Genomic DNA, 144,179 nt, shown 5'->3' on the forward strand with positions numbered 1-144,179 from the left:
AGTGAAAGGCAGCATACATTGCATTTTAATAACTTAAAAATTATGATAGGAGAGTCTATTTCACTGTATATTGTTAAATCTATATGTCTGTATAAAGTTCCTGTTAACTACAGCTTCATGATCTGGATGTTTGCCTAAATTAATGTCAACACATTAGCCCTTCCTCTTCATGATTTCCTGAAAATCAATAGCAATCTCCTGTCCTTGGTCCTTCCTTTACAGCTATTTGTCCTAAACGTAACAATGATTCATTCTGCTACAATAAGAAGATCCCTTGGTTCTTTGACCATGACTCTCAAATCACTTGTCATTGACTCTCAGTTGTTCAATGCTTTGCACTCCTTCCTCATATGTTCTTTCCTTCAATCTTGATTAAAGCATAAACATACTTCTCTGGATAATTTACAAGCTGCTTAAAACAAAAGACCTTAGGCAGAAAATACAGTTTGGCTAGCAAACATTGGATGAATTTTAACTCATACTTAATATTGGCTGTTACCTTTTAAACATTCTGATCAATACTATTAGTACTGGCACGTTCTTTTTACCTCGTATTGAGTGCAAATTAACTGGAGAGGATTTTTTTTTCACTGCTCTGTTCTTCCTTTTCATACACATGAAAACAGCATTATTGATTGACTCTGTAAAGTTCATTTTAAATTAAAGGCTTATTTTTATCCATTGACATTACTCAGCAAAGTGAGAATCAGATTTAAGATATTCATAGTTATCCATTTCAAAGAACAAGCGGGCACCTGCCCACTGGTTACATTTCACTTACACTATAATTTGTACAACTCTTAATCAAGGGGTCTTCTGACCCAGAAGGCAACAAGCGATTCCCTAGCAATGATATCATTTAAAAATTCACGTCCTTAGTCAGTATGTGTCAGGATGTGCTAAAACACATGGCATATATTCAGCTGACCGACAAAAGTTATCCTTAAAAGACCCATGACAATTTGCCTGAAGCTCATGCTTTATGAAGCAATGCCACATTTGGCCAGTAGATAGCACTCAAGATATTCCACTGAACGGAGAGAAGGCGCCTCGGTGCGATTATCACTCTGCCAGCGAAACATTAGACAAGTTCATTTTAGATCAGCAGAGGGGGAAAAGAGATGCCCCCCAAACACCTAGAAATTGGGATTTTTTGTACAAAACGCCAGCAGCCACTTAATGTAAATCTGTACTTTATTAGGGTAGGAAAACTAGCCCACTTGTTTCCTAACACAATTTCTGTTGGAAGACAAGGAAAGTACCACTCATGTGACACAGACTGAAATAAAACATGAAAGCAGCACCTGAATGGTAATGTTGAGGTCCAGAGAGACCACAAGTGGAATATGCCAGTTGCCTTGCACAAAAAGACTAAAAAGGCAAAACGCTGTGATTCATCCATCCTGCTAAAAAGCCACATGCATTTCAGAATGCCATGTTTAAATAAATAAGAACCTGGCTATAAACAAAAAATGAATTGTAACTGCTTGAAGCCAATGGACAGTGTCGTGGCGTGGTTAGACCTACGCATAAGGGTAACTACTGTTACGCTTTGATAAGTGATGGCTTCCACGGTGCGTAAGAACCAACTCATGTTTGCTCAGAGGCAGGAAGTGGTAAAGGGAGCTGCTCCCGTGATTTTTTTTTTTTTGTGTGGTACGCGGGCCTCTCACTGTTGTGGCCTCTCCCATTGCGGAGCACAGGCTCCGGACGCACAGGCCCAGCGGCCATGGCTCACGGGCCCAGCCGCTCCGCGGCATGTGGGATCTTCCCGGACCGGGGCACGAACCCGTGTCCCCTGCATCGGCAGGCGGACTCTCAACCACTGCGCCACCAGGGAAGCCCTGCTCCCGTGATTTTGAACCATGTCCCACATGTCGCAAGCTCAGTTCATCTGATACAGCAAGTACGGGTCTGTGCTAAATGAGGTGATGGTTATCAAGCTGCTGTCCAAGCAGACACAGAAAGCTGGAGTGTGAGAAGCTAGGAGATGAGAATCATTCAAATATCTATCAAAGAAAAAGTGGAGGCACCTAAGCTAGGGAAGACCATGTCAAGGGAAAAAGACATCTGAAAAAAAAAATCAGTGAAAAACTAAAGAAACAACTTCAAATTCCTTCTGCAGAAAATTGGTGGTGGTTGGGAGGCGGTCGGGCTCTTACAAAAGTCAGTTCCTAGGAGGACAGGTTTTCATTCCCTGCTCTCCAGGGTCCTACCTTAAGCTCTCTACAGCTGTGCTCCCAGCCCACTTTCATGGACTTACACACAGAATGGCTAACCCAATATCCTTCTCAAAAATTTCTTAATTTAGCCTCAAATTGCCTGAAACTACCTTTAGCCTTTGAACTTACTGTTCCCATAGCCATTAAATGGCTTTCTGTTGTAACTGCTCAACTTGTTTGAGTTGTGTTTGGGTATTTGCAACCAAAAGTCTCTTTTGACTGTGCTAGGCTTACTCTGGGGTAGGGTGGAGCTGTGGACTGCCTACTGCCTGATCCGCAATGATTACGAAAAAGACAGCAAGGGAAAAACACATTTACAGAATGCTATCTTAGCCAATCAAAGGACAATTTTCCAATTTGAGAATGCTTAGGGTTCCTAGAAGGAAGACCAAAATCTGGGATGAAAAGAGATTGGATTGAGCTCCCCCTTGCACTGACCCTGGAGTCTAGCCTTCTTCTGCCACAGTCTGGCTGTGTGACCTTGAGAACATCACTTTCCATCTCTGGGCCTCAGTTTTTTCATCTATAAACTGAAGGGTTAAGCAAGATGTTCCAATTCTAACCTTCTATGGCTCTGTTCTCCTGCCTTCTTTCCATATAGGAAGCTACATCTGAAAGAGGTTAAATGATTTCCTAGTAATGACATCCATCATATTCGATGCACCAGTAGAAAAGGTGATTGATTATTCAAATAATCATGCATATATGAACAATGCATGGGAACACACATGGAAAGACAGTGACAAGTTTGCAAAAGTCAGTCTGATTTGGTAGAGATGCTCTCTCCTGCCTTGTCGGTCTTAAGTGATGCTCTCTTCACCCAGGCACCTTCTTATCGCAGGACCCACTGGGACCCCCAGGCTGCCTCTCTTCCTCTCCCTCCAGCCTCTCCCCTTGGCTTCTGACAGTGGCATTAGCCACCAGTACACTGCTGGCAGCATCTTCTGACATCCAAGGGAAGGGATGGTGAAGAGAGAGAGTTGTGGCAAAAAAAACAATTTCACTGTAGAAGAATTCTTTGATTTGTGTTTGAACTTGGAACAACTGATACGTTTGTGTGATAAAACTTCATAAATCTCCCAATCATGTCGAAACGGCTACAAAGAAAATGTCCAGTTCTCTCCTGAAAAGTTCTGTAAAAACTAAGGATGTAAATAGGTTCTGATGATGTTCTGTTAAAGGCCTGAGTGCATTCCAAATGTGCGGCCTATGATTCTGTAGGGGAAGGGAGGGAGGGAAGGAGGGAGGGAGGGAAGGGAGGGAGGGAGGGGGGAAGAAATGTTTCTGGTAGAGTACTAGTTCTCAACCATGGCTGTATAGTGAAATCTCCGGGTGAAAAATACAAATGTTTGAGTCCATTTTTAAAGAGGTTAAAGTCCCCAGTGCCATCAGGGTTGAGAGTCAATGTAACGCAGCATCATTTTAATAAAACAGCGACTCAAGAATAGTCAATTACTCAACAAGAATGGCAACTCAAAAGGATTTTCATTAAGAATTGCTACCAAAAAGCCCACCAGCTTCTTATCACAGAGGTCTAAGAGGTCCAAAGGGTCCCTGAGAATTCCCTCTATCCTTGGGGTAAGCACTGCCATGTTCCTGAGTCCCCATTCCTCCTCTGAGCCCTGTGCCATGTAATTCTCCATATCTCTCACCCTTCTAAAATTACTACCTGATCAGTGCTTCAGGCTCAGTACAGTCAAACCTCTTTTCCTGATAATAAGATCGACTCAGGGGCTTTTAACATCCGTAGATCATTCCTGTAACTCTTATTCGCTAAAAGTTCATTCATTCACTACATCACAACTTTTACAACTGCTGGCCAGCTGAAAAATACCTGAGGCAGAGTGATGAATTGGAAAGACACTGCACCGAGAAACTGAAGGCCTTGAATCAAGCTTCAGATTTGCCCATGCCTCTCTCCAGATGACCTGATGCAAGTCACATAACATGTTGAGCTTCCATTTCCTTAAAGGTAAAGTGAGAAATCTGGTTAATGTCTGATATCCACCGCAGCTCTGAAATGTTATACTGCAGACGATGTTCTTATCCACGTTCTGGTAACGATGCTAATGAACAGTAAAGGGTGAGAAAGTAAGTGCAGAGGAGAAGCACAAGGAAAAAGCTAATGGTCCCGGTGAGCCACAAGTTGACAGACTGGCTCTCAAAGCATCGACAATATCCCTATAAGTTACCTTTTTAAAAGACTACAATGGAATCTTATGGCAGTAAAATTTGGTAAGTTCTACTTTCTGCTACTTTGTCTGTATGGAAAGACCATTTTCACTCCCCTCACACTGGGAAAACCACCCTTTCAAAATGAAAAGGCAATGATCTGATTCTCCAGTTGTTAAATTGCCTCTAAGAGGAAAAGGGATTATGTTAAAAAAAATTCCTCTAATATGCCAGGAAAGTTTTACAATATTCCAACCCCAAATTCAGTTCCTTGTTCCTCTGTAGGAGCTCTTGCACCCACATCTCTCCATTCTTTTCTTTCCAGCAACCATGACCATCTCCTCATGGAGCTTCGTCCTTAAGACAATCCTGCCTGCTACCACTGCATATATCTTTATGCCACTTGATGTCTGACTTTTCTACTCCAAAAAGTTTGAAGACCAAACTTTGGTCTTATTTCCTGCAGACCAAGTTAAACTATTGATATTTAGCCTGGCATTTCCAGATCCCTACAGTCTAGCTTGTAACCTACTTTTTCTCTCCCTTTTTCTCAAAGCCAGTCTGACCCACTTTACTGTCCATCCCTCAGTTAAGTCACACGAAGTCCCTCCACTGGGCATTTGCTCGTGCTGTTCCCCCCACATGGAATAGCTTTCCCCATTTTCTCCCACATAGACTAACCTTGGCTATTCTCAGAAACTGAGCCAGCTCACATTTTGTCTCTGCCATGAAGCAGTCATGCTGGTCTACAATGATCTGTCCTTCCTCCAACTATACTAGGCAGTAATTAAACTTGAACTCCCCTGTATTGTCTGCCTTTTGTTTGTTGCATGTTTCCTGGTTAGACTGCATGTTCGGAATGACAGTCCATGTATTTAATGCTTCTATCTTTCCCCCTTTTCTCCCTCCCTCCCTCCTTCCTTTCTTCCTTTCCTTCCACTTTCCCATAGTACTTACAGTAAAATTTGGGGAATACGCTAAATTAGCAGTAGTCACCTTAAAAATAAACACAGTAATACCAGACTTTAGTCAAGGGGGTCCTTGGTGCTTCTCTCTGCCACAGCCTGATCAACGGGACACACGTTCTATTGTGTCCGTTAGCTCTTAGCTTGGAATCCAACACCCTGCAGCAAGTTCCATTGTGAGAATACTTAGTATTATTAGGACACATGTCCAAGTTTAGGTTCTAAAATTTTATGCATAAATTTCCCAAAAGGGTAGAAATGGTCTAAGAAATAGGAACAAATTTAAAGAAAAGAGTGAAATATTCCAGTCATTAAATCACTTATTCATTTCAATAGTGTGTTAAGTCATGCACTCCTCATTTAAAGAGCTAATGATAACAGAAGCGGAAACTACTAAATCAAGAAGGGACCTCACCTTCTGGTTTCAGAGACGAGTCAGCTGGGGCTCCGGCAGAAACACTGAGTCTATATGAGGTACTGCCTCTTGCAATGCCACTTGCTTTCTTCCTCTTCTAGCAGCCCCTCTCCAAAAAGGGGTCCTTCTAATGTCTGCCAAACTCGTTCCCTATTAATCACTTCCCAAAGATTGTCTGTAAATAAAATGCAGAGACAAAGTTGGACAAGAAGATCAACCTACAGAGATCACTCCCAATTTTTGAAATTATCTTATTTATGCTTCTAGGATAGAATAACTTTCTAGAAGTGAGCTCTAAGCCTAGGTAAAGAGAATTTTTGTGGAGGTAAAGGGTAGCTATAGGGAGGTGAGTTATATATTTAGATATGCAAATAATGATTTTGTTTGTTTTTGAGTCTGTTGCAAGGAAAAGGAAGAGTCTGAGGACAGAGTGGGTTCTCGCTGCTGCAGCCTTTGCCATGGGCCCCAGAATCTCCCAGTCAGGCCAAGTGAGGCGTTAGGAAGGATATACAACCCTCGCTTGCCTCTCTTCCTCCATACAGGAAATGGAGTTGTATTAGAGAGGTACCCCACCTGCAGCCCCAGGGACAACTTTCAAAGTCACATTGGGACCCCAGAACACTCTGGAATTACCTCCCTCCCCATCTGCACAAAATTGACACACCCGGTGAAAGGAAGGGTGGGACCTTGCCCTACCCAGGTCAGTCCTCCTGCCGTTGGTCCTGCACCATTCAAAGACTTACCAACTCCCCTTTCATTTTATTTGGGGGTAGAAGAGCAGTAAGAGCAGGAGATGGAAACGTTTTTCCCCTAAAATTCCAACCCAAATTTCACTTTGTGTTGTTTTATTTTTTTAAAATAAAAATCTATCTCAATTCCACTCTCTTACCGCAACGTGTTTTTCATTTGCAAGAGGATGTAGGAACTAGCCTTGCCTTGAGTGTTCTTTTGAAGTAGCTGCCTAGAGACTCATCCCTGGAGAACTGATTTTACCTCTCTGGACCTTAGATTTCCCATCTGTTCAATAAAGAGGCTGATGGATGATGTCTAAATTCTCACCCGCCGTAAACGTGGGAGTACCTGAGCCCCACTGTCCCTTGACTTTTCCACTAGAGGGTCCAGCACAGAGATAGTTAAAGGTTAAGGATCTCGCCAATGGAGAGTTGTTAACATGGGGTTGAGCGATCGCGGGCAGCAGGTTTCTGGCCTCACCCAGCCGCGGCCTCAGAAATATCCCTCTCCAAGATTTCCCAACTGGGAGGGAGGCTGCGGCAGGGTCTCCTCTCCTTATTCTTCTCCCCAGGCGCCCGGGCGCAGCTCTATCCTCCTCCTGGACACCGAGCAGCCGACAGCATCCTCAAACCCGAGTAAGCCTGGACCCCTACACCTAGCTCGGTTTCTCAGAGCCCTGCCGCTACCCCTCCTCAATGTCCCTCTAGGTGCCCACTACTTTCCACTTCCAGACATTCTTCCAGCCGCACCAGCCTCACTTTGGACCCCCTTCGCCGGGCTCTGAGAGCCAGGGCTGCTGCGGAGCAGGGCGCTCTCCCGGGGCGTCCCGGGCTCCAGCACCCCTCCACACCACCACCACCCCCGCCCCACGCCCCGCCTCAGGACCCTGCCGTCGCCTTCCCCTAGAACTCCCCGGGTGCTCTCCCGGCGCGCTCCTTCCTGCATCCACTCAGGGAGACCACCCGTCCCCCCCATCCCCGCTGCCACCTCCCCGGCAAAACAAGAGCTGGTCAGTGGGCAGGGCACCCGGCCCAACCGGCCCTCTGCTGGGCGGGGGCGGAGAAGGCCCCGAGCCTCGCAGGGCTCCCGGGCGCGCTCAGCTCTTCCGGGAGCAGCCTCGCGCGGGAACCCCGCATCAAAGCGCCGGAGCCGCAGCCTCCCGCCCGCGGGCGTCCGCCGCGCTCACCCTGACCCCGGGACGCGGGAGCCCCGGGCGCTGCTGGGACCCCGCGCAGCACGCCGGAGCTCGAGCTGCCCCCCACGCTCTTTTCCGGCCCCCTCCAAGGAGGGGCGCGCGGGGCCCCAGAAGCATCTCCCGCCCGCCCTCCCCCACCCCCTTCCCAGCCCGCCCACCCGACCCGCGCGGCGTGGCGCGGCGCTGCGCTCGGATTCCGGGAGTGAAGCGCCGCGCGGAGTCCCTGGAGTCCTCAGTCCTGCCCCGTGAAGTGGAGATGCGCGAGAGGCAGGCGAGGGCGCGCAGCTCGTGAGACGCCGCGCCAGCCGGCACCATGCGCCTGCGGCCGCTGCCCCTCGTCGTGGTCCCCGGCTTGCTGCAGCTGGTGAGTGCCCGGCCCGCCGCGCGCCCCACGCCCCACGCGCCGGGGCCGCGTTTCGGCGGGAAAACCGCTCCGGCTGCCGACTCGGAAGCAGAGTCTAGGCCTGCTTGGGACATGGGGTCGGGGGCGCAGGCAGTGGAGGGAGTTTAGGGTTGCCTTAGAGGTTGAAGGGAAAGAATCAGGGAACGGGGATCAGAGTGGGGACCCTGAGGCGAGTGCGGTGCTTATGGAGGATTGGGACTGGAGAGCTGAGGTAAAGAAGGCAGAAAGTGTCAGGGAAGAAGGTGAGAGAGAAGGAAGAGGTTTATTGAGGAGCGGTCAAGGAGGGGATAAGGGTAGACGGACGCGATGAGGATGGGCTGAAAGACCTGCCTCTAGCCCAGAGTTTGGGGGGCTTGGTGGTTATTTTTCACTTGGTATTTTGCCCGGATGCCCGCAAACACTTATAAAGCACGGCATCGTGCATCCTCGCTCTCAGGGCCGGTTGGTGGCTCCTTGCTGGGGAAAAACTTAGGCAAAAGACCGATTTGGGAGGCAGATTGGATTTCTCTTCGTTTTCTATCTGGCACTGGGGACTAGGATGGGGTTTTGTGCCGGCAGGGACGCAGGATGTAACTTTCAAATCCAACTCCACACAGGAGCCCCCTCCCCGTCGTCTCTACGCATTTTGTTCCCGAAGACCTCTCCTGTCTGGTCTGGGCGGCTCAGGGGGCACCGAGGAATATGAAGGGTATTAGAAGGTGGTTGCACAGTCCGCCAGGGAGGCTCTAGGCGACCGTTCCAGTGGTGCCTCTCATCTCTCCTCGCTTTTCCCGCGTGGCGCCACCCTCTCCTCCTTCCGAAATATACCTGTATGCTGTATGGACTGCTAGTTAATTCTGTTTAAGGGAGATCCCAAGTAAGACGTTCAAGAAGACAACTTTTAAAGTACAATTATAGAAGGGGATTGCTTTGGCGCAGTCCGCCTCTGTGATGGATTTCTCTTGCTCTCTTGGCGCTTGTCTTAATACGGTGCTATCAAGAGGGCTTTCTCCAGAAGCCAAGGTTTCTTTGGTCTTCATATTTAAGACTTTACCCAGTTTAATCTGGCTGTTAAAACAGGGTTAAGGAACCCAAGGATGATGATCCTTCCTTTTTTCCTTCCTTCATCCCTCCCTTCCTTCTCTCTCTCTCTCTCTCTCTCTCATTTCCCTTTAGAGGGAAAGATCAAGTAACTTATTAAAGTTTCTCTATGATACATATGATATTGTAGACACAAAGATACTCTGTAAGTTTGAGGATGGAAGGAGTTCTAAAATGTCTTAGTGAAGGGGAGAGAGCACGAAAGGGCCTGTCCATTCCTTTTCCACAGAGATTAGCTTCACCTGCACAGCATTAAGAAATTCTTCAATGGCTTCAAGAAGAAAATGCAGTGATGTTCCCAAATGTCCTTAAATGAGCCAGCACATACTGCCTATATACAAGATGGCATGTTAAAATAAATTTTACATCTAAGGCATTAAGCATGCCACATATATGCCATAATACTCTTCAGTATCCCTTGCTTTTTGAAATGTTTGATCTAGATTCCAAAAAAAGGTGATTTAACAAAGCAACATTTGTATGGTGTGTGTAAGTAAAACTGTAAAAACCTGGGGAACTCAGGTACTTAGGTAGGATCTTCAGAATATCTTCATGAATCTCTTAGTTCATTCATTTAATTTTGCATTCAGTGATCATGAACTGTGTATCTGTTCCACTGTATTAGACTCTTAAAGATAAGGAGCCATACTGGGGGATGTGTTGGGAAAAGTTCTTCTATCAGTTTACCGTATTGGGAATGTTAGATTTTTTTTTTTTCACACCACCAGAGTCAACAGGGAATAAGAAATACATCTTGACAAGATTATATACCCTCCTTAAGAGCTAGATTCTAATATTACAGCGTGGCTTGATTTATCAGTTTTTAAGGAAGTGTATGTCAAATTCTAATCCATTTTTGGATTGTGCTTGGGTTGTGATGTTTCTTTCCTGGAGCACTTTATCATGGTAAGTGAGGTGGGGAGCTGCAGCTGGGTGATAAGCATACATTCCTTACACTGCCATCCTTTTGGACAATAAAAAGCTGTTTACATTCTCCACAATCTTAGAGCTGTTTCCAGCCTTATAACACAAGGGGGTTAGGATGTGAAAGGAAAACAGAGCGGCTGAGCAGGGTAGATCTAAATGAAAACACCCCCCAATCCCACCATTCGCCCCAACCCAGCAGGTATCCAAAAAAAAAAAAAAAAGTTATAATTTGGCCCTTCGGATGGTTTATAGTTTTAGTCTACCTTTTCAGCTAATATTGAACTTCTTTGCTAAATCCCAATAGCAAGTGGATAAAATGTTTGAAAACTAATTTTTTCATTTTCTAGGAACCATGTGTACATAGTACATCTGCCCTTGGGGGGAGGGAGTGGAGACGAGGTTGGGTTATTGCTGGAACTGGATTTTACTTTTCCATTCCCACTGCTATCCTAAAATGCTAAATATTTTTAAATGAGTAGTGGATTCACTGGGGGATATTGAAATTTTAATTTTAAGAAAATTGCCTGATTCATATGAAAGCAGTCAGAGGGAGTTGGGCCCAAATAAGTCCCTATCATATAATACTGATACAATAACTAGAAGATTTTTACTTATTTGGGGGATATTTATAATTTTTAAGAAAACAATAAGCTGAATTGATAAATATTGCAGGTAAACTATGAAGTATGTGTGTCTGTGATTTGTCCTTAGCCAATTTCCCTGGCCTGTGTCTAGTGTTTTAACAGACAGGTTGCTATACCTAATTAATAAGATTACTAGGCATTTGCAGAATTAAGTATCAATCCTGAATGTATTATTTTCTTTGAAATTCTTATTCAGCAACATATCTTTATAAAAATATTAATAGCACATTATCTCTTGTCTGCCATCTAATGAAGAGAAAATTAGCATTTGAAGTTAATATTATAATGAGTGTTATTTTGTGACATGATGCAAGGTAAAGACTTCGCCAGTTGACAGCTTCTTACAGATTTGCATGATTATTTGTAACTCATAATAAGTGTGATTTTTGCCTCTAAGTAAAATGCAGATTGTAAAAAGATTAAATTTGAATTTAAATGGATGATAAGCTTGAGTTTAAGATAAAATTTAGTGGTGATTTTAAAAATTAGTTTGTTATACATTTCAACTTGTTTTTCTGTGATATAATGATGAGTTTATCAAGTAAAATATAAATTAAAAAAGCGATGCAAGTTAGCAAATTTTTAGAATCCTATAAAATCAGAATACTTGTGATGCAAAGTGTTAACAATTTTAAGCTCATCCTCATTATATAGTATCATCCCACATGAACTTATTGAGGATATTTTTATCTTAGCAAATTATTGATTTTAATATTTATTTAGTGTCATAGTCATAACATATATTTATTCCCAGTTCTGTATTTTCAAGAAGTGATAACTCATGACTGTCTTCCATTCAGAAATCACAATTTCCCTCATACAGTTTTGATCAATTAACATCAAAACAGTATTTTCCAGTATAGGATCAATAGTCATCTGTTGCCTAGATGACAACGCAGAGGAGAAGAAAATACCACCATATCATAGTTACGACTTAGAGTTGGCTGGGCTTTGAAATTGACTCATTAAAAGGATCATTATCTTAGACATTTTTAGAAATGAGAACTAGGATTAGACAATTAAGTCCTCTATTCCAGCCACTCACCTCCCAGTATAAATTGTGTTCCCTTGGCCTATTTTAAGATTAGATTGTGTAGTTCAGTTTTAAATGCCTTCCACATAGGAAGCTGACTCCTCTTGGGAACCTATTTTATAGCTCAATAGATTTCCGAATGGAAAAGAAAAGCCTTGTTACTTTTTGTTCCATAGTTTTTTTCTTTCTTTTTTTTTTTTTTATAGTTTTTTTCTTGATTTTTTATTGTTTCTGATTAGTGGTCAAAATGCTAAATAAGGCAGAAGGCTTTTTTGAAAAACTTTTATTAGAGGTTTTCCATTCTCAGCTTAAAATGTGTAGCTCTTGCAAATCGAATGAATTAAGAAATGTTGATTTTTACAACACACTGCCCACCTTTTATCTATTAAAGAGCTAATCAATACATTGTGAATGATCTCATTATTTAGTAGTAGCAGTCAGAGATGAATATAAGTGTGTCAAGGTTTGTGATTTTGTAAAAGCTCCAGGACTGTCTCCTACTGTTTACATATTCTGCGGTCTCTTTTACCTGAAGCTTTGCTGGGTAAGATTTGAAAAAAGAATTATAGCCACACGCTCAAATGCCTACAGTTAGGGCTGTGTCAGCATTTCTGTGAAGAATCTCATTTCTATCTTAGCCATAAGCATTATAGCCGGTTAGAAGTTGGCATTTAATATCTTGATTTGGGAGTCAATTATTTTAAAGCTGCTTTAAAAAATTGGTCCAAGTGATTTTGAGCACTCATCCATGTGAGTTTACTCTCTAGATATTCTTATAGTATGTGGAATGATGATTTAAGAAACTAATTTCTATATCATTCTTGCACAGTGGTTATAATTTAAAATGTAGCATGTTTAAATTATTTTCAATAATCTCTTCCAAGTTAACCTATTTATTGAACCACTGTAAGATATTGTAACGCTGTTTCATCACGAACAATTTTAATTGTGCCAAATTCAGATGCCTTAGTTTGTCTTTATTTACTAAAAATTGTAAGAGTCTTTATTTGCTAACAATCTGTTTGAATTTTTTATTACTTGTGATATGACCAACGGTATCGATGACAACTCTGTTCTTTATTTCAAAATCTTGCTCAATAAAAGAAGTATCTAAAGCAATTTACAGTATAGATTTTCATATTATAGAAAGAATTCTAAGATATGATTGATTGAAAACTTCCAATTTATGTTGTTTTTAGTTTATGAAGATCTAGATGAAAACCTTCAAATAACTGTTTGGTTCATTATGCTGTAAGATCAGTATATAATAAGGAATTCTGTTTCTTTATAGAACTACCATTAAAAATGAATATTTCATTATCTAAACCCAAAAGCTATAAGAAATATTTTTCCTAGCCAGATCATTCAAGAAGTTAAAATAGTTGTCTTTAAAATTGTCATTCTTGTAAATTTTGCTTTTCTTAGATTTATGGACCCATAGTAAGAAAACTGGGAAGTTTTACAAATTTAAACTACAATGATAATAATGCTTTCTTAGATTTGCATATACCTACCTGTTTTCAAGTTTCTTTCACACAGTTTATCACATTCTATTCTCCCAAAAAATCTACAAGAAGGACATGTTGAAAGTTTCCATTTGTGTACTGGAAAGAACAATGTATTTGGAGTCGAAAGACGAGTTCTATCTCTAAATAAATTGCATATTCAACAAATATTTACTATTTTGTCCCTGACTTTACACTGAGACTGTAGCAGACATTGAGGACATAACAGTAAAAAAAATCGAACTGCTATGAGAATATGAGTGTGTGTGTGTGTGTGTGTGTGCACGCACGCGCGTGTCTGTGTGTCTTGGGCTGGTCATTTAATAACCTCAAATCCCTCATCTGTACAATGACGTCATCAGTGATAAAGAGAATGAAAAATGATTTCTAACATCTCTTTCCTTTTTTTAATGTACAATAACAGTGTTACTGTATTTTTCTTTTATGAATTATGTACATCTTTACTGTACAATTTAAAGTATGTCTTACCTACAAACATAATTGCTTTAAATATAAGTTTTACATGGAGTTTGTGCTTTTAACCACATCACAAATGGTACATATATTTAGAAATAGATTTAAAATACTACAAGACTGCTTAATGTTATATCTTCTTGTGGAAAAGGACAATTTAGTGAAACTAGGCAAAGGGAATTGACAAATACTTATTTAACACATGTAATCAGCAAAATCAATAAAATTTAAATTAAAATGGTACAATAAGGGCTTTTCCCCCATATACCATTTTTAAATTGTAAACCACTAACATCTACTCCTTTCTTTAATTTAAATAAAAAGTAAATTGGCTCTCAGTTAAATTCTAATTATTAAGATAAGCAGCATTACAGCTTAATACTGTACTTCAAGCAGAAGACTAGCATGTGACTTTTTGTACACCTCAGTAGAATCCAACCTATTTAAATCAGGAATACTATTAACTAACTCCAAAGGTCTTGGGAGTTCTGATGTTAATGGTATGAAATTTTAAAAAGAAAACCAAGAAGGAACTGGCATGTGAGACCTATCAAAGATGGAAGAAATTGTTAATGCTTTTAACATCAGGGGACAAGTCAACTGAAACAGACTGACTAGTCCTGGGGTTCAGTCCAACTATATTCTAAACAACATGAATGTCTTTAAAAACGAAGCTTGACTTTGTGATAGTGCTGGTTTGGGCCAAATAAAAGGATTCTCAGGTCATAAAAACACTTAAGTAAATCTCTTTATTCAAGATTATGCAAGATGGTGATTTTCAAGCATTGACATATATATTGACAGTTTTAAAATCTCATCAGTTTTACCTTAAGTTATATGGCTTGTATATTTATTCACTCAAAACTGTAACTTAGGAAATAGTTGAGATTACTTGAAGGGAGAGACCACATATGTAATTTATATGGCTGTTAAAAGTCCATGATCTGCATGATATTTTGAATGGATAATGTATACATAAGAGAATAGGGACTCAAAAGAACCATTTAACACTTTGTAGCAATGCTAACAATCATTTTTATTAATACAGTTTTTGCATTTGGATAACCCAAACAGAAGACAGTTGGGATCAGTATAATAAATGTGGCTGCAGAAATGAAAAGGGAGGTGAAGTTTTCAAAAGTGTGTTTTCCACAGTCATGAATTCACCTGCTGCTTCCATGTTGATGACTCCCAAATTTGTACCTCAATTCCTACCCTACTGCTCAGCCTCCAAGGCCATCTCTCCATAGCTCACTTTCTTTGCCTTGGATGTTTTACTGCCAACTCACACTCAACATGTCCACAGCCACACACAGCTTTCCTGAACAAGTAACCTTCCAACATTCATGGATTCAGATCTTGAAGTCACTACCTTGTCCCCCTTTTTAATGTCTGGTATCTTTGTGTTGGGACAAGCAACTTAGTATAAAGCATCACATGGTTTATAAGATAATTTCATGTGTGTGATCTCAGGGTTCATCTTCACATCAGCTCTGGAAGGTAAACAGAGCAATAGTTATTGCATCCATTTTTAAAAATGAAGACACAAAGGCATGGAAGATTTCCAAGACGGACTGTATACAGACCACACAAAAGGCGCAACTTGAATTGTCCGCCCAGTCCATCCCCAAGGTCACGGTAGCATCTGTTTGTAGCAGAAGGCTGTGAGATCCATCATAGACCCCCAGAGTGAAGGGCTTGAGGGACATTTCCAGGAAATGTTCTGTTCTTCTCAGCAGCCATGCCGAGGCAGAAACCCCGACTCACTCATTCTAGGAAGGTTTTAAACAAATTTGCCGTGAAGTCAACAACTTTAACAGAGTAAACAGATTTTTAGAGCCTGGCTCTTAATCGGGAGTCCCGTTTAGAATTTAGCCTCAGAGTTTAGTTTCCAGGTGCTCCAGCTTTTACAGCTTTAGGGCTAAGTGGACGGCCTAGTGATGTGGTTCCAGTTAGGATCAGCAGAGGGTTGGAGAGTTCCTCAAGATCTCAACCTGTCCCGCTTCAGATGGAAAAGGTGAACAGGAAGAGAGAGAAGGGCTTTAACTACTATGAAGAGCTACTTAATCTTGGTTTTTTAATGGACCGGTGGGAATGTGAGAAGGAGCCAGTGAGGTGGGGGGAGGCATCTAGTAGGTGCTGACACCTACTAGACTCGCAGAACTTGTGAGCTTCCGTAGAAGATTTTACTCTACCAGTAGCATTCTTGCTCTTGCCCTCTCTCCCTTTCTTACTTTTTATGAAAATATGTATTTGATTACAGAGGTGGTATAGCATAGTGAATGTTATTGGCTTTCCACCCAGATCCCTTTGGATCTCTTCTTACCATTTCTGTGCGCCCTCTCCTTTTTTGGTTTCTGTTCTAACACTGGGCACCTATAACTCTCCTTCAGAGGATTTCCCTGGGGGTGTTGGATGCCCCTTGCCAGAAAGCACTCAGAGCCAGACTGCAGTTCCCTTCCTTCTGGGACAGCTCTTGACAAATGACTGACAGGTGCCAGAGTGTGAAAAGCCTAGCTCCCTTGCTCAGAAGTTTAAGGAATACATTGGAGTGTCCCTGTGAGAACAGGTCAAAGCTCCCCTCAAGGGGACTTCGCTTGAGATCGCACACGTCCATGGCTTCCTCTTGTTCACTGCCCCGCTGCCCCGCTTCCCCACCAGACTCCCCTGGATGCGCTTCACTATAAATCACTTGCACTCAAACACTTGTCTTGCTGTCTGTTTCTGGGGAAGCCAACCTAAGGTGTCTGTTTAAATTTTTTTTAACATGCAGAAATTTTTAAAGCAGCTATTCGTACCTCTGCCTGCTTTGTGCCATCTTATACTAAGAGATCACTATTAGTAGTTTAATGTGTCTCTTTCCAGAAATTACGGATATGTATGCTTTCATCCTAATTATATCAACACGACATAACATCATGTAACACGTATTTTTAATGCAGTAATATACTGTGGCCATTTTTATACAATGTACAACTTATATTTTTGAGAATTCTTAGTATTTCATGGCATTGATGTGCCATAATGTATTTAATCAGTCTCTTATTAATGAAAATTTTGACTGTCTTGAATTTTTTCAGTTCATTTGTGAGTATATTTATAAAATGAATTCCTAGGGGGGTGGTGGTGGGATGAATTGGGCGATTGGGATTGACATGTATACACTGATGTGTATAAAGTGGATGACTAATAAGAAAATAAATAAATAAACATTTAAAAAATAGAAAAAATATAATAATAAACAAAATGAATTCCTAGAATTGAAAATACTTGTCCAAGGCCGGGAATGTACAATATGAATTTTGATAAATATAAATTTTCCCCTTAATGACTATACAGTACCACTCACAGTGGATCTACATCCTATATCCCTATCTGGATAGTGGCTTTTTTGTTTACTTTTTCAATCTGTTAGAGGAAAAGACCTCATTGTTTTTAAAATCTGTTATATATTACTTATTAAGAAGGTGAAGTTTATTCTTATATTTAATAATCCTTTGAATTTATTTTGTGATTCCTTCCTTTTTAAATAATTTCCCATTTTTCAGTTCTTTTTGTCTACAGCTTTTAAACTTTTATAGTTTTTTTTTTTTATATTGCTCTTGCACAAATGTTGTTTATTTTACTATTCCTGGATATTTTATATATTATGGGGTTGTGGCTACATTTCTAGGCCTGACATTTTTAAATTGATTTTTGCTGGAATTTAAAGAAAGCTACTTATTTTAGTATATTTATTGTATCAGTTCTATTTCTGAACTGGATTATTAGTTTTAATAACTTTTAATTTGATTCTCTTGAATTTTATATATAGACAATCATATTACCTATAAATAATCGTATATAGAAGCTAAATAGAAGCTTTCTGGGGCAGATTCCATAGCTGATTGACTAAGTGGCCTAGGTTGAATGAAGCCTGGCGTTAAGGGGTGAGCATTCAGGACCTCAGCCCTCTTTCTACTTTAGTGAAGGACATGCATCCTCCTGATAGCTGCCCTGTGCCTGCTTGCACTCCCAGCTCCTCCCGTGCTGATTTTGGTGGTGGGAAGAGGGGATTCTGTCGGCGGGGGGGGGGGGGGGGGGGGGGCGGTAAACCCCTGTTCAGGTGCTGTTCTCTTTTGCCTTTGTTTGGTTACTGGCTGCTCAGCACACTTGGCTTCTCCATCATTCTGATTCACTCTTCTTTACATCTTCCAGAGATTCTCACATTTTGTGGACCCTTGGCATCCTTTCCTCTTTGTAGCACTAGGCACTCATTCTTGTTTTTGCATTCCTAGTTCATTTCATTGGAAATTTGAGAGAGAGGCAAGGTAAATACATTCACTCATCTTTCCTCATTGCAACTCAAAATCTTTTAGTCATTTTTGGCTCATCTTTCTTCATCCCCTACAGTATCCATTCAGTCACAAAATCCTGTGAAATTTCCTTCCAAATCCATCTGTAAACTGTCTCTTTCTCTCCACCTGCTTCCATTTCATCACTACAGCAGCCTCCTAGCTGGTCTATTTTATTCCAACATGAGCCCTCTAAATGTATTACACATGTCACAGATCATCTTTCTTAAATTCTCCTTTGATTTACTATGCCACTCCACTATTAAGGATGAGACTATGATTCCCTTTTCCTTAATACATTGAGTCTAAGTTTCTCTTTCTGGTTTTCCAGCCTTAAATCTCCCATCCAATATTCATCACATACTCTTAACTGCAGCCAGGTCTGTATCCTTATACTCCATGAATACTTCAGAGTAAAGAGAAAGCATAGGTTTTGGTGTCAGACTGACTTGGCTTCCAATGCTTTTTCTGGCACCTTGGACAAGAGAACACATCTACTCAATTTCAGTGGGTTTTTTGTCCTGAAATAATGGTAATTATAGCTATTTCTTAGGGTTATGATGATTATATACCAAAAAAGTGAAATGCCTAGTACCTAGCATTAGCTTAACAAAGGTCCGTTTTCCTTTCCATCTGCAACAGCTTAGGTTTTTTGTGTGTAAGCAATAGAAACTGACTTTGACAAACTTAGAGAAGAAATTTGTGAAAACAGGGTAGCTCACAGAAAAGGTTGGAGAATCAGGCATGTCTAGAGCAAAATCAAGGGTCTAGGTATCGGGAAAGTATCAGTTGGCCAAGATGATGAATAAATGTCCATCTTTTTCTCTCAAGTTTTTCTTTCACTTCATTTAAGATGCCATGTTCTGGTTGAGAGAGCCTAGATGGCTTGGGTCATAATGCCTTGGCTTGAGAAAGGTGGGACACTTTGATGAACAGTTCCACGCATCCTAGGGAATCAACACTATATGTTCCTGTTAGAGAACCTGTGATCAGAACTCCCACCGCAGAAAGAGCTCGGAGAAAGAGACCCAAGCACCCACAGTGAAGACCCATTCCAGCTCTTTGTGTTAATCAACCAGATCTCCACTCGTAAATAGACATAGACCACAAGATCACCAGACATTTAAGTGAAATCTTTAGCAAAAAAATAATAAGAAGGAGAAGGACAAAGAGAAACTAACAGAACCTACCCTGGAAGAAACAAATAATACAGGGGACAGATTTCAATTTTAAAAATTCCTAATTAGGATTCTCAGAGAGTCAAGAGGATATTGCATCCTAAAAACAAGGCCTTTTCACAGACTGCTATGAAGAAAGATCAACTGGGTAATAAGAAGGAGTTCTTGGAAGTGAAATATATAGCAAAAGTAATACGTCAGGGAGAAGGTTAGGAAGAATAGGAACAGAGATCATGCTGGTGAACTGTAAGGTGAAATCAAGGGAACCTGCCATGACAGAGCCGGAAGACCAACATGGAAAATACGAGAGAACAGTGACGAGACTTAGAGGATAAATCCAGCGAGGAGCCCCAGAAACAGATAACAGGAGGCTATGAGGGGAAGGAACATAGTCAACAGGGTTGAATGGGCTGATAAAAAAAATAAAATCCTGGTGAAATTCCTGAACTCAAAGGAAAAAATAGAAAACCCTGAGGGCTTTCAGAGATTACTAACAAAACAAACATACACCTCATTAACCACACTGGATGTTAGAAGCAATGGAACAATGCCTTCAAATTTCTGAATATTCTGAAAGAATATTGAACCAACAGCCAAATTATCAATCAAACATGAAGGGGAAAAGTAGGAGGAAGAGAAGGAAGAGAAAATAAACAATGACATTTGGAGCATGCAGGCGTCTCGGGGGAGTTACCACTCACTCCATATGGAAAAATCCTCAAAGAAGTACATCAGCAAACCAAGAAAGAATATAGCACAAGGGGATGATGTGAGGTAGCGTGGTATCTGAGTATGACTCAGAAGAAGCAAAGGAGGCTAGAGAAGGGTCCATTAGCCTCTGACCCAGGGGAGATGTGGGTTCTGTTTCCTTCGGTGTGGTCCAGTCACACTGTGGCCCTACTGGGAATTTCATTTAAACCATTCAGTTTTATAAATGCTATTTATTAATTTGCTGTGTTTAAAATGGATTTGTACTCAAAGCAGGAATGATTTAAACATAGTTTAAGAATGGAATGGGCTTCCCTGGTGGCACAGTGGTTGAGAGTCCGCCTGCCAATGCAGGGGACACGGGTTCGTGCCCCGATCCGGGAAGATCCCGCATGCCGCGGAGCGGATAGGCCCGTGAGCCGTGGCTGCTAGGCCTGCGCGTCCATAGCCTGTGCTCCGCAACGGGAGAGGCCACAGCAGTGAGAGGCCTGCGTACCACAAAAAAAAAAAAAAAAAAAGAATGGAATGTAACTATAATAAACATTAATGAACTGAAATAATATAATAAAAATTGGAGGTAAAGGGAATATAAGAGGTGAAGCTAGGTGAGCATATCAGTTTCCTTGTTTTTCATAGTAAGAACTTAAGCTGTCTAATGTTAATAAATTAAGAAGTAGACTTATGAATAATAATACAACCAAACAAAACCAAGAATTGGAGAAAGGGATATAAGCACAGTCATCACCCTTCATAAAAAGAAGTCAATGATATTATTTAAACTGAAACAGAGTAGTAAAAAAATCAAAAATTTTAAAAAAACTCTTCATGGTGAAAAAAAAAGAAATAGACTTAAAGCCTTAAAAGCTACCAAATAATAGAATTAAAAATAATACAACCAACAAAAATTCAGTATGTAAGTTTATTTACTCTGTGCTCTAATTTCTTCTATCATTTAAATAGATTAGAAAGTGAATATTAACATCTGGAAAAGGCATTTTGACCTTAAAATGTGCTTTTGTATTTGTGCCCTTCTTTTTCTGTAGTGCTTTTGACAAATATCATTCATCAGTGAATTTCAAGATAAAGTGGGTCTTTTCAGTGGAAGGAGCTGTCCAGCAGTTGTAAAGACATGTTCAGGACATGGCCATAAGTGTGCCTTTCCTAGGAGGTGATAGATACGTTCATGGTGTAGATTGTGGCTTGATGGTTTTTCACAGGTGTATACTTATCTCCAAACTCATCAACTTGTATACATTAAATATGTATAGCTTTTTGTGTGTCAATCATTCCTCCAAAAAAGTCATTTTATAAAAAATAGGTAAGCAGAGGCCATCTGTTGGGTCATGCCTCAGGGAAGGGTTTCTCAGCCTCAGCACTACTGACATTTTGGGCCAGATAATTACTTGAGTGGGGGGAAGGGGTGGAAGAAAAGTGGCTGCCCTGTGCCTTGTAGGATGCTTAATAGCATCCCTGGCCCCTACCCACTTAGATGCCAGCAGCACACTCTCCCAATTGTGACAACCCAAAATATCTCCAGACATTGATAAATGTCCCCTGAGAAGCAAACACACCCCAACTGAGAACCACCAGTGAAGGGAATTCCTGGCTGTGAGAAGCTGAACCAGGTGAGCTCTTTGGACTCTCCCAATTAGATACTTTGTCTTTAAACTGTTGGGAAGGGGTCAGCATTTTGCAAAGACCTACTTTATTTCTTAACACTTCTTTCCATCTCAGGCAAGTTTCCTTCAGTTCAGTTTTTGAGTGCCAAGTCCATCAGGCACTGTGCCCAGTGCACACATCTCTGACAAATTTTCCTTTTTGAGGGAAATAAATGATGAGTGATCCCCCTGATATTCCTTTCCTGGATAAGAGTTCCCTCCAAGAAAAGTTCACATATTTCATCTTGCCTCAGGTACACATCTTACCAGTAGTTAGGGCTGGCTCCAAGAGTTTTAGGAAAGCTTTTGAGTTTCCATATTTTACAATGCAGTAATGAGGAAGTGTTACTTTGTAATGAAGATAGCAAATAAAACTGAAAATGATAATCATAAATAATAGCTGGTTAATAAAAACGTGAACTAAATCACCCTCAATGTGCCTATTTGTTATAATTAAAATATAGTGGGATTACATTCTTCAAAGAATTTATCCCAAACCCAGATTACACTATGGATATCAAAACAGGACAGTAACACTTTTGAGTGGAAGATTTGATCTAGTTTTTGAGATTTTTTAAATGTAGCTTAAAGCTATTCAGTTCAACTTTTGAGGGCTAGACTGCATTTCTTTTTGTTGAAAATTGGGGATTTTCAAGTTTACAAATGTAAACTGTGAGTTACTCTATTTTTTATAAATGGTATATGAATCACTTTCTCCTACATCAGAATGCATTTTTTAATTAAGTTTCTCCTTTAAGGCAATTCTCATTTTTTAAGAAATTGTATCTATAAAGGTACTATAAGACTTGCATCTTCTTCCCCAGAGATAAACGTGGTAATAAAAAAGTAAAAAGAATCCCAGCTGGTGTTAAAATTTGAAATAGAGTATATTTTCATGAAATTAAATCTATACATAAATAATGACCTTACTTATTGGGATAAAATCTGAGAACTCCAGTGAACTGCAGCTGGGCTGCCACTCCAGGGATGTATAAAGGGATATATCCCTTTATGTCAAGGCGGGTGGGCCTTTGTACAGGCTCCTGTAGCTTTCCAAGTGAGTGTGTTACAGACACGCCAGGCAGGTCAGGGCTCCTGCATTCCAGCCCATGCCTTTAATACATACACACATACATGCACACAGATGACATTCTCCTACTGAACCTTTCCCACTACATCAAAAGTGGTATCCTGGGGCTTCCCTGGTGGCGCAGTGGTTGAGAGTCCGCCTGCCGATGCAGGGGACACGGGCTCGTGTCCCGGTCTGGGAGGATCCCACGTGCCGCGGAGCGGCTGGGCCTGTGAGCCATGGCTGCTGAGCCTGCACATCCGGAGCCTGTGCTCCGCAACGGGAGAGGCCACAGCAGTGAGAGGCCTGCATACCGCAAAAAAAAAAAAGTGGTATCTTTTCACTTGCAAGAGGATGAGTTGTCTCTACCATGAAAGTTACAGACCTGTATAATGCTTCTGTCACTCTGTACAAATGCCTAAATAAGTCGTTACTTACTGATATACTCTTAGCTTCTGTCAAAGATTAATGTAGGATGTGGCTGTAGGAAAACACTTTTTTGGTTAACACATATTCACATTTTCATTCATTGCTTTATTCGACAGTTGAAGTGTCTACTGCAGGCATGACACTATGCTAAGCCTTTCCTTGGAATATATTCCTAAGGACAAAAACCTGTTTTCCTGATAAATCAAGCATCCTTATTTAAAGAATGAGAGTTTCAACTCAATTTGGCTCCTTTTTCACTTTTCATACCAGTAAGAGCAGAGGTAATTTATAGCTCATTGCAACAAATACCTTTATTAAGCCCATTTTCTTTTTTTTAAAAATAAATTTATTTTATTTTTATTTATTTTTGGCTGTGTTGGGTCTTTGTTGCTGTGTGTGGGCTTTCTCTAGCTGCGGAGAGCAGGGGCTACTCTTCATTGCAGTGCATGGGCTACTCATTGCGGTGGATTTTGCTGCGGAGCACGGGCCCTAGAGCACAGGCTCAGTAGTTGTGGCACATGGGCTTCAGTAGTTGTGGCACATGGGCTCAGTAGTTGTGGCTCACAGGCCCTAGAGTGCAGGCTCAGTAGTTGAGGCACACGGGCTTAGTTACTCCGCGGCATGTGGGATCTTCCCAGACTAGGGCTTGAAGCCGTGTCTCCTGCATTGGCAGGCGGATTCTTAACCACTGTGCCACCAGGGAAGTCCAAGCCCAGTTTTCTTGACGTTTTCTCTCCTATTATATAGTTCTTGACCTTGTACAAATGGTCCTGTTTTATATGCCTTATATCATGCACTTTGGAAATACTCTTTGAAAGTATTTGGACCAAATTTTTCTTTGCCAGATGTTCCACCACTGCTGTCCTAATGTGCCCGAAATCTGTTGAAGTCAGTTCAGTTCTGTGGGTGTGAATTTCCTCTAAAATTCTCCTTCTGAAAATGGAGGTGGTTGGAGTCAGTGATTCCCAAACACTGGTTCATGGGCTGGCTGCAGCGAGAGAGCCTTTTCAGAGTCTCCAGGCATGTTACATCAGTGTCTCCAGGCTGGGGCCCAGGCACCAGGTGATGCTGGGGCCCAGCCAGATTTGGGAACCCCTAGAGCAGATGGTCTTTTGGATGTCCCTTGGCTTTATGAATTTATAGTGCTGTTGGAACCTTGGCCCTTGGTTGGTGGAATATAAGCCAGCCCCGAGGAAAAGAGCCACAGTTATACAGATTACACTGCCCGTGACACAGGAGGAAGAATGCCTCAGGTCCCCAGGGGTCACCTAGCTTTTCAGATCTCCCCTCCAAAGGTACCTCTGTGTTAAGTGTGTCCCTCTGGGCTCCTGCACGCTGTGCGTACCTCCGCTGTAGTATTTATCTCATGGCGCTGTATCTGCAGGTGCTCCTCTTTGCATTCCACTTAACCCAAGTGAAATCTATGAACACAGAGAATGTGGATGTCAGTCTGTGTAACACCACAGCCAGTCACATAGTAGGCATCCAGTAAGTGCTCGAATGAATGAGTGAGTGAACCATTGAGAGAAATCACTCAGTATCCTTCCTGATAGGCTGTGTTTCCAAGTCAATGGAAAACTACCTGTGACCGATTACAGAGAAGTTTGGCTGGCAAATTAAATCCAAGCCCTAAGTCTGCTTGTTCAGTATCGCTGAACTCCTTCAACGTGTTCTTGAAGCCCTTTTGGTTTGAAGCTCTGGATTTACATGGGAAAAGGCCCTTAACTTTTCTTATTCTTAGCAGTATCATAAGGCTCCTTTGGGACAAAACTTCTACACCTAGGTTGAAGTGCCAAACCAAAATAGACTGTTATTTGTTCTGTCTGATTCTCTCAAGACTAAGTCTGTTTTCTTATATTAGAACAAAGAAAGGATATTCTCAGTAGCCAAGGGACTGGTTTGTTCCATTTTTTACCCTTTTAGAAGTAAATACAGTTAGCCACAAAAGATGTTTGTCCACAAATATCCACTTTGTAATGCTTTACAATCTCTTCCCATCATTATTGACTCATGTTTTTAGTACAATATGCCATGCTCTTGTCCTTTTTAATATATCAATATTTATATAATTAGAGAAGAAATAATATAGGAAAAAATTATTTCTAAAGTTTACAGTCAATCATAAGGTGGAAAATACCTTGAAAATAAGGATTTAGACATTCAGCAATTTTAAATTTATGATCAAGATTTCTGATCTGGTTTTTAATTGTGATATTTTAGTGCTTTTCTACATTAAGGTCCTTATTTCATTTATTTATTTTTTTGTGAGGTAATAGGTTTAATTTGCTGACATTTATATACTAAGGGCTTTTTCTTAGTATAGATTAACTTACTCTTTTCAAATTGCAATCACTATGAATCAGATTTTTATTTAACATTAACATTAATTAAGGTGATCATTTCATGATTTAGCTTATTTTAAAAATTTCAAAGACCAGCTATGGTTTTAACATACCATATAAGCACTGTAACTTTGTTGTAACAATGAGATATGCCACAACTCTCCCACCTTCTCTACGAGTAGGTGAAACGTTACATAATGGTGCACACATGTAGGGACAGCCGGACCTGAGGCACCAGGCATGACTCTGTAGGGAATGGCCCCTCTTCTCATTATACTAAACAAGCATATTTCCAGCAGATAAGGGAGAGATCTACTTTCAGTTGAAGAGCGCTATCTGGTTTAAGCAGGACACAGCCCACAAGCTCCCATGTGATAAAGGCATCCTCTGTTTATCCACAGCAACCCCATAGAGGCTGTCAGGGAAGGAATTTTTCATCCAGGAAAAGCTTTTCTTCTGGGTTCTGAACAACAGAAATACCAGGGTATAATGAGCCCTTCTCGTGTGTTGTACAACGTTGGAGTTGGTAGACCAAAACTGACACAGTGAAGGCACATGACCGGGTAATTAAGTGCATTCCTTCTACAATATTTGGTTTTGATTTGTCTGTGTTTGGATTTATATTGGGGAGATGTAGAGGCAAAGCATCTCTATCCAAGTTGTTACTAAATGAAATGCCTACAGTGGAAGAACAGTCTTTTATGAGTGCCTGCAGTGAGCAAAAGCTGTCAGCTTTGAATGTTATTAATGAGAGATTTTAAGTTTGTATTAAGAATTCTGGAATGTTCAAGGCTTCTGGGTAAACTGCTAAGCATGGGGAGAGACTGTGCCAGCATTGGCATGAAATCTGGTTCCTTTGATGATGTAACAACTGTTGTAGCCCGTGGACTTCTGTTATGTTAAGTTGACCTTGTTGACGATATAATAGAGTGTATTTCAAGGCTCTCGTCTCCAGGTATGTCAGGGGTAGGCTAGAGGGTGTGCTATGAAAGAAGCAGAAGTCGTGCTTTTTGTCCTCACATCTGCTCCCGTCTCTCCTCTCACATATACTCAGCTTTGACTCTACTTAATATGCTTTCCAACAGAAGCGCCTGTTAAGCTCTTTCTCCGGGGACCCATGTTGTCCTGGCTACTTCCCGGTTCTGTATATACCATCGTTCTCTAATCCAGGAAAGAAACGCTCTTAAATTTCAGTTGTACCTGACCCTTATGCTACTCTGGATTTTAAGAAGCCTAAACCTTTGCCACCGTATACTCTGAAATGTGATGACCTTTTGTATATTTAGCACTATTCCCATGACATCCCCTTCGAACACCTCCAAGCACTTTTAAATGGTTTGCTTCAGACGCCTGGCTTTTACTTTTCTAAATTTCAGAGCTGCTAGGTTTCTCTTTAGCTGAATCTGCCAACCTTCTTTTTTATCTTCAGATGATACATACATTTGAATGCACACGATAAAACGTATTTTGCTTCAGATATGTACTTCAATCAGAATCTTTGAGAGTTAAATATTCTCATAGCTGCAAGCGGCCGGAAAACTACTTTCCCAACTTTATTTTAGTGAACTTTGTGGGTGGGAAGATGTACTCGGGTACTGATGCCCCATCCAGGATCCTCGTTTCTCAGCTTCAAATGGCACAGGAAACCCCCTTCTGATTTCCAACATACTCTCAGAATAGCACTCATTTCTGTTGCCACAGAACATGCTTCAGCTTCTTGCTAAAACCAACAGGAGGCACAGCAGATGTATTAGTAAATCACAGAAATTTCAAAACTACAAAGAAATACAGCCACATTACATTGAAAAGCTCTGATGCATAGGTGTGACTGGGAGTTGGCTGCGGCCCCTGACTGTTGGGGACCTGGCCAAGAAGCTGGGTGTCACGGTTGCCCCATTGCTAGAGCAATACCATAGGTGAGTGGTAAGGTCAGGTAATACAGATCAGAGAGACTGTTTGGCATAGGGGTTAGCCCTGGGCAGCCAGAGAACATTTTAGAGACTGCCTTGGTGAAATAATTAGTTGAGGTTCGGCAGAGCCCAGGCAGGGAAGGCTGGAACGGCCTGGATAAGGTCAAATGGAGGGGAGGGTTGAGGCATATGGCAGCAGTAGGTCAGGCACAAGGACAAAAGCTTTGGACCTTTATGGATCTCTGAGCTTCAGGTAAAGCTAGCTCCAGCACCCTGAAATCCCTTTAGAATAGTAGACATTTACCTGGTCACGGTATTAGTCAGTTGGAGGCTTGTAGGTGCAGAGCCTGGTTTAGTCAGGTGGCCACTCTTGCTCCGAATATTCGCTCGGCAAAGGGAGCTCAGGCCTTTGTCCAGAGCATGGTTTATGTAAAGAACTGGAATTCTTGTTCTCCCACCAGCATTTGGCTTCGGAAAGAAGGTCCACATCTGGTCTGACTGAGAACTCTGCCAGCCTGTCCACTAAGCCTATGATTCTGGAATGTTAATCTGTGAAAGTGGCTCTCAACTTGGATTATGCAGCCACCTGGGAAGATTGCTAAAGATGCACACTCTTGGGCTGGTGCTCAGGAGATAGATACCAGGTGTTGAAGTTTGGGCCCAGGAGCCTGCATTTTAAAGCAGCATCTTGCAGGGCTTCCAAGGCAGATTTTAGAGGCAATTTGAGAAACACTAGCCTAAAGGGAGCTGGTTCTACTTTGTTTTAGAAAATATTCCTCTAAGGACATTACGGCTTTTTTTTTTTTTTAATTTTTTTTGGCTGTGCCGCATGTGAGATCCTAGTTCCCCGACCAGGGATCAAACCCGCACCCCGTGCAGTGGAAGCATTGGAAGAGCAGAGTCTTAACCACTGGACCGCCAGGGAAGTCCCAACATTATAGCTTTTAATGACAGACCATTAGCTAAGGATCTTGACAGTATTTCTCCTCCAAAGCAGGGACCCTTTATGTGGCAGATGAGATGTGGTTCCCCATACTCCACATGTAACTTCTCAGGATGTCGCCGTTGGTAAGCATGTTTCTAACAGACAGCTCTTTCTGTTTCAGAGGGTCAGGCTGAGTGATCTTAAAACTTAAACAGATACTGAGTGTGGGGACAGACTCAGAGCATGCAACAAGGAAAAGAGAATGGTTTGAAGATGAGTTTATTATTGCCCCCTAGTGGCTAGGGAGCAGGTAGCCCACTTACTTTACTGCTGTCTCACTAAGATATATAGGTATTTGTTCAATGTAGGGTTGGGTTTCTTAATTTTCCCAATTGTCTTTGAGAATGAACAAATTGTGGGTGAGTTTTAACTTTTTAATTTGGGGAAAAAAGTTTTAGGTTATGAACATGAAGGCTTTTTCAGAATGATTGTTAATTTAAACACTTTATAGAAGAATAGTGACGGAGGAATCTATAACAGACACTATTGGCTGGCTGTTACAATCATCGTCTACAACCTCTTTGTTCCTTGTAAAATTCTAACACAAGGTAGCTTATAAGACCCGGTATGGCCAACGGCATATGAGTACAAATTTACTGAGTGCTACCGCCAGGAAATCTTTTCCTTTTTTGATTAGAATAAGGATAAATTTGGCTGGAATGCCTTTTGCCCTTTGGCACTTTGCCCCTTTCCCACCTTCCTCCTGGATTATAGAATTATAGCTAGGGGATGCAGCAGCCATTCTGTGAACATGAAGCAGCAAGCATGAGCTGAGGGCTACATCTTGAGAATGGCAGAGAAGAATGATGACAAAGCCTGTGTCTCTTATGGCTTTGTTGAGCATCTGTGCCAGCCCTAGTCTGCCTGTCTCAGGACTTCTTGTTTCTTGAGTTTCTGCCTATTTAAGCCACTGTGGTAATTAAGTTTTTGTTAGTTGAAACCACATGCTGTCCTAATAGACACAGGGTACTAAAATATTTTGTGAATGCATGACCTTAATAAAAAATAACCATTATCAAAGATAGCTGTGGGGCTTCCCTGGTGCCGCAGTGGTTGAGAGTCCGCCTGCCGATGCAGGGGACACGAGTTCGTGCCCCGGTCCGGGAAGATCCCACATGCCGCTGAGCGCTGGGGCCGTGAGCCATGGCCGCTGAGCCTGCACGTCCAGAGCCTGTGCTCCGCAACAGGAGAGGCCACAACAGTGAGAGGCCCACGTACCGCAAAAAAAAAGAGGAAGAAATAAAATCCTTAAAACCCACACACCAGAGTCTTATGGGGTTCAGAAGGAGTTACAAGGAGTTTCAAATGACAGTTTTCCTCCCCAGCATATATATTGCTTTCTAAATTGCTTTATAACTCAATGTGGGGGGCACAAAATGTCTCAGGAACCGAGATGGTGACTTCTGTATCTCCTAAGGTAGCCAAAGGAAACACTTCCGTGACATAAATGTATTGTGATTGGACCAGCTCTCATCCTCTCAGAATGGGAGACCAAGAACGAAATGTCCCGGAACCGTTTTTGAGTGAACTTTTGGCTGGTGTTCTTGGTGAGGTACAGACCAAAGTCTGATGACTTCAGGATTCTCCAGACATGGTACACCCTCAGGGAAATCGATCTCTAAGGCCACAGTCTCTAATTATGAGTCTTTCAATTTTGAGGACTGGAATTTGCAAATGCAAGCATATGACAACAAATGTAGGACGTTTGATAGTGAGGCAGGGCGTGTTTCAGCCAGAAGACTTATGTGGGAGTTTGCAGGGCCTGATAGGTGAAGACATGAGTCAGGCACAGAAATAGTATCATGTAGGGCACTCTGGCTTGGGGGCAGGAAGTCAAACTTGAACACTGAACTCTTCTCGTTGACCAGCTGTGTGACTCTGAGCAAGTCACCATATCACTGAACCTAAATGTTCTTTTGTAAACATTATATGAGCTTTAAAGTTGTGCTCAGACCTGAAATTCTGTGATTCTACAGTTATTTCACAAAGATAGAGGAACACGTCCTTTGGGTCAGAGCACATTTCAAGCAGAGGTCTCCTAGGTCCCTGGATAGCTCCTTGGTAATAATATTTAATAATGTTATACATAGAACCCAGGTGATAATATTTAAGATCAGTGACCAGATTTTTCAAAAGAGGTACAATCTTATTCAATTATGATTTTTCATTTTTCTGGACTTCTCTGTTTTATAAAGGGTTTTGGCCTCTTTTATAAGAGTTAGTCTGTGGATTTAGGAAATAGAAATTTTCCTAAAACCTTGAGTCTATCTGAGAGTCAAAAAGACTCATCCCTGATTCATCCTTGTGCCTCTCCCTTCTCTCATCACACAGCTTATTGAGGCAAAATCGTAACAGTGGTACTGCTTTGGACAATCACTCCTGTCATTCAGAAATGACTCTGGGAGAAAGTTCATGGTTGTGTGTATTAGGGGTCAACTAGACAAGCAGAACCAATGGGGGATTAGATTAGATGATAGATAGATAGATAGACGATAGATAGATAAAGAGACATTACATATATATATACACATACACACACACATATATATCCATCCATCTGTATATACATATTACAGATAGATACATACATACATGCATATACACACATATATCCATCTATATATGTGTGTGTTGTACATATACATATATATACACATATAGATTACATATATATATATATATATATATATATATATATATGAGAGAGAGATTTGTGTGTATATGCACATAATTGGATCTATTATAGGGACTGACCTAATGCAGTCTGTGGGCTGGGTAAGCTGTCTCTGTAAGGCTATTGTCTCTGCATGTGATGCTAGAACTTGAAGGCCAGCCACACAGGCAGTCAAGAAGGGGAGATGACAAGCTGGCTAGAACCAACAAGGATGAGCTGCAACCCCACAAGGGTAGACCACAACCTATGTCAGGTCTCATTAATTCTGACCTTGGTTACAAGGCTTTCCTACAGAAGCCAGGGCTCTTCAGCACGAGCTAAACACACATACCCGGCCCAGGAGTAGAGGAGGTGGGGAGAATCCAAGGGAAGGTGGCCTGATCACAGACCCACCTGCTGCTTCGTCTCAACACAACAGATCAACAACACGTGTGACCCACCAAATGGCCCTTTCCTTCCCTCTGCCTTCCAGATCTCACAAGAATCTCTTTTGTGGGCCACCCTATCAGCTTAAAGAAAATTCTGAGACATGCAGTCCAGCCTAGCCAAATTGGCCCATTACACGGCCAACACAGTGAGGAATACGAGGAAGTTTAAAGCATATATCTTGCCCGCAGGAACTTTATAACTTGCTCAAATTAATGGGAATCTCTATGTAAAAGTGCTCAGCATAATTCTTGTAAACAGCTAGTTCCCTTTCCCAGGGAGCTTTGTTTTGTGGAGGATTTAAACCCATGTTCATTCTTTTCTGTTGCAGTCATACTCCTTATAGACAGTCACACTTTCACAAAGTAAAAAAGAAGACTACGTGTTACATCACCTTGCCTAGTGTGAGAGTTTAGTTATTAAAATGAGTGGCTCACAGACCCGCCGAGTGCTGCCTCATTTGTTCATTGATCCAAAAGTAAGGCTATAATTTAATACAGTAAATTACCTTTTAACCCATTTAACTGGTTTACCAGTCTCACTAGTGGCTTCATTTCTCTCTGTCAAACTTCTATGCGGCACTGAGAGTTTGAGGTCACTACATACCTTTCTGAGAACTTTCTCAGTACAATAGAGTTGCTGTTATCAAGTCAGCACCCAACTTATTCATGCCACCTCTGTTATTGTGATTCTGTAATTAATTATTACTGTAAACTGATAAAAACTGAAAGACGTTTTTATTTCTAAATAGTATTTAGTTAAATGCCTTTGAAAGGTTAAATAAAAGCTAATTTTTTTTTAATCACCGGAAAATTAGGATGGACAAGGCAACTGGGAAGAAAGCAAAAAATTTCCTAAAACTCTAGGCAGATTCTGTACCCAGATTACTTTGCAAGTATGTTCATTGTGGGGCGGGGTGGGGGGGGGCGAGGTACTTAAAAACCTGGCACTGGAAATCTTAGAAAAGCTGTGGTTTTTATAAGAAATATGATGCCTAACTCCCATCACTGGGCCTATTTTCAGGGAAAGGTCTTGGCCTTACAATGAAAGATTGGCATATTTATATGTTTTGATCAAAATTTTAAATGTTTATATTAGGAGTCTTAACTAATGCATTGAGACAAGGAAAATAAGTAAATCCTGTTCATATTAGAAAGGAATGAATAAAACTCTTTATTCATGGATGACATGATTGTATAACTAGAATATCCCAAAGAATCAACAGCAATAACAACAAAAAGTTCTGGAACTAATAAGTGAGTATAGCAAGGTCTCAGGATACAAGGTTAATATACAAAAGTCAGTTTCTTTCCAATATACCGGCAAAGAACAATTGGACTTTGACATTTTTTTAAAAAATACCATTTACAACAGCACCAAAAATAATGAAGTACTTAAGTATAAATCTAACAAACTATGTCAGGATCTATATGTAAAAAACTACAAAAGTTATGAAAGAAAACAAAGAAGATCTAAGTAAATGGAGAGGTATGCTTGCTGTGTTCATAGATTGGAAGTCTCAATACTGTTAAGATGCTATTTCTAACTTGATCTACAGATTCAATGCAATACCAGTTAAAAACCTCAGCAAGCCATTTTGTAGTTATTGACAAACTGGTTCTAAAATTTACATGGAAAGGCAAAGACCTCGAATAACCAACATAGTACTGAAGGAGAAGAACAATGTTTGAGGAGTAACACTATTCAATTTTAAGAGTTACTACTAGGCTATAGTAATCAATACAGTATAGCGTTGGTAACATAGACACACAGATCAATGCAACAGGATAGGGAGCTCAGACATAGATTTACACAAGTATAGTCTGCTGATCTTTGACAAAGGAGGAAAAGCAGTTCAACAGAGAAAGTACAGTCTTTTCAACAAATGGTGCTGGAACAATTGGACATCCATATGCAAAAACTGTACCTAGACACAGACCTTACATCTTTCACAAAAACTAACGCAAAACTGATCATAAACCTAAATGTAGAATACAAAACTATGAAACTTCTAAACAAAAATATAGGAGAAAATCTAGGTGACCTTGGGTTTGTTGATGAGTTTTTAAATAAAAAAACAAAAGCAGTCTGTGAAAGAAAAAAAACTTCACGGTGAAAGGACTAATAAGAAAATGAAAAGACAAGCCATAAACTGAAAGAAAATATTTGCTGAATACATATCTGATAAGGAACTTGTTTTCAAAATGTACAAGGAACTTTTATAACTCAACAATAAAACATTTTAAAATGGGCAAAAGATCTGAGCCTCATCATAGAAGACATACAAAATGGCAAATAAGCATGTGAAAAGATGCTCAACATCAGTTGTCATTAGGGAATTGCAAATTAAAACAGTTATGAAATATCACTACGCATCTATTAGAAAGCCCACAATCCAAGTAACTTTCAATACCGATTGCTGGCAGGGATGTTGTGGAGCAACAAGAACTCTCATTTGTTGCCGATGGGAATGTAAAATGGTACAGACAATTTGGAAGACAGTTTGGCTGTTTCTTCCAAAGCTAAACATAGTTTTATCATATGATTCAGCATCTGAGCTCCTAGGTATTTACCCAACAGATTTCAAAACCTATTTGCACACCAAAACCTGCATGAAAATGTCTATAGCATCTTAGTTCAGAGTCACCAAAACCTGGAAGCTCTCAAGATGTCCTTCAGTAAGTAAACAGATAAACTGTGGCACACCCCATAATAGACTATTATTCAATGATAAAAAGTCTGAGTTTTCAACCTTTGAAAATATACGGATGATTCTGAAACGTATACTGTTAAGTGAAAGAAACCAGACTGAATGGCTATATACTTTATGATTCCAATTATATGACAGTTTGGAAAAGGCAAAATTATAGAGATGGTCAAAAGATCAGTGATTGCCGAGGGTTCAGGGGGCAGGGGAGGGTTTGAATGGTAAAGCACAGGAGAGCTTTTAGGACGGTGAAACTATTCTATAGGCTACTATAATGGTAGATACATGGCATTATGCGTTTGTTAAAGCACATACCATTTTGCAGCACAGAATTAATCTTCATGCGTGTACATTTTAAAAAATTATATAGAATTTGATTGAACTGAAAGAGCTTCCAGTGGTCAGAGCTGGACGATGTGGGCAACAAAGTCAATTAGTATTAGTCATAACCCAAAGTTTAAAATAAATAACTCTGAGTCCTTACTGATACAAGTTACTGAATCAACAAGTGGGGGAGAATAAACAAATCTCCCAGGCAGGAGAATTCCAAATGATTTATCGAGATGCTCCACCTTCAAGGATATGGACCATAACTCCACTTGTTAAGCTCAGGCTGTCCATAGTGACTTCCTTCCAAACTGTATGGAAAGGGAAAAAATTGCACATGTGGTGGGGAAAGCTGGCAAACTTTGGTCATCCAGGTGACCAGAGTTAAAATTAACAGTGATGTCATATTGACTGTCTATTTCCTTGATATAATGGAATCAAAAAGGCAGTTTAACTCTGTGGTCTTCCTCCTAAAAACAGAAAAGCATCAGACAAATCCCAGGGGAGGGACATTTCTCAAAATACCTGACCAGGACCCCTCAAAACTGCTAAGGCCCTCAGAAACAAAGTAAGTGTGAGAAATTGTCACAGACAAGAGGCGCCTAAGGAGAAACGAGAACTGAATGGACTGTGTATCCTCGATGGGATCCTGGATCAGGAAAGGACGTTGGGGAAAAACTAAGGGGATCGGAACAAAGTATGGGGCTTTAGTTAATAATAATGTATCAATACTGAGTTATTAATCACAGTAAACAAGTATACCATACTGATGTAAGGTGTTAATAATAGGGGAAATCAGGCATTGTCACAATTTTCTATAAACTTAAAAATGTTCTAAAATAAAAAGTTTATTTTTTAAAATTTTATTGGGGTATAGTTAATTTATAATGTGTTAGTTTCAGGTGTACAGTGTAGTGATTCAGTTATACAGATACATGTATCTACTTTTTCAAATTCTTTTCCCATTTAGGTTATTACAGAGTACTGAGTAGAGTTCCCTGTGCTATCCAGTAGGTCCTTGTTTGGTTATCTGTTTTATATATTAGTAGTGTGTGTATGTTAATCCCAAGTTCCCAATTTATCCCTCCCCTGCCACATTTCCCCTTTGGTAACCACAAGTTTTTATTCAAAATCTGTAAGTCTGTTTCTGTTTTGTAAATAAGTTCATTTATATAATTTTTTAGTTAAATTCCACATATGAGTGATATATGTGTCTTTCTCTTTCTGACTTACTTAGTATGATCATCTCTAGGTCCATCCATGTTGCTTAAAAAGTTTACTTTAAAAAAAATGTTTAAGGTATGCATGATGTATGTACACATCTCAGATAGAGATAGATGTCTCTTGAACTGGCTGAGTGCTAGGTCTAAACTCATCAAATAAGAGGCCTTCTCCTGAAACCTCTGCCATTAATTTAGGACCAGGAATTCCACCTGATGCTTTCCTTTTATTATATCATCCAGTCCCAAACATAACCCCACAGAGACAGTGTTTTTCTTCAGATCCGTGAATAAGGAGACTAATGCTGAAATAAAGGATTTATCAGAATTCTATAGCTCGTTAATAAGATTGGAGTGGAAAAGAAATCATATGTGGACATTTTCTCTTTACATTTCCTTTTCACATCGTTAGATTCAGGAGGCCTTTTAAACCATGTTGTTAGCTAGAATTAAATCATTCTTTATTACTCTATTCTCAAAATTTATTTTTTAATCCCTTCAGGACTCCATTTCATAGTTTAATGTATCTTTGAGACCAAACTCAAAGTAATTTAGGCATCTCAAATATTCCTAAAGTTATCTCCCCACAATTTCAATGATGTCTGTTAATCAATTTAGTATCAGGTATTTAATGTTGAGTATTAAATATAATATTTAGTATTACAATTTAAATTCAGTATTCCTCACAGCCTTTCAAATAAGAATTGAAGAAAAATAGAGTAAAATTAATTTGAAAACATCTAAACAGAATTACGAGAGGATAAACAAATACTTTAATTGTAAAAGTTAATACAGTTGTTAAAATTCATCATGAAAGCTTCCACTGTTTTACCCGGTGGCCAAGAAAAACAAGGAATGTGATCAAATTATGTCTCCTTTTAAGAGGGAAAATACCAGTTTCTCAGAGAGGCAAAACAAAACTTTTCCTTGTTCCAGGTTCTGAAAGAATTTATTATTTAGGGTATTTCAAGGGGGTAAAATAAAAGAATTGTTCACAATAGCTTCACAGCCAATATGGAAATAAAATGTATACGTTTATTTCTCATAAAGCCTGACTAAAAGATGGAAGACATAATAGTAAATGGTAATTCTATGCACATAGTTATTTGAGATGATATTCTGATGTGATCCGTGTGTATTTTAATATATTCCAAATTCTATTTCACTTTGATTATATATTAGATAACCAAGAGCAGTATATAGATATATGGATACATAGGCCTGACATGACATGTGAGTTGAGACCAGAGTGAAATGAAGAAACCGGAAGTGGGAATAGCTGGGGAAAGAGAATCTGTATCCAGGAAGACGGTACAGAAATGCAATGATGCCCATTACTTCCTATTTTAGGTATTAGTAGATTGAATAACAACAGCATTGAAATAGTAGATATAAATTTCAAAGGAAGGATGCTAAGGCTTGTTCTGGTATGACACCATTTAATATTGTCTGGTTCAGCAAGAATCCTTTTTGCCTCCCCTTGATGATGGTGGGGCTACTACAAGGCAGCTTTTGAAAGAGTAGTTTAATAAAACTGGAGATTGTGTCCTTGAAAGATGTAAATAGACTTACATTTTTCTTGGAATATTTTTCCATAAGATGAGAAAGACTATAATGGGAATAAACTTGCTTCTTCCACAAAAAAAAAATATTGGATTGAGAGACATAAATTTGCCATTTATTAAAAATAAATTTTTAAAGCTAGGAATAATATTGAAATGCAGTATTGAAAGACCCTAGTAAAGTCATAGGCCTGCCTTTGTTAAAAAAGCAAAATGTATGGTAATTTTAATTATACTTCTATTTATCTGCAGGAAATCAACTCTGAACGAAAGGGTAAAATTAGGAAAATAATCTGTGAATAGCCAATGGCAGGGTTTAGATTTAGCAGAGAGAAGTATTTAAAGAGGTCTTCTTGCCTTATCTAGCAAGAAGGTTAGGGCCGTGGAATTTGAAGTATATTTCCTAGAATAGAAAGCTTTATGTTATTACTCTAAGGTTATGTCATACACCGTTCACCAAATAAATATGTTCCCAAACTGACCATAGTTCTAAGAGCTAAACCTAGTGCCTCCCGTGGGGTTTATTTTATATTTTTTTCAAGTAACAAAGCATTTGTTAGAAAGTATTTAATAAAATAAACTCTGTTTAATTTAACTCAGTGCCATTGACTAACTCTTGGTTAGTTTTTTAACAACCTAGAAATGTTTTTTCTTTCCAGTTATTTTTATCATGTTCAGGGGTGCATTTGTCTGACCACAGAATGTTTTCATTCAATCAGTCTTGTCAGGTCCTTCAACGGAAAGAGCTGTCCTATGCCAGTGTGAAAAAACCTGTAATATTTAGGGTTTTTTTTAATTGTCTTAGTTTCTGGGGCTGTGCATACATCTCCTTTTCCTGTTAATTTGATTTTTGAAGTCATGTTATTATCCAGTAGATTTGTCGTCATCCACTTGTGTATAAGGCCTTCATAGGCAAGGACTGTGTCTTATTCACCTTTGTGTCCCTAATATCTAAGCAGAGTTCATGGCCTTACAGTAGCACTCAATACATGTTTGCTGAATGAATGAATGAGTGACTAGACAGATGAATGAGGCTTCATGCTGCTCTTACACATTTACAGTTCTACTTGCTGGGCTAGATCATGATATTTGTAATATCTAGATACTCTAGATAGAACTTTTTCTTATTTCATGAGTTTCTTTTATATACAAAAAGTGATGAATTATTTAATCCTTCACTTGCTTGTATTGTCGGCTATATTTGGACTGTATATTACCGTTTAGAATTAAATTATTTCCATATATTCCAAGTTTTGGGGGTTCTGAGAGACACTCAAAAGGAGAACACACAAGGACTTTCACATTCATAAAATGCTTCTTTTGAACATAGTAAATGGTGAACTACAAAAAGAAACATCTTTTCGGTCTTTACCATGGAAAAAAAATAAAAGAATAAAATAAAATAAAATTGCCTCCTGTATTTTGGAGGCAACAGAAGATTGCATTATTATTTTCCTTCTGTAGGAGCCTCGTGTCACTGAATATCATTCTGTGTGTACACACCCTTGTGTGTTTTCTGTTTAGGGCCAAGAGGAAAGAATGTTTAAACTGAAATACCCCCTAATCAGTGAAACGCCCGGTATGCTATTTGCTTGCCTTCCCTGAGATCCACGGGTAATTCGAGCACCAGTGCCCTGGGTTCCTGGCTGCAGCCTGACTTCTAAGCATTTTTGAAATGAAAAACAAAACAAGTCCTTTATGTAAGCAACACACTCCCTGCTATTGGTTTGCTTTAGATACGAGGAAACGCTTGCACTGGTCTTAAATTAAGTTGGTAGAGGAATGTTTGCTCATTTAAATTCATCCCTTATGAGGAACAAAAACTTACACTGTGGTGTTTTCATAAAAGAAATATTTCATGTCAGTGAATTTATTATTTTATCCTGACATTATAAACTGTACTCTTAACTATTTGTGATTTAAAATCATCGCTCTTTTTTTTTTCTTTTCTCTGTAGTTCAAGCAACCATCCTCAAACCCTTGAATGTTTTTGCTGTTTTATTTTTTAAACTGAGAATTCTGCTTGGGTTAAAGAGGCAGATAAAAGATAATGTGTATGGAAACCTCTAATTCTTGAACTTGTGTTAAATTTTTGTTTTTTTTCTTTAATAAAGAGTTTATTCTTTGAATATCTTACGTGATCAAAATCCATCATTAGAAAATTTAAACACATATTGATAATATAGGGTAAAGTGTATGAACATAATTTGATAAACATAAAGAAATGTATGAGGCATATATGGAAATCACATATACGTGATTAAGTTTAGCACATTAAGTTTAGAATTACTTCAAAATAAAACTTGAGATGGGGAAAAAAATAAATATATAAGGTATTATCATTAATAGTAACTTTACTAATCAAACCTGAAAATGTAGGGCTAAATGAACTAGGTCATCAGAAATGTGGCCTTTTGGTAAGAGAAGTAGATGTAGAAGTGAGAATGCAAAACTATTTTTCTTTTGTTCCATTTTATTATGTAATCACAAGTTAAGCTTGCTGACCACAATGCACAATTTTCTTTTTTAAAAAAATGCCATTCTCAGTCTAACAACAGGTGCTCTGTTTTGTATATTGATTCCTCTTCTTTTTAGTTTGTAGTACCATGCCATCTTTGATTTCTAAAAGCAAATCCAATAGTAAGTGGACGTTCCTCTTTCTGCTGTTTCAACATGGCGATTTCTTCCTCTCACAATAAATACATTGCCAACAGTGTATTATTGTGTGCACGTGTATTTGTGTGAATCTCAAATCTCATTTTCCATTTCTGGCCGATTTCTATCCAGTTCAGTAATAAATCTTTCTAGCTGGTACCATAATTTTGGCCCACCTTTTTGTTGTTTCTGCTATCGTTCTTGTGCAAGGATTGGACCGTGATGGGGAGGTGACCCAGAACTGGCCTTACTGGGCAACAGGATGCCTTGTTGCAATGCTGACCTGTGGAGGATATAAATGATGACACTGAGCTAAGGTTTAATGAGCGCTCACTCTCAAACACCGTGCTAAAAGCTTCACAGCAGACCTTACAACAGTCCTCTGAGATCAGTATAGCCATTTCATTCCTGCATTACGGATGAGAAAACTGAGGCCAGCAAGATTAAACAAACATTAATTGTTCATCATCCCTCTTCCTTCCTGACACACTGCAACGTCACTAGCACCTAGCACAGTGCCTGACACATAACAGCATTCATAAAACATTGGTTGAGTGAATACATGAAGGTGCTTGCCCTGGTAAATGACAAAGCCGTACAAGAATCCATGGCATCGGATTCCAAACCCATTCACCTAATCTCAAAAATAAGGTAGAGGGAAGCTGTTAAAATCATGGTAGGGAAACAAGTCCAGAAAGGAAGATCTGAGCAAGAAAGTCAGAGGATGAAGAACAAGGGGAGGTGTGCAGGTTAAAATGAGTCCGAGGCAGGGTAGATGAAGGTAAGCAACTGAAACTGGAAAAAAGAGAGATAGTCTAGACAAATTCTGGAGAGACAGTTGATACCCATAAATGGATTTTATGAGTGGTTGGCATATTTTTTTGTATGGTCAGGCTGGGTCAACTTCAAGCAGGGAAGGTACTCTCCCAGCATGCCTTCTCAGGCCTCTGTCCCCGGAAGGATGGACCCGGCCAGAGTTTGCCTGATTTCAGATAAAAAGCTCTTAAAGTGCACTGATGTGTGTGTGTGGTGAGATTTACGGCCACCTTTCTGATCCACACTCGTCCTAGAGCAAGCCCAGGTACAGCAGGGCCTCCAGCATCACAATGGTGCCATGTTCCAAAGAGGATCCATCAACACTGTGATTGCCTCACAGCCATGGCAAGGAAAAGGTCATAGTCTGGGGCCAAGTGTACCATGTGGGGCCCCCCAACAGCCTTTGGGATTGTATTAAGAGTTTCAGTTGGACCTTCAGTGGTCCATCCAGATGGTGTCAAAGCACAGTCCCCAAACTCGGGTATGTGCCTCCTTGACTGTCCTAATAAACCAGGCCCTCCCCAAACTCTGCACCCAGCACAACCAGCCCCAGGACACTCACCATTTCAGCAAGGTTTGTTAGGCAAGGGCACCATTTTTCTCTCCCTGCCAGGTCTCCATCAGGCTTAATAGGAACTGAACTGTCATAACCCTGTCGAGCTTGAGGATGTTTGATAAATGTGCATGAATGTTCATCACAGCACTGTTTACAACAGCAAATAATTAGGAACAATTATCAACAGGAGGATGCTCAAGTAACTTGAGATTTATCTTCATAGTAGAGTATTTAACCCTAGGTGGGCAGGAACTATAACGTACTTGATGAACCCCTGAAATAGGTTGGCACCTATAAATTTAAGGAGAAGCTTCTCACAAGGCAGGGCCAGGCACTGCGTCTATCATACAGTTACTCGTCTTTAGTGTCTCCTGGTCTAAAAACATCTTTCTTTGTAGGAAATCTACTTGGGGGAAAAAAACCTAAAGGAAGTATGTGGTGGCACTGGGCCCTTCTTTAAGATGAAGACAATGCTAACAACAGAATTCTGATGTGGAAATGATGGTGAGGATTATTCAGGGATAATGGAGTCATGGGGCTTTAAGTAAGAGAGGCCAGGGTGTAGGATGTGAGCAACAGAGAGCAGTAGTCTTTTGTTGCCTTCCCATCTGCTTAGTTCAATATTTTTGTTTACAAGGAAGATTAGCAATATCCTTACCCACCAGGGGAGTCTTGGTCAGGTGGGCAGCTGGGCATATTGGGCAGGGTTTGGCTACCAAAGCTCCCTGTTGCTCTGAGAGCTATCGCAGGGCAACAGCTATCACCCTACAGTCAGATACAAGTCACCTTTCGTTCTCCGTATGACTGGAGCCAGGTACAACGAGGGAGCCTCAAAAGTCTTGGCCAATTTCTACACAAGGGATGCTCTTAGTTGCAGAAGTTGTATTGCCAGGTATTTGCAGGCACAGTGAACTGCCCCTTCACAGTATATAGGTGGTTAATCTGTCTAATAGCTTGTCCTTTCTTGAGATCCCAATGAGGGATAAACAGAGACAGATATCAGAGGGATCGATGGCGGCCATGAAGAGGTCTCCATTGGTTCCCAGGGGCATCTGCTATTATTATGTCGAAATTGATGAGACTGGAGAATTTGGTGGGCTTGGTTGTTACAGCAGGCTCAACACACAACATCACCTTAATGCCTTCATAGAATGGGCCCAGGGTGCCAGCTTCATCCAATCGGATAGCCACATAAGAAGGAAGTCCAGTTGTGGGCTGCCACCTTCCTCACCCCAATCCCCATGACTGTTAACGCTTCCACCAGAATTTCACATGGTCAATAAAGATTTGACAATCACTTGGTGGAATACGCCACCAGCTATGTTGTCCCATGTGAGTAGCATGTCCATACCGACACCAAATGGAGTTATGACCCTTTAATCATCTTGTAATTATGAAGTATATCAAATTCAATAAATAAAACATTATAGACACAATTAAAGCACTTTCCTACTGTCCGTGCTCCCACTCTGTAATTTAATTCCTCTCCCACCCCAAATGCAATAGCGCTGAAATTGCTCCTGAAATTGTAGAGTGGCTTTTCCTGACATGTTACATGCTTTAATACATATAAATAAATTTATTATAATTTAGGACTATTCTCTGTGTTTTAAAAATGTACATAAATCATATCATACAATGAATATCCATTCGCAACTGTTTAACCCAATATTATGTTTCTAAGAATTTTCCTTTCACTTGCAGGTTTCTCCTATTTTTTTCTCAATTAGAAAGTATTAAACATAAGACTTCAAATCCCTAACAGGTCCAAATAATTCAGTTAAAAAAATAAAGAATATACGTAATGAGCAACGTGAAAACTTGAACAATGAACAAAAGAGAAAACATCAGTAGTCAGTACACATTTAAAAGCATTTTCAACCTCACTGATAATCACTAGCAAAAAGATTCTATTCCATATCCATCTGTGTGTTGGGAGAATTTAGGTAAACCGACTCTCTTAAATATGACTCTCAGAGTGTAAATTGGAACAACCACTTTAGAAAACAATTTGTTAGTATCCAGTGCAAACCCTGTGATCTCCTTGGTCCCGTTTTAGGGGATGACTCTTCTCTCTGCTTCTCCTTTCTAGCAAGAGACAAGAATCGTTAGCCATTCTGTTTGCTCAGCATGCTAGGTGTCTGGCGCACCCAGCTACGGTTGCAACCAGAACAATGATCAGAGCAGTGTGAGGGCTTTCTCTGTTAGACTTTGGAGCTACAAGAGCCGATGTACGGGTGGACGGGCTCGCCTTGTCATCACAGCAGTGGCTGCGGCTGTTCCCACAGCTTTGCTAACTACACGTGGAAAGGTGACAGCTGGACACACATTTCTGTACGTGCACCCTGAAGGCTGCTAAGGTCCGGCTAAGGGTCCCGGACTCTCCAGGAACACATGACCACTTAATTGTCCACTGTGTAGCGGCCTGGGGATGGGAAGAAGCCTCTGGAAGCAGCAGTCTGCACTCAGAGATCCCCCACCAAACCAGGGAAGAAGTGAGCCTGACTCTCGGTCCTTGCGTGGTGAGGCTGGAGCCAGGAAGAACTCTTCCCCTCACACAGTGGAAGAAGCCAGACCTTAAGAACCAGAGCTGCACCCAAGGGAGAGTAACTGGGAAGCATGCTCAAGTTGGTCCGTTAAAGTAAGGGAGGTTCAAGAAGAGGAAGCGGGTCTGGACACCTGAAGGAGGGAGACGTAGGGAAGATGGCAGCAAAGGGTAGCACATTAAGGGCATCGGTAAGTGTCAGGAAGATCAGATGCACGCCTACCCACTGCCCAAACATTGAGCTAATCAAGGAAAAGATTAGTCTAAGAGGTGGTTTTGGACACTCAAAAACAGCCAGTTTATACAAGCCTGTAAAGACTAATATGAAATAGTAGGACCAGTACCAAAGATGACAATAAATTACCATTCTGCCTCTCTTTCTCCCTCTGTAAAAGCCTCTTTTTTTGTCCTATTCTTTTTCACTTTCCTTTATATTGACAAGAAAGAGATCCATTATTAAGTCGGTCATCAATTCACAAATTATTTATCTGTACTAATTAGAGGGAAAAACTTATTGCCTATTTTATTTATAGTAAGAAAAATTTTTTTTAATAAATTTATTTATTTTTGACTGCATTGGGTCTTCGTTGCTGCACGTGGGCTTTCTCTAGTTGCAGGGAGTGTGAGTACTCTTTGTTGCGGTGCGTAGGCTTCTCATTGCGGTGGCTTCTCTTGTTGCAGAGCACGGGCTCTAGGTGCGTGGGCTTCAGTAGTTGTGGCACGCGGGCCCAGTAGTTGTGGCTCGCAGGCTCTAGACCACAGGCTCAGTAGTTGTGGCGTACGGGCTTAGTTGCTCCGTGGCATGTGGGATCTTCCCGGACCAGGGCTCGGCTCGAAGCCATGTCCCCTGCATTAGCAGGCGTATTACTAACCACTGTGCAACCAGGGAAGTCCCTATGGTAAGAAAAATCTTTAAAAAAAATCCCTACATTCTAATGGTCACAACAAATTCATAACATTATACCTGCTGAAAGAATAGTTTTTTCTATAGCCATGTCAGTCCTCTACTAATAATGTTCTTAAAGAGAGTAGGATAAAGACATGGCAAAAAAAAAAAAATTAAAATAACAGGATCGCTTCAGTCATTTTTATAACAGTTTCATTGAGATATAATTCATAGACCATAAAATTCACCCTTTCAAAGTGTACAATTCAATGCGTTTTAATATAGTCACAAACTTGTACAACCATCACTACTAGTTTTAATTTTAGAACATTTTCATCACCCCAAAGGAAATGCCATACCTATTAATAGTTACTCTCCATCTTTTCCCTCCCTTCCAACCCTAGACAACTTGAATTTACTCCTCATATGGATTTGCTTATTCTGGACATTCATACAAATGGAATCCTATGATAATGTAGTCATTTGTGACCGGCTTCTTTCACATAGCATAATGTTTGCAAGGTCCTTCCACATTGTAGCATGTATCAGTACTTCATCCCTTTTTATGACTGAATAATATTCCATTGTATGAATATATACCACATTTTGTTTATCCATTCAGCAGTTGATGGACATTAGTTTCAATCCATTTCTCCTAGAACTGGATCCTGCCCAGATGACCTTGATTTCAAAGAGGTACCTCATAACATACACAAAATCCGTTTCTCCTTGCATTGGGAAACCTTATTTAATCGATGCAGACCAACTGCCTTTGTCACAAACAATCAAAAGAACTACTTTGACACTACAATAACTCTCTTGAAATACATTTGCAAATGATTTCTTTCGGCAAGTTTTTTGAATTGTGAGTTGAAAGTGTTTACCAGAGAGAACAGTCCTGCAAATAAGAAATGATCTCACTAAATTATACCAATATGCGTGGATTTAGAAGTGAAAATGCAGGATAAAATATTGTTGCTGTTTGTGTTTGCCATACCTAAGACCAAGTAATATTGGCCATTTTTTACCCCAGCCATATCTCTACTGTGATATAATTCATTCTATTCAAGGTCAATCTCTAGGCCTCCTAGATATCTGGAACCTGAGCTTCAAAAACACTGCTGACATTGCAAAACTTGAGTCAAGATTTATATTGTCACTATTTTTTTATTTGAGTTCATCAAATAAAGTTGACTTGCTCTGAGCTCAACAGCAAGGGCAGATGCATGCTTGCCAGAAGTGGATGTAGTTTCAGCCATTTGGGAGATTTGCACTGCTCCTCCATGTGTCCTGCTGGGGTCTCACACACACTCCTGTCACATGCATACATCATGGGATCAACTGTTGTCAGTGGACACTTATGGTGTGTTGGAAACCTTGGGACAAAACCTTTCATCTTATCTGACTCTACAGTCGTACCAGAGTTTTTTGAAATGAATATTCACCACAAATGTTAGTAAGACTCAAATTCATCTCTTGCTTATCAAAAGCAACTACTGTTGTTTTCAATATGCTTTATTAAAAAGCCCTCACTTCATCCCAGGATTCCTCAGTATTTTAATGTTTGTAGGTTCCAGAAAAAAAACACACCTATTTCAGGTCTCCAGCCCCGCATCACAGCAAAGCACCTGAAGATAGTCAGAGGTATCTCACATCTGTGAAGCTGGACACCCAGCTCTGAAGTTGTTGAGGATAAATAAAACAATCTAAATTGGGAGCCCAAGACTCATTATACCTGGGATTAATACCTCAGTAATGAACTGGTTCAATTCGAGCCAAATTTTGTGTTGATCTCTTTCACTTGGAATGCTGACAGTTGGCCAGAACAATGGGCAAATGATGGCATGGGATTGACTTTGCAAGCTTACTAAATAAGAGAGCAATATGCTAGATTCTGTAGAAGGTGTAACCATGAATTAGCAGTAACACATTTTACCATGGCAACATTCTCCCTGTTAATGCCCAAATCAAGCCCAATACTGGGGTTTCTCTGCTTTGAGCATCCTCTACTTCTGTCTGTTCTGCATCCAGTTAATTATATAAAGGCAGAAGGAAATAGAAGTAAATGTGGTTGATATCCAGTCATTTCTAGCAGCAATACAGGGCAGGATTAGATGTAAACACTACAGAAAGTATATAATACACTAAGTACCTTGCTTTCAAGTCAATGTTTGTTACTTTTGTTGCTTTAGTCTAGATTTTTTTCTAGTTAAATTTGGACGTTTGTGTCTAGGTTACTTCATTTTGCCATGATCTATAGTGGTTAGTACTCTGCATTATGTTTAGGTTATTTCATTTTAGGATTCCAAGTAGCTTATGAGTGGTACTACTTAGTTAAGTGACAAGAAGTGCCATCTCCAGTTGAGAAATCAGTTTGTTTATCTCTTCCAGAAATCACTACAATTTCAGAACTTCATTAGTGAGAAATATGGGGGGAAAAGTGGGGGAGGATTTCCCACTTTTCTAGCATTTTTGAAAATCACTTCAAAGAGAAGGTAAGCAAAGGTAGCTGTCAGGGACTCTGAAATCAGGGACCAGTTCTGAACTCCCTGGGCTAGTCCTTGTCTGAGTGGCTGGATGAATGAGTGTGTGCAGGGCTGTGCAGGCCATCCGTCTCTTGGACCAAGGGTGTCCAGGGCTCTGCCAGCACTATCTTGGCCGGAGATATAACTGCCTGTGAACATCATGCTTCTGTGGACTGATTCCTAGTGCAGGCCTTACTGGTTCCCATGCACAACAAAGCCGAAACGTCAACAGCATTCATGGAGAATCCGGCCTAGTTGTCGAGCAAAGGTGTTTTCATTCCCTTTCTCCGAGCTGTTAAGTGGATTTCTGTTCTATTTTAAAATCAGTCATTTTCACCAGGAATGGATACAGCGCCTATGACTTGCCAGGAAAAGGTGGAGAGGGAGGCGGAAAGTGAGGGGATTGTCCCAACATGGCTCTTCACTTTAAGGGTCTATTTCAAGGCGTATTTTTCCCACCCAGCCCCCACTCACAGCTCGAGTTGTATCGGCTGTTCTAAAGTGCAGGAGGAACCAGCGCGCATTTCCAACATTGCTTTAGCAGAATTTGCAGCATGCAGTTATGCACGTCATTTCAGGCCTTTTACGTAGCCTCCCTTTCGCCCTCAAGCCCCATTGTGAACAAAATTTTTACTGTGATCTATTAAGCAAGCAAGAGACTTTCAACTTTAGAATGCAATAAGAATTAAAGTTTTGGAAGATAAAAGTTATTACACATGAGTGAGTTTGTCTCTCCAAATCAAGGAAATGAATTACATTCCCTACTTTGTAGCATATGGTATCCTCAGAATTGCCTGCATATAATTATAACTCTGTTTATTAAAAAGAATTATGTAACAATATGGTTGATTTATTCTGATGTGATTGGATTAGTAACTTAATTGGACTGAGCAGCATACCCAAGATAAAATTAATTTAATTAGCTGATTCATTTCAGGATGACTGGAACCCCTCATCCCACTTTGATAATCTTCTGCAGAGGTGTGCAAGCACACAAGCAAATTTCAGGAACAATTGGACCTCTGTGTGGCATATTGAGTAAGAGAGGAAACAGGAAAAACAGAGCATCTCCAGCCAAAAAGTTGAAGAATAATACTTTACCTTGTGCTCCTAACTCTTTTTTTTCCCCAAAGGACAGACTTTGTCTAAGATATCTGTGGTTCTGGGACCCTCTCTTCCTAAGGTGACTAGGATGACCCAGTTACCAAAATCTCCCCTGGTTCCTGAATTGCCCCATCCTCTTCTGCTGTAGTGTTGCAGCTGATCTCCAGCTGCTCAGGCCCTTTGCCCCACCTGAGCATGAGCTTGAGCCTGGCGTGGGCCTGTTTGCATGATTCTTTTCTGTGGATACGGAACACCATGGTGCAAAATTGCACCATTTCACGCAAGAGGATTATAGTGAACAGATATAGGTAGATTAGGGCAAAAATATCACAGTCATTACAAAAACAACTGAGACTCTGTCCATCCAGATAATTCGAGTCAAGAACTACATCTCTCCATCTGTTTCCTATCTGTTCTCCCTGGTTCTGTTTGTTTGTTTTTTCTTCTCATTCTAATCCATTCTGTATAATGACACTATATTTTACATATATTTCTGTTTCTTTCTTTCTCTCTTTCTTCCTTCCTTCCTTCCTTCCTTTCTTTCTTTCTACATACTTAAAGATCTTACCTCATTCCAAAAAAGGACCTGAGGCAGCTTCACAACTGCTAAGTTAATCTTGCACCACACCTTTGATCATATGTCATTTCCCTACTGGAGAGCAGATGGCTTTCCATCAACTAAACTGCAGAAGAGAATCACAGTTCCTCAACCTGGCATCCAAGTGCCTCTACGGCTTGCTCCCACCATATTCCTCCCACCCTGCCTAGCGCAGTCCCACTGTGGGCACCCTGTGTGGCCAGCCCCTGGGACTTCTTGCCGTGTCCTCCCTTGATGGTTTCCTTCATCCTCCTTTGTGCCCTCCGTGCCTTAGCTCGTCTCAATATTTCCAAAGTAATTCGTCACTACATTGCATGTGAAGCCTTTCCTGATCAGCATGGCCAGTAATTACTTCTCCGTCTTCCAAATATGTGTGTGTATGAAATTTTGGCATCAAATACCGTAGGTGTTTGCATATGTCCATTTGTTTCATTACACAGGAGCGGTGGTCCTTCTTCCCAGAGCCTCCTAGCACAGCAGTGTGGTATGGAATCTAAGATGGAATTCAGTGGTTACTTGTGGCATGAATGAAAATGCATGATGATGGTGATGATGAGGTTGACAGTGTTGGTGGTTGTGGTTATTATTGTGGATATTTTATTTTTAACATTGATGCAGTGCTTTGTTGTCTCTGCTCCTCAAGCAATACAACATTGCCAGTGGAAACAATAATTGCAATCTTATGCACCATCCTACATCCAATGTGGACTTTAACCCATTGTTTTAACAAGTTTCTCCTCTTAAAAAAAAATAGACCCTGTTTCCCAGGAGTTCATTAATTATTAGAGACAAGATATCTTTTGGGGTTTGCTGACTTTCATTGCACTCTCTAGAGCTTCTATGAGTCGCAAGCAGACAAGGTCTCTGAGGATGGTGTTATAGGTCTGTCCATCCCCAAAGAAGCTGATGAGAGATTAAATTCCCAATTCACCCGATTCTGTTCCCTTTGATGCTGTGGCACATACAGCATGAGCGATAATATATTTCCCTGCAAGCAGGACTCACTGGGCAGAGCAAGGGGAGCGAATTCAGACAGTCCCCTTGGTTCTGACTCTTTGTTTCAATGTAGTTAGATCAGAGTTGCACTGCATTGCATTGAACTTGGGTGATTTGATTTCCTTTGTTGTAGGAACAAAAGTGTAAAAGAGAGAATAGAACAGAGGTGCTTCTGCAATGAGCACCAAGGTGATGGAGGAAATCTATATTGGACAAAAGACCCATTTATCAGTGTCAAGACAGTCCTTTGAATAACCACAGTGTGTTTTTTTTCTTAGTGTTTTACCTTGTGGACCAAAGTAATAGGTACATCTCTAAAGGCTAGATAAAGATTTTTGCACACAAGGAGGAGAGGTGAAAATATGTTTTCCAAAATAAAATTAGAAATAGTAATTACCATTTGGGGGTGAGTCCACTAAATGCATGCATTATTCCAAGTGTATTTTTCTTCTTCTTCATTTTATTTAATTATAAGAACAGTCCCATTAGTTATATATCATTCCCATTTTACAGATAAAGAAAATACGTTTTAGAAAGTAATAGAGTCAGATTTGGAACCCAAAACCTAATCCAAATTCTACTATAATGGACTGGGTCTACGTATGAGAATGAAGATGTTCTGTTTAACAAGACAATAGAATACCTCCTTTGTGTTGATACTGGATTGATTTTTCACCACAAATTAGACTGGCAGTGTCTTTCAAAGGATGACACACAAAATAATAATCCAAAGAAGTGCTCTACTTATTAGTTGCCTGAAAATCATGTAAATATATTTAGACACTGATTAGGATACCAGCAATCTCAATGCTGTGACATGTATAATCAATGGCAGTGAGCAAACTTCTAAAAGTAGAATAAAAGGAACAAGCAATGGAATGAAGAAGAGCTATATTAGTCAGAATTATGAGGAGTCAGTTATCAGGACTTCAAATAAAAGGTCCAGGCCACAAACTAGACTCAGAATACCAGCAGAGGGAACATTTAAAAGACCCTAGGCTCAGAGGGAGATTGGGATTGACATATATACACTACTATATATAAAGCAGATAACTAATGAGAAGCTACTGTAGAGCACAGGGAACTCTACTCAATGCTCTGTGGTGACCTACATGGGAAGGAAATCCAAAAAAGAGGGGATATATGTATAGGTACAGCGGATTCACTTTGCTGTACAGCAGAAGCTAACACAACAATGTAAAGCAGCTATACTCCAATACAAATTAAAAAAAAAAAAAAAAAAGACCCTAGGCTCAGGAAGAGACGTCGAAGAGAAAACAGCACAGGTTCTTAAAGCCAAGGTGGTAAGTCAGTCGAGAAGGTCAGGGCCCACATGGGGAAGGTTTGAGGTGTAGGAATCAGAAGGTGAGACCACCAGACCTGAGAGAGCCAGGGGATCTCCCCTCATGGAGAAAAGGTCCGCAGCCTCCAGTCTAACATTGACAGAATTTTACAGGAGACCTTCTCGTGAAAGAAGTCCCCATCCTCACAGTGGGGACTTTTGAATGGTGCCTTTTACCTCTCTTCCGGTGCTGTCCCTATGACAGATCACCTGAGGAGCTCCCCGGCCCCCTCTTCTTCTCTCTGATTTTCCATGGACCAAATTTCTCTACAGTAGTATCCTAAAAATACTTCTGATACCTGAGATGATACATCCCTAATCCCAGACCCCCCCTTCTGACACAGCACGTGTGCTATTAACAAAACTTCGAAAGCAACGCAGTCTGTAGTTTCTTCTTTCCAGTTTGACACACTCCATATTTAAACCAAGATTTCTGAGGACCATCAAGCCGTTGCTTAATCTCCTTTGCCACAGTCACGTTTTTCTCATTTCTGTTTCCTCTTAATCCACGTCTTCAACCACACCGGCCCACTTGGAGCAGCCTACCCAGACATCATGTTCAGACTTTGGGAAGAGGTGCATACACGCAGATCACAGGTCGAGGCAGTGTACAACGCATGAGAACTGAGAAAATAACGAGAAACAACTGTAAGACTTTGGGGGCAAAAACAGAGGCACGGGGGCTTCCCTGGTGGCGCAGTGGTTGAGAGTCCGCCTGCCGATGCAGGGGACACGGGTTCGTGCCCCGGTCTGGAAAGATCCCACATGCCGCAGAGCGGCTGGGCCTGTGAGCCATGGCCGCTGAGCCTGCGCGTCCAGAGCCTGTGCTCCGCAACGGGAGAGGCCACAACAGTGAGAGGCCCGTGTAGCACAAAAAAAAAAAAAAAAAGAGGCACTATTTCAGAAGGAAGTGACTCTTAGGAATTGTGAAGTCAGACTTGTCAAGCCCACGTCATCACCTCCCCCTCCTCCTTGTGATGGTTTGATGGCTCTGTTCACCATAGACCAGCATGCTGGTCTTAAGTCCTGAGTCTCCCGTCCTGTCCTTCATCCCTAAGCCTCCAGTTCTCCCCTTGGGTTGACCGCTCTCGTTTCTAACAAATCTCTCTACAAGTTTGCTTAAATCTTTCAGCTTTAGCGTCCGTAGACTTCTAAAGGCTTAGGCTGGCATTTATGGGAGAAGGTAGAAACCACTTCACCAACCAAGCACTGACAGGGATGAGCATTTTTATAGTCTCATCACTTTGACGCCTACCTTAAGTTGCCAAGGGCCTGGAGAGACTACTGCCAACATGCAGACTATTTGCGAGTTGCCACAGTGCTCTCTCCCCTCCAGGATTTATTTAACATGTGGTGTTCCTGGTTGTCACTGCTTCCTCAGCTGCTAGATTAGAGCTAGCAAGAACAGGTGCTCCGTAAAAGCATACTGCTTACATGTAACCGAGCCTCTTCCTAAATCCGATCAGTTTACTTTCAGTGACTTTTTTGTAACCAGAACAGAGCAATACTGAACCCACAGTCGTTTATCTATTCAACAGATATTCCCCAGCCCCTTATGATGAACACATAGAGCATATCCTATGCTCAGAGAACAAGTGAAAAGTGGTTCCTGCTCTTCAAAAGCAAGTAGTATCATGGAAGACAGAGACTGAAACATTAAAGAATTAGATACTGTTAATAGGAGCTCTGAAGGAGAAGAACAGGGAGCTCTAAGACAAATGAAAAGGGATACTTTGGTAGTCAGAGGAGACGTCTCTAAGGAGGTGATGTTTAAGGCAAGAATCAAAGGATGGTGATAAACGGAAGAGCACTCCAGGGAGAGTAAAGAGCCTATGTGAACCTCTCCCCCCAAGATGCTGTTAGAGTCACTTATTGCTACATAATAAACTACCCCCAACTTAGTGACGTAAAATAGCCGATTTATTGTGCTCATCAACCCTGTGGGTCAGGAATATGGATAGCGTGCAGCTGGAACGGATTGTCTCTGCTCCACAAAGTATGGGACATCACCTGAGCTGACTCAAAATATCTGGATAACTTGGATTACTAGGGGCCGAAATGAGCCGGAGTTGTTAGGACTTCACTCCCACGTCTGGCCCCTGTGCTAGCATGACTCAAAGGCTAGGCTGGGTTCACAGCAGCACTATTTACAATAACCAAGACCTGGAAGCAACCTAAATGAATGGATAAAGAAGATGTGGTACCTGTATGCACCGGAATACTACTCAGCCATAAGAAAAGAATGAAATAATGCCATTTGCAGCAACATGGATGAACCTAGAGATTATCATACTAAGTGAAGTGAGCCAGAAAGAGAAAGACAAATATATGATATCACTTATATGTGGAATCTAAAATATGATACACATAAACTTATTTACAAAAGAGAAACAGACTCACAGACACAGAAGACAAACTTATGATTACCAAAGGGGAAGAGTGAGGAGGGATAAATTAGGAGTTTGGGATTAGCAGATACAAACTACTATATATAGAATAAATAAACAAGAAGGTCCTACTGTATAGCACAGGGAACTGGTATTCAGTATCCTGTAATAAATCATAATGAACATGAAAATTTTGATACATGCATGTATATATATAATTGAATCACTGTGCTATACACCTGAAACTTAACACATGATCGTAAATCAACTGTTCTTCAATAAAAAATTTTCTTAAAAAGAGGCTAGGCTTAGCTGGGGTCATGAACCCAAGCATCTACACATAGCCTGGCCAACGGCTTGGTCTTCCTCATAGCATGGTGTCTTGGGCTAATCATATTTCTTACCTAGTGGCTCAGGGCCTCAAGAATTAGCAATAGATGTTGCTTAACTTTTATAACCTGGCCTCAGAAGTGTTGTGGGCTGAATATATCCCCCAGAATTTATATGTTGGAGTCCTATCCTCCAGTACTTCAGAATGCAACTATATTTGGAGTTAGGACTTTTAAAATGGTATTTAAGGTGAAATGAGCTCATATGAGTGGGCCCTTCCAATATGACTGGGTCCTTATAAGAGGAAGTTAGGACACAGACAACACAGACAAAGGGATGGCCATGTGAGGACACAATAAGAAGACGGCTGTCTACAATCCAAAGACAGATGCCTCAGAAGAAACCGTCTTAGACTTCCAGCCTCCAGAACTGTGAGAAAATACTTCTTTTAAGCCACCCAGTCTGTGGTATTTGTTATGGCAGCCCAAGCACATTCATACATCACAAAACATCACTTATGATATACTCTTAGTCAGAGCATTCACAAACCTACCCAAACAGGGGCACCATGGACCCCACTTCTTCATGACAGGAGTGTCAAAAGTTCTGGGACCATGTTTTAAAACTGCAACATATGTTGGAAGGAGCTTGGCAGTCAGAGAAACTAAAAGGCCAGTGTAGCTGGGCCATAGTGGGCAAGGCACCACACAGGAAGAAGTCATGTCAGAAGGTAGGTGGGATCTGCTATTTGAGGACGTTTTAGCCACTGCAAAGAATTCAGAGTGTGCTCTAAGTGCAGCAGGAAAATTTTAGGTTAATCGGGAGGATGATGTTTTGATTTGTATTTTTAAAAGACATGAAAGCAGCTGGGGGGAAGGGGATGAGAGGAAGCAGAGTGACTGATTCTGAGGCTCACCGAGCAGCTCAGGTGCACAAAGCTGTTGGCTTGGACAAACGTAGTGGTGGTGAAGACAGAGAGTCATGGGTGGACACAAAGTAGGGTTTGAAGGTGAAACTGACAAGTCTTGAGGAGGAACTGAATGTGCTAATGGAGAGAACTGAAAGTATGAAGGATCACTACCAGTTTCTGGCTTGAGAAGTGAATGGTGATATTTACTGGGGTGGGAAAACCAAGGATATACAGATTGGGACAGGAAGAGGAAAACAAATCAAAAGTTTTATTTTGGATCCAAAATGTATCTTCTGAACTTTCCTCAAATAGGGTTTAACAAATCTTCCCTAAAAAAATAATCCAGAAATGAAAAAGGGTCCCTAATTATTATTCACATTTTTCTCATGTAACACAAGCAGATCAGAAAGAAATTATCTGGAACTATTGAAGGCAAACACCAGGAAGGTCACCTCTAACATCCAATCCTTTACTTTCCCACCTCATCCCCAGTTGAAGGTGGACTCCAAGCATGCAAGTATGTACTGGAAACTGTGCTTTCAATGAAAAAAAAAAAAAAAAAGTAGAAGATTAGACTTTTTTGGAGCATCAATCTCACTTTATAAAAGAAGAAATATCATTTCTTTCAAGGAACAAGTAAATCCAATTTGTCCAGGAAAATAATTGGAATGATATTAAAACTCTGTATACGTCTAGAAAAAAACTGAACTTTAAGCAGAATTCAACATCAACCTCATTATTTAGAAGAGGAAATAACATATTTTCTTTTTAAGAACAACAACTACAACCTCTTACCTGATAAAATATTTAGCAAAACATAAGGGTAGTTCTGAACATCGGGAGAAGAATGGACCCATACACAGTAATCTAAAATGTTTTCTCTGAAAAGCAGATAATCTTGTATAATAATTGAGCCAATATGTATAAGAAGAAATACAAGTAAAGTTCTGATCAAATTTAACCCTAAAAATTAAGTAGATTCATAAGGTATTTTAATAACTACCAGGAAATGGCTTCAACCCTTTAGCATAACTTTGTGTCTACATGAATCCCAACAGTTAGAATGAAAAATGAAAACAGAAGTCATTAAAATATTTTGTAAAGCCACATCTGGATTTTTTTTAACTGATTTTCCCCATTGTGATCTATAATTTTGGCTTTGTTTATTATGCAAATCTTGATGTCTAGATAATGGCAAACATTTTTATCAGAGAATAAGTGTGTCTACATTGTTGTTCTGGCAGTATTTTCATCTAGGAATTTTTTATTTACACTGTGTTTGTAAGCATTGTTTATTCTTTAAGAAAGAATGTGTTTTAGGTGAAAGCCTTCTGTTTGACTTCTAGCACATGAAGCACGCTCTTATCAGAAATAATAAAAGCTAATATTTATATTGAGATCCTTCAATATGTCAACTACTGTGCTAAGTAATTGAAATGACTTTCTTTTTAATTCAAATACTCATTATCAGGTATGTGCTATTTTTATACCCAGAAGGTTGAAAACTCTGTTTTAGAGATTATATTAGTCTTCTAGGACTCTTATAAGAAACTACCACAGACTGGGTGGCTTAAACAACAGAAATTGATTTTCTCACAGTTTTGGCGTCTGGTAGTCCAAGATCAAGGTGCCAGCAGGGTTGGAAAACAGATGGCCACCTTCTCACCATGTCCTCACGTGGCCTTTCCTAGGTGCCTTCAGAGAGAGAGCTCTGGTGTCTCTTCCTCTTTTTATAAGGACACCAGTCCTATCAGATTAGAGCCCCACCGTATGACCTCATTTAACCTTAATAACCTCTTTAAAAGCCATATCTACAAATACAAGCACATTGGGGGCTAGGGTTTCAAAGTATGAATTTTGGGGGAACACAGTACAGTCCGTAACAGCGATGTGAAGAAACCTACCCAAGGTCAAATACCCAGGAAATATGAGAGCTAAGTTTGGAATCCAGGCAGCCTGACTCTGGAGCCTTGAGCCTCCAACTACTATTTAATATTTTCATTCACTTAGCCTTATACAGTAACATCTGTCTCTGTCTTCCAGAAACCTTGGCAGGGTACACAACAATTAGGAGTAAACTCAGTTGGCGGAAATTTATTTAGGTCAAATAATATGAAAACATGTCATATACACAACAAATAAAATTTGGTCTTTGGTGCTGTGTTGGAGATATTTTATGCATGTGCCTTTTTTATTTTTTTTTCAAATTGATACAAATTAAGCAGCTGATTTCGGTATGGATTGAATTTTTTTTTTTGCGGTACGCGGGCCTCTCACTGTTGTGGCCTCTCCCGTTGCGGAGCACAGGCTCCGGACGCACAGGATCAGCGGCCATGGCTCACGGGCCCAGCCGCACCGCGGCATGTGGGATCCTCCCGGACCGGGGCACGAACCCGTGTTCCCTGCATCGGCAGGCGGACTCTCAACCACTGCGCCACCAGGGAAGCCCTGGATTGAATATTTTTAATCTCTAGAAATCCTAAGGAAAGTATTACAGTAATAATAATGGCTCATTTCAGCAGCACAATTTCTACATCTTGGTTAATAATCTAGGGGGAAATATATCAACATTATGTTAATTAAACTCTAAACTGGCGGTACCAAGGGAGATATTATGAATGGTGCTGAGGAGAAAAAGTCAATATGCAAATAGTTACAATATCAAGATATAGTCAGGAAATTGTAGCACAGATGAAACAAACTTATATATCTAGGAAAGAAGAATATAAATGGAGATAATGTGAATGACAGTAAATACTAGAAGCAGGCATTCCAGAACAATGATAATACTTCTTACCTGCACATTTGAAAATTCTCTACACACAGTAAATGGATTTTTTAATGCAGGAAAATAAAAAAGCACAGAGACTGTCAGAGAAAGCCACTGATCATTGAAGCTGGAAAATACAACTCATTGTCAGAAGACTATTTTGAAATACAAAGAACAACTATATACATAGTTTGGTGGAACAAATGTGGGATAAACTCAAGAATAAGAAGCAGTGTATCTACAATGCCAAATATTATGTAACATAAGTTACATCTGTAACAACCTGTTGCCACAATCATGAATTAAAACTATCTGTGAAAAAAAATCTTGCATGAACTTTACCTAAAACAGTCACAATTTAGCATCTATTAATTATTTGCCTTCAATAAACAAATGTTCAGTCAACAAGCATTTACTGAAACAGACACACATATCACATAAGAAATCATAGCTTTGTGGATTTATCTCTTTTCTCCATCCTTCCCCAAGGATCTAATATTTATCAAAGATTGGGAAACTAGTAAATACAGTAAAATCTGAGTTCAGAGGATGGGTAAATATGTGAGTCTGTCTTATCTATTTGGGGATGCAGAGTCCATTAACAAAACATCAAGTGAAAACTTTAAAAATCGACCACTTAGTAAATATTTGTAGTGCATTACCTCAAATACCTGCACATTTTAAAACTTACAGAGGTTTGAAGTAGCAGAATAAAATATTCCAATAATTAACTGGCCTCTCAACTCTTTTGTTATGGAATCGACATAATCCATGTCTATATTTCAGACTACATTTTCAAAGCAAATGCAAATTGTATTTTAATCGTTCTGTGTCGTAGCTCATCTTTTTCACCACTGCCATTTGTTAACAAAAAAATAGTGAGCCGTCCATATGTGGAACTCCAGAAGAAGGGCTCGGTCATGGTAACAGTGGCAATCCCAGCGCCTGCTGTCAGCATGTCTCTTCCATTCATAGACTAATTCTCAACTATGTGTACTCCTATCGTGTTAAGAGAGCCAAGTTCCAAAGGGGCCTACATGCTACATGCATGAATGCCTGCTGTGTAATAAGCACTCTGTTGATGTTTATTTAGTTAATTATAACATTCCCCTTCTTGAGCCATTAACAGACTAATTTGGACAAAAAATACATACGCACAAAATTATCAGTAGTAGAGTTTTGCCATTTCATCAAATTATCTGAGCACCGAAGCAGTCATATACTATGGCTACTCAGTGTTTCTTCCCAGTGAGGCTATGCTTTTCTTAAAGGCAACAATAGCAATAAATAATGTGAGGGGGAGAATGGTACCGGGAAAGGTACCATTGAAAGGGACAGGTATCCAACAGTGAACAGTGATCTGCTGAACTCTCCCCACCAACCCATACAGAATGCTTCATACAGTGTTTGTAAGTGCGCACACACACACACACACACACACACACACACACACACACCCCATAAGCCCATTGCACAGCAGTGGTTTGCTGAAATTGTCTGACATGAGTTCATTCCTTGCTGAAGCTTCATCACTTATTGCAAACTCTGAAGACATGGAGTAAAGCCGTCATGCTAAGTGTGATGCAGTACTCCCTAAAGTTGATAAAATCTTCTCTCTGCCTAATGTTGCTCCTGATACAAGTATTAATAAACCATGAAATGAATGGTTTAGGCATAATGGCGAAATAATCCACGAGCCATACATACTAGCCAGTGAGAGAGAAGGACATCTGAGGCCACAGAGGAGAGGCCTGGCCATCTGTCTCCGCTCAGTCAGTTGTAACATCTGTGGGCTGGGGGTGAGTGACCTGGCCTCTGTTAGTCTCAAGTTCCACCTCTGAAAATTGGAAATAACGATAGTCAATCCAGAGTGCTACTGAGAGAATTAAACTGAGTTCCGAGGACCTGACAGGAGGCAGAGGGCCAGTAAAAGTTGGTATCCCTTTATGATCTAAAAGCTAAGGGCCGGAACTTCCCTGGCGGTGCAGTGGTTAAGATTTCACCTTCCAGTGTCAGGGGTGCGGGTTTGATCCCTGGTCGGGGAGCTAAGATGCCACATGCCGTGCGGCCAAAAAACCAAAACATAAAACAGAAGCAATATTGTAACAAGTTCAATAAAGACTTCAAAAATGGTCCACATCAAAAAAATCTTTTAAAAAATTAATAAATAAATAAAATAAAACCTAAGGGCCTTTTAGATGCCTAACCCTAGGAACTGAACTGCTTGCCTTGGTTTTCTTAGTATCCTGATTTTTCTGGCTGTATCTGCACATAAAACGCTGCACCTTGCCCGTTCAGTTCCTAGGATTAGGCATCTAAAATATGTGGAATCTAGAAAAATGATACAGATGAACTTATTTGCAAAGCAGAAATAGAGACACAGACATAGAGAACAAATGTATGGATACCAAGGGGGAAAGGAGGAGTGGGGTGAATTGGGAGATTGGGATTGACGTATATACACTACTATATATAAAATAGACAACTAATGAGAACCTACTGTATAGCACAGGGAACTCTGTTCAATACTCTGTGGTGACCTAAATGGGAAGGAAGTCCAAAAAAAGAGGAGATATATGTATACACATAACTGATTTACTTTGCTGTGCAGCAGAAACTAACACAGCATGGTAAAGCAACTATACTCCAATAAAATTAATTCAAAAAGAAAACCAAGACTGCTGCCCTAACAATTGGGCTAACATGAAAACCTCACTTGAAAAGAAGCCTTACAGCTTAGTCATTGAAAACTAGATTTCTGGAACAGGTTTGGGTCAAAGGGGTTGGTTTCTCCTCAAATGTCGGGTATTCTGGTAGGTACACTTAACCATGTTTTTTTTTTTTTCCATCCATTTTTCATTTTTTCAGTATTTATAATGTTCAGTGAATTTCTTTTTTTTCATTGCTCTCTCTGGAACTAAATTCTCTGCCACAGTTGATTGTTGCTTTTCAGGGCTTCATTAAAGCTACTTGGAATAAAGCTTTGAGTCTTGAGAAACACAGTTTGTGTGTTTATTTCTGTTGCTTGGCTGTGCTTCAATGCGAAAACCTACAATGAATCTCCTCAGTGCTGTTCTGAGAAACAAAATATCTCGTCTCAAGGAATTCTTGTCTCTGCTTGCCCTGGCGATAGATATAAAAATAATGCGACACTTAACCTCTTTATTTTTGTTCACCCAGAAAACAAGTAGTCCAGGCACAGGAAGCAGTAGATAATAACTGAAAAAGCACCTTATGCCACTGTTTTCCCCTTTATTTTATTCTGTTCTCCTCTCCCATGTCATTTATGATTTGGGCCTTTACTGATGAGGAGAGAACTTCTGGCGAAAAATCTAAACTCAGATCTAGTTTGTACAGAGTTTCCTACTCTTCTTTCATCCTTCTTTCCCCCCCTTTGCCACTCATGGCTAAGCTCTTCTTGGGCCAAGCAGCTGGAGAGGCTAAAAAAACCTCCAAGGAAGGTGGAAGGGAACTCATGTTTTTGAGCAACTATCACATTCTAGGCATTTTATTTACTTTGCTTTATTCTTACAAGACCAGCCAAAACTTTCTTGAGCCAAAGTTCCCACCTTAACCATCCATCAGCAAATCCTGTCGGCACCACCTTCTTAAAACATCCAGAGTATAAGCACCCCACAACACCTCCACTTCCTAGTCGAATCTAGATCCTCTTCATGGCTCTACTGACCCTTCATAGTATCTCCTCACTGTGGGAATGATGCCCCCCCCGACACCCCCTACAGTCTGTACTCAACACTGCAGCCCCAGTGAGGCTCAGGCAAGTCAGGTGGCGCCCCTGCTCTGCTCAGGACTTCTTGCCATCTCTCTGATGACTCAGAGACGATGCTGGCCTGGATGCCTACCAGTGCTTCCTTTGCGAGCCTCCAGGCTGCCTGCGGATCCCACTGTGATCTGACCTGCACCCCCTCCCTGACCTCATCTCCACCAGTTTTCTTCTCCTGCCACGCGTGGCTCCTTGATGTTCCTTCCCCCATGCCCAGCTTACTTCCGCATCAGAGCCTTTGCACGTGCTGTGTTCGAAGCCTAGAATTCTCTCTTCCCCAAACATCTTCAAAATTTACTCCCTCACTTCCTGCAGGTGGGTGCTCAAAACCTTATCTCAGATGCCTTCATTGATCACCTTATGTAAAAAGTGGTTCTCAGTTACTCTCTTATCCCCTCACACTGCTGTGTTCTTCTTTACTACCCATACCGTCTTTGCAATATATTTGTTTATTGATGTCACCTCAGCTTCCATATTTCATGAGAGAGGCACTTACGGATGAGATTGAGTCTCTGGGAGACATTAACTCACTTACGCATAGTGAAAATGGAGCCACTAGACCACAACCTCCAGTCTGACTGCCTCTGCTGCCCATGCTTTCTCTGCTAAATGAAGCAGGGACAAGCAAAAATAGCCAATCTCCATCCATTGCTCGTGTGGGTCTGCACATTCAGCAAAGACAGAATGGTCAAAGCACAGTTGCACTCTCATATCTGCCTGCTGCATCTGAATCCTGCAAACTTACAGGCATTATCCACCTGCTGACAAGGTTGCTCAGCCTGGGGAACTTTAAGCCTCTGTTACTCTTAGGTTTGCAGAGGGGGGAAGAAAGGTAAGAGAGCAAGACGGAACCTAACGATGGATTCCTTAACTCCCGGAGTTTGTATCACTTGTCTAGCTATTCAACATACTCATTTTTATTAGCATTTTTCTGCACACGTCATATCGCACCCACTGCAACTTAAAAAAAAGGCGGGTGGGGCTTCCCTGGTGGCGCAGTGGTTGAGAGTCCGCCTGCCTATGCAGGGGACATGGGTTCGTGCCCCGGTCCGGGAAGATCACACATGCCGCGGAGCGGCTGGGCCTGTGAGCCATGGCCGCTGAGCCTGCGCGTCCGGAGCCTGTGCTCGGCAACGGGAGAGGCCACAACAGTGAGAGGCCTGCGTACCGCAAAAAAAAAAAAAAAAAAAAGCCTAATGCTTCTATTGATATAATGTGATCCCCCTGCCTGCAGTGTTACCACCAAGCCCTACCTCCAAATACCTCCAGGACATCCTCTGTACTGTTCCCAGGAAGGTCTTTATAAAACATGAACCTCATTATTTTGCTCCATTTTGAAAAAGAAAAACTGCTGTACCATATAATCATGATTCCTTGACCTGGCATGCTAGCCTACAAGGCCCTTTCTAACTGAATTCTTGTGTTCCTCTCAGCCTTCTGCTCAGACGTCCCCCACTCTGGCCACTTTTAATTTCATAATGCAAGAGTATTTAATAAAGCCCACCTACATCGTTCAGTTTCACATTTAAACACTTTTTTTCTACTCCAGACACTCTGAAATACTGCCTTCTCTGCCCAGTTTTTTCCTGCTGTACATTTCTGATTGTCCTTCGTATCGAGCATCTATTGAGAGCCTGCTATGTGTCAGGTGTTATTCAAGGGGCTTTATGTATTGTTTAATGCTTACAGTAGCCCTGCTCACAAGCAGTTCTGTCCATCTTTTCAGATAAAGGAACTGAAGCTAAGAGAGCCCAAGATCCCATGACTAGACAGTGGAAGAACAGGCATCTGAGTCATGCTTTCTTGTCATGGCACCAGTGCCCATAATTTTCGCACTGTGCGGGGTGCCATGCCTCTACCTTTGTGACAGTATCTACTCCTAAGTGATGCAAGGCTCTCGGTGGCAGAGCTTTTTTTTTTTTTTTTCTTTTTGCAGCTACGTTGCCTCCATGACCCGGGTCATCAATTTTACAGTTACATAAATAAGATTAATTGTCCGTGTAAAAAACCATGACTAGGAATTACATCGCACACCACCAGTTGTAGACCAGTCAGCCCTTTAACCACGTGAACTTGTCCCTCACCACCCATTCAAAGCTGGCTAAGAAAAGCCCCATACTTTGCTGAGGTTTACTCTTTCAGTTTATGATAACCCCAGCCGTGCACACACACTCATGTTTTGTTACTGTCTGCCAACAAGGACGTTTACTGCCATACTTATCTTTTCTGTTAGCCAGGATTTTGTTTGATGCATGAAGATGGAGTCCTCTACCACTCACTGCTTGTGCTCTTCATACAATCAGCAGGAGACCTGCTTTGCATTGTCCTCCCTTTGGTGAAAATGCCCTCTGTTGATTTAACCATACTGCTTTTTTATTTAAAAAAAAATTTTTATTACACTTACAATGCATGTTTCATGTAATCCCACCAGAATTCAACAGATTTATTTTTGCTACTGAACTGGATGATTTAAAAGTTCATATGTAAAAATAAATGCAAGGATGCTCAAGAATGTAAGAGGGAGAAAGAATAATGAGGTGGAACACATAGTACGAGATATTGGAATTTACTTTAAAGCTGATGTAATAAAAAAAAAAAGCTCTTTGCACAAGAAAAAGCAAATATAGCAGGGAATAGAATCAAACTGAGAAACATATATAAGTAAATGTGGAACATTACTATATGATAATGAGAGCATTTCCATGCCATGGGAATTAGAGTTTATTTAATAAATAATATTGGCATTATTGGCTATCAAAGCAAAAAATAATTTGAATGTTAGTAATATATTTAAACAATTCACTTTTAAATGAAGAAAGTAAGGAAGAAAAAAAATGAGGAAGAAAGTAAGAACACTATACATTTATAAATTTACATTTTTGACTTGTTACAACACATATTACCTTTGTAATTTAAAAGTAATATTTACATATTACATATTTCTAACATTAAAACAATTCAGAAGTTTTAGCAGTAAATACTGAAAGACTCCTTCCTTTCCCCAGTACTGTCAGTTTATAGTTTCTCCTCCCTGATATTTACATATATTTATGCACACAGACATATTTTTTTTACCTTAGTGAGGATGACACAATATTATGTTACAAATTCCTTTCTTTTTTTACATTAAACATGTAATTGTGGACAACCTTGCATAAAAATATACGTTGACAAATCTCATTCTTTCCAAAGGCTATACAGTATTTCATTATCTGATTCCACTTCAATTTATTTAAGTAATCCTTTACTGATAAAGGAGGTATTTAATGTATTTTTTAAAGTCTAATCATACAGAAGGGTCAAAAATGAAATGTTCAGCTATCTTCTACTATATTTTGAATATTCTCCCCCAGGAATAAACACATGGAAGTTTCTGTGTTGTAGTTCTTCTGGGGTTATCATTACTGCTTAAATTATATTTTTCTCTCTCTCTTTCCTATTTGACTTCCTGGTATGAAAATTATACCATCTAATGAGTGATACTATGTCTCCCATCTCCCACTTCCCTACATCTGCTGCTCCATGACTATGATTATTTATCCCATGTTTAGTCTATAGGCTAATGCAAAATTTTTAACCCCAACTTTAGAGGCTTTAATAAGATTATGCTCTTATAAATATTTACTGTACAACCGTTATGCTATTGGATTTAGAGAGAAAGCAATATAATGTTAAGACACTAATCTCCAGCCACTCAAAGGATGATGATTCAAGTATGATAGTAGTGGTTTCTCCTCTAATTTCTTTTGAGTTTTTCTCTTTCCTCGTAAGACATTTCAGCTGCTACTCTTGTGGCTCATGGTGTACTCTTTTTTTTTTTAATTTTATTGGAGTATCATTGATTTACAGTGTTGTGTTAATTTTAGGTGTACAGCAAAACGATTCATTTATACATATACATATATGCATTCTTTTTCAGATTCTTTTCCCATATAGGTTGTCACAGCATATTGAGTAGAGTTCCCTGTGCTATACAGTGGGTCCTTGTTGGTTAACTATTTTAATGTATATAATAGTGTGTGTATGTTAATCCCAAGCTCCTACTTTATCCCTCCCCCCTACGCTTCCCCTTTGGTAACTGTAAGTTTGTTTTCAAAATCTGAGTCTGTTTCTGTTTTGTAAATAAGTTCATTTATATCATTTTTTAAATTAGATTCCACAATGAGTGATATCATATATTTGTCTTTCTCTTTCTGACTTATTTACTTTAGTTTGGTAATCTCTATGTCTATCCGTGTTGCTGCAAGCAGCATTATTTCATTCATTTTATGGCTGAGTAATATTCCATTGTATATATGTACCACATCTTCTTTATCCATTCCTCTGTCAGTGGACATTTAGGTTGCTTCCATGTCTTGGGTATTGTAAACAGTGCTGCAGTGAACATTGGGGTGCATGTATATCTTGTAGGAGGGTTCCCTTTTCTCCACACCATCTCCAGCATTTATTGTTTGAAGACTTTGTGATGATGGCCATTCTGAACTGTGTGAGGTGATACCTAATTGTAGTTTTGATTTGCATTTCTCTGATAATTAGTGATGTTGAGCATCTTTTCATGTGCTTTTGGCCATCTGTATGTCTTCTTTGGAGAAATGTCTATTTAGATCTTCTGTCCATTTTTTGATTTTTTTTTTTATATGTAGAGCTGCATGAGCTGTTTGTATATTTTGGAAATTAATCCCTTGTTGGTCGCTTCATTTGCAAATATTTTCTCCCATTCTGTGGTTTGTCTTTTCATTTTGTTTATGGTTTCCTTTACTGTGCAAAAGCTTTTAAGTTTAATTAGGTCTTTTAAAATTTATTTCTTTCTTGTTTGATCTGCTTATTATTCAATAAGAGCCTTATTGAATAATGCTTATGGACAGCTTGTGAGGGTGATAAACTTTCTGAGAATTTGCATGACTGAAAATGTTACATGAAATAATAGTTTAAATATGGAATTCTAAATCCAGAGTCATTACCCCAGCGAGTTTTCGGATGGTTTTTGTTCCTTTGAGTTTAGTGTTCGGTGTTGCTAATGGAATATCTGCTGTTAATCTGATTCTCCTTCCTTTATAGATGACCTCGTTTTTTTGTCTTTTTGGACATTTTTTAAATTGTCTTTCCAGAAATTTCAACAGAGAGTGTTTAAGTATGGATCTTTTTTTCCATCTACCTCACCTAGGCTTGATGAGACTTATTCAATATGAGGGCTCCTGTTTTCTCAGTTTTGGATATTTTTATTCCACTATTTCTTTTATTATCTCCCTCTTTCCTATCTAATCTTTTCTCTTGGAACTGATTTTCATCAGCAATTGAGCTTCTTGGACTCTTTCTCCATATTTTTAATTTTTTTTTCTTATTTTTGTGTCATTTTTGTTTTTTGTTTTGGACTATTGGAAATTTCTTTGCTTGAGCTTCCAAATCAATAATTGTTTTTTAGCTCTATTATAATATGTGGTGACCGATTGAATTTTTTATTTCAGCAATCATATTTTAAAATTCTTTTTATTTGATAGGTGTAATAACCTCTCTAATTTTTCTACAGATAATATTTAGAATTTTTAGGTCATTTGGGATCCTTTGTGTTTCCTCACCTTTCTGTTGATATTCTGCTATTTGTTCATATTTGTGAATCATATAGGTTGACCTGAGGTGCCACGCCATGAGTATTGTTAAAATTTCTGCAGGTGGTTCTCATGTGGAGAAAAGAACTAGGGGTATTTCTGCTGGGTAATAGAGAAGCTGTATGATTATGCATATGCTTCTTTACCTTGTCTTCTTTAGTCAATAATATGTCCTGTAGATTTTTCCTTATCAGTGTATAAAAAGCTTTCTCCCTTGTTAGGGCTTCATGGTATTCCATTGTGTAGGTATACCATAGCTACTTAATTACTTCTCTATTGGTTTGAAACACTTGAATTCTTTCAGATATTAGAGAGAGGAATTCTTTCCTTTAATGCTCAATGAATAATCTTATCCATCTATCATTTCGTACATGTGTACCTACAAGATAAATTCTCTAAAGATGGAACGCTGGCTGAAAAGTTAAATGTATTTTTAATTTTGATAAATATTGACAAATTGTTCTTCCATTTTAAACAGGAGGAAACAGCCCTAGAAAGGTGAGGTGGCTTGATCATAGTGACATAAGTTTATGCCCATATGGGGAATGGAACCTTGTGCTTTGTGTCACTCAGTCCTGCATTTCTTCTACTTTATGACACTTCTTTCACTGTGTCCTATGAACAAGGACTACAGCTATGTCAGGTAATTTGGTGAAACTGATCATCAGAGGTTATTCATGATATCATGAATTGGTGTCTGGAAAAGACTAAATAGCTACCTTGCATTTTCCATGGCCACATAAAATAGTAAAAAAAGATATATACATATGGAAACAATGCAACAATGATTGAAGATAAAGCAAGACAAAATAAAAATGAAGTTGACAATGGGCAAAAAAGTTTAAGGAAATTTTGGAGAGAGACAGCCAGAAACACCAGAGATAAGAATAGTTCTTCTTGAGATAGCTTCCAAAGAAACTATAAGTACAGTCAGGACAAAGGCAAGAGCAGATCATCAGCCAAACACCAAGATTTTTTAAGTTAAGAACTACATTTACAGCAGCCAGTCCAGCTCCTTCCCTAACTCTCACACCACCCCAATGTACAGAGCCTAGCAAGGGAGTATTTTGCCCTTAGTATTGAAGACCTGTTCTCTAAAGAATAGGTGGCTAATGAGATTGCGGAAGAATCCTAGAAAATGTACAGGACCTGAGAGAGAAAAGAAATGAAGATTTAGGTAATTCTAGACCTCTACTTCAGAGAGTCAAGGAAAATATAAAAGAAGCAGCTCTGTCCAGGAATAAAAACAGGAAAGCCCTCTACCACCAGAGTAAGGTCTTTTTTTCCTTGACTCTTGTGGGATTCCTAGCCTCCTGTCTGCTCCAAGCCAGCATGTACCTGTCAGCATGCCAGTGCACTATCACTGATGAATTCTGCCCTCCAGGTCAGGAGAGGAAGCGTTTAGTAAGCCATCCTGCACCAGGGGTGTGTCACTTTGTTATAATTCATCCAGCTACGCACATAAAATTTGTGCAAAATTATATACATCAAAAAACCCACCAGCTAACTCTAAGTTGCAGCCAGGATTGAGAAACCCTGCTCTAAACAACTGAACTAAATATGTTTCTATGTGTCTAGTATAAAATGATATCTGTTTTTTTAAAATTGAGTTTAGAGTGAAAAATCAAATTCTACGTCGACTTAATAGATAACAGCTTTTGTGCCAAGAGAGCTATTAGCTTATAGTCAATTATAATAAATGTACCGGGACTCAAGTGAAAAGCAAAGTGGCTGTAGTGCACCTACAATGCAATAGAATCCTTTTCAGCACTAGAGTCAACGGAACACCAGTGTCTCCATCACTAATATAATCAGTGGATAATCTGTATTTTTCTTCAAGTTTCACATCTCCTCTTTCACATCTCACTGGTGTTCAGGAATTTCACTATGATGTATTTACTCATGGAATTGTTTTTACTCATCCTCTTTGGATTACTATTTGTAGATTAATGTCATTTATAATTTCTGGAAGATTCTCAGGCATTACTTATTCAAATATTTCTTCTCCATTCTCTCTCTACTCTCCTTCTGAGATTCTAATTAGACATATGCTAGAACTTCTCTTTCATATTTCTATCTTCTTGTCCTCTCTGATGATATTTTCTTCAGAGCTCTCTTTCTGTCCACTAATTCCCTCTTTAGCTTTATCCAAATGGCACTTTTGCCTTTTGTGTCCCTCCAAAATTTTCCATTTTTAGAGTTTATATCTGATTTTACATAGAAAGTTTATATTTTACATAGCAACGTGGTCATTCCTGTTAATCCCTTGCTCCTTGCTTGTATTTTTAATTTCTATATTATTTCTTTGAATTGTTTACAGATAACTATTCTAATTCTATATCAGACAATTTCAGTGTCTGCATCCTTGAAGGCCCAGATCTATTCCTTGTCATTTCCTTTGACTGTCACTCATGGAGCTTGCCTTATCTTGTGCTTGTCATTCTTTTTTTTTATTTTAATAAAGTTTGTTGTTTTTTTTTTTTTGGCTGCGCCACACGGCATGTGGGATCTTAGTTCCCCAACCAGGGATCGAACCCACACCCCCTGCATTGGAAGCATGGAGTCTTAACCATTGGACTGCCAGGGAAGTCTTTGCTTGTGGATCTTTGATTTCAGGCTTTTTGTTTCTTCTTCACTGGTGGGGATCCTAAGGGGATGCTTTCCTCAGGAGAGTGTTTGTATCTGCTTCTGCTGTGAAGTAAAGGTTTACACCAATCTGGGACCATTTGGTCTCTTTAAGAGTCACAATTCAAGATAGGATTCTCAGGCTCAGCCTGTCAATGTTGTTGTAGACCCACTGCTCAGGATCAAATTTACTGCGCCTCTATAGGCATAAGACCTCAGAGCAACCCTGCCCCCTCCCTCTACTTCTAGTTCTGAGCACCTCATGGTTTGTTTTTTTATCATAATCAGAAAGTATGCCCTCACTAAGATCTTTTCTACAGCAGAAGGGTCCTTCACAGCAACACTGGTCCAGTTATCATTATAAAATAGTTTTAGCAATGTTCTGGGAAGCCATGAGTGATTATATCAAAAGTAAATGAGCATAGGATGAAACAATTTGGTTAGTTAAGACAAACTGTAATAAAAAATATTAATACAGTGAAAACAACTTTCTTTCTGATCTCTTTTGTATTAACCCAGAATCTATTTTCTAACATCTCTAATTAAATCCTAAATTAATTTGCTCGGCCACAATGTTTTATGGATTTTCATTTAAAAGTGTGAGAAAAATGTGTTAATAAGCCTTTTAACTAACGTTGCAAGTAACTTTGCTGGCTCTATTGCACATATGTAATGCTTTCTGTGATTTCCTTTGTTTCTCTGGATACAGGAATCACAGAGCTAATGTTAATGGACAGCAACAAATTGAAAAAAAAGTATCAGCATCTATCTGTCTACCTTGTATATGTATATGCCTTTAGAGGTTACAATATTTGGCATGAAGTTAGGTTGTTTTAGTACATGGTCTAGTTTCAGGTTCTAGATTCTGTTCTTGTGCGATTTTGCATAAATCTATTGAAACAAACTAGATAATGTGGTGGGAAGACATGGTGGAAATAAAGTAATTCTCATGTCTTAACACCGTTATCTCAGAGGTGAACCTAGTTTTCAGTACCTTACCTTATATTTTTTATCAGGCCATCGTCAGAAAAGTGTGTTTTTTCCAGTTTGTGGGGCAGTGATTCTGTGTTTAGAAGAATCCAGCACTCGCCTTGCACATCATCTTCAAAAAGACTGCAATGTTCTTCCTGGGCTTCCCTGGTGGCACAGTGGTTGAGAGTCCACCTGCCGACGCAGGGGACACGGGTTCGTGCCCCGGTCCGGGAAGATCCCACATGCCGCGGAGCGGCTGGGCCCGTGAGCCATGGCCGCTGAGCCTGCGTGTCCGGAGCCTGTGCTCCGCAACGGGAGAGGCCACAGCAGTGAGAGGCCCGCGTACCGCAAAAAAAAAAAAAGACTGCAATATTCTTTCTAAGGTGCTGGGAATAGGGAAGTCTTATGTTTATGTGAGAAGGGTTACTTCATTTCTAGGAATTCAAAGAAATTCAGGATACAAAGATCGTCTAAATGAGGGTATATACAGCATCAAGTGAGGTACATGCATGACAGGCACTTAATAAATATTTGTTGAATAAATGAAAACAATGAATGGATGTACTTTTAAAAATAAGGAACCGGTAACATAAAACTATCATACTAGGAGTGAGCTAATGGTGAGATTTTATTTGCTCTCTTATTTAACACACACCCCCATCACATATACACACAGAAGAGAGAGAAGCAGGAATAGAAAATAAATTTAATTTATTCCAGTATGAATTTGAACCCAGAAATAACCAATAATTATAATCCAAACGAGTGACATATTGCGTTAGGACATATATTTAAGCACCTACACTTTTCTGACAACAAGAAAAAGGGAAGAAGCTCTTCTCACTGACTTTTCTAGCCTATCTTGTTCCACTAACTGTAGGGTTTTTTTCCTTTTTTTAACATAATTTGAGAGCGGTGCTCTGAATAGGAATGTGCCAATAGAAACTGAAATTTATCTTGTGAGGAGATAAAAATCAGTATGGAGGATTGTTCAGTAATTCACACTGAAAACAGAAAGGTTCAATAAGAAACTTATTGGATTCCCCTGACGGGTCCATTGTTGAGTCTGTGTGAAACAAAAGGCAGGGAAGCATCCCCTGTGCCCTCTGTCCTGTCCCAGTCCTATTGCCTGGGCCCACGGCCTCATCACAGAATGCTTCGAGATAGCACTTCTCTTGGGACCCTCAGCAAGTGGAGATTTTGCTTGCCCCAATTTTGCAGTTTTGTTTTTGTTTTTTTTTTTTTTAAGATTTCTACAATTGACTTTAAATGCAGTGAAAGCCAGTCTTTAGAAAGGTTTTCTGTTCTCGTGTTCTCCTTTCCTATTCTTTCCCTTTCCCTCACTGAAATCAGAAGATGAGTACTGAGCACCCCGGATCACCCAGTACCGTGCAGCAAAGCTGGGAGCCATGTTCGCTCGGCTTGCATCTTGTCTCCCTCTGGAGCATCTACAGATGTCAGGGGAATAAAATATCTGTTACTCCTAATGAATAAGGGTCCCTCTTCAGACTGCTGGGGCCAGCAACATAGCTGAGGAAATCCGGCGTGTTCTCCTGTAACTCTGAGACTTGCTGCTCCAGTCAAGGGAGGCCAGATTCTCAGACAAACAGCGGCCAAGGGCCCAGTCCCAGCCCCAAGTAAAAGCCACTCGGCAGGGTGGAAGCAGAACCCGAATAACCTCCAAATCCAGTTTTCTCCCCAAAGGAAGCCCTTTTCAACTTGGCAGAGACTGTTTCTCCACAGTTAACCACTGGAGGCCTGGATGCATTGGATAATTAATTATTTTAATTTTAAAATTTTTAATTTATTTAATTTCATTCAGAGCATTTTCGTGAACAGCCAACATTAAAAATTATCAAGACAATCACAAATGGTAGACACAACTGAGAGAAGGAAGAATTGGAGGGAATTTATCACGGACTATTTACTAAGTTGTTTCTTTTCTCAATAGTATTAGCTGAATACCTGCTGTGTGGCAGGTAGGCTGTATAGGGTGTAGATAGACCTACAAGACACTGGACTAGTCCTCAAAGAGTTCTCCATCCAGACGTGGAAATAAAGGCTGAGCCCAAGTACTTGTAGTGCAATAGAGTTAGTGCACAGTGCCACAGAATAATCAGTGCATGGCAGAACAATAAAGTCCGTCCTAAGAGCTTAGAGAAGGGAGAAAATAGCTCTGCTTCTGGGAGGTAAACTAGGAAGGTACACTTAGACACATTCACAGGAGTTGCCCTCGGTCTGAGGGTAAGCCACAGACAATGTGCTGCTGCACATATCAGGAAAACAAAGCTACACTCAAAGGTGCCTGAATGTCTCAAGGCATGTGTTAGGGTTGGGAGAGGTGATCCTGAGGTGAATTGTATTTAGGCTGTTTGGAGAAAACGGAATCGACAGAAGGTCGTCAGCCCAGAGAGGAGGGAGCTCCGAAGTCCAGTACGCATTGGCCTGAGGAGATGAGCCGTTCAGACCCTGTGACAAAGGAGTCCCCATTTTGGGTCATCGACCAGCCACTTGTTGTGATTCTGCAGTCACTTAATATTCTGGTTAGAAATTGTCTTCTAGTTTAAGTCTATCCATCAGGGAGAGACTCTTCTACTCATGTGACTCACAGGCTTCGATCCCTGTAGGTTATAGTTGTCATTATAAATTAATTAATGTCATGGCCTCCTACAATGCATACACACACACACACACACACACACCAGTTCTATAAGCTCAGGTAACGTGTACCCATTCCTAAGAAATAATACTGACCAACATAAGCTTTCAAAGTCAGGTTCCCCACCTACCAGTCTGAGGATAGCACCTGATGTTAGTGAATGTCCCAAGGTGACCTGATTAAGACCATTTGGCAGCCGGCCGTCTGCCCTCTTCTAGCAGCACCCCAAGCTCACTGAATACTTTTCAGATCAAACTAAAACATAAACCAAGGGCTGTAAACTACGCGAGACCAGCAGAGGATATGCATTGCACTTCTAGCTGGAGTCATCACAGAAACTCTATCCTTGAACAAGTGTAGAGGCTCATTAGGCAAAGGGTGTTGGTGAACGAGAACCCAAAAGCCAAGTCATGAGCTAGATGCAGAGGACGTGCACAGCCTGGGCAGGCAAGAAACACAGCTAGGAAACAGTAGGCGATCACGAGGGGAATGTGAGTTGGGCCATCGTGGGAAGTTGGGCCAACTGCGGGAGTTAGGTGTTGGAATCACCCTGAGTAGGAACCAAGGGACAGTTGAAGGGGGTTTGAGTGAAAGAATTTGTGCTGTATGAGCTGTACTGAGATTGCAGTTGACAAGATGGATTCGACTTAGGTGCACTTCAGAGGCAGTGAGACAAGTTTGGACAAGTGTGGAAGCTGTTGCCGTGAGATAAGTACAGCCACCAAGCAGGATGGAGGCAGATGGAGGACTGAAAGGAAAGTGTAAATGCTAGAAAAAGGTGAAGCAGATTCCTATAGGAGTGGCCATTAATTATCAGCCTCCTTTCCCTGGCTAAGAGTTTTACATAGAATTCAGTTACTGCGGCCATAAGACTGCATTGAATTAAAAGCAGCATCTTGCCTCATCTTGGTAAGAGGGGAGCCGGCCCTAGGAAGATGGCAGCAAGAGGAACGTTCACTAAAGAGCAGCGAGGATATCAGGAAGAAACGCTGAGGGCTCAAGTGAGGTCAGGCAGAGGCTGAGGAAGTGGTGGTGGGGATGCCAATTTGGATAAACGTTGGCCCTGGGTGGTTTAGATGAGTTCGATTCGGAGGTGGATTAGACTTTTCAGCAGAGAGGGAGACGGAGAGTGAATGAATGAAGGCTATGTTAATGGGAGAGTAATTAGCCTAAAGCATAGAAAAAAAGGTGTTAGTGAAGGAAACCCCCGAGGGCAACCGTAGGTCTGGGGCTGGTAAACTGTAATAGCTTAGAGTAAAATTTATCTTTTGGAGTCTGAGGTGGAGTAAGGATGCCAGGTAACTTCATGGTAACTGTCAGCTGAACTAACCACTATGCCTGGGTCTGGAGATAAGCTGCAAATTAGAACTCTTGTGCACTCCTGGTTGGAATGTAAAATGGTGCATTTGCTGTGGAAATCAGTTTGGCCGTTCCTCAGAAAGCTAAACATGGAATTATGATATGATGCAGCCATCCCACTTCTCGGTATTGAAAAACAAGAGAATTGAAAAGAATTGAAAACAGGACTCAAACATATACTTGTCCACCAGTGTTCATTGAAGAACCTATTCACGATAGCCAAAGGTGAAGACAAACCAAGTGTCCATCACCAGATGAACGGATGAGCAAAACATGGTACCTACACACAACAGAATGTTATTCAGCCATAGGAAGGAATGAAGTCCTAATATAAGCTACAACATGGATGAATCTTGAAAGCATTATGCTAAGTAAAATAAACCAGACACAGATGGACAAATACTGTATGAGTCTGCTTATACACAGTATTTAGAAGAAGCAAATTTACACAGCCAGAAAGTAGGTTACCAGGGCCTTGGGGTGAATGGGGAGTTATTGCTTAATGGTTGCAGAGTTTCTGTTTGGGGTGATGAAGAAGTTTTGGAACTAGATAATGATATTGGTTGCACAACAATGTGAATGTACTTAATGCTGCTGAACTGTACACTTAAAAATCATTAAAATGTAAATTTTATCTTATGTATATTTTAGCACTATTTTAAAATATTTTTAAAAAAGAGAAGCTGCAAAGGTTGCTTGTAAGATTTAAGAGTGAGAGAAAAATGCAGTGCCTGAGGGGCCCTCCCTCACCTCCTCCTGGGGGATGCTGGGTCCCACTGCTGCCCCTATCATCCTGAGATACTGCAGGACCACAAGCGGAACCGCCAGCCCACATCCCAGCTTCCCCAAGTGACTCTCGGAGGAGTCAGTCCTGCGGGGTCTAAATAGCTAGTCCTGCTATTAGAGCACACACGGGGGCCAGGGGAATAGTGAAGTGCTGGTTTCTGCAGCGTTGGGTTTGGTAGAAAGCCAGAGAACACAGCTTTTGCTGTCATAATTGGTCTAAATTTAAACGCTCACTTGTTTTTGTTCCCAATTGGTGTGTGTGAATGTGGACATAGCCTAGGTCTGTGGGCATAGAGTATTTTGTCAACATGGAGAGAGTGAATCAGAGTGTTTTGTTGTCTAAACCAGCCCTTGTTTTCAGTCTTGATTTCTCTACGAGTTGATAATGTCCTCCAGCCTTTGAGTCAAGGAGAGGTTGGAATCCAACCATTTAATTGGAGGTTTTCCAGTTCACAGTAGTTAACTCTTCTACAACTTGTCTGCTTAATTTAGAACAACATTCAAAGAATAATAAACACTCTATCTCACATTAGTTTGGGCCTATTTCTAGACCTCTGTGTGGAATATTCAGAACACATTTATTGTCTTTCAAGAGTTTTCAGTAAAATTGTGAAGAAAGAAAACAAAGCCATCTTGAATTTTATTAGAGATTTTCAGTCAAATTGCTAAATGGGGTTATTTAATATTTTTCAGTGAATGCAGCATTAATTTGCATATTAAATCACATTACATCTGCCTCTATTAATGAAATTATTTTTAGGTTTAGGCAATCAATATAGTCTTTTGCAATATTCAAATCCTGATGTAAGAAATAGTGCTGGCTCAATTGTATGTTCAGATAGTTTCTAAAACATCTTAATTTGTCTGTGCTCATTCTTCTCCCAAGTTTAGGTTCATGGCTTTGGGGATCGTTTCAGAGCAGTTTGTGTGTCTGATGGCTGGGGAAAGTAGCAGCTGTTTTTGTTTTTGCTTTTTTCCAGATAGGCTTTCCTTATCATCCTATGCCAGAAAAAAGAATGAAATTCTCTGATCTAAATACATTTATTAAATGCTCTGTGTATTAGACTAAATGCAATTGTGGACAAAACAGGGAAAGCAACGCATATGAGGCTTTGCCGAAAGACAGCCCTGGCATCTTGGGACAGTCAGAGTTGTGACTGCAAGCACAAATTATTCCAGTGAGGAAGAAATGGAGGAAGTATCTATAGTCATCAGCTTGACTGCCGAGGGAGCCTTCTGACAAGGTCAGATTTTAAAAGGGCAGACACAAGTCTTACTTATTAAATTAGCTGATGACATGAGGCTCAGAGAGACAGGGGCGGGATATGTTGGTTGACAGGTTTCAAAAAGATCTCAGCAGGCTAGAGTGATGGACCAAATCCACAAAGAAGAAAGTTAAAAGGGATCATTTTAAGGTCTGGCACTTGGATACAAAAAGAACAGCACCACCAGAGGATAAACGATATATGGTGAGCAAGTATGGAAAAGTTTTAGTTGCAATAAACTAAAGTTTTGAGTCATCAATATGGCCAAAGCTTTCCAAATGTGCATAAGTTTTACAGAATGCTTATGCAACCCTAGACTGTATTAATAGACTGTGATATTTAGTAAGAGAAAAGTGATAACATAAAGCATTCTCAGGCAATATACACAGATGTCAAGTAAATGCTCTTTGGGGTCAGACAACCGTTTTTCAGATTGCATCTCCAGCTTATCATAGCAACTCTTTAAGTGATTCGTAAAACTATCAAATGTGCGTTAAACCTTTTAACTTCAACTATGAATGTTCATTCTTTTACACATTTTTTGGTGTAGGATCAAGCCTTTTCCTTTGCTGGTGGAGCTGACCTTCCACCAAATACACCCTGATACGGCCATATCTGTGATTTGTGACTGGCCTCCATTCCCATTTGCTAGGCGTATGTTCTCATTGGTTATAATAATATTTGGAATATCATCCCCCTGCGTATGGGTCCCCTGACTGGAGTTTTTCATTTTCTCACTTAAACAAACCCCATCATTAATTATCTAAGATTTCTAGCTGCTTTTTTTTTTAATGGAGCAATTACTTAAAGACAACTTCCAATCCATTCAAATCTTTTTAGAATTTTGATATTTTTTTTTTGTCCTTTTACAGTTTTCTTGCTCTCACTTAGCTGGACAGAAATATTTTAAGAGACTCAGCTGCAACAAGTTTCTCTAAGCATTCAACTTGATTTTCATATAAATGATAACTTTCTTTTCTCACTCCTATTTCATCAGCTTATGTAATATTGTATTAAGTTATATAATTTAAATGACCAATATAAGTGGCATAAACAGGATGAGGACAAATAGCTATCTCACATTCAACTCAGAAGAAGAGCCCACTAGCGGTGAACAATGTACTGTGAAACAGTATCAATAAGAGCAAAGTCACCAGGATGGTTATGGGAACTGAAGGACAGCTTATGATTGAAGCAAGTGGAGGCATTTAGTCTAAAGAGGGGCTGGTTCAATGATATGAATGTCTTCCACTGTTAGAAGGTTTATTGTATAGATTGACTGAGCTTCTTCTCTGGGACTCCAGAGAGAGACTGAGAGAGGGAGAGAACACAGACCACTCAATAATATTATAGGCAGGCAATGTTCAGCTCATATCAGGATGAACTGTAATAGAGAATTTAAAGATGACATAGGATCTCTTGGGAGTTACCTGTCACTGGACATGTTTAAACACATACAGGATGACCAACTTGCCAGTGATGGTACAGAACAAATTCAGAATAAAGTGGAGAATTCAATTAGATAATGGTAACTTCTCGAATTGTAATGACAATGCAGGAAATCGGCAATTGAAGAAAATCTACTAAGAAGGATTAGGCAGAAGACAGTCCTTGGGCTTTTAGATTGCCAAAATAAGGACAGTTAGAAGTGTCATTGCTTCATCTTAACTTTAAAAAACACATTTTCTTTGTAGAAGAATGACTATTAAGATGTCTGGTATCTAAGAATACATGTGATATATATGTGTATATATCATATATATATATATATATATATATATATAGAGAGAGAGAGAGAGAGAGAGAAAGAGATTCACAGTATGAGAATTCCATATCTGAAATCAAGGATAAAGAAACAAAGAAACACAGATCTTATTAATAATATTTTCCATAAGAGGATTATTTTGCATCTCCACTACACAAATATTATATCAAATTGAAATGATTTACAAATCTGAAAAGAAGTGTATTAGATTGATAATGTTCAATAGTGCTTATTTGAAAAATATGGTGATATGTTCTACCCTGTTGAATAAGATCCACTTGACATAGTTATAGCTCTCAGAGTATAGCAATCTAATAGCATAGATATCCCTTTATTTTCTTATTGGGAGACAAGATACTGCATTATGGTAGCCTTTAACTCTAGATGGCTGTCACATTTTGAGGGACATAATTTGAACCCCAGTGTACCTTAGCTCCATTCCACAACGAAGTTTAACTCTACTTCATAGCCAGTGTGTACTCATAAATTTCCAATTTGAATACCTTTAAAGCACATCTGTATGGTTAAGAAAAATATCTTCCCTTCACATGTGGCCTCATCTATCCAAATTAACTCAGATGTCTTCATCTAGGGATTCATCCCATTTGGACCCTTTAACGTGAAAGGCTGCTCTTCAGCTGGTACTGTAGTGCTGATTGGTTATAGCCTGTGTCTGTTCTGATTGGTGGGCACTGACCAGCCACCATTCTGATTGGCTAGTACCTGTGCTGAGCCAGTTGTTAGATCTATTCAGTATTACCACATTAGAATCCCCTGAGGAGCTTAATACCCAGGAGATGCTCAGTCTCCACATCCCTCGCATTCTGAATTAATTGGTCTGAGGTGGCACAAGCTTTCTAGGTCAGTGTTTCTCAAACCATTTTTTGTAAATGACCAGTTGTTGCCGTTGTTGCTTGTTTTAAGTTCCAATCTGATACTTTCGTAAAATGAAAAACCACATGACTGGATGCTGTTGCAAATGGCAAATTGCTATAAAAGTTTCTAAACACAGAAGGATTTATCTTGGGCTGGTGACAGTTTGTGGATCATACTCGAAGGAGCACTGATTCTAACACAAGGCCAGAGTAATGAACCACAGACTTAGAGAGGCTGGACTGTCTGTCAGTCATTGCCTCCCTTGTAACTGCTTACATTTTACACTTTAGTAGCCTAAAGACACTTTTTTTAGTCAGAACCATTTATTGTATCCTTACTGGTCCATATGATTATGGAGGCTGGCAAGTCCCAAGGTCTGCAGGGTGAGTCGGCAAGGTGGAGATCCAGGAGAGGAACCAGTGGCGCGGTTCCAGTCCAAAGACCAGCAGGCTCAAGACTCAGGAAGAGCCAATACTTCAGTCCAAGTTCAAAGGCAAGGAGAAAAGCTAATGTTCCAGTTTGAAGACTGGCAGGCAGGAAGTCTTCTGTCTTACTCAGGGGAGGGTCAGTCTTTTCGTTCTATTCAGGCCTTCAGCTGATTGGCTGAGGCCCACCTACATTAGGGAGAGCAGTCTGCTTTACTTAGTCTACTGACCTAAATGCTAATTTCGTCCAAAAACACTCTCACAGAAACACCCAGAATAATGTTTCACCAAATATCTAAGCACCCCAAGGCCCAGTCAAATTGACCATAAAATTAACCATCACATTATGACACATAGGAAAATACTAAGACCTTTATCAAATATGTGTATTACAGGCATCATCTAAGGCTCTGAGGGACAGAAGGTGACTCGGATCCAAGTTTTGCCCTCAGTAGGCTCACATCTGGTATGGGCAAGGGGGGTGTAGCTAGCATGCATTCAAACCATTACAATGCATTTTAGTAACTGGTGTAATAAAGCCATATCCTGGGAGTTGTTGTAGGAGAAGTCTGTAGTTCCCAAGGGTTCCATAGTTTGGAATGAAGCCCTAACCATTTGTATTTGTTATAAAATCCCACTAACCCACCTTATAAATGATAAATAGGAATAGACACATAATGCATTCCCAATAAGTACCATTTCTCAATTAAGAGTACGTTTGCCATCCTTTTTATGTGATAGCTGTATTACCATGATAAGCACCCTTAACAATGTACAAAAAGAATCACTGTCAGTTGTGTTTCATTATATTGGCCAGATGATTCCCATTTAATCACAGCATTTCCCAAACATTGTAACTGAAGTAGAATCCTCGAGACTCCCTTAAAACAGAAGTAACAGCAAAAGCTGTTCTTACTTAAAACTTGGTGTGGTTAAGAACTTGTGCTGGGTTTTAGTAATAAACCACTCAGACACCTACTGAGCTACTAGCTAATGACCCCCAGGATCTTTCAGTTGTACTCAAGTGGCTGGAAATACTTTGCTGAGGCACCTCTGCCTTTAAAAGGCACTGGGGACTTATTATTTTAATCCTTGTACAGCCTGATTTATCCCTTCAAACATCTGTCAGCTGTGCTTTGTCTTGAAATTGGTACCGATGCTGCTGCTGATTTTTCAACAGCAGCTGGGAGGCGTTCATTAGACTCTCAGAGGGTGTGTATGGCTGTAATATTTTCTTTTACTAATGATCTCTGAAGCATTAAATATTATGCATCCCATATCTACAGGAAATCTTGAATTTTTATTTCCCTGCTTCAAGATTTGAAGCATTAGGTTTTACTCAGTTAGCTAAATTATTAACAATCCAGTCCCTGGGTCCTAGAGATATAAAAGAAAAATGGACTGTAATTTCCTGGGTTAAATGATTGTTATTTAACACAAGGGAGAGATCATAGCCCATTCTCTCCAGCAGATATAAATAAGAGCTGAAGCACAATTTTTCTTAAACGATTTCCAAATTAATTTGTCAATAGAGCATCCCTTGATTTAGCTCTCATTAAGCTGGACTTAGCTCTCACTTGCTTTACCTCCTTCTACACTCAGAACAGAAGAGAGGTTTTTTTTGTCCTCCTAAACTTCTCTATCTTCCCTTTGGTTGGCCATTGTTGAAACACTTATTTGTCTGCTCAAAGATTTAAAAGATCTTTCCCTTTTTTTGTTCTCAGCACCTGGAGACTTACTTCTCACATGTAGACAAAGGCAGCAGCATTTTACACTGTACTTGAAGCACCGGCTATTCCCTGTCAAAGTCATCTGCCCCTCCAGCCGCAGTGTTGCTATGCTTCCATCATTATTATTTTTTCCTCCGGTTAATTTATTCAAGCAATGTGGGGATGAAGGAGGTAGAGTTGGAAGATGACACAAGAAAAATTTTGAATCTCTTGTAATTCTGGTGGTGGACGCTGTGTGTGGGAACCAGGAGGTGATACGATCTATGGGCCAACGTTAGAGTTTTGCTCGTCAGGACTGAGTCTGGAACATATTAAAAGATAAAGAAACAGCCTCTAGAAAATGGTAAAGTAGCCTCAGTGTTACGGAGAATTCTCCCTACATTCCTCCGCACTTGCCTTGCCCTACGCCAGAGTAAGAGACACCCGCCCCTGCCCCTCTCCTCTCCCATCGTGGGCAGCCGGGAAGACCCTCTCCCTACAAACAAAGCTAGCTCTGCGCATGCGCAGGGGCGACATTCACGTAGAAGTGAAATGCTCTGAAGTGAATTTCCCCAAATGACCTAAGGCAGATTCTCTAAGCAGGCCAGAGCCCTCGGTTAAATGAAGCAAGTTTCTGTAGCATATGGATGACACTGCTTTTACAATTTATACTATAGGCCATGAACTCTTTGAAGGAAGGATTCCTGTCTTATTCATCGCTGTACCTCTCTGAAATATTGAAGGACAATGTCGCATAATGTAAAAGCTATAGGGTTAGACAACCAGGGTCTCAAACCCAGATTCTGATCTCTCCAAGCCTCATTTTCCTCATCTGTACAATGAAGATAATACCCACCTGACCCAAAGACCCGAATCACCAAGCACATCATAAACATTCAGTGAATGGTCCTTTTAACCTCTCTCCTTGTGTGTAGTTCATGCTCAAAAAATACTGCAGCTGCTCCCTAGGATGTTTTTTCTTTCTCTTGCTCTTTCCTCTATCCTATCCTTCTTTTTATTCCTATTTCCTTTTTAAAAGCCCTTTCTGTTTTACTTATTTTGCCTTTTTTTTTTCTTTCTCACATATTTTTACCTTAAGTCTGAGAATTGTACTCAGTTCTGCCATCCAAAGGGCATTCCCTTGTCTGGCTGATGCCATTCCAGGCTAAAGATATCATTGACCTTTCTCTTAAAACAAGGAATAACCTACCCCACCCTGCTCCCACCGATTGGGCCAGCAGATTGCAAACCCTCCAGGAATTAGAATAGCTGCTGCACAGTTAAAATCCTCCCAACCTGAACAGAACTATTACCTGCTATGCTTCCGAATGGATAGCTTTTGTTTTTTCCCCAGAAGGTATTATCATGAATACTTTTACAATGGAGTCTATTTACCATATTTACAATTCTTCCTGCTTGCCTATGTTCCTCTTCTTAAAATACAGCTCTCTCCATCTCTTTCAAACTGCCTTCTTTCGAGTGAGGGACAAGGTAACTCTTGCTGGAGGCTCCAGGGGATGAGAACAGATGTGAAATTCTCCTGCAGTTCGAAGATATCAGTGCCACTGTGCTTCAGCCGTTGATATGAACCAACAGATAATTACAGTTTAAAATTAGTATTTTAATGAACCAGCCTTAGCAAATGTAAAGTGAAATCTCCCAGGCATTCAAGAAATGAGCAGGAGAGAGGACATTAGCTAAGAAATCCAGCCAACGAATGGTCAGCAGATGCTGGCCTGTTGGAGAGCTGAATAGTCCTCTTTTTACGTGCTGCACAAGGCAGAGAAAAGCCCATATTTAAAGGTGAAGAGAAACACCCAAAGAGCAATGTCAAATTCTAATCAGTCATAGATCTGAGGCTTCAATCCAAGAACCTCAAATTAAATATCAGTGCAAAATATAGGGAAATAAATTCCTTATCCATTTAAACCTAATGTCAAGGTTCCCTTTCAGAAATTAATGGCATCATTAAATATTTATGTGGTCTGATACCCAGCAGTAATTGTTAGCAATATCATAAACTGTTTCAGCACAATAGAAATGCTAGAAACCAGGTATGAGTAGGTGAAAAGCTTGTTGAATTGTTACGGTTTATTTTTTAAGTGTTTGTAGTGCTAAATATATATTTTACTAAGGGCTTGGTTGTTATACACCTTATTCAATTAGAAGAAAAGTCTTAGGTTATGTTAAAATGGTTTGAATGCTGGATTAAAATGGACTATTAGATGCATCCCTGTGAGGGTAATAAAAGGAACTGGGCTCTGTTTATTTTCCAGGGCTCACTTGCTTGGGGAACTTGGATTAGTTGCTTAAACTCTCTGTGCCCTGATAGCTCAGCTGCAAAATGAGGTTATTACAGTTTGCCTTACATGGCTTACTGGAAAATAAGGAAAACGGAATTTGCTGATGTCCTCAAACTGCACAGGCAGCGCAAGGACACAACCAGCACATAAATGGAACAATGTTCCATTATTACACAAGAGTGCACATGTTAGCACACATGCCTCAGTTTATATCTTAATATATTTTGGCCCCCTGCAGGATTTTGAATTCAAGGTTACTATTAACAAGAAAATAAACGTGAACATTTTTCCACAGCTGGTGCTTTGCACCCCAGCAGGAGAGGGGCTGGGATCAGGTATGAGACTTGCTAACCCGAAGCTCTGACTCAGTCTAATCCCAGCAGAAAATACCCCTCTTGCTCGCATCTATCTCTCTCAGAAACTGGGCATAGCAAGATCTGCCCTCACTCTTACCCCACCGTGGCCTAGCTCCCTGAACCCACCTAGACCTTGAACCCTATTCATCTGTTCTCACTGCTCTTTCATGTGTTACTTTTCCACCAGCAATGAATAAGAGTTTTAGTTAATCCACATCTTTGCCACCATTTGGTACCGTCAGTCTTTTTAATTTTAGCCATTCTAGTGGGTATGTAGTGCTATCTCACGTGGATTTCATTTTAATTTTCCTGATGACTATTGAGTATTTTATAATGAGCGTATTGGACATTTGTATATCTTTAGTGAAATATATCTTCTTTTGTTCAACTATTTTTCCCATTTTAAAAAATTGCTTGTCTTCTTATTGTTGAGTTGAATGAGTTCTTTACTATAATCTGGATACAACCCTTGTAAGATAACTGTATTGTGAATATGTTTTCCCAGACTGGATTGTCTTTCATTTTCTCAACAGTGCCTTTCAAAGAGCAGACAGATATTGTTAATTTTGGTGACATACAGTTTTATCAGTTTTTTTTCTTTTATGATTCCTGCTCTTTAAATCCTATCTATCTAAGAAAACTTTGCTTATGCCAAGGTCTTGAAAATCATTTCCTTTTGTAAAAAAATGTCTTATAGTTTTAAATTTTACATTTAGGTCTAAGATCCATTAGATCCAGCAATTAATTCTAGTGGATCTAATTATTATGTATAAGAGGTTCATTTGTTCCATGTGGATATCCAGATACTTCAGCACCATTTGTTGAAAAGACCACTGTTTTCCCATTTAATTAGTTTGGCACTTTGATCGAAAATCAATTGACCATCTATTTGTGAGTTTATTTCTGGGTACTTTCTTCTGCTCCATTGCTCTATTTGTCTCTCCATGTATCAGTACTTTGGGGCATCCTTTTGTTTTAGGGTAAATTCCTAAAACATGGAATATTGGGTTTGAGGGTATCACAGTTCTTAAGGCTATAGATTCATGTGCCTAAATGTCTCTCTGGGAAGATTGCATCTGTTTATTTTTCCAGGCACTTTCCCAACCTTCAACATTGGTTGTTTCACTTAAAAAACTCCAACCTAACTTTTGGAAAATATTATGTCATTATTTTTATATGGATATTTGTGTGTTTATCACAATATTCATTGTCTATTTGTATGTCTTTTCCGGTGAATTATATGTCTTTATCCTTGTATAGGTTTTCATTGTGATTTTTACTCCTTTTTCTTAATGATATGTATTGATAAAATCTCTCTATATGACAAGGTTAGGAAGCTTTTTTCTACCATATTTATTCTAAATAGTTTATCAATTTGTGTTTGCATTTTAATTTCATTAGTCAGAATTCCAATACCAAGAGATGTTTGACATTTATTATTTTATTTCTGAATGGACTTTAAAATCATTTTTTATGTTCTCCAAAAAATCCTGTTCGAACTTTTAGATCAAATTACACAAAATATATACATTTATTTGAGTAGAAGTAATACCTTCACACTATCCATTCTTCCCAGTCAGGCACATCGTATGTCTCCATTTAATGTAGACGCCCTTTATTTCTCTTCATACAGTTCTGTAAATTTACTCACAGAAGTCCTAGGCCACCCCTACGTTAAATTTTATGTTGCTACCATGAACAGCATCTTTTTCAAATTACATTCTAACACAGTTAGTACTAAAATATAGAAAACTATTTATCTTTGCTTATTAATCTCTTATCTAGATACTATGCAGGACTAATATCAATTTGGAATCTTTTTCATTTCATTTCCTTGGATTTCCTGTTTATCCAACTTATTTTTCTCAGCAGGTAATAATAATTTAGTCATTTCATTGCCAGGAGTTTTTCCGACTATTTTTCTTTATGCCTTATTGAATTGGCCAGAACTTCTGCAACAGTATTAAATAATAATGGTGATACATGATCTTATTAAAACCTCAAATATCGTTTACAGACCATATAAAAGTATATTAAAAATGAAGGCAATTTTGAGACTGGAAGAAACATAAACGTTGTCTAAGTGAATACTTAGTTGATTTATGAATTTCCTTATAACCTCAGATATTCTGCTTTAACATCTCAAGTGATGAAGACAGGGAAACTGACCACCTGTGTTAGTTTTCTAGGGCCACCATTTGTTTGCAGTAACAAAGTGCTACAAACTAGGGGGCTTAAAACAGCAGAAATTTATTCTGTAACAGTCTGCAGGCTACAAGTCCGTAATCAAGGTGTTGGCCAAGAGCATGCTCCCTTGGAAGCTTCTAAGGGAGGAGGCTTCCTTGCCTCTTCCAGCTTCTGGTAACCCTAGGTGTTCCTGGGCTGGTGGCAGCAAAACTCCAATTCTGTCGCCCTCTTCAGAGACTGTCTTTGTGTCTCTCTCTTCATATGGTGTTTTACCTGTGTGTTTTTTCTTCTCTTAAAAAGACCCCATCATATTGGATTAGGGCCCACCCTAATGACCTCATCTTAACTTGATTACATCTGCAAAGACTCTGTTTCCAAATAAAGTCCCATTCACAGGTACCAGGGGTTAGGACTTCGACATATCTTTCTGGGAGTACACAACTCAACCCATTACCCCATCATAGGAGCAGGCTGTTCTACTGATGGATAGTCCTCATGGTTAGAAATCATTTTCTTTTACCAACTACAGTCTGCTTACCTTCTGTCTCCATACTTACACCCAGGGCAAATGGTTAGAAATCTCACCTGGCTTCTATTGGACAGCCGTTCAGATACACCAAAAGAGTTCTCATAGCTCACAGTTTAGATATAGTCACATTTTGATGAAAAAAATCAAGAAATGGCCACAATTAAGGATCTGTAAAGTATATGGCAGCTCGCAGACATGGACCTTACCTTACATTTTTAGCCTGACCAAAGGCTCGTAATAGAGACACTCTCACACCTTTGTAATGGTGAGTTTTGTCCTACAGCTGCTGGTAAAGAAGTAGGTGATCAACATTTCTATTTTTTAATCCTTCTTTTATTTTTATTTTTTAAACATCTTTATTGCAGTATAACTGCTTTACAATGGTGTATTAGTTGCTGCTGTATAACAAAGTGAATCAGCTATACATATACATATATCCGCATATCCCCTCCCTCTTGCGTCTCCCTCCCAGCCTCCCTATCTCACCCCTCTAGGTGGTCACAAAGCACTGAGCTGATCTCCCTGTGCTATGAGGCTGCTTCCCACTAGCTATCTATTTCACATTTGGTAGTGTATATATGTCTATGCCACTCTCTCACTTCGTCCCAGCTTACCCTTCCCCCTCCCCATGTCCTGAAGTCCATTCTCTACATTCCTGTCCTGCCCTTAGGTTCTTCAGAACCGTTTTTTCTTTTTTTTTTTTTAGATTCCATATATATGTGCTAGCATACGGTATTTGTTTTTCTCTTTCTGACTTACTTCACTCTGTATGACAGACTCTAGGTCCATCCACCTCACTACAAATAATTCAATTTTGTTTCCTTTTATGGCTGAGTATATTCCATTGTATATATGTACCACATCTTCTTTATCCATTCATCTGTTGATGGACATTTAGGTTGCTTCCATGTCCTGGCTATTGTAAATAGAGCTGCAATGAACATTGTGGTACCTGACTGTTTTTGAATTACGGTTTGCTCAGGGTATATGCCCAGTAGAATCCTTCTTTTAATTGACCATGGTGGTGAGAACAGATGGCCTCTCCTAAGTGTTTCAGCCATGTTGAGAGAGAAAGCTTGAGAAGCATAAGTGCATTTATGAGGCAAAGCATGAAAAGAAATCAAGCAAAGCTATTCAAAAAGGAGATAATATGGAAGAGAGGCAAGCAGGGTGTAGTGTTATTAATCGTTAATTCCTTGTTGGAAATTTCTTAAAAAAAAAAGAACATGCATGCAATGGAAATATAACTTATGTGCACGGTATAACAAGGAAAAAATTTTAATTTATTCAAAAAAGGCTTTCTTACAGCTCTGACAACTGACTTAAGAAATTACGCCTGTTCTGATCGTTTTCTCCTCTGCTATCCTTGACGTGATTCCTTTATAAACATTACAAACCTCCAAGTGTTCTGAGGCACCCACTCTTTAGAATTATGTCGTATCGAGATGAGGAGTGAGATATATCTAAAGATCAAATAAGCTATGTATAAAAATGATGTCTGTTGTGAGTATATTATTACATAAATAAAACCCCACAATCATGAGTGTCACCTGCGTTCTGTTAGCCTAGCTTAACAGTGCCTGCTTGATCATTTTCTTTCTCTTTTGCTGTCCTTTCAGAATCAACCTTTAATAATTTTCTTCTGGGCAAAAAAAGGTTCCCAAGTAAGACCCAAGACATAGGAAATCTTAGGCAAAGCAAAGCAGAGAGATGGTTACTTAGCATTGGAGGATAGCCACTAAAGCTTCTCTTACACATATCTTGAATCTCATTGAAATCTACAAATTGACCAAAGCTCTACAGTAGCTGCTGAGGAACTAGCACTGGTTCCTTGATGGTATGAACACGATCTTAGAATCTTTGTGGAAGTCATCCCAGCAGTCTGGACGCAGGTGATCGTGTTCGGGGGAGCCCAGGGATTGGGTCTGGAGTTTTCAAGAGCCTTCCTCAACGAGGACCGTGAAAGGCAGAGTTTAGGCAGACCCCAGGGCTTTGGGTGGGATCCATAAATCAGAACAGCTCAGGGCTAAACCATCTAGGCTTATGCTGCGGGTCACTCCACATACAGACAGCCTCATGAACAGGCTCTGTTTATGAAAAGTTCTGATTATCTCTTTAGTGGCTACTACTCTTCATCTCACAGAGTTACACATGCTCTCCATGTGTCAGTTACTGGCTGCGTAAGAAACTACCCCCAAAATCTGACACGTTAAAGCAACAGCCATCTTATTATGTCTCATGATGTTGTGGACCAAAATTTAGACAGGGCTTAGTTGATTAATTCTCCTGCTCCAAGGGGCATTCACTGGCATCGCTTGGAGGTACTCAGCTGGTAGTTGAATTGATCTGAAGGGTTCAAGACGGCTCCACTCACACGCCCAGGGCCTTGGAAGGGTGGCTGGAAGTTTAGACTCAGCTTTGTTCCATGTAATTTCAGAGCCTCCACACAAGATCTCTCCAGCAGAGTTCTTCAGCTTCTCACAAGGCTGCTCAGGTTCCAAGAGTTCATCTATGAGACTTACAACTTGGTCCCGAGAATGAGAAAAAGCTCCCCAGATGGAGAAAACACAGAGCGTGATTAGACAAAAGGAGTTTGGGGAAAAGGGAACATTCAGGCAGAGAGCAGGATCTGCTTTCAGAATGAAGCTGGACTCAGGGAGACTCAGTAGCTGTCACGCATTCTGATAAAAGGCTGTCAATTAGTACATGTCAATCACGTTCAATCTGTGCATGATAGAAGCTGGCACTTCAGATGTGAGTGATCACATCTCCACTCTGCTTCCGTGTCTCCCTGTGGACTTAACGGTCTATAGCGATACTAGAAAGAGAACTCAACTGGAAATGTGGAGACCTCACTTCTAGGTGTTTTTTCTTAATTTTAAGGACCTCAGTTTTTTAGCCTGTATAATTTTGCAGCTGGAGTATATTCACCTCATGAAAACTCAACAAGTATTTATGCAACCCTTCCTACCAGTGATCTGACCCCTGCCTACTTCTCCACCATCACCTGTACCCATCCCCCCACCCCCATTCCCACTAACCACCTTCATTTGATTCTTGAGATTCCCTGAGCTTTATCTGGTCTTTCACACACTGGCCCTCTGCCCGCAACACCCCTTCTGCACTGTTCCTACAGTGAGCTCAGTTCACTCTCTCTGTATGAGCTTAAATGCCACCCCCTCATGCTACCCACTTTCAAGTGATTCACCCTATTCTCTCATGAATCTCCTCTTGCTTTTCCTCTCTGCACCCCCCACAGTTTGCATTTATTTTGTAAATGCATTTGTTTACACATGTTCTGTCCATCTTCTCCACTCCACGCTACACTCCATGAAGTGGGAGTTGTCACCGTCTCATCCATCGTTGCAGCCCAGTGCCTGGAACGCAGGAGTGCCCCTCAAATATGTGCAGAATGGATGTGATGGGAGACTCTCAAAGTAACCTGCAATCCAGTGAGAGAATGTAAAACAAGGCAGAATGCTCACGTGCTGTTAGAGAACCCGAGCAAAGTTGTCTGATTGTTTTCAAAGGGAATTGAAAGAAGATGACACAAGGTTACTGCCTGGGAGTGAGTGGAGTGCTGTTGGAAAGCCAGGAGGAGCAGAGCCAGAGGACCTTGGTCACCGTCTGAGGAGTCTGAGTTTTATTCTCAGTGCACTGGAATCTGCTGACGAGTTTGAGCAGTGGAGGGACACGGCCTGGTTGCCTAAAGTTCATTCTGGATGCTGTGCAGAGAGCCGTGGAAGGGGCAAGATTGGACATGAGGTTCCTAAGTTGTCCAGGAGAGAGATCTCATTGTTGATGGAGAAGACAGGTAGACAGACTTAAAATAGATGTGGGAATAGACTATAGGAATTAGTGATGAATTAGCTGTGGAGGGCAGGAACAAGGGAGGACTCAGAATAACTGAGCTAGGATGAGTGACTGGTAGATGGAGAAGCACCAGATGAGAGATCCCGTGGCAAAGGGAGGAGAATACTTTTACAGGAGGGAAATCAGAAAGGAAATCAGTGTAAGTGACCCTGTTATGGGCATGGCGGAGGATAAGTTTACATTTCAAGTTTCCCAGTCTCTGGATAACTTTGCTTTCTGACCACTTCCACCCTCTGCCACCACTTCGAGCTACTTCCCGCATGTGCAGCCCCATCGATTCCACTGCAAGTTTGTAGTGAGGGGATGTCACCCACGTGGTCTGTATGCCGTAGATGCTCAGTAAGCACCAAAGTGAACCAACTTTCATCAACAGATTGATTAGTTCTCAACACTTATTTGTACATGAAGACCTAGTGAATCACTGACTGCTCCCCCTTCCCCAATAACACACTGAAAAGGTTTCCACTTGTTATTAAGTATTCTGGCTTATTTGGTGGATTGTTAAATATGTCTACAAAAGCCAAGTGCGGTACAGTGATGAATGGAATGTATGTGATTGAGGTTCAGAACACTTTCGGTCTGAAATCATGAGATCTCCCCACAACACTGTAACTTACTTGAATAACTTCTTCCTTCATTCTTCACTTTGACATGGACACTCCTGGAAAAGCATCCTCTCTCCTTGGTACTTTGGTGGATGCTCTGCTAATTCTCCCCCAGGCCCGGAAGGACACCCTTCACAGGAATCTTTCTCCCCCTTTTCCTGTTTAACTAGGGTAAGCCATAGCACCCCATTCCAGGTCCCTTCCTGAATCTGACCATGCCCCCCAACCAAGTCCAGGAACCCTTCTTTTCTGGATCCCAGAGGATGGGATTATGCTTGAGTCTTCAAGGGCCAGGGTGGCCTGGACGCCCTCAGGAATAGTTTGTAGCATCCCACCTTTTTCCTTCCTCAAGCGTGGCTTTTCTCTCCAGGCTCTCTATGGAAACCACAGTCAGTTAAACTTCATGTATTTGATCCCCAATAAATTAAAAATATTATATGGTCATTTGGGTACAAGCCAGGAATGACTTTGCAATACATAAAATCTCAGGGGAAGTTTAACCAAGTCATTCAGTCAGTATTGAAATGATACTGGCACTTTATGGGAAGGGTTACACTTTTTCAGCAACATGTTTACTAAGTATGTGTACTTTATTTTAGACAATGTGCTGGGCCTTGGGAATACAACAAAGAACAAGAAAATGTCCCTGTTATTAAAGAATTCAGCCTAATGAAGGGAGACCAACCAGTTCAGGTGCTATTATAAGAGTATAATGGTGGAAGCCCAAAAGGAGAACAACCAAGTCCATCAGATTGTCACAGATACTTTATGGAGGAAGTACTACCGTGAGCTATTTTGAGGCAGATATGACTGAAACAATCATCTGTTACCTCTGATTTCAAGTTTCATGTTTGTTTTAAGATCCTTATTGCACTCATTCATGAAGTTTACAATAATAGTTGTTACACAGTTGAACTCATGTATAACTGTGCATGTAAATGCCATTTGCGTCTCTTGTATTTATTGAGACTCTACAAAAGCTTACTTTAGGAGGAAAAGGTTCCAGAGCTTTGAAAGTGTGAAAATACTACTCTGGGTAATAAGGAGATATTTAAAGGCTCACAATCAGATCCTAGAAAATTCACTGGACCAGATGCCTGATGGATATGGTTTGACAGGAAATGGTTGCAAGACAGAGCCTGGCCCACTGCCTGTGGTCCTGAACCAGCTCCTAATCCCAGGACCATACTGTTTGACCTTTCCCAGGACTTCTGAACCAGGTGTGCAGAGACAGCCGGAGAGACAGAGGAGACTTTGATTTTGGTCTGGTTTACAAATGATTGCAGATGGCAAGAAAGAAGCCACAGTTGATCTTAGCCAAGTATCAGATGACTGAAAGAGAGCTCCCAGGATATATACCTGGCTGTGCCGGTTGTCAGCAAGGTACTTCTAGAAGTTCAGGGAGTTGTGCAGGCATGAACGTCAGCCCAGTAGGTAGGATGAGGAAGTGTTGCAGTCCGTTGAGTTCTAACAGAGAGCTCATAGCCTTCCCAATCCCCTTCTATCCTCATTGTTAACTGCTGCTTCCACAACCTTGAAGGCAGCACGTTATGTTTTACAAAGTGCAAAACTGGTGGTGTATACTTTTCATGGTTCATTTAAAGTGAGGCTGTCTTTTAAAAAGGGAGATATACGGTTCATGAACTTCAGAGAGAGTCTGGGCTGAAGGTGGAGGCCTGTGAATTAGCTTATAGGTATTAGATGAAGACACAGGTATGAGGACCCCTTAAAAGTAACACCCTATAAATTAACCCTTTTAATAATTCCTCCTAACTTTTTCAAATATTATTTTTAATATTTTTATTTAGGTTTCATTGTTCTTTTTTATGTCAAATCACTATAATCTTTTTTTTTAATTTTATTGGAATATAGTGGATTTACAATGTTATGTTAGCTTCAGGTGTACAGCACAGTGATTCAGTTATATATACACATATATTCATTCTTTTTCAGAAGCTTTTCTCATATAGGTTATCACAGAATACTGAGTAGAGTTCCCTGTCCTCTACAGTAGACGTTTCATTATTCTTCTATCCAGTTATCATTACTTATTATTCAGTTCCATTCTCCCAACTTGTAACTCCTTACTCTCCATCTCCACTGTTTCTCTTACTTATTAACTCCTTTACCAACTACGTTTTATTTAAGATTTAAAGCATTTTCCAGTGTGTCCTAAGAGTAAGGCCTAAAGAAATAAAAAGTTGTGAAAAGTCCAGGATGTTCTGTCAGATTTATGTATTCAGTTTTTACTGGGCACTTACTGTGAATCAAGCACTGTGAAGAACGCTGGAAACATAAAGGTGAACAAGATATGGTAGCTGCCACCAAGGAGTTTACAAGAGGAAGAGTCAAGTAAAACATAACTAATAATAATAATAAACAATATGACAAGTGCAGTGATCTAAACTTTCACAGTTTCCTCTGGGAGCCACATGGAGTCCCTTGATCCTAAATCTGAACCAGCAATTAAGTCACCATCAAGTATCCCTATACAGTTGACCCTAGAACAGCACAGAGTTTAGGGTTGCCCACCCTCTGCACAGTCAAAAATCTGGGTACATTCAGCCCTCCATATCCACAGTTCTGCATCCACAGATTCAACCAACCACAGATCGTGTAGTAGTGTAATGCATAATTAGTGAAAAAAATCTGCATATAAGTGGACCATGCAGTTCAGACCTATGTTGTTCAAGGGTCCACTGTATTAGGTTCTATGGAGAAGACAAGAAAGAAAGAGGTATAATTGAATCATGAAAATAAGACATTCACACATGGATATAATTATTAAAATCAAATGGCAGTGTATCAGAGTTCTTCAAAGGTACAGAACCAGTAGGATAGATGATAGATAGATAGATAGATAAATAGACATAGATGATAGATAGAGAGAGAGAGAGAGATAATAGATAGATAATCTAAAGAGCTGTATTTCAAAATATTGGTTCTTGCAATTATGGGGGCTGGCGATTCTGACACCATAGGGCAGACCCCAGAAACTCTTGGGCAAAAGTCGATGCTGCAATCTTGAGGCAGAATGTCTTCTTCCTCAGGGAAGAAGTTTTGCTTTTAAGACATTTCAACTGATTGGATAAGGCCCACTCACAACATCAAGAATAATCTGCTTAGAGTCAAACTGTTTGCTCTGGAGACAACACCAAAGGGTGTGACTGAACAACTTTTGCTGAAGATATTGGGTGTATGACACATGGATCCAATCAACCATCTCAGCAGAAACAAGAAGCAGAGACACACTTATCCAGAAAAGATGCTTGGAGGGCCCTCTTATTGATGGCTTGGACCCCAGTGAACTACACAGGAAACTGACAAGGTTTTAAGAATTTTATGCCATCAGAAACGTTGCCAGGGACTTCCCTGGCGGTCCAGTGATTAGGACTCTGCGCTTCCACTGAAGGGGGCATGGGTTGGATCCCCGGTCAGGGAACTAAGATCCCACGTGCCATGCGGGGCAGTCAAAAAAAAAAAAGAAAAAAACTTTTCCAGCCTGGACTGAGAGGCACAGAGACGGGACAAAATAAAGAAAGAATGACTCTGAGGGCAGAGCCATGGATGCAAAGACCCGGGCTGACAATACCTCCTTGGGCTACGAGGGAGGGGCTGCTACCGCAGCTCACCCAGAGGACAGTGAGCTTGCTTCTTTCCAGAAAGATCCATGATCCCAAATGATGGAACAGTAAAATGTCCTTCAAGATCTAGGGAGGAGGTCTAGGGGAAACTGACCCAGATTAGAATTTAGATTTTACTCTTAGTAATAGCAAGATTTTTTTCTTCTAGACCATTTGAATTATTATGTGACTGAATACAATGTATTTTCCTTAAAAATAATTAAAGTAATATATAAGATATATATTATTTATATTACATTTGGAGAAAATATAAATAAATATTAAAATATTAGTAATTGTAAAGACCAATTTTCTTCAGTTTTCTTAGTTTCATTTTCTACAGTAAACTTCATTTTGTACTTAGAAAAAATTTTTATTTATAAGGCAAATGTTATATTATTATTTATATTACATTATTCAAGCTTTTTTGTGTGTCAGGTCCATTACAGTATTAGTGTGGAAAGAGCAGTGATGTGATACAAAAGACTTGATTTCTAGACTTATTGCTACTTCTCAATACTTAGACCTTGGGCAAGTTTCTGAAGTTCTCTCAGGCTACAGAGACTCTGTAATTCTCAGTATAAATGTCAGGAGTGATTAATGCAAAAATAATTTTGACACAGTTATCAGTTTCATATACACAAGCAATATGCATTGAGGTTTTTTTTATTAAATAGATGTTTTTTTAGTGTGGAAACTGACACTGATCTTATAAAACATACTTATATTGGACCATCATAAAGCAGCACTTTTATGGAGGATCCTGTAAAAATCCCCAATAGACTATGAATATTTACATTTAAGTGAAATATCATCTGTGTATCTAAAACCATTTGAAAAATTATTTTAAATTACTGAATGTAATGTTTGGTGAAAGATGTAATCAATAAATGCTGACATTTTTAACTGAAAAAAGAAAAATCAGCTTATTGGCAAAGTTAACCACATGTACAAAATACCTTCACAGCAGCACCTGGTATTTGCACCTTGTGTTTGCATACTGAGTACTAGAGCCTAGCCTAGTTGCCAATTAAAACTAACCCTCACAGGCAGTATGTGCTAATTGCTGGATTACTGGTAACTGAAGATTGAAATATCAAATGGATTTGATGGTAGAGTACAAAGCCATACACAGTACACCTCTCCTAACCCCTGTCTCCTGCCCTGTCCACCCACCAACCTGCCATGTTTCCTCATCCTGCATTGAAACTCTGCCTAAACTGGCATAAAAAATGCAATATCTGCCATTTCCACTTCTCCTTTCACTGCTCTTCCCTCTGTTGCAAACTTTCCTTTTTAAATGCCAGCTTTTAGGGGTCAAGACACAGATGCCTGTTGTCTTTCCCAGGCCATTATATTTCAGAAGTATTTATGTGTTCCTGTCATGCAAAGCTCTTCTCTCTCATTGAAAACTTGGATGGGGCTTCTAAGGATGGGGGGTGAAAAGAGACAGTGCCACTTACCATGCTGAGTCACTTATTCCTTAACAGTGAAAGGACTGTTTCTATTAGATGACCAAAAGAATACCTTCCGTGACTTTGCAAAACTTGGGTTAAATGAGATTGCACTCTGACCCTGTTTTACTTCGGAAGCATAGCCATAGCCTAACATTTAGCAGCCCTCTACCACAAGGCATCTTAAAATTTACTTCTAGTCTGTTCATAATTTGTTAAAGAGCCCCTTTTATGCAGCTTGCGAATACAAAATGAAATCTGTTTTCTTTCACACCATCTCTTTTCTTTTTTATTGAAATATAGTTGATTTACAGTGTTGTGTTAGTTTCAGGTATACAGCAAACTGATTCAGTTTTATAGCTATCTGTCTATCTATCTATCTATATATATTCTTTTTCAGATTCTTTTCCCTTATAAGTTATTACAAAATGTTGAGTATAGTTCCCTGTGCTATACAGTAGATCCTTGTTGGTTATCTATTTTATATATAGTAGTGTGTGTCTGTTAATCCCAGACTCCTAATTTATCCCTCCCCCCCAACCTTTAGTAACCATAAGTTTGTTTTCTGTCTGTGGTTCTATTTCTGTTCTGTATATAAGTTCATTTGTATAATTTTTTTTAGATTCCACATAAAAGTGATATCATATGATATTTGTCTTTCTCTGTCTAGCTTACTTCACTTAGTATCACACCATTTCTTTTAAATGTTTACAGAAATTATGGTATGTGCATGCACACACGCGTTTATACACGTGATATTTCTGTGTGTCAGAATGTGGGCTTGTGTGTGTGTGTGTAAGATTTTTTGCAGACGTTGTGTCATCGATTTTCCAGATTACTGTCATCAAGATAAAATAAGAATTGCCATATTTAACCTTAGCAATAAAACTATGCCAAGCCTTGCAGTCTAGCTTTCTGGCTCTTACTACTAAGATTTCTGTCTTCACATTTATGTTTCCTGTTAGTTCCTATATCAGTTTAGAAAAATGTAAAGGGTAGCTATTAAAAGATATCTGGAAGGTAAAATGAATTTGCTACTCTCAGCAGAAAGGACGTCCATTGTTTAGCTTTTTTCTCCTAAGCAATCATTTGTTTTTCAACTTGCAAGATGAATTTTGAAACAATGCCACATTATGCCACAAAATATTAATAGGTACAATTAATACATTGATATATGTTTGATTCTGTCATTCTTCATTCCCTTTATGTCATTCTTCTTTTAATCTGCTGTGGCAGTTCTGTAATGGAGCACCAGAAATATGACTTCAGGGCAAGCCTTACTACTAATCATCAATATAGTGTTGCCGGTTGTCCAGCAGATACGTGTTCTCTTGTCAGCAGGGATGATACTCTGCAAAATTTCAACCCAGAGAAAATGCTTTCCAAAATTCGTTTACAAGCAAAAAATTTAATGGGATGCTAATTTCGATCATAACAGGGTTTTTCCCTTTTCTTCCTGCTGAGCAGGTCGTTGTTTCATTTTAACTGAAGGATACGGGACAGAATTGTTAGAGCAATCCAGTTATATAAGCTATATATATATGCAACATAAATGATGCCTTAGACCATGTTTCATTATTGGTTCTATAATTGTTCACCTATAGTGGTATCTGCAGGCCACCTCTATGTTGTATAGCAGTGGTCACTTTGGGGGTTCTTGGCTTGAATTAATACTATCCCAGTGAAATAATTAATGTATTCTATCAGCAACAGTACTATAAACAAATCTATTAAACAAACCAGTTATTCTTCCAAACTGGCACTTAGCAATGATTGTCACTGTGAAAAAACATTAATAAATGCTTCCAGGATATCCAGTGGGGGCAAGCCAGCTGCCTTTAAAAATATTTGTACAGATCTGTATCAATTTATCTCTAGTAGCATATGCCAGTCCTGTTATCATGGAAAAGCCAATCCTCCCAGCTTGGTATAGATTCACAAGTTTGGAGCACTCAGCTCATTCTGCCTGATCCTGGAAAGTCATAATTATTTTTCCTTGATGGACTACATATTTTTGATGTACTATAAAATAGTTAAGGATACGGCCTTCCTTGTTAATGGAAGGTGATCTATTCAATCTATGCATGGTGCATTATTTCTATTATTGCAAGCATTTCACAGAAAATCAGTATGGGCTATAAATATTTTATATTCAGTGTAAACAACAAAAACCGAAAACATCCACTTGAGGTATAGATACTATGATTATGGGAAAAAATTCGGTTGTTTTGTTTTATCTTTTATTCATTTATTTATTTTCTTCAACATCTTTATTGGAGTATAATTGTGTTACATTGTGTTAGTTTCTGCTGTATAACAAAGTGAATCAGCTATGCGTATAAATACACCCCCATTACCCTCCCTCTTGCGTCTCCTTCCCACCCTCCCTATCCCACCCCTCTAGGAGGTCACAAAGCACCCAGCTAATCTCCCTGTGCTATGTGGCTGCTTCCCGCTAGCTATCTATTTTACGTTTGGTAGTGTATATATGTCCATGCCACTCTCTCACTTCATCCCAGCTTACCCTTTCCCCTCTCTGTGTCCTCAAGTCCATTCTCTACGTCTGCATCTTTATTCCTGCCCTGCCCTTAGGTTCTTCAAAACCATTTTTTTTTTTTTTAGGTTCCAAATATATGTGTTAGCATGTGGTATTTCTTTTTCTCTTTCTGACTTACTTCACTCTGTATGACAAACTCTACGTCCATCCACCTCACTACAAATAACTCACTTTCATTTCATTATATGGCTGAGTAATATTCCATTGTATACATGTGCCACATCTTTATCCATTCATCTGTCGATGGACACTTAGGTTGCATCCATATCCTGGCTATTGTAAATAGTGCTGCAGTGAACATTGTGGTACATGACTCTTTTTGAATTATGGTTTTCTCAGGGCATATGCCCAGTAGTGGGATTGCTGGGTCGTATGGTAGTTCTATTTTTCCTTTTTTAAGGAACCTCCATAGTGGCTGTATCAATTTACATTCCCACCAACTGTTCAAGAGGGTTCCCTTTTCTCCACACCCTCTCCAGCACTGATTGTTTGTACATTCTGTAGTGATGGCCATTCTGACCTGTGTAAGGTGATACATCACTGTACTTTTGATTTGCATTTCTCTAATGATTAGTGATGTTGAGCATCCTTTCATGTGGTTATTGGCAATCTGTATATCTTCTTTAGAGAAATGTCTATTTAGGTCTTCTGCCCATTTTTGGATTGAATTGTTTGTTTTTTTGATATTGAGCTGCATGAGCTGCTTGTATATTTGGAACATTAATCGTTTGTCAGTTGCTTCGTTTGCAAATATTTTCTCCCATTCTGAGGGTTGTCTTTTCATCTTGTTTATGGTTTCCTTTGCTGTGCAAAAGCTTTTAAGTTTCATTAGGTCCGATTTGTTTATTTTTGTTTCTATTTCCATTTCTCTAGGAGGTGGGTCAAAAAGGATCTTGCTGTGATTTATGTCATAGAGTGTTCTGCCTATGTTTTCCTCTAAGAGTTTGATAGTGTCTGGCCTTACATTTAGGACTTTAATCCATTTTGAGTTACTTTTTGTGTATGGTGTTAGGGAGTGTTCTAATTTCATTCTTTTACATGTAACTTTCCAGTTTTCCCAGCACCACTTATTAAAGAGGTGGTCTTTTCTTCATTGTATATTCTTGCCTCCTTTATCAAAGATAAGGTGACCATATGTGTGTGGGATTATCTCTGGGCTTTCTATCTTGTTCCATTGATCTATATTTCTGTTTTTGCGCCAGTACCATATTGTCTTGCTTACTGTAGCTTTGTAGTATAGTCTGAAGTAAGGGAGTCTAATTTCTCCAGCTCCGCTTTGTTCCCTCAAGACTGCTTTGGCTATTCGGGGTGTTTTGTGTCTCCATACACATTTTAATATTTTTTGTTCTAGTTCTGTAAAAAATGCTATTGGTAATTTGATAGGGATTGCATTGAATCTGTAGATTGCTTTGGGTAGTATACTCATTTTCACAATATTGATTCTTCCAATCCAAGAACATGGCATATCTCTCCATCTGTTGGTATCATCTTTAATTTTTTTCATCAGTATCTTATAGTTTTCTGCATACAGGTCTTTTGTCTCTCTAGGTAGGTTTATTCCTAGATATTTTTATTCTTTTTGTTGCAATGGTAAATGGGAGTGTTTTCTTGATTTCACTTTCAGATTTTTCATCATTAGTGTATAGGAATGCAAGAGATTTCTGTGCATTAATTTTGTATACTGCAACTTTACCAAATTCATTGATTAGCTCTAGTAGTTTTCTGGTGGCATTTTTAGGATTCTCTATGTATAGTATCATGTCATCTGCAAACAGTGACAGTTTTACTTCTTCTTTTCCAATTTGTATCCCTTTAATTTCTTTCTCTTCTCTGATTGCCGTGGCTAGGACTTCCAAAACTATGTTGAATAATAGTGGTGAGAGTGGACATCCTTGTCTTGTTCCTGATCTTAGAGGAATGCTTTCAGTTTTTCACCACTGAGAATGACATTTGCTGTGGGTTTGTCATATATGGCTGTTATTATGTTCAGGTAGGTTCCCTCTATGCCCACTTTCTGGAGAGTTTTTATCATAAATCGGTGTTGAATTTTGTCAAAAGCTTTTTCTGCATCTATTGAGATGATCATACGGTTTTTATTCTTCAATTTGTTAATATGGTGTATCACATTGATTGACTTGCGTATATTGAAGAATCCTTGCATCCCTGAGATAAATCCCACTTGATCATGGTGTCTGATCCTTTTAATGTGTTGTTGGATTCTGTTTGCTAGTATCTTGTTGAGGATTTTTTCATCTATATTCATCAGTGGTATTGGTCTGTAATTTTCTTTTTTTGTAGTATCTTTGTCTGGTCTTGGTATCAGGGTGATGGCGGCCTCATAGAATGAGTTTGGGAGTGTTCCTTCCTCTGCAATTTTTTGGAAGAGCTTGAGAAGGATGGGTGTTAGCTCTTCTCTAAATGTTTGATAGAATTCACCTGCGAAGCCATCTGGTCCTGGACTTTTGTTTCTTGGAAGATTTTTAATCACAGTTTCAATTTCATTACTTGTGATTGGTCTGTTCATGTTTTCTATTTCTTCCTGGTGCAGGCTTGGAAGGTTATACCTTTCTAAGAATTTGTCCATTTCTTCCAGGTTGTCCATTTTATTGGCACAGAGTTGCTTGTAGTAGTCTCCCAGGATGCTTTGTCTTTCTGTGGTATCTGTTGTAACTTCTCCTTTTTCATTTTTAATTTTATTGATTTGAGTCCCCTTCTTCTTTTTCTTGATGAGTCTGGCTAATGGTTTATCAATTTTGTTTATCTTCTCAAAGAACCAGCTTTTAGTTTCATTGATCTTTGCTATTGTTTTCTTTGTATCTATTTCATTTATTTCTACTCTGATCTTTATGATTTCTTTCCTTCTGCCAACATTGGGTTTTGTTTGTTCTTCATTCTCTAGTTCCCTTAGGTGTTAGGTTGAATTGTTTATTTGAGATTTTTCTTGTTTCTTGAGGTAGGCTTGTATAGCTATAAACTTCCCTCTTAGAAGTGCTTTTCCTGCATCCCATAGGTTTTGGATCGTCGTGTTTTCATTGTCTTTTTTCTCTAGGTATTTTTTGATTTCTTCTTTGATTTCTTCAGTGATCTCTTGGTTATTTAGTAATGTATTGTTTAGTCTCCATTTGTTTGTGTTGTTTACATTTTTTTCCCTGTAATTCATTTCTAATCTCACAGTGTTGTGTTCAGAAAAGATGCATGATATGACTTCAGTTTTCTTAAATTTACTTAGGCTTGATTTGTGACCTAAGATGTGATCTATCCTGGAGAATGTTCCATGAGCACTTGAGAAGAAAGTGTAATCTGCTGTTTTTGGATGGAATGTCCTATAAATATCAATTAAATCTATCTGGTCTATTGTGTCATTTAAAGCTTCTGTTTCCTTATTTATTTTCATTTTGGATGATCTGTCCATTGGTGTAAATGAGGTGTTAAAGTCCCCCACTATTATTGTGTTACTGTCGATTTCCTCTTTTAAAGCTGTTAGAAGCTGCCTTATGTATTGAGATGCTCCTATGTTGGGTGCATATATATTTATAATTGTTATATATTCTTCTTGGATCAATCCCTTGATCATTATGTAGTGTCCTTCCTTGTCTCTTGTAACATTCTTTATTTTAAAGTGTATTTATTTCTGGTATGAGTATTGCTACTCCAGCTTTCTTGTGATTTCCATTTGCATGGAATATCTTTTTCCATCCCCTCACTTTCAGTCTGTATGTGTCCCTAGGTCTGAACTGGGTCTCTTGTTGACAGCATATATATGGGTCTTGTTTTTATGTCCATTCAGCAAGCCTGGTTCTTTTGGTTGGAGCATTTAATCCATTAGTGTTTAAGGTAATTATCGATATGTATGTTCCTGTTACCATTGTCTTAATTGTTTGGGGTTTCTTTTTGTATGTCCTTTTCTTCTCTTGTGTTTCCCACTTAGAGAAGTTCCTTTAGCATTTGTTGTAGAGCTAGTTTGGTGGTGCTGAATTATCTTAGCTTTTGCTTGTCTGTAAAGCTTTTGATTTCTCCATTGAATCTGAATGAGATTCTTGCCGGGTAGAGTAATCTTGTTGTAGGTTCTTCCCTTTCATCATTTTATCATACCACTCCCTTCTGGCTTGTAGAGTTTCTGCTAAGAAATCAGCTGTTAACCTTATGTGTTAACAGCTGGGAGTTCCCTTGTATGTTATTTGTTGTTTTTCCCTTGCTGCTTTCAGTAATTTTTCTTTGTCTTTAATTTGTCCCAAGTTTATTACTATGTGTCTTGGCGTGTTTCTCCTTGGTTTATACTGTATGGGACTCTCTGCGCTTCCTGTACTTGGGTGGCTATTTCCTTTCCCATGTTAAGGAAGTTTTTGACTATAATCTCTTCCAATGTTTTTCTCAGGTCCTTTCTCTCTCTCTTCTCCTTCTGGGACCCCTATAATGCAAATGTTGTTGCATTTAATGTTGTCCCAGAGGTCTCTTAGGCTGTCTTCATTTCTTTTCATTCTTTTATCTTTATTCTGTTCCGCAGCAGTGAATTCCACCATTCTGTCTTCCAGGTCACTTATCCGTTCTTCTGCCTCAGTTATTCTGCTCTTGATTCCTTCTAGTGTAGTTTTCATTTCAGTTATTGTATTGTTCATCTCTGTTGTATTGTTCTTTAATTCTTCTAGGTCTTCGTTAAACATTTCTTGCATCTTTTCAATCTTTGCCTCCCTTCTTTTTCCGAGGTCCTTGATCATCTTCACTATCATTATTCTGAATTCTTTTTCTGGAAGGTTGCCTATCTCCACTTCATTTAGTTGTTTTTCTGGGATTTTATCTTGTTTCTTCATCTGGTATATAGCCCTCTGCCTTTTCATCTTGTCTATGTTTCTGTGAATGTGGTTTTTGTTCCACAGGCTGCAGGATTGTAGTTGTCCTTGCTTCTGCTGTCTGCCCTCTGTCCTCAATTCTTTTCATTCTTTTTTCTTTATTCTGCTCTGCGGTAGTTATTTCCACTATTTTATCTTCCAGCTCACTTATCCATTCTTCTGCCTCAGTTATTCTGCTATTAATTCCTTCTAGAGAATTTGTAATTTCATTGATTGTGTTGTTCATCATTGGTTGTTTGCTCTATAGTTCTTCTATTTCCTTGTTAAAAGTTTCTTGTATTTTCTCCATTGTATTTCCAAGATTTTGGATCATCTTTACTATCATTACTCTGAATTCTTTTTCAGGTAGACTGCCTATTTCCTCTTCATTTGTTAAGTCTGGTGGGTTTTTACCTTGCTCCTTCATCTGCTGTGTGTTTCTCTGTCTTCCCATTTTGCTTAACTTACTGTGTTTGGGGTCTCCTTTTCACAGGCTACAGGTTCACAGTTCCCGTTGTTTTTGGTGTCTGCCCCCAGTTGGTAAGGTTGGTTCAGTGTGTTGTGTAGGCTTCGTAGTGGAGGGGACTGGTGCCTGTGTTCTGCTGGATGAGGCTGGATCTTGTCCTTCTGGTGGGCAGGACCAAGTCCAGTGGTGTGTTTTGATGTGTCTGTGAACTTATTATGATTTTACGCAGCCTGTCTGATAATCGGTGGGTTTGTGTTCCTGTCTTGCTAGTTGTTTGGCATAACTTGCCCAACACTGGAGCTTGCTGGTCATTGGGTAGAGCTGGGTCTTAACGTTGAGACGGAGATCTCTGGGAGAGCTCTGGCTGATTGATATTACGTGGGGCCACGAGGTCTCTGGTGTTCCAGTGTCCTGAACTCTGCTCTCCCACCTCAGAGGCTCAGGCCTGACACCTGGCTGGAGCACCAAGACCCTGTCAGCCACATGGCTTAGAAGAAAAGGGAGGGAAAAAAAGAAAGAGAGGGAAAAAAATTGTTTTTAATTAAATAAAATAAAGTTATTAAAATAAAAAGTTAAAAAATATATTATTAAAATAAAAAATGAAAGTAATAAAGAAAAAAGAGACCAACCAAACCAATAAACAAATCCACCAATGACAGCAAGTACTAAAATCTAAACAAAGACAAACATATAAATCAGAAACTAGTCAGTCACATACAGCAAACCCCAAGTCTATAGTTGGTCCCAAAGTCCACTGCCTCAATTCTGGGATGAGTCATTGTCTATTCAGGTATTCCAGAGATGCAGGGCACATCACATTGATTGTGGAGATTTAATCCGCTGCTCCTGAGGCTGCGATTTCCCTTTCTCTTCATTGTTCCCACAGCTCCTGGGGTTCAGCTTTGGATTTGGCCCCGCCTCTGCATGTAGGTCGCCCTGTGCCATCTGTTCTTTGCCCAGACAGGAGAGGGTTAAAGGAGTGGCTGTTTAGGGGGCTCTGGCTCACTCAGGCCTGGGGGCGGGGTATGCATGCGGGGCGAGCCTGCGGCAGCAGAGGCCAGCATAACATTACAACAGCCTGAGGCACGCCATGTGTTCTCCCCCCAGACGTTGTCCCTGGATCCCTGGCAGTGGCGGCTGCACAGGCTCCCGGGAGGGGAGGTGTGGGGAGTGAGCTGTGCTTGCACACAGGCTTCTTGGTGCCTGCAGCAGCAGCCTTAGCGTCTCATGCCCGTCTCTTTGGTCTGCACTGATAGCCGCAGCTCACGCCCGTCTCTGAATCTCATTTAGGCGGTGGTCTGAATCCCCTCTCCTCGTGCACCCTGAAACAATGGTCTCTTGCCTCTTAGGCAGTTCCAGACTTTTTCCCGGACTCCCTCCCAGCTAGCCATGGTGCACTAGCCCCTTCAGACTGTGTTCACGCCGCCAACCCCAGTCCTCTCCCTGGGATCTAAGCTCAGAAGCCCGAGCCTCAGCTCCCAACCCCCACCCACCCCGGCGGGTATCAGACAAGCCTCTCGGGCTAGTGAGTGCCGGTCAGCACTGATCCTCTGTGCGGGAATATCTCCGCTTTGCCCTCCGCACCCCTGTTGCTGCACTCTCCTCTGTGGCCCCGAAGCTTACCCCCTCCGCCACCTGCTGTCTCCGCCCAAGAAGGGGCTTCCTAGGGTGTGGAAAACTTTCCTCCTTCACAGCTCCCTCCCACTGGTGCAGGTCCCGTCCCTATTCTTTTGTCTCTGTTTTTTCTTTTGCCCTACCCAGGTACGTGGGGACTTTCTTGTATTTTGGGAGGTCTGAGGTCTTCTGCCAACGTTCAGTAGGTGTTCTGTAGGAGTTGTTCCACGTGTAGATGTATTTCTGATGTAATTGTGATGAGAAAGGTGATCTCCATGTCTTACTCCTCCATCATCTTGAAAGTCCTCTCTACCTTTCATTTAGAGCATTCATCAGTTCTTGTGAAAATCATAGACATTAGTCAGATTTGTTGTCTGTTAGCATATCTTCACACACCTATAAACATAAAGACAAACATACATTATTTCAAAATATTGTTATTTACCCAGAACATACTTGGTTCATTATCAAGAAGCATTAATATATATTGTAATAATTATATAGGATAATAGAAAAGTGTTACACCACAGTTATGGCAAAGGTCTGACTGTCCTAGAACCCAAAAAATAACTATTGTTACCTTCAACAGCTCTTAGGAGGTTTAAGGGTGAAACACAAAGCCTGCTAAGGTTGCCACCCCCAAGCACAAGACCTCCAAGTAAGGAATTTAGCACTGACTGAAACTTGGAGCCTATTTATTGTTAAAAGAAATGGACATGTACTTTAAATTATAAGATAAATAAGGTCTGAGCATCTAACGTATAGCATGGTGACTGTAATTGATAATACTGTATTGTATAATTGAAATTTACTAAGAACCCTATCTTAAGGATTCTCACCAAAAAAAAAGAAAAGAAAAAAGGTAGCTATGTGAAGGGATGATGTGTTACTTAAATTACTTGATGGTAGGAATCCTCTCACAATGTAAGCATATATGAAATCATCGTGTTCTGCAGTTTAAATATATTACTATTTCATTTGTCAATTATACCTCAGTAAAGTTGGAAAAGAAAATAAAAAATGAGTGTTTCACTAGGAAAAATATAACTGTTGTCTTACATTGTTATTACACTCTCATTAACAATTATAAACAGGGCTTCCCTGGTGGCGCAGTGGTTGAGAGTCCACCTGCCAATGCAGGGGACATGGGTTCCTGCCCCGGTCTGGGAAGATCCCACATGCCGCGGAGCGGCTGGGCCCGTGAGCCATGGCCGCTGAGCCTGCGCATCCAGAACCTGTGCTCCGCAACGGGAGAGGCCACAACAGTGAGAGGCCCGCGTACCACAAAAAAAATAATAATTATAATTATAAACAAATCAATATACGATTTGGAACAAGATGAAAAGAAATATAAATACCAAGATTGATTCATTTTCTTGTCACTGATTCATTCATTTTCAACAATCCACTAGTATACCTTGGGTTTCATTTCTCTATAAAGAATAAAGATATTAATTTCTCAATTCTGTTCACCCCCTGCCCGTTGCCTCCATTTATTAGGACTAGTGCTCCCTGCCTGATATATCTCTCTGTTCATAGATAGATGATAGATAGATAGATATAGACATATATACACATATTTCCAGGCCCTTATGACAACTATTCATCAGTGGGATGTTATTTGTGATTATATATGTAATGTTCCTTTTCCCTAATCTTCTGCAAATCGCATGAAGACAGGCACTGCATCTGCCCTGTTTAGCAGTGTGTTCCCAGTGCCCAGAGCACAGATGCTGAACCTGGAAGGCATTTGATAGATACATGTTGAATCAGTGATTTAAAATGAATGCCTTCAAAAGATACATGCACCCCAATGTTCATTGCAGGACTATTTATAATGGCCAAGACATTGCAACAACCTAAATGTCCATCAACAGATGAATGGATAAAGAAGATGTGGTACATATATGCAATGGAATACTACTCAGGCATAAAAAATGAAATAATGCCATTTGCAGCAACATAGATGGGCCTAGATATTACCACACTAAGTGAAGTCAGACAGAGAAAGACAAATATCATATGATATCGCTTACATGTGGAATCTAAAATATGACACAAATGAACTTATTTACAAAACAGACACAGACTCACAAACATAGAAAACAAACTTATGGTTACCAAAGAGGAACAGGGAGAGGGATAAATTAAGAGCTTGGGGTTAACAGATACACACTACTATATGTAAAATAGATAAACAACAAGGTCTTACTGTACAGTACAGGGAACCATATTCAATATCTTGTAATAAACCTATAATGGAAAAGAATCTGAAAAATAATATGTATGTATATGTATATATATATATATAACTGAATCACTTTGCTGTATACCTGAAACTAACACAGTATTACAAATCAACTATAATTTAATTTTTTAAAAAATGAAAATAGGGCTTCCCTGGTGGCACAGTGGTTGAGGGTCCACCTGCCGATGCAGGGGACACGGGTTCGTGCCCCGGTCCGGGAAGATCCCACATGCCGCGGAGCGGCTGGGCCCGTGAGCCATGGCTGCTGAGCCTGTGCGTCCGGAGCCTGTGCTCCGCAACGGGAGAGGCCACAACAGTGAGAGGCCCGCGTACCGCCAAAAAAAAAAAAAAGAAAAAGAAAGAAAATAAATGAACACATGCATTTGTGACCAAGGTTCCCGGCCTCCCCATTTCTTCCCTGGACTACATAACTCACCTCCTTACAGGTGTTCCTGCCCCCGGACCCACCTCACTCTAGCTCACTTCCTACCTCAGAGCCTCCTTCGTCTCCTTGAAGTGCAACTCCAACCTTTCCTTTTCATCATTTAGGGCAGGCTCAGGAGGGCGCATGGCTTGCACAAGATGATGGGACCTAAGTGACAGTACCAGTGTTCCATCCCAGGGCTCCTGACTCCAACTCCTTTCAGGAAAACAAAGCATTACTGTTTCCATTGCTTGCTTTTTCCTGCTTTGGTTTTTACCTATTCTGATTGGGTTCATCGCCCCTGCTTCTTTCATTCATTCCTTCACTCTTAGAACAATCTTTTACTTACGGAAGTTCAACCACTGGAGGATGTGCCGACAGATTCTTTTCTGCAATGCACAGACTTGATTGGGACACTTCACTTTTTCTCTCAGTCCAATAATTTGCAAGTGCCATGTGGGAGTACCGTAGCACTCATAGGATTGCAGGCAAAGATAAAAATCAGTGGAGCCATAAACTACTCCTGCAAAAATAAAGTGGGAATATTTCTAAACCGTTTGAGGTTTCCCACTCTCTTAAACAAGGTGTGTTAAGTTCATCCAGTCTCTTGAGCTGTATTTCGAAGAAGTGAGCTTGAAGAGCTACGCTTCAACTACTTAGGAAATTGAAGCATCTCCTTCAACTTCCTGGTGCTGTGTAAGTGAAGAGTCGATGGGGCTAAATAAACGTGTCAATTAGAATTGCTAAACCCCAGACTGGACAGCAAGGCTGGTCTTGATATTTCATCCACAGGTGTTTCTTCAAATAATAAATAAAAAATAATACCTGTTAGGACAGAGCTACTTGAACTGATAATGGCATGCTATACATTGAATGGAATTTGAACCCCAGAAGCTCACATTTTAAATGCCCTCATTTCCTTTCTATTACTCATGGGTGTAGACAAATCTCCTCCCCCTCTTCTTCCCCTGCCCCCCACAGTTTAGGACCCATCCCCACATGCAGTGAAAGGGAAGAAGCAAAGCTATCACAATGAGGGACATATAGAAGATGGTTATCCCATAATTACGGCAAAGGTCTGACTGTCTCAGATGCCAAGGGAAAGCAAGTAGTGGTCATGGTCCTGCAGCACCCAGCTTACTATGAATGTAGAACTCTGCTTTGGGAGGCTCTCTTTCCTTAGCTCCATTCCCCTTGGTAAACAGACCTGCAAAGAAAACCCCACATAAATGTTGATACTGACTCATTGGATGTATAGAGTCAAGTACGATGGAGCTCCAAAACTGAGAAAAGGGACATTTGAATCTAATATGTTAAGCAAGTAATTCCAACTCCATGTGAGATATTTATAGACTAAGCTCTTCTTTATTGAACTATCAATTAACAAAGTGGGCCCCATTTTTAAGAAATAAATACTAAATAAAATAGCAATAATAATAACTGATGATGACAGACATACTTATAGCACATAAGAGTGCCAGAATAATTTATGAATAGTGTAGGACTTCCTAAACAACTCTGACGTTATTTGAGATAATTCAGTGATGTGGTAAAGGGTTATAAATTGAAATGCTTGAGAGTTCCTGACATTTAAAAAAAATCAATCCTAAACCAAGTGCCACTGAATTAAATGTAAATTAAACTAAGCTTATAATAACAAAAATGTACAAGCCTTGTGAAAATTCTGAAAGCAAAACTTAAAAAAAAAAAATCTTCCCTACCTAAGCCAGAGATTAACATCAACAGTGATTAAGTCACGCTGCTAGCATGTACCCTTGAGATGAAGTAATGAAAACGGCACCTTACTTCTGTATTCTTCCTCCCCAAGGCCCAGTCTAATCATGAGAAAAACATCAGACAAACTCTAATTGAAAGGCATTCTACAAAATGCCTAACCAGTGCTCTCTGAAACATTCAAGGTCATCAAAAACAAGGAATGACCAAGAAATGGTCACAGCCAAGACAAGCCTAAAAATTCATGATGACCAAATGTCATGTGGGACCCTAGATGGCATCCTGGAGCAGATATAGGACATTAAGGAAAAACTAAGGAAATCTGAATAAAGTATGGACTTTAGTTAATAATAAGGTATGAGCATTGTATCATTAGTTGTGACAAGTGTAATATGTAAGATGTTAACAATATAGGAAACTGGGTACAGGGTATTTGGTAACTCTTTGTACCACACAACTTTTCTGTAAACTAAAACTATTCTAAAATAAAATGTTTATTGAAAAATACATAACAAATACAGTTAAAAAAAAGATCTTCTGGTATAGTATTTGCAAAGGGAGATGCTTTTTAGTTTATAAATTATTTCCATAATTCGTGACAGTTCTCACATCTGCTACTATAAAATTCATTGCACCCTCTCTGCCTCTTGGAAAAAAATGCATTTAATTATCAGTGAAATTCAACTCCAGCCTGTTATGATGAATGATTTGAACCTGTCAGCTCCTTTTCCCCCCTAAAAACAAAAGAACTGAAATGAAATACAGTCTTCTTCCTCTATTTCCTTCCTTCCACCTGCTTCATTTAATTGATGAGGGTTTGAGGTTTTATTAATCTTTTTGAGCTCCTCTCTAGGATGCAGAAAAAGCTAATATGATATCATTGTATCTAGCTAATGTGTGTGCTTTGTGAAATTGATACACCCTGCCAAGACATAAATTACTTAAGCTTTGATAAATGCGTTGAAATCAGGGAATGTTCAAACAGATAAAACACAGCAATTCCTCTTTTTCTCCCTTTTTTAAACTCCATTTTGTGCATGCCGTTAAATGTTTTTGCATTATTATTGTAATATGGTGGGACAAAAGATAGCAGTGATACTGATATTAGCGTAGGAAGCCCCAGCAAGTACAAAAGTAATGGGGGATACAGCCTTGTGTTTTGCAGATAACATCTAACAACCTTGCCTTGGACAGAGTGGTTTGCCAACAGGCTCAGAACCACCTACGGTCCTCTCCCAGCAGGCTGTATCACCGAAATTGTCTATATAGGAATGAGGGCACCTGCCAGACACATTGTACTTTCAGATCCTTTGCTGACTCATTTCGTAGGTTGGAATAAAAGATCCACAGACACATTTTGTTGGCAAAAAGAGCTCACCTGTCCCTGTGATATGGATATGACTCAGATGTCAGCGAGACTGGAAACACGAGGCAGCATTTGACTGATGCGCTGGGGTTGAGAAGGTCAATTTCTACTCGTTAATGTATCATATGGCACTGAACAAGTTGCTTGATTAACCACTAATCAGTTTCCTGGAGACCGGAGAATCCATATAATCCTTTGAAAACAATTCTTGGATAGGAGGCATGGGACTACACTTTGGACCACGCAAGAGCCAGCAGTCACTGAATGCCTTTTGCAAGAGATTGGGCTCAGTAATTTCTAGCCATTCTTTTTCTTTTTGGGGGGCTGTGTGAGGCCTTAGTTGCAGCACGTGGGATCTTTGTTGAGGCATGCAGATTCTTTCCTTACAGCACGGGCTCTTGTAGTTTGCGGCACGCGGCCTCTCTCATTGAGGCATGCAAGCTCAGTAGTTGTGGCACGAGGGCTTAGTTAGTTGCCCTGCATCATGTGGGATCCTAGTTCCCCAACCAGGGATAGAACCTGCACCCCCTGCAGCGGAAGGCAGATTCTTTACCACTGGACCACCAGGGAAGTCTCCATCCATTCTTTTATTTAGTCCTTACAATCAACCAGCAAAGGACATAAAGGTGAGAAAATTGGGGCTCACATCAAATACTTCAAGCTAAGGGGGTGATGAGGTCATCAGGCACCAAACCCTATGCTTTTTCCACCATGCTGCTTTCATATTGGGAGTTTATGGATGAGTGCAGGCAGGGTTGTGGTTGATCCAAACCCCAGTCATCCCTGGTTAGGTCTTTTGAGGTGAAGCATGAGCCCTGGGGACTTTGGTCTCACAACTGTCTTTGTAGACCTGTTTAGGAGAGGGTGCCCTCTCAGCCGTGATGCATGCCTTTAAGAAAATATTCTAGGGAGAAGGCTGAACAAGTTACACCAAAGGGAGAGGAAGTTGGGAGAGGAGGTACAATTGTTGGCTTTTTAAGACAACTAGAAATATACTTACCCTTTTAATTATACTCTTCTACCAATACATCATCATCCAATAGTTTTTTTAAATTTGGGTTTAGATTTGGAAATCAGTACTTGTAAGAACCGTCCATGCATTTTAGAGTAAAAAACAGATGAGGTTATACACAGCTTTTCTCACCTTGTTTAATGTTATCAAAGCAAATGACAAATGTGATGGTCTAGGGCAAAGCAAAAAAACTAAAAGATACATCCATCTACTTTTTTTGTCTAAGGAACTGTCAGTGACTGTTTTTCATTGGAACAGAGAACAATTATAGATCTGTGCTTAATAGTTATATTTGATTATTTTTATATAGGCCAACCTTAAAATCAAGGGCTCCTTGAGCAGGTTTGAACCTGAAGAGTATTATGTTAGAACATATTTTATAGGAATCAAATTTCATTTTAAATTCTCACCTGGAGAATCTTTTCTGAAGAATTGAAGAGCCTTTCTAAAAGCAAATAATCATATCTAATGTATCTGTTTGATAAGCTTAGGTTTTTTTTTTTTTACACTCATATTTCTTTAGGATGAGTCACATATGTTTGGGTCAAGTTGCTATACCATGTTACTACAAAGAAAATCTTCAGTTTTTTTAAAAGTCAATAAATGACTTTTTGAGTAATTATTATTGACTAATCTCAGAACCATCACATCAGAAGTCCAAGGGATAAGAGAAGGATCTCATAATGTCTATCTCATAAGGGGGCCCATCATGTATTCTAAAATACGCTAATACCAGTTAACTTGAGACTCTACATGATTGAAGACTTCTTGTTGAACAATGGGTTCAATGTTGGTAGGTTTTCAATAACAGAAAAGGAAGGAGAAAAATAAGGCAAAGGACTAAATCAAGAAAAATGATCCAGGCAGAAAAAGCTCAGGAAAATGTGTAATGTAAAACAAACATTTTAAGAAAAAAAAAAGAGCATGTTTCTCCTGGTAGTGAAGAGTGTTGTCATACTTGTAAGTGAAAAAATATTTTTGAACGGAAAATGGATCTTAATTCTGCTAATAAAGTATTCATCAGGAGCATGGTGTGTAAAAGTAAGAATTAAGATTTGGGGGGGGGGTTTTGAAAAAGCAAGCTAAAGGGGAATTTACCCTATGAAAGAGAGAAAGAAAGGCAGGAGCGAGGGAAGAAGTGAGGAAGTTGTACAAATAGGGGAGTTGAGATCAGGAAGTAAAGGAGAAGCTTGAGTACCAGTGATTCTCAGGAACGGTAGTTGTGACTGTCAGCAATGACCAAGCAAGGCACATCTCGTGAAATACTGGAAACAGGCAAAACAATAGATAATAGACAGCAAGAATCATAATCAGAGAGAAGAGAAATTGGACCTTGATCAGCAAGGGGTTTCTTATCTGCCCATGTGTCCTTGAATGTCTCCCTGGAGAGAGAACAGGACAAGTCACTTGGACCAGGTTGCATCAGTTCCCAGGAAACTCAAGTCATATCTGGAGCCTGTACTGACCTTCATGAGCTGTATGACCAGTTGATCTGAATGAGGTTTTGTGCACATTATAATTAAGAGTGTTCAAAGACAGAAAGCTAGTTTCAGTATCAGAAATACCCAGAGTATATTGAGCCAGATATCCTGAGCAATGATACCTCTTTTCCTGGTGAATATGCCAGCCCTTTAATGCCAGGAGAGAGAAAGAAGCATCAACTCAGGATGTGTAAGCCCCTAAGAAGAGGTAGTACGGATTTAGGTTTCCAAAACAGTAAGAACATGCAGCATGCAGTTTGACAAACCTCCGTAATTTAAGTAAAGAGAAAAGAATTTCTAAAAATACCAGACCTGAGTGGGGGAAAGCCTTCGGGAAATTAATCAAAGGGACCAATACATTATTATGTGCTCCCTCCCCACCAAAGCAAAAAAAGGAAAAATCTACACATATATTTAAGTCCTTGGACTCCTCCTCTAAAGTGTTTGGGTACAAGCTATAGATGAAAACACTTCTCACAAAACTCTATTAGAACTTAAAACTTTTATGAATATATAAAATGTAACCTCATATTATTAAACTCTACCATGTAGTCAGGTGCAATATTAATAATTCAAGCTTTTTTTTCAAAATTGTATTGAAAGCAATAATTTTTGTAACAACCTGAGACTGGTTTTACGAGGTGCTTTGCCAAGTTTGAAATGGTTGGGGAAACTACATAAACACAGCCCCACTTCTTTCTCATCCTTTTCATCTTGCTGACACTTTTCCAGAGAATCATTACCAGAGTGCTTTGTGCCATTCGAGATAAGAGGCTCTCTGTGTTTCCACTAGAAACCTCTATTTTCCAGACTTTATAACTCATCCGTAAATGTTCACTCCAGGCAACAGTTTCATATATTATGATTCTGTCCCTCAAAATTCATATTGACTTAGCTAAGTGATTTTTAGAAATCATGAGGACTCTTACACTACAAAAAGAATAAGAAAAATCAAACGCAAAAAAAGTGCTATGTTTCAGTGGGTATGATTTGAGTCAGAATACTGTGGAATCCATAAAACACATGCACATGACTCTTTCCTGGCAATCCTATCTTTCAGGGTATTATTCAGTTGTAACAAAATTTAATTTATCAACAATAGGTCTATTAATTAATTCTAAATGTACATTTCCAATTTATTTTTGTTTCTATAAGGGCAGCTAAATTTGAAATTATATTTTTTCAACTAAAACTTTTGTAGAACTTCCTATTCACACTACTTTTTGTTACAGAATTTGAAGTCAAATTATATCAGAAGTTATGAAATTATATGACATAAGCTTTGAATACAATAATACCCTTAGTACCTGCAAAAATATTTTAAGAGTCTTATCAATATCTTATATTCAGGTGGTTTCTACCTCCATGGTAGAAACCTCAGCATTCTAGAGTTGTTTTCTACCTGAAAAAAAAAGATCGTACAAATTTAATGTTTTTATGAAATAAGAGACCAAAATATACTATTTCCCCCAGTCTGGGAAGATAGAATTGTAAAGATTAGGGAACAGAGACTAAAACCACATCAGCGCATTAAAATGAAATACAATCAACCCTTGATATCCATGGGGGATTGGTTTCAGGATCCCCTTGGATACCAAAATCCAGGGATGTTTAAGTCCCTTACATAAAATAGTTTAGTATTTGCATGTAACCTATGCACATCCTCCTGTGTATTTTAAATCATCTCTAGATTACTTATAATACCTAATACAATGTAAATACTTGCCAGAGTATGACAAATTCAAGTTTTGCTTTTTGGAAATCTCTGGTTGGGGGCGGGCGTGTTGGAGGGGGTTTTCATTTGTTTTTAACTTAATTCAGTGTTGGTCGAATCCACTGGATTCAGAACCTGCAGATACAAAGAGCCAACTGTACTCTCTTCTTGATCTCATCATTTCCGTTTTCGTACTCATGGATTTACATTGCTTGAATTAAATGGTCATCTTGTTACACTGTGGAGCCCAGCTGTGTGTGTGAAATGCTATCTAGCAGGAACTGAAATAAATTACAAGAATTAACCTGGTGGGGCTTCCCTGGTGGCGCAGTGGTTGAGAGTACACCTGCCGATGCAGGGGACACGGGTTCCCACACATGTGGGAAGATCCCACATGCCACGGAGCGGCTAGGCCCGTGAGCCATGGCCGCTGAGCCTGCGCGTCCGGAGCCTGTGCTCCACAACGGGAGAGGCCAAAACAGTGAGATGCCCACGTACCGCAAAAAAAAAAAAAAAAAGGCACTCAAAGCCTAACCTAAAGTGTGTTTCTCTTTCTTCTTTTCGAACAGCTATTTTGTGACAGTAAAAAGGTGGTGCATGCCACAGAAGGGCTGGATTGGGAAGACAAAGATGCTGCCGGGACACTGGTGGGAAACGTGGTACACTCAAGGATCATCAATCCTCTGCGTCTGTTTGTTAGACAGTCTCCAGTCCCCAAGCCCGGACACTTGGCGTATGCGGACAGCTTGGAGAACTTTTGGGATTGGCTGGCCAATATCACGGAGGTTCAGGAGCCCTTGGCAAGAACTAAACGGAGGCCAATAGTGAAAACGGGAAAATTTAAGAAAATGTTTGGATGGGGCGACTTCCATTCCAACATTAAAACTGTTAAGCTCAACCTCCTTATCACGGGGAAGATCGTTGACCATGGAAATGGAACCTTCAGTGTTTATTTCCGACATAATTCCACAGGCCTGGGCAATGTTTCAGTGAGTTTGGTACCCCCCTCCAAAGTGGTGGAATTTGAAGTTTCCCCACAGTCTACCTTGGAGACCAAGGAATCCAAATCTTTCAATTGTCGCATTGAGTATGAAAAAACAGATCGGGCGAAGAAGACTGCCCTGTGCAACTTCGACCCGTCCAAGATCTGCTACCAGGAGCAGACTCAGAGCCACGTTTCCTGGTTGTGTTCCAAGCCCTTCAAGGTCATTTGCATCTACATTGCCTTTTACAGTGTTGATTATAAACTTGTGCAAAAGGTCTGTCCTGACTACAATTACCATAGTGAGACTCCATACTTATCTTCTGGCTGAATATTTCTACAGCCAATAGAAAGGAAGGACAAATATATATTCAATTAGAATGACCAAGAACCAAGCCCAGCTCTTCGTGGTAAAGGATCCCTTTTGTTTCTGGCAGTGAACCTTCATTCCCTATAAGGTTTTCAAACTTAAAAGAAAAAGAAACATCTTTAAATGTGAATTGTGTTTGTTTCGATCATAAGTACCTGAATCTAAAGAGTAAAACTGTGTATGAAGCCATTGCTCTCACATAGGATGGCTAAGTCCTCCAGGTATTGTTGTTTCTCTAAGAGTCGATGGTAGCAACATGTAACAGGAAAGAACCGAATTATGCATGTGATAAACATTGCTCTTGAAGTGAGCCTGCCTTTGAAGTATGTTTTGGAAGATTACCTTAAAAATAGCAGATGCAGTAAAGCAACTGAAAAGATTGTATTGGGTAGATGAATTGCATTTCTGACACTGAATTCTTTTTTTATTGCTGTCTTTTCTCCCACATCTGTGCTGTCACTGATATGAGAGATGAAGGGGTAAAGTTTGTTTCAAAACTCATGTGTGCAGTTACAGTGCCACAGTGATTGAGTGGAGTGGGATTTAAACGCTTAGCCCTGGTTTGGTCACCAGCCTCAGGATTCTCATGGGAGTAGTAACATTAGTGTATTAAGAAAGCAAATCTGGATATATTGTAAGTCAGTTCAACAATAATGACGATCAGGATGTTTTTAGATTGTTTTGTCAAATTCAGTGCTGTGAGGTGGTCAAAGATATCATAAATCTGTATTCACCCTTTAACCTCATTCTATTCATTTGGTAGTATGATTTTTATATACAGGTGTAGAACAACTCTTGAACTGAGAGAAAGTGATTGTTTCCTAGGCTAGAATGGGAAAGAAATTGGAATTGGAAGGAGGAAATTCTGGGATGATATATTCATTATTTCTAGCCTCTTAGATTAAGTTCTCCTTGCATTTAATTATTTACATGAGGGATCAAATTGTGGAAATAAAGAGTATATTTAAACATTGCTAATTATTATTAAGTGTTAATAACCAAGATGCATGATTCACCAGTCTTTTTAGATGACTTCCTAATAATGTTGCTTCACAACCCTGTCCTCCTCATCTTCTCTGAGGGGGTCGACGGTCATCCTGTGTCATAGAACTGGATGGTCTTTGAATTAGCACAGAAAGACAGTCTGGCTGACCAGTACAAAGGTTTCTAGAACCTGTAAGACTCATGGAATGGTTACTCTTTTTTACGATAGACGTTAACTTTTTTCCCCCTTCTTACCTGAAAAATATCAGTTAAAGTAAAACATTAAATTGAGGACTAAAGGAAGACCAGTCCTAACCAACAAAAATGCTCTTACTACATTGTTCAAAAAGCCAGCAGCACTCATCTCTATTTTGCATCTCCATTCCTTTCCTTTTCTTGGTGATATCTGCACAGTGTTTGGTTTTTGTCTTTTGTAAAAATTGTACTAGACTTAGTGTGTGGTAGTACAGGCTTGAAATTTTTGCTCTGAGTTCATCGGGCGCTTTTGTAATTTTGTGGTTGGTGTGAAATATTTTGAGACATCTTTTTATTTTCACGTAGAAACAAGATTAAAATACTATTTATTGTAAAATATGTGGGAACCATCTATGTATATAAACTTAGAATTTTCTGTGTACAGAGAAAGTATGTGTACACATTTCTATGTAAATAAAAAGAATTTGCTAAATCTGTCACATGGCTTCAGGGTTGTTGTTGTTTTTTAAGACTGTTCCTGTTTCTTTTCCTCACAGTGGTTTAATGTGTGTGCTCGTGCATGTGTGTGTGTGTGTGTGTGTGTGTGTTTTATCAACTGAGCATTAAGATTTTCCATATGTTCATATTAAACAGAACAGCTAGGCTATGGAGATTTTAAAGTAGAGTAAAAGAATAACTCATATAAACCACTTGACACATAGCTTGGCATCTAGTAAGAATTCTGTAAGTGTGAGCTGCCATTATGATTGTTATAATTATTATTACAAATGAAATGTGATTTAAAACTATCTGATGTTCAAAAGTTGAGTGGTATAAACATTATATGCATGCAAAGAAAAAAGCTAAATCAGTCTACACAATTCTTAGATTTTAGCAGGATCTGTGGAATTAAAAAAAAGAAAGAAAGAAAGTTCCCCAGGCATATTTTTTAATTGGCATAGAAAATATGCCACATATATTTTTTAGTCATAATTTCATTTCAAAGCCTACATCATTGCCATTAATGGTACTTGGCACAATACAAATCAGATCCCATTTAAACATGCAAATGCACACATCTCCACAAAACCATTTTTGCCTTTGAGTACTTCACTTGAGGAAAAGGACATTCATGTAAGCTAATTTTATACCCAATCACAAATTGTTCAAAATGTAAAGGAAAAGATCCTTTTAAAAATGAAAATCAAACTAATAGATGAACACCTGAAAGCAATAAAATGTGTGTCAATTATGCCTCAATAAAAAAATTAATTTAAAAAATAAAAAAGCACTAGCAGAAATTTAATCTTCAAGGAGGTGTTAGTTATCTTCTCAGGATCTCTCTAGGCCAGCTGTTTACGAGAAAGCAAACGAGTTTGAAGACCTCTTCACCCCTCAGCAGAAACAATCTTGTTACTCATCACCACACAGAATCAGAAAAGAGGTCATATTTCCATGACTCTGGACAATGTGATCATATCAGCTACAGGGTCTGTAAAATCTGGGGAAGGGAAATAAGAGAAAAAAACCTGTGGACACCATGTAGCACAGCATAATCAGTAAAAAGGAAACAATTTTCTTTCTTCCTACTGCTTGGTACTTGGAATTTCAACACATTCTCATGATCTAGAATAACAGAGCAAGAGTGAGTATGGTTCTCTGGCATGGGTACTCATAAGAGAACCTGATTCATATCACATTATATTTTTTAATCTGTATTCTGCAACACTGTTCTTTATATGACGCAGATGCTACATGACCCACAATTGCTACACCTTAAACATTCCACAACTGGCTAATGCTTTCTCCATTCAAGACATGGTTCTGCTGAGTAGGTGCTGCCATTAAGTGCAGTTGGTACATCAGCAGTACTACCTGTAAGCTTGTTAGAAATACAGAATCTCAGGTCCTACCTCGGACACCCAATTGGAGTTTTCATTTTAACAAGATACCCATGTGACTTGTATTGACATTAAAGACTGAGAAGTACTTCCTTAGAAATTCTGATTTAGTAAATGGAATTAGTAAATTAGGAATTAAGGATCTACATCTTAAATAAGAACCCTAGGTTGTGCTGGTTCCAATAGGCTTCTGACAATACTTTAAAAATGTTGAAGGAAACAGACCCTTTCAAAAATGAAAATTAAACTAACAGATTGATAACCAAATAAAGAAAGTAATCAAACCAACATTAACATATAGAAGAGTAATATTTCAAAGAGAGTACAGCCTATACTATCTTCTGGTTCATCCCTCTCATTTGACAGACAAGTAAAACCGAGACCCCATCAGAGTCAAGGACATGTCCAATTGGTACGTGACAAAGCCAACTGAAGTGCAGGTCTCCTGACTCCTCTTCCCAGGTCTTGTGTTACAGAAGAAAGGTAAATTGAAGCAGATATTCAAAACAAAACAAAAATAATTGTGAGTTTATTACAAGATGTGATCCAGAAGCCAAAATTGAACATGAAAATGGCTGGAAATGCTCTCTTTCCAAAATCCTCAGGATAGTGATTTCTCTAAGAACACAAAATTTTTTAAACCTAAAACTCTGGAAAAATGAAGTCAGAATAAAACCATTATGCCCAAAGATGAGAGAGTCCTGGGATGTATTAGAGGTATGACTGGCTAAGAGTTAACAGCAGTTACTACATTTGACAGAATTTTCAACTGATTTTAACACCTGAGAATCCATTTTCATAGAAATGGGTAAATTGTGTGAAATGCCTTAATTACCCAAGGGTCCAATTTTACTTCATAAGATAGAGGATGTAGTCATGCATTTTTACTTGCAGTAAAACTATCGTTAACCCCAAGTTAATTAATCAGAACATTCAATGAATGGAAATTTCATGTCTCCAACTGTCAGTGACAAATCACAGGCAAAGAAGCTCTTGCTACAGATTTTGTTTCTTCATAAAAATCTTGTAAAAAATATTCAAGGGCCATTTCATATTCACCTCATGTCCTACCCCATAACGCGAGGTCTGGAACCCTGGGAATGTATCCCATTCTGCTTCACTGGCCGTCTTCCCTTTTCATCATGCTGCTCAGCTTCCCCATAAATAGCCCATACTCTCTTCTCAGAAAGAATGAATTAACTGTGTCCGCTACAGCACTGGGCAAAGTGTCTGATATGTAGTAGGTACTTAGTCAATATCTGTCACTCGATTTTTTTAAAATCTCCAGCGAAAAAACAGTGATTATTCAAGACCCCCACTACCCACCTGAGTTACCTTATTTCCAACATGAAGACATTGCTCCAGCTGAATGCGATACCTGTTGAATGCTAGCTCCCAGAACCACAGAAGCTTAAAAGATGGAAACACTCTAGAATAGGTTTTGTTTATCAGATAAAGAATTGGTGACCTGACGAGGTTCAACAGCCTTTTTTTTTTTTTAGCTATTTTTATTGTTCTTCCTGCCTGGATAAAGCCATTCTTTCTCTTCTTTATTCCTCCGAATCACTGATTTTCCATATTTGTGATAGAGACTGTCAGCTGTCCACCAGGATGGGGCCTTCTTCTCCTCGCATTGCAGTGGAAGGGTCAAGGGTATTGCTGGACCACTAGACTGCATGACCCTGCCTCTCCTGCAGTGAGGTATGGCCTGGTTGCTGAACTACAGCTAGTAAAATGTGAGAGGAAGACATGTGTAGACTTACCGTAAAAGCACATTCAGGCTTGCCAATGCTCTTTTCCCTTTGGCTGTCTCAGATAGATGACCTAAAGGACCTGAGATGCTGCCTAGAAAGGGGGGCAAAACAACTGTCCATCTGAATGTCTTTCCAACCATGGAAGATAGCCACCCAGCTAACTAAAAGCCCACCCTGGACAGCTACAGAAGAAATAAACATGTATATTATTCTTTAAGCCACTGAATTATTGGGATGGATTTGTTACTGCACCTTAGCATGAGCTTAACTAATACAAATATTGCAAAAGATCTTCTCTATGTGCTCTAACCCACTATAATCTCTATGTGAATTATTTCAATCTATGTTAGGCATTGCAGTAATAATTTCATACACACAACTTTTAGCTTGTGTTATTATTTATACTTCATGTGCTCTGTCATCCAATTCACCAAAGCCAGAGATCACATTTTCCACTTTTTTGGGATATCCTACAATGCCCAGATAAAGCTATTGCCCTTTTTTTTTTTTTTAACATCTTTATTGGAGTATAATTGCTTTACAATGGTGTGTTAGTTTCTGCTGTATAACAAAGTGAATCAGCTATACATATATCCCCATATCTCCTCCCTCTTGAGTGTCCCTCCCGCCCTCCCTATCACACCCCTCTAGGTGTACAAAAAGCACTGAGCTGATCTCCCTGTGCTATACGGCAGCTTCCCACTAGCTATCTATTTTACATTTGGTAGTGTATATATGTACATGCCACTCTCTCACTTCGTCCCAGCTTACCCTTCCCCCTCCCCGTGTCCTCAAGTCCATTCTCTAAGTCTGCCTTTTTATTCCTGTCCTGCCCCTATGTTCTTCAGAACCTTTTTTCTTTCTTTTTTTTGGTTTCCATATATGTGTGTTAGCATACAGTATTTGTTTTTCTCCTTCTGACTTACTTCACTCTGTATGACAGACTCTAGGTCCATCCACCTCACTACAAATAACTCAATTTCATTTCTTTCTATGGCTGACTAATATTCCATTGTATATATGTGCCACATCTTCTTTATACATTCATCTGCCGATGGACACTTTAATTTGCTTCCATGTCCTGGCTATTGTAAATAAAGCTGCAATGAACACTGTGGTACATGACTCTTTTCGAATTATGGTTTTCTCAGGGTATATGCCCAGTAGTGGGATTGCTGGGTCGTATGGTAGTTCTATTTTTAGTTTTTTGGTTTTTTTTTAACATATTTATTAGAGTATAATTGATTTACAATGGTGTGTTAGTTTCTGCTGTATAACAAAGTGAATCAGCTATACATATACATATATCCCCATATCTCCTCCCTGTTGTGTCTCCCTCCCACCCTCCCTATTCCACTCCCTAGGTGGTCACAAAGCACCAAGCTAATCTCCCTGTAATATGTGGCTGCTTCCCACTAGCTATCTGTTTTACATTTGGTAGTGTATATATGTCCATGCCACTCTCTCACTTCATCCCAGCTTACCTTTCGCCTCACCATGTCCTCAAGTCCATTCTCTACATCTGCATCTTTATTCCTGGTCTGTCCCTAGGTTCTTCAGAACCATTTTTTTTCTTTAAGTCCATATATATGTGTTTGTTAGCATACAGTATTTGTTTTTCTCTTTCTGACTTACTTCACTCTGTATGACAGACTCTGGTCCATCCACCTCACTACAAATAACTCAATTTCATTTCTTTTTATGGTTGAGTAATATTCCATTGTATATATGTGCCACATCTTCTTTATCCATTCATCTGTCGATGGACACTTACGTTGTTTCTATCTCTGGGCTATTGTAAATAGAGCTGCAATGAACATTTTGGTACATGACTCTTTTTGAATTATGGTTTTCTCAGGGTATATGCCCAGTAGTGGCATTGCTGGGTCGTATGATAGTTCCATTTTTAGTTTTTTAAGAAACCTCCATACTGTTCTCCATAGTGGCTGTATCAGTTTACATTCCCACCAACAGTGCAAGAGGGTACCATTTTCTCCACACCCTCTTCAGCATTTATTGTTTCTAGATTTTTTGATGATGGCCATTCTGACTGGTGTGAGGTGATACATCATTATACTTTTGATTTGCATTTCTCTAATGATTAGTGATGCTGAGCATCCTTTCATGTGTTTGTTGACTATCTTTATATCATCTTTGGAGAAATGTATATTTCAGTCTTCTGCCCATTTTTAGATTGGGTTGTTTGTTTGTTTTTTTGATATTGAGCTACATGAGCTGCTTGTATATTTTGGAGATTAGTCCTTTGTCAGTTGCTTCATTTCCAGATATTTTCTCTCATTCGAGGGTTGTATTTTCGCCTTGTTTATGGTTTCCTTTGCTGTGCAAAAGCTTTTAAGTTTCATTAGGTCCCATTTGTTTATTTTTGTTTTTATTTCCATTTCTCTAGGAGGTGGGTCAAAAAGGATATTGCTGTGACTTATGTCATAGAGTGTTCCACCTATGTTTTCCTCTAAGAGTTTTGTAGTGTCTGGCTTATCTTTAGGTCTTTAATCCATTTTGAGTTTATTTTTTGTGCGTGGTGTTAGGGAGTGTTCTAATTTCATTTTTTTACATGTAACTGTCCAGTTTTCCCAGCACCACTTATTGAAGAGGCTGTCTTTTCTCCATTGTATATTCTTGCCTCCTTTATCAAAGACAAGGTGACCATACATGTGTGGATTTATCTCTGGGCTTTCTATCTTATTCCATTGATATATATTTCTGTTTATGGGCCAGTACCATACTGTCTTGATTACTGTAACTTTGTAGTATAGTCTGAAGTCAGGAAGCCTGATTCCTCCAGCTCCGTTTTTCTTTCTCAAGATTGCTTTGGCTATACGGGGTCTTTTGTGTTTCCATACAAATTGTGAAATTTTTTGTTCTAGTTCTGTGAACAATGGCATTGGTAGTTTGATAGGGATTGCACTGAATCTGTAAATTGCTTTGAATGACTATAGTCATTTTCACATTGTTGATTCTTCCAGTACAAGAAATTGTTATATCTCTCCATCTGTTTGTATCATCTGTAATTTCTTTCATCAGTGTCTTATAGTTTTCTGCATACAGGTCCTTTGTCTCCTTAGGTAGGTTTATTCCTAGGTATTTTATTCTTTTTGTTGCAATGGTAAATGGGAGCGTTTCTTTAATTTCTCTTTCAGATTTTTCATCGTTAGTGTGTAGGAATGCAAGAGACTTCTGTGCATTAATTTTGTGTCCTGGTACTTTACCAAATTCATTCATGACCTCCAGTAGTTTTCTGGTGGCATCATTAGGATTCTCTATGTATAGTATCATGTCATCTGCAAACAGTGACACTTTTACTTCTTCTTTCCCAATTTGGATTCCTTTTATTGCTTTTTCGTCTCTGATTGCTTTGGCTAAAACTTCCAAAACTATGTTGAATAAAAACTCCAAAACTATGTTGAATAAAAGTATTGAGAGTGGGCGACCTTTTCCTGTTCCTGATCTTAGTGGAAATGGTTTCAGTTTTTCACTATTGAGAACGATGTTCCTGTGGGTTTGTCATATATGGCTTGTATGATGTTGAGGTAAATTCCCTCTATGCCTACCTTCTACAGAGTTTTTAAAATAAATGGGTGTTGAATTTTGTTGAAAGCTTTTTCTGCATCTACTGAGATGATCATATGGTTTTCATCCTTCAGTTTGTTAATATGGTGTATCACATTGAATGATTTGCACATACTGAAGAATCCTTGCATTCCTGGGATAAACCCCACTTGATCATGGTGTATGATCCTTTTAATGAGCTTCTGGATTCTGTTTGCTAGTATTTTGTTGAGGATTTTTGCATCTATGTTCATCAGCGATACTGGCCTGTTGTTTTCTTTTTTTGTGACATCTTTGTCTGGTTTTGGTATCAGGATGATGGTGGCCTTGTAGAATGAGTGTGGGAGTGTTCCTTCCTCTGCTATATTTTGGAAGATTTTGAGAAGGATAGATGTTAGCTCTTCTCTAAATGTTTGATAGAATTCGCCTGTGAAGCCCTCTGGTCCTGGGCTTTTGTTTGTTGGAAGATTTTTAATCACAGTTTCAATTTCAGTGCTTGTGATTGGTGTGTTTATATTTTCTATTACTTCCTGGTTCAGTCTTGGAAGGTTGTGCTTTTCAAAGAATTTGTCCATTTCTTCCAGGTTGTCCATTTTATTAGCATATAGTTGCTTGTTGTGATCTCTCATAATCCTTTGTATTTCTGCAGGGTCAGTTGTTACTTCTCCTTTTTCATTGCTAATTCTATTGATGTGAATCTTCTCCCTTTTTTTCTTGATGTGTCTAGCTAATGGTTTATCAATATTGTTTACCTTCTCTAAGAACTGGCTCTTAGTTTATTGATTTTGCAATCGTTTCCTTCATTTCTTTCTAATTTATTTCTGATCTGGTCTTTATGATTTCTTTCCTTCTGCTAATTTTGGGGGTTTTCTTTGTTCCTCTTTCCATAATTGCTTTAGGTGTAAGGTTAGGTTGTTTATTTGAGATGTTTCTTGTTTCTTGAGGTAGGATTCTATTGCTATAATCTTCCCTCTTAGAACTGATTTTGCTGCATCCCATAGGTTTTGGGTCAACGTGTTTTCATTGTCATTTGTCTCTAGGTATTTTTTTATTTCCTCTTTGATTTCTTCAGTGATCTCTTGGTTATTTAGTAGTGTATTGTTTAGACTCCATGTGTTTGTATTTTTTACAGATTTTTTTTCCTGTAATTGATATCTAGTCTCATAGCGTTGTGGTCAGAAAAAATACTTGATGCAATTTCAATTTTCTTAAATGTACCAAGGCTTGCTTTGTGAACCAAGATAAGATCTCTCCTGGAGAATGTTCCATGAGCACTTGAGAAGAAAGTGTATTCTGTTATTTTTGGATGGTATGTCCTATAAATATCAATTAAGTCCATCTTGTTTAATGTGTCATTTAAAGCTTGTGTTTCCTTATTTATTTTCATTTTGGATGATCTGTCCATTGGTGAAAGTGGGGTGTTAAAGTTCGCTATTATTATTGTGTTATTGTCAATTTCCCCTTTTATGGCTGTTAGCATTTGCCTTATGTATTCAGGTGCTCCTATGTTGGGTGCATAAATATTTACCATTGTTATATCTTCTTGGATTGATCCCTTGATCATTATGTAGTGTCTTTCTTTGTCTCTTGTAATAGTCTTTATTTTAAAGTCTATTCTGTCTGATATGAGAATTGCTACTCCAGCTTTCTTTTGATTTCCATTTCCATGGAATATCTATTTCCATCCCCTCACTTTCAGTCTGTATGTGTCCCTAGGTATGAAGTGGGTCTCTTGTAGACAGCGTATATATGGGTCTTGTTTTTGTATCCATTCAGCCAGTCTATGTCTGGATTATCGATAATAAGGTAATTATCGATATATATGTTCCTATTACCATTTTCTTAATTGTTTTGGGTTTGTTACTGTAGGTCTTTTCCTTGTCTTGTATTTCCTGCCTAGAGAAGTTCCTTTATTTGTTGTAAAGCTGGTTTGGTGGTGCTGAATTCTCTTAGCTTTTGCTTGTCTGTAAAGATTTTAAATTCTGTGTCAAATCTGAATGAGATCCTTGCTGGGTAGAGTAATCTTGGCTGTAGCCTTTTCCCTTTCATCACTTTAAATATGTCCTACCACTCCCTTCTGGCTTGCAGAGTTTCTGCTGAAAGATCAGCTGTTAACCTTATGGGAGTTCCCTTGTATGATATTTGTTGCTTTTCCCTTGCTGCTTTTAATAATTTTTCTTTGTATTTAATTTTTGACAGTTTGTTTAATATGTGTCTTGGCATGTTTCTCCTTGGATTTATCCTCTATGGGACTCTCTGTGCTTCCTATACTTGACTATTTCCTTTCCCATATTAGGGAAGTTTTCAACTATAATCTCTTCAAATATTTTCTCAGCCCCTTTCTTTTTCTCTATCTCCTCTGGGACCCCTATATTTGAATCTTGGTGCATTTAATGTTGTCCCAGAGGTCTCTGAGACTGTCCCCAATTCTTTTCATTCTTTTTTCTTTATTCTGCTCTGTGGTAGTTATTTCCACTATTTTATCTTCCAGCTCACTTATCCATTCTTCTGCCTCAGTTATTCTGCCATTGATTCCTTGTAGAGAATTTTTAATTTCATTGATTGTGTTGTTCATAATTGGTTGTTTTCTCTTTAGTTCTTCTAGGTCCTTGTTAAATATTTATTGTATTTTCTCCATTCTATTTCCACGATTTTGGATCATCTTTACTCTCATTACTCTGAATTCTTTTTCAGGTAGACTGCCTATTTCCTCTTCATTTGTTTGGTCTGGTGGGTTTTCACCTTGCTCCTTCATCTGCTGTGTGCTTCTCTGTCTTCTCATTTTGCTTAACTTACTGTGTTTGGAGTCTCCTTTTCTCAGGCTGCAGTTTCACAGTTCCTGTTGTTTTTGGTGTCTGCCCCCAGTGGGTAAGGTTGGTTCAGTGGGTTGTGTAGGCTTTCTGATGGAGGGGACTGGTGCCTGTGTTCTGGTGGATGAGGCTGGATCTTGTCCTTCTGGTGGGCAGGACTGTGTCTGGTGGTGTGTTTTGAGGGGACTCTGACCTTATTATGAGCCTGTCTGCTGATGGGCAGGGCTGTGTTCCTGTCTTGCTAGTTGTTTGGCATAGAGTGTACAGCACTGTAGCTTGCTGGTCGTTGAGTGGATCTGGGTCTTAGCATTGAGATGGAGATCTCTGGGAGAGCTTTCGCCTTTTGATGTTATGTGAGACCAGGAGGTCTCTGGTGGTCCAATGTCCTGAACTCGGCTCTCCCACCTCAGAGGCTCAGGCCTTACACCCAGCCAGAGCACCAAGACCCTGTCAGCCACACAGCTCAGAAGAAAAGGGAGGGAAAACAAAGAGAGAAAGACAGGGAAAAAAAGTAAGATAAAATAATATAAAGTTATTAAAATAAGAAATAAAAAAATTTATTAAAAATAAAAAATATATAAAGTAATAAAAATAAAGTAAAGAAAAGAAGAGAGCAACCAAACCAAAAAACAAATCCACCAATGAAAATAAATGCTAAAAACAATACTAAAAAAAAAAAATAAGTGGTCAGACAGAAGCCTAGGACAAATGTTAAAAGCAAAGCTATACGGACAAACTCATACAAAGAAGCATACACATACACACTCACAAAAAGAGAAAAAGGAGAATATATATATAAAGGAAGAGAGCAACCAAATCAAAAAACAAATATACCCATGAAAATAAGCTCTAAATACTAAACTAAGATAAACATAAAACCACTAATAAATTAGATGCAGAAAGCAAACCCCAAGTCCACAGTTGCTCCCAAAGTCCACAGCCTAAATTTTGGGATGATTTGTTGTCTATTCAGGTATTCCACAGATGCAGGTACATCAAGTTGATTGCGGAGATTTAACCCGCTGCTCCTGAGGCTGCATGGAGAAAATTCCTTTTCTTTGTTCACACAGCTCCTGGGGTACAGCTTTGGATTTGGCCTCGTATCTGCGTGTAGGTCACCGGAGGGCGTCTGTTCTTCGCTCAGACAGGACGGGGTTAAAGGGGCCGCTGATTCGGGGTCTCTGGCTCACTCAGGCCAGGGGGAGGGAGGGGTATGGATGCGGAGTGAGCCTGCGGTGACAGAGGCCAGCGTGACGTTGCAGCAGCCTGGGGTGCGCCGTGCATTCTCCCGGGGAAGGTGTCTCTGGATCATGGGACCCTGGCAGTGGCAGGCTGCACAGGCTCCCAGGAGGGGAGGTGGGGATAGTGACCTGTGCTTGCACACAGGCTTCTTGGTCGCTGCAGCAGCCTTAGCATCTCATGCCCATCTCTGGGGTCCGCACTGATATCCGCGGTTCATACCCATCTCTGAAGCTCGTTTAGGCGGCGCTCTGAATCCCCTCTCTTCACACACCCCAAAACAACGGTCTCTTGCCTCTTAGGCAGTTCCAGACATTTTCCCGGACTCTCTCCCGGCTAGCTATGGCGCACTAGCCCCCTTCAGGCTGTGTTCACGCCGCCAACCCCAGTCCTCTCCCGGCGCTCTGACCAAAGCCCAAGCCTCAGCTCCCAGCCCCCGCCTGCCCTGGTGGGTGAGCAGACAAGCCTCTCGGGCTGGTGAGTGCCGGTCGGCACCGATCCTCCGTGCGGAATCTCTCCGCTTTGCCCTCCACACCCCTGTGGCTGCGCTCTTCTCTGCGGCTCCGAAGCTCCCCTCCGCCACCCACAGTCTCCACCCGCGAAGGGGCTTCCTAGTGTGTGGCAACTTTTCCTCCTTCACAGCTCCCTCCCAGAGGTGCAGGTCCCATCCTTATTCTTTTGTCTCTGTTTTTTCTTTTTTCTTTTGCCCTACCCAGGTACGTGGAGAGTTTCTTGCCTTTTGGGAAGTCTGAGGTTCTCTACCAGTGTTCAGTAGGTGTTCTGTAGGAGTTGTTCCACATTTAGATGTATTTTTGATGTATTTGTGGGGAAGAAGGACCATCACCATCTTGAAGGTCCCCCTGCTATTGCCTTTTAAGTGATATGTATCTGATGTTATATTGTATTAAACTGTAACATTAGAAGTTATGTATTTTAAAATATTTGTTTTACAAATGACCCATAAAAAAACAGAGTTGGAGAATTCTTAAAAGATAATAAAATAGAATTTGAAAATCATGCTAATTCTACTTCACCTAATAAACTAGGGAAGAAGAGTATATGTTTTTTTTTTCTGTCTTTATTTTTCGTTAGTGACACACTTACATAGATTCATAATTCCAAAGGTATCAACATGATATACAATGGAAGTCCTCTCTCCCACCCCTTTTCTATTGCCACTCTGCTTCTCTCTCCAGAGGAAAACCATAGTATAAATGTCTTGTGTATCCTGGCAGAGATAAATGAATATGTCCTGAAGTGTTTTAAATGATTCAAAGTGTTTTCAGTTTCCCCAGATTCTCCCTTTTGTGTGTGTCTGTTTAGTTGAAGTGCTGTGATCTGTTCATTTGTTATTTTTTTATTTTTAAGTTCAACAAATCACTTTCAAATTTCAATTTTTTTAATTTAAAAATATTACCCATAATCTCATCACCAATAAGTTAAATATATTTTCTTCTCATCTGTACCCATATATATGGATACTTGTGTACACATGCATATATATACAGTGTTTATGTAGTTGCAATGGGTATAGTATGGTAATGCAGTAGATATACCATTATATCTTATGTGCAAAATTTTTGACTGGGATATAAAAACACTAAGAACATTTCCTCAGTGTATGGCTCAATACATTCTCAAAAAATGGAATAACCCCAGGATTGTATGAGTAATGGATGCTCTCTACCTTCTCTCTTTCTTGTCATCCACACTATGACAAACAGAGGTCCCATGGAATTACTCTAGTCCCTGAAACATAAAACAATTTTGCAGAACTTTTAGGCCAAAGAGAAATTACAAATCTTAGTTAAGAGGATTAAGCTCGCATCCCACTCCCAATAGGATCTGGGAAGCCAGCTCACTCTCAGAGCCCCTCTGGCACTAATGTGGTAAATGCAGCATACCTTTATCATAATCCCACTCCACTCACTTTCTGAAAGAACCATTCAAATCATAGTATAACAGAAATGAAAGAGTCTTTATAGGAAAAGGGAGCTAATGTTTGTTGATGCTTACTATGGGTCTGACACCGTCCTAGATACATTTCAAATAAGTACAGACTTTGTAGTTAATCCAACCTAGATTTGTGTCTTAAGTCCTCCATTTAATAGCTGTGTGACCTTGAGCGACATGCTCAACTTCTCTGAGTTTTCCCATCTTCAAAATGGAGTTAGAATACCCAACTCATAGCAGTGTTGAGATTATGAGCTGTAAGGAATGATAAGAACCTTAAAGCAAAATACTCTTTTTATTATTTTCTACTTACCAATTACCAATAATTTTAGACAATGAAGACACACCAAAGCCAGTGTAAATAATTAGATTTCATTGTTTTTATTCAAAATCTGTCCCTCGAAAGTACCTGGTATATCAGTGGAAAAGTCCTTATTACCAGGCTTAAAGTGATATGTGCAGATAAACAGGTAGTTGTACCCTCAGGTGTCTTCAGAGAGATATCTACTTAAGATATTTTCATAGGAAACTTGCACAAGCCTCTTAGATAGCCTTATCCACCAGAGGGCAGACAGCAGAAGCAAGAAGAACTACAATCCTGCAGCCTGTGGAACAAAAACCACTTTCACAGAAAGACAAGATGAAAAGGCAGAGGGCTATGTACCAGATGAAGGAACAAGATAAAACCCCAGAAAAAAAACTAAATGAAGTGGAGATAGGCAACCTTCCAGAAAAAGAATTCAGAATAACGATAGTGAAGATGATCCAGGACCTTGGAAAAAGAATGGAGGCAAAGATCAAGAACATGCAAGAAATGTTTAACAAAGACCTAGAAGAATTAAGGAACAAACAAACAGAGATGAACAATACAATAACAGAAATGAAAACTACACTAGAAGGAATCAATAGCAGAATAACTGATGCAGAAGAACGGATAAGTGACCTGGAAGACAGAATGGTGGAATTCACGGCTGCGGAACAGAATAAAGAAAAAAGGATGAAAAGAAATGAAGACAGGCTGAGAGAACATTAAACACAACAACACTTGCCTTATAGGGGTCCCAGAGGAGAAGAGAGAGAGAAAGGACCCGAGAAAAATATTGGAAGAGATTATAGTCAAAAACTTCCCTAACATGGGAAAGGAAATAGCCACCCAAGTCCAGGAAGCCAGAAAGTCCCATACAGAATAAACCCAAGGAAAACATGCTGAGACACATAGTAATCAAACTGGCAAATATTAGACACAAAGAAACATTATTGAAAGCAGCAAGTGAAAAATGACATACAAGGGAACTCCCATAAGATTAACAGCTGATTTCTCAGCAGAAACTCTACAAGCCAGAAGGGAATGGCATGATATACTTAAAGTGATGAAAGGGAAGAACCTAAAACCAAGATTACTCTACCCGGCAAGAATCTCATTCAGATTCGATGGAGAAATCAAAAGCTTTACAGACAAGCAAAAGCTAAGAGAATTCAGCACCACCAAACCAGCTCTACAACAAATGCTAAAGGAACTTCTCTAAGTGGGAAATACAAGAGAAGAAAAGGACCTACAAAAACAAACCCCAAACAATTAAGAAAATGGTAACAGGAACATACATATCGATAATTACCTTAAACGTGAATGAATTAAATGCTCCTACCAAAAGACACAGGCTTGCGGAATGGATACAAAAACAAGACCCGTATATATGCTGTCAACAAGAGACCCAGTTCAGACCTAGGGACACACACAGACTGAAAGTGAGGTGAAGGAAAAAGATATTCCATGCAAATGGAAATCAAAAGGAAGCTGGAGTAGCAATACTCATATCAGATAAAATATACTTTAAAATAAAGAATGATACAAGACACAAGGAAGGACACTATATAATGATCAAGGGATCAATCCAAGAAAAAGATATAACAATTATAAATATATATGCACCCAACATAGGAACACCTCAGTACATAAGGCAACTGCTAACAGCTCTAAAAGAGGAAATCGACAGTAACACAGTAATAGTGGTGGAAGTTAACACCTCACTTAAACCAATGGACAGATCATCCAAACAGAAAATTAATAAGGAAACACAAGCATTAAATGACACAATAGACCAGATAGATTTAATTAATATTTATAGGACATTCCATCCAAAAACAGCAGATTACACTTTCTTCTAAAGTGCACAGGGAACATTCTCCAGGATAGATCACATCTTGGGTCACACAACAAGCCTCAGTAAATTTAAGAAAATTGAAATCATATCAAACATCTTTTCTGACCACAACGCTATGAGATTAGAAATGAATTAAAGGGGAAAAAACATAAAAAACACAAACACATGGAGACTAAAAAATACACTACTAAATAACCAACAGATCACTGAAGAAATCAAAGAGGAAATCAAAAAATACCTAGAGGCAAAAGACAATGAAAACACCATGATCCAAAACCTATGGGATGCAACAAAAGCAGTTCTAAGAGGGAAGTTTATAGCTATACAAGCCTACCTCAATAAACAAGAAAAATCTCAAATAAACAATCTAACCTTACACCTAAAGGGACTAGAGAAAGAAGAACAAGCAAAACCCAAAGTTAGCAGAAGGAAAGAAATCATAAAGATCAGAGCAGAAATAAATGAAATAGAAACAAAGAAAACAATAGCAAAGATCAATAAAACTAAAAGCTGGTTCTTTGAGAAGATAAACAAAATTGATAAACCATTAGCCAGTCTCATCAAGAAAAAGAGGGAGGGACTCAAATCAATAAAATTAGAAATGAAAAAGGAGAAGTTACAACAGACACCGCAGAAATAAAAAGCATCCTAAGAGACTACTACAAGCAACTCTATGCCAATAAAATGGACAACCCGCTAGAAGTGGACAAATTCTTAGAAAGGTATAACCTTCCAAGACTGAACCAGGAACAAATAGAAAATATGAACAGACCAATCACAAGTAATAAAATTGAATCTGTGATTAAATATTTTCCAACAAACAAAAGTCCAGGACCAGATGGCTTCGCAGGTGAATTCTATCAAACATTTAGAGAAGAGCTAACACCCATCCTTCTCAAACTCTTCCAAAAAATTGTAGAGGAAGGAATACTCCCATACTCATTCTACGAGGCCACCATCACCCTGATACCAAAACCAGACAAAGATACTACCAAAAAAGAAAATTACAGAGCAATATCACTGATGAATATAGATGAAAAAATCCTCAACAAAATACTAGGAAACAGAATCCAACAACACATTAAAAGGATCAAACACCATGATCAAGTGGGATTTATCCCAGGGATGCAAGGATTCTTCAATATACGCAAATCAATCAATGTGATACACCATATTAACAAATTGAAGAATAAAAACCGTATGATCATCTCAATAGATGCAGAAAAAGCTTTTGACAAAATTCAACACCGATTTATGATAAAAACTCTCCAGAAAGTGGGCATAGAGGGAACCTACCTGAACATAATAACAGCCATATATGACAAACCCACAGCAAATGTCATTCTCAGTGGTGAAAAACTGAAAGCATTCCTCTAAGATCAGGAACAAGACAAGGATGTCCACTCTCACCGCTATTATTCAACATAGTTTTGGAAGTCCTAGCCATGGCAATCAGAGAAGAAAAAGAAATTAAAGGAATACAGATTGAAAAGAAGAAGTAAAATTGTCACTGTTTGCAGATGGCATGATACTATACTTAGAGAATCCTAACGATGGCATCAGAAAACTACTAGAGCTAATCAATGAATTTGGTAAAGTTGCAGGATACAAGTTAATGCACAGAAATCTCTTGCATTCTTATACACTAATGATGAAAAATCTGAAATAGAAATTAAGGAAACACTCCCATTTACCACTGCAACAAAAAGAATAAATTACCCAGGAATAAACTTACCTAGGGAGACAAAAGACCTGTATGCAGAAAACTATAAGACACTGATGAAAGAAATTAAAGATACCAACAGATGGAGAGATATACCATGTTCTTGGACTGGAAGACTCAATATTGTGAAAATGACTATACTACCCAAAGCAATCTACAGATTCAATGCAGTCCCTATCAAATTACCAATGGCATTTTTTACGGAACTAGAACAAAAAATCTTAAAGACTCCGAATAGCCAAAGTCAAAAGACTGAATAGCCAAAGCAGTCTTGAGGGAAAAAAACGGAGCTGGAGGAATCAGACTCCCTGACTTCAGACTATAGTACAAGACAATATGGTACAGGCACACAAACAGAAATATAGGTCAATGGAACAGGATAGAAAGCCCAGAGGTAAACCCATGCACCTATGGACAACTAATCTGTGACAAAGGAGGCAAGGATATACAATGGGGAAAAGACAATCTGTTCAATAAGTGGTGCTGGGAAAACTGGACAGCTACATATAAAAGAATGAAATTAGAACACTTCCTAACAGCATACACAAAAATAAACTCAAAATGGATTAGAGACCTAAATGTAAGACCAGGCACTATAAAACTTTTAGAGGAAAACATAGGAAGAACACTCTTTGACATAAATAATAGCAATATATTTTTGATCCACCTCCTAGAGAAATGGAAATAAAAACAAAAATAAACAAATGGACCTAATGAAACTTAAAAGCTTTTGCACAGCAAAGGAAACCATAAACAAGATGAAAAGACAACCCTCAGAATGGGAGAAAGTATTTGGAAATGAATCATCGGACAAAGGATAAATCTCCAAAATATATAAACAGATCATTCAGCTCAGTATTAAAAAAACAAACAACCCAATCCAAAAATGGGCAGAAGACCTAAATAGACATTTCTCCAAAGAAGACATACAGATGACCAAGAAGCACATGAAAAGCTGCTCAACATCACTAATTATTAGAGAAATGCAAATCAAAAGTACAATGAGGTATCACCTCACACCAGTTAGAATGGGCATCATCAGAAAATCTACAAACAACAAATTCTTGAGAGGGTGTGGAGAAAAGGGAACCCTCTTGCACTGTTGGTGGGAATGTAAATTGATACAGCCACTATGGAGAACAGTATGGAGGTTCCTTAAAGAACTAAAATTAGAATTACCATATGACCCAGCAATCTCACTACTGGGCATTCACCCAGAGAAAACCATAATTCAAAAAGACACATACACCCCAATGTTCACTGCAGCACTATTTACAATAGCCAGGTCATGGAAGCAACCTAAATGCCCATCGACAGACGAATGGATAAAGATGTGGCACATATATACAGTGGAATATTACTCAGCCATAAAAGGAACAGAATTGGGCCATTTTTAGAGATGTGGATGAATCTAGAGACTACCCTACAGAGTGAAGTAAGTCAGAAAGAGAAAAACAAATATCGAAAAACAAATATTGTATATTAACGCATATATGTGGAACCTAGAAAATGGTACAGATGAACTGATTTGCAGGGCAGAAATTGAGACACGGAAGTAGAGAAAAAACGTATGGACACCAAGGGGGGAAAGTAGTGGGGTGGGGGTGGTGTTGTGATGAACTGGGCGTTTGGGATTGACGTGTATACACTGATGTGTATAAAGTGGATGACTAATAAGATAAATAAATAAATAAATAAATAAATATATATATATATATAAAAAGATGTTTTCTTTATTTGGGAGAAGGTGAATATTTGGACGTTTTGTCTTGCATAGGGAAAATGAAAGATTTTAAAAACAAGGGACAATTGACTTCTTATTAAAAAGCCCAGGTTTCTTTTAAGTAGAGAATAGATATTGCACTAAACAAAAAGGTAAAGCAAAAGTAAATTAATTTTACTTAGTTATAAATGCTGTTTAACAAAATAATGATGACAAAGGAAAATCTATCACCAAAACAATATCCATGTATAGTGAGCACTTAATGGATGGTCTTGCCACTCCCATTGTCTCCTATCAATTTTACTTTGGCAGAATCAATGTAGTGACATTGCTGGATCCCAGCAGCTATTTTGTGCAATGTGACCTTGCCGGTTGGATTCCTTCAGTAGCACTGGGAATGAGCACCTCTTGCACACTGAGCCAGCCAGAAGTTTTCTCTGGGAATGTCAAGGTAAGACCAAGAGACACTTAGGGACTGTTGGCCATGATGTTTCCAACGTGTAGGTAAAGAAACAAATGAAACTATCCTACAGAAAGAGAAAGAGAGAAGCAAACAGAAAGCAGCAGAGATGAGAAACAGCAAGCATGCGAGTCTCTGATTCCAGTTCATTCCCAGGAGCTGGCTGCAATCCCCATCTTTGGGTTCAGAGAGACTACTCTAGGTATCATTTTAATCATTTTTTTTCCCTATAGATAGTTGTATTAGCTAGAGTCATAGCAGGAAATAAAGGTCACCCAGATTGTCTGAGAATCCTGTGGAAGAAGTAAATGTCCCCACTTATTTGACTTTAGCCTTGGCCATGTTACATGCTTTGGCCACTTGGAAGTGAGTAGACTTGACTTTTGCCCTATCCAAACAGAAGCTTTATGTGTAATTGTGGGGTTTGGGTTGGTTCACTTTCTTAAGTTTCTGCCCTCTGTCATGAAAACATCATATCCTTTCAGCCTGGGATTTAAATTGAGAAGACACTTGGAACTTGAGCCACAGCTGACTCATATCCCTCATGTTACATGACCCAAAAACAAGTGTCCGTTGTTTTAAGCTACTGAGACTTTGCACTTGTTTGTTGCCACAATAAAAACTGACAAATACAGTGAGGCACCCATAGATGAGCAATAGCTAGAGGTCATTGGTACCTTAAGTTAAAGGAATAAAGGAAAAAATAGTATACTGAGAGCCAGTGAGAGCTGCAGGAGTGAGCAAAGCCTAGGGGAAGCTGTGGTCCAGGGAATGGAGCCACTGCTCAAAGAACAGCAGAGGAAAGAAATGAATACCCAGGTCTCTCCCGCCTCTTACCTTCATTCATATTTGACAGCACTTCCCACTGTCAAAGCCAACCAGAAGTCAATCAACAAGATGGTCCACGTGAATGAGCCCAGAGGGCTCAGCATCCCAGAGCGTTGACCAACACGATGGCAGACACTAGCCATTAGCCATACTGGCAGTGAATGGATGGAGAACGGGAAGGACAAGTGTAGAATAACTCCAAAATAACTCAAACATATTTATGTTTCATGCAACCAAGAGTCCTACAAATGTAAAAGATAAATTTTACTTACACAAAGAATTAGTGAGAGATACATAATGATTTGAGATCATTCTCTCAATAGAAAAGAACATTGAGACCATAGGTTACTAGTAGGCTATAAGCTACTTTATTGAGAGGAAATAACTTGATGGGAAGGGGAATCACATTTTATTTAAGCTGATTCTATGGTACCTGATGTTGTACCACATAATTTTATACGTTACATAAGTACTTGATCAGGACAATGACAGTTATAATAGATTTGCTTCTCTTCCAGCATGGATTTAGAGAGTGTATTTCTATTTTCCTGATTATGCAATGTAGAAAAAAGAAAAACTGTACTGTAGTTCTCAAAGATTTTAGGTAACAAAAAACTGAGGGTGTTATTTTGCAAAAGACAGTCCTGAGTTGTGGGATTCTACAAGTGATTTATTCTGCTACATCGTGGGAAAATAAATGCTCTTTCCAACTGACTGAGACTCTTTTCATTTGTCAACTATTGATCCCCTCCCACAACCTCTCTACTTAGTGCCATGATTCTTCTTGAGGTTAAACCAATGAAGCCCAGTCCCATTTATTTCTTCCTACTTTATGCTGTGGTATCACCATGATAACATCAGAGCAGCCAGCCACTCATCTTCAGTTAGTAGCTCTGTGGCAGACACTAGCTAAAAGGAAGCTTTTAGAGGTTGTCTAGGTATTTCCTTTCAGAATCTAATAATATAAATTAAACCCTGAAAGGAACTACAGAATGCATATTTTTAAGAATTATTTCCTTGCAATTTTATAAGCATCTACACCTGCAGTGCCCCTTTGTTTGCATTCTAAGGAGAAAGCAAGAAGGAAAGTCATAACAGGTATTAGCACCTTCTATATTAGGTAGGAGGCGGGCAGGTTCCAAGAGAGATAATGAAGGGAATGGACCAAGTTGAAGGTCAAAGAAAAATCCGCCATGACTCCCAAATGCTCCTGATAATTTATTCCTAGGATCCACGGATGACGTTCCTCTAACATTTAGTTCCTCAAATCTTGCTGAAGAACTTTTTGCTCCCAAAAGATTTGTATTTATTGTTTCTAATTCATTAATCACTACTCCCTATTTCTGAGCTATTGTGCAAAGATGCTCATCTCCCTCTTAAGTCCTCCCATTAGGGAATTTCCTGGCAGTCCAGTGGTTAGGACCCCGAGCTTCCAATGCAGAGGGTGATGGCTCGATCCCTGGACAGGAACGCAAGCGGAGCAGCGCGGCCAAAAAAAAAATAAGTCCTCCCATTAAACTGACATGGTTCTGAACACACCAGGGATCTAGACTCCTCCACAAACATTTAGACTACCCAAACACTAGCTTATATTGTGGAAGTGAGAGGCCAAAAGAAAACATCTGTGTCTGTCTAAATAATTTTTATTGATTCCTTTAGATAGATCAGTAATTTTGTCATTTGAGGGACATTATCATTTGAATTGTACTGACTTTCTTTTTAGACTGAAAGCTACATAATTTTTTAAAAAATGTTTCTTAGCTTCTTTTCTAGTCTATGAAATATTAATAGCTGCCCATGTGCCCTCAGTGATGCTTGACCAATATTATTAAAAGTACCAGGAGATCAGTCTCTCTATTTATTTACTTACGTTTCATCTTGTCCAAGAAATTATTTAAGGTGGCTTAGACGGAAAGTTTTTTTAATACAAAATGCTATAGATCAATGGTGACAAATGGCTTTTATGCTATATGAAACTTTATTGTTTGGTAGTGGAGACCCAGAAAATGGTGTTGAAAAGGATTTGCAGCCTGCTTTGCTGCTCACTAAGAATGAGTGACATAACCAATTAGCAATGTCTGCCATGAGTGGGGGAGGGGAAAACAGCAGATATACCATCATAGTTTTTTTTAGGTAAAAACTGAAACCTAAGTTTTAAATGAAAATATAAGTGAATAATCACGTAGTGGAGAAGGTTTCCCCAAGTATGACACTAAGGCAGAAACTATAAAAACAAAAGACTGATAAATTTGATCATGGAATTTTTTAAATACCAAAAGAGACCACACAAAAACGTTTTAAAATGAAAAACTGGAAAAGATTTGGCAATACTCATTAAATAAGGTGTTTTCATACCCTTTAAATCAAAAGAGCTCTTCTAGATTAATAACCAAAATATGGTCTTCACAATTAAATAGGGGCAGAGAACATATCAGCTCCACCTAAAAAACACCCAGCTTAGAATGGCTTAAGCAAATAAAGGTTTTGTTGTTTTCATGTAAAATAAGTCTGGAGGTAAGCAGGGAAATCTAGGGCTGTTATGAAAGCATCATGATGTAATCTTGCCAACAGGGACCAGGCTCTTCCTGCTGTGCCATCCCTAGCAGGTGGCTTTCCTCTCCTCCTTACCACACAGTGAAAAGGTTTGCATCAATGCAGTCTTATATCAGGCAGGAGGAAAAGGACAGACAGCGGGCAAAGCCAAAACAATGAAACAGGCTGGTTTATCTACCCCAAGGTAAAGGGCTTTCCCCGAAGCCCCTCCCAGTGACGTCCACGTCACATTCCCTAGGACTGCACAATCCCAGCTGTGAGATAGGCTGAGAAAACAGTTGTTGGTATTGTTTGGGATCCTCAACATTTTCTTCCACAAAACGTGGTTACAAGAGTTTGAACCTGAGAGTCATTCTAAGGAAGAGGAAACCCAACAGCTATCCTTCCCCAAACAAACTCTCAGTAAAGCCCTTATCGATTGATTGCCAGTTTTCGTCGATGAAAATAACTTTCATCGAAGTTATTTTCTGATGTACTGTACAAAACGAACCACTTCCAAAATGTATGCTGAGGGAAATACATGAAGTTATTTCGCAATAAAGCATTCTTATTTATTGAGGATGTTTACCAAGAATAACAACTTCATTTAGGAAAAAAGCTATAGCCTTTTTCCTGCAAAACTCAGGAAGAAGTTTTTGTTCAGGTCTTTTCTAACTGAATATAATAAAATCCTATCTGCTGCAAATAAAAGAATGGTCATCTTTCTGTTCCCTGTAGTAAAGGTTGGGGGGAAAGCAGGCAAGATGCAAGATGGGATTAACTCATTCACAAATAGTATGAATGTGTAAGAAACAAGCGAAAGAGAAAACATTTCAAAACACATGCTGGGGTTACCCAACTGGAAATGTTTAACTCTTTCATCCCCAAACCTTCCCACCTGACTTTCATGGAGATCTTGTCTAAGTATCAATATAGAGGGTTCCATGCTGAGTGTGAGCACTTTAGTCCAAGGACAGGTCAATAAAACCTCAACTCATCAAATATTATTTTCCATGATTTTCTATGAGGTGGTAGTAAATATAACACGGTCTATGGCAGAATAACTGTGTCCAGAGACCATGTGCTTCTTAATAGATGTTGCCTTGAGGTGCAACCTTAGTGACATGATATCTGGTCAGGGTACAATGTGGACACAATGATAAATAGCAGGTATATATAATTTGTGTTCAAAAAGCACTGTCCTTTTGACTAGATTGTCCACTTGCTCAGACCATGGATCTCTTCTTCATTGTTCTTATTCATCATTCTTCCCTAGCACTTAGCAAAGTGCCCGACCCCTAGTATGCCCAGTAATTTGTGTTTAATTCACTTGACAATGAGGAGACTACCTTCTGGGTCCCTCCATTTGGGGACATATTGTGGAATTAGTAAAGTTCACCCTTAGGTGATATATCTATCAGTCAATATTCCAGCAGGAAACAAAAGACACCCAGAAGAGGTATTCTGAAAAAAATTTAATGAGGGACTTATATACAGAGGTACTGCAAGGATTGAGGAACTACCAAAGGGTGTTGAGACACCGAGGGAAGGCAGCAGTGGGAATTCCCTACTACTCCCAAGCCTGAAGGGAAGGAAGGAAACAGGAAAAAAAATCACAAGAACAACAAAAACAAAAATCAGTGAATTGGAGCTACTACCGAAGAAAGTATGTTCAACAAGAGCTGAGCCATGAAGGGATGAAGACTCAACAGAATTTTAGTCTGGAGCACGGATGGAGCTGAGGAAGAAATACCCCAACCTTTCTCTCCTCCCATCTTCCAATCTCCTGTTGGTGCTTCCACTGATCAACTCAACCATAAGCCAAAGAGCAATGGAGAACACACAGTACAACATGTAGAGGTCAGATTTCCGTGGCTCAAAGCAGAGCAAAGAAAGGCAGGGAACGGATTGGTTTGGAAGAGGCAGCAGCAAATGAAGACGGACCAGCACAGGGGGAATATGTTTCCCTTGAGGCATGTTATTCGGAGTGTGAGAGACCATTTCTGAGACTCAATCAGAAAGAATGTGCAGATAAACTGGATTTGTAAATATGGGAGAAATGAGCCTCTCAAGTATGCATGGTTTTCTAAACATTCCTCATCAGATCCATGTTTTACCATCTCACTCTTTTTTCACTTAAAAAAGAACTACTAAACTTAGGTTCTCCACAAGGTTTTACTCTGCATTTTGATGAGAAATTTATAACGTGCTTTAAGTTTTGCAAGACCGTTTATGACTAATTCTTATAAACTATACTTTGGTTTTGCTTGGTTGTGAGGAGAGGAAAAATAGTCTTCCCCCTACCCTTCTAGGTTTTTGGCTGAGACCACACACCCCCATAATAAAAGAGAGATTAACAGGAGAAAAACAAATTTAATTGAATTTTGTATGTACAGGGACCCCAAAGATATGAGACTCAAAGAGGTGACCAAAGCAGGCAAGTTTTATACGTTTTTAGACAAAGAAATGATAAATTCATGAAGAATTGATAAGACAAAGAAGTTTGAGCATAGGGTAGTAAATTACTGAGGAAGTAACGAAGTTTGTTTATACAGCCTTCTCGGACCTGAATTCCCTGTCTCTGGTGATAAGGATGTCTCTCTAACCCCTGGTACAGGGAGGGTACCTTTCACATGAGAGATTTATCTCTCATTTATTCTTGCACCTGATGTTTCTTAAGTAACTTTAAATCAAAATAATCAATATGTCAAAGTGGCATATTTTGGGGTGGCCTCCCCTGAACCTCATCAGTTGGTTTGTTTGTTTTTGTTTTGCTTTAACTTTTCAGCTACAAGGCCTTCTTAGGAAAAATCAAGCAATAGGATATTGGAACCATATTTGTTGAGACATATTTTATTAGATAGATAAAATCAGTTTTAAGTGATTTTCAATATTCAGTTCCTTTAAAAGAAAGAAAACCTCTACCTCTACATGCCTAAAGCCAAGTGTTATATTGTCCTTAAGTCTGAAAGCCTTTGAATCCATCATATTCAACAGTATCTTGCCCTTCTCAGGCCTGTGGGCTCCCCAAATTTCTGGAATGGCTATATTCAGGACGAAAACAAAAGGGGCCTCTC

At 39.5% G+C, this 144,179-nt stretch overlaps 1 protein-coding gene across 1 annotated transcript; it reads left to right on the forward strand.

Annotated features, from left to right (window-relative positions):
- Positions 1-8,288: 8,288 nt before the first annotated feature.
- NXPH2 (neurexophilin 2) lies at positions 8,289-117,232 on the forward strand. Its single transcript, XM_089915925.1, has 3 exons — positions 8,289-8,346; positions 8,663-8,792; positions 116,461-117,232. The coding sequence occupies exons 1-3, from the start codon at positions 8,289-8,291 to the stop codon at positions 117,230-117,232; spliced, it is 960 nt and encodes a 319-aa protein (XP_089772051.1).
- Positions 117,233-144,179: the final 26,947 nt, after the last annotated feature.

The sequence above is a fragment of the Delphinapterus leucas genome, chromosome 8 (genome assembly GCF_059928025.1).
Source record: "Delphinapterus leucas isolate spDelLeu-1000000601 "Yukka" chromosome 8, BTC_Dleu_Yukka2, whole genome shotgun sequence".
NCBI classification, from domain to species: domain Eukaryota; kingdom Metazoa; phylum Chordata; class Mammalia; order Artiodactyla; family Monodontidae; genus Delphinapterus; species Delphinapterus leucas.

Excerpts from the sequence above, each read along its gene's own strand:
- NXPH2 (XM_089915925.1), top strand. The coding sequence starts at position 8,289 with ATGGAGGATTGGGACTGGAGAGCTGAGGTAAAGAAGGCAGAAAGTGTC. Across the intron at positions 8,347-8,662 it reads AGAAAGTGTCAGGGAAGAAG|GGACGCAGGATGTAACTTTC; the intron begins GTGAGAGAGAAG and ends TTGTGCCGGCAG. Across the intron at positions 8,793-116,460 it reads GGCACCGAGGAATATGAAGG|TGTGTTTCTCTTTCTTCTTT; the intron begins GTATTAGAAGGT and ends CCTAACCTAAAG.